The sequence below is a fragment of the Aythya ferina genome (genome assembly GCF_964211825.1).
Source record: "Aythya ferina genome assembly, chromosome: 1".
Lineage (NCBI taxonomy): Eukaryota > Metazoa > Chordata > Aves > Anseriformes > Anatidae > Aythya > Aythya ferina.
In genome coordinates, this window is record NC_140296.1 from 115,076,268 (window position 1) to 115,182,988 (window position 106,721).

General features: G+C 39.4%; 2 protein-coding genes and 1 long non-coding RNA gene across 7 annotated transcripts; all 3 read left to right on the plus strand.

The window, feature by feature from the left end:
• The first annotated feature begins 17,389 nt into the window (after positions 1 to 17,389).
• Positions 17,390 to 27,544, plus strand: LOC311444614. Its single transcript, XR_014697982.1, has 5 exons — positions 17,390 to 17,527; positions 19,709 to 19,885; positions 24,035 to 24,220; positions 25,951 to 26,092; positions 26,522 to 27,544. It is a non-coding gene; the product is annotated as an uncharacterized lncRNA (long non-coding RNA).
• A 2,130-nt stretch (positions 27,545 to 29,674) lies between these two features.
• SH2D1B (SH2 domain containing 1B) lies at positions 29,675 to 57,771 on the plus strand. 4 transcript variants are annotated; one of them, XM_084518363.1, is made up of 6 exons: positions 35,121 to 35,432; positions 35,562 to 35,700; positions 45,883 to 46,107; positions 51,488 to 51,551; positions 54,137 to 54,305; positions 54,877 to 57,771. In XM_084518363.1, the coding sequence occupies exons 2-6, from the start codon at positions 35,585 to 35,587 to the stop codon at positions 54,912 to 54,914; spliced, it is 612 nt and encodes a 203-aa protein (XP_084374489.1). In that variant the 5' UTR covers positions 35,121 to 35,432; positions 35,562 to 35,584; the 3' UTR covers positions 54,915 to 57,771. The 4 variants fall into 4 exon arrangements, with proteins under 4 accessions (XP_084374490.1, XP_084374489.1, XP_084374487.1 ...); XM_084518364.1 differs by lacking the exons at positions 35,121 to 35,432; positions 35,562 to 35,700 and adding an exon at positions 29,675 to 29,812; XM_084518361.1 differs by lacking the exon at positions 35,562 to 35,700.
• A 789-nt stretch (positions 57,772 to 58,560) lies between these two features.
• On the plus strand, positions 58,561 to 84,424 carry CIP2A (cellular inhibitor of PP2A). 2 transcript variants are annotated; one of them, XM_084506411.1, is made up of 21 exons: positions 58,561 to 58,746; positions 60,093 to 60,240; positions 61,537 to 61,649; positions 63,199 to 63,293; positions 63,854 to 63,950; positions 64,939 to 65,061; positions 65,201 to 65,346; positions 66,058 to 66,133; positions 67,228 to 67,455; positions 67,959 to 68,131; positions 69,154 to 69,285; positions 69,988 to 70,087; positions 70,908 to 71,026; positions 74,881 to 75,070; positions 76,920 to 76,994; positions 77,079 to 77,189; positions 77,468 to 77,664; positions 79,165 to 79,278; positions 81,126 to 81,208; positions 81,714 to 81,853; positions 82,981 to 84,424. In XM_084506411.1, the coding sequence occupies exons 1-21, from the start codon at positions 58,645 to 58,647 to the stop codon at positions 83,149 to 83,151; spliced, it is 2,733 nt and encodes a 910-aa protein (XP_084362537.1). In that variant the 5' UTR covers positions 58,561 to 58,644; the 3' UTR covers positions 83,152 to 84,424. The 2 variants fall into 2 exon arrangements, with proteins under 2 accessions (XP_084362537.1, XP_084362538.1); XM_084506412.1 differs by having other exon boundaries at positions 67,959 to 68,118; positions 69,144 to 69,285.
• The last annotated feature ends 22,297 nt before the right edge of the window (positions 84,425 to 106,721 follow it).

Below are 106,721 nucleotides of genomic sequence, written 5' to 3' on the forward strand. Positions count from 1 at the left end.
CCCTATGGGCGATTATTGATGCCAACAACTTATTGCTGTGTGGCTTAGTACTTTATTTGTAGTACTGTCCAAGGATGTAGGAAATGTTTGTATGAGTTGCTCTTCTCCTTCTGTAATCTAAGGAACAAAATTGCATAGTATTTAAAGGTGACAGGCAACATGTGATTTTATTGCTATTTAGAAACTTCTGTTCAGATGTTGATTTAACTGATAAATAAAAGCCTCACATCCTTCTACTTCACCATTGATGTATATATTTAGGTTCAGCTCTCTATCAGAGAGCTGATGTGACCATATAGAGCAAAGATATTGTGACTGGGCTCGGTTTCAGCCAGACATACTATCCCTCTGTGTGAGCACTGCAGAAATATATAACATTTCTGTCTTTAAAACTCTGTGAGGTTTTAGCAAAAAGTGTTTTAAAACTAAGTAACTCATAGAATAATGCTTTAGGCCATGCTCTGCAGCTGCTGGAAAGAAAGGCATTCATAAATAGAATTCAGAAACTTGACAACATTTCCTACAAGACAAGGAGGCAGGTAGAGCAAGCCATTTTCTAACCTTACCTGAACCTCCCTGATGCAGAGCAGGCATATTACTAAGTAGTACAGGGGGTGGAGAGGTATATTGAGGTAGTTTATATGCTGTACACCTGAAATACACATGACAGCGGGGGAAAAAAAGTACCCCTGAAGCTTAAAAATTAAGTGAGGCAAGCAAGGGAATGGTATCACTATTTGATCTTTGTGCACTAAGCTTTATTTCCTTCTTAATAGAAGACTAAATATATGCTTGAAAAAGTTAATCTTTGCTGTGAGCTATAGCATCTTGGATAAAGCATCAGTTTTATACCTCACTCTACCTGAAGTGAAGCAGTATTTTAGGAGGATGGCACCACGCTAAAATGGAGAGGAGGGCACAAATAGTTTTCTGTAATCCTTGGAAACACTTATCTATTTCAGCTGAACAGTCACAATCTGGGTGATGCAGCTACGTGGTGAAAGAAAAAAAAAAATGTGGTAAAGGCTGACCATTCTGGTTTGCGGCTTTCTCCTACTGAGTGCTTTTATTTAGTGTTTGAAATGTGCACATAATGGCTTTACATCGTGGAACAGTTACAGAGGGTCATTTTTTGTGAGACAGAGATGTCAGGTTCTGATTTTCCCGACAAGCAGCTTTCCTGGAGTTCTGCTACAACTCATTAGCAGTAACAAGACTGAGGAGTCTGAAGAAAAGCTGGAATTTTCTTCATGTGTATGGAAGACTGCTTTTCTTTTAAAATTATTGACTTTCAGAGTACATCAAAAGTTTGCACTGAATACACTTACGAACAAAAGTGCAGCATTTGATTGACATGCAAACACCAGAGTGTTTTTTTCTCTATAGCTAGAGGCTAAGGAAGTTCTTTTAAAGAAGCTGTTGATTTTTTATTTTTTTTTTTTAATTGAGAGAAAAGAACCTCTGAGGTCATTTTTAGCTCACAGAAGATTTTTATTTCACTGCTTAAGCATGTATAATTGCATGCATGATTCATACACTAATGCTGTGACTTGGACTAACTTTTTTTTGCTGCTATAATATAATGGAATTCTGTATTTTAATGTGCCCATGCTTTCAGCTTAGGCAATGCTGAAATCCAGAGGGAAGCTATACAGAATGGAATCTGTACTCAACTCCTTTTTAAGGCATCATATAGAAGACTTCTTGCAGGACTGTAGTGTCTATCCTTGAAACCAATAAAAATATTTCATAAACTGAAATCAATGAATGCTGTGTGCATCGTGAACAACACGATTGTACACCCAACTCAGAACTGAACTCAGTTCTGATATAGAATATCTCTCTTATTCAGCAGCAGCCCTGTGAGATTGTTTAAGGCCATGATGGAAGGATGCCATCAAATGAGAAATGCAGACTAGCTACTCCTGATTAGAGGGTAATAACACACAATTTCCTCCATATGCTGGAGTAATTTTTTCTCTTTTTGTGAACCTATACTACCTTTGAAGTGTTGTATGCTCAGAGTCTTGGGCCTGTATTTCCCCTGAGCTTTACTATATTTGCAATTTCATGCCTTAAATGACTTGCTGAAAGCACTAATTCACATCTAATTTAAGCACAGGAGAAATCTGGTAATTTAATGCATTTAAAAGCTAAATGTGTCCAGGTTTTCAGGAAGGGGCATTGTACTAGTATTTCCAATATACCTGGAGCAAGGGAGTTTCTACCCTACCTGTCAGGCTTGTGTTTTATAACATGACTAATGTATCAACTCAGCAACACTACCCCATGTTTGTGGAGAGCCCGACAAAGTCTGAGATACTACCTGTGCTAGTCCCTTTGATGCCAGTGTTTTTATAGTAGTAGAAGTGATTTAGATAGTTTCATTTCAAGTTTGAAACAGCAAAGGAGGGGAGCAGAAAACTATTAACATGAACTTAACTGATGCATCCCATGCAGTACTTACAGTACCATCCTTCTACATCTCTGCTTTCCTGATGTGACTCCTCCTGTTTCCACCATCCTGGCTGTGAGGTGAGTGAAGGATTCCTGCCCTGGGCTTACACACAGTTAGTAGTTTGCTACTGGCAGCCTATGTCCTGAGCACTGTCTTCCCCGGTCTGTCCTGCCTCCTGTGTGGGCCTGGAGCCTCTCTTCTGCATTACTTCATGAGGTTAAGCTCACAAGGTATAAGCTGTGCAGCAAGTGATGGGGGAAAGTTGGGTCAGGTTGTTCTTCTCTTTGTGAGAGACCTGACAGCAGGCTAAAACCAGAGGCTTGTCCAAGCACACCAGACTTTAGTAGCATGTCACCGATGCCTCCTTTTAGGCGGTGGGGGGAAGGGTGTGCAAATCCTTAAGACTTAGAAAATGCAAGTATTGAGATGTTACCTATGCCATTAACCCTTCTTAGAGCAAATTGGCTTCTTCAGTGGTCAGAGAGGTCCCGTGATCCCATATTATTGAGCTGTGGGGTTTATTTTTACAGATCAGCCGTATTCCTCTCACCCAGGCTGCCAGTTAATTGACAGCTGCCTTGCTGCAGCTCAGAGATGAAGATGTTTGTTATCCTAGAGGGGGATCAATAGCTGCTGCTTTTCTTCCAATGTCTGGTTTCTGGCAAACATTAGGACTTTTCTGTTATTTTAACCCAAACTACTATTTAATTAGAGGATTTTAAAACAGTCGATGCATCCATCTGTTGTGTGTGAAGACTTTCTTGTAATGATAAGCTCAGTAGCCAGAACTTCAGATCCTTTCAGCAGACACCTGTGTTAATTTGGAGAGCTCTTCAAGTGATGCTTTCTTTTGGGGCCAACTCTGTTTTGTTGTTCTCATCTTTCTGCTTTAAGCACAGAACTAGCACTGTGCAGTCAGCAGGAGCTAGAGGCTTGTCGCAGTGCCAATGAATTTTTCTCATCCTCTTTTGTCTCCCTTTCCTCCTCCTATGTTCAAAGGGTGGCTTATGTTGAGAGAGCAGAGCACAGAGTGAAAACAAGTCCATATACACATTTGGAAAATGTCAGGTCAAGATATATAATTCAGTTTACCACAGCAGAGTGGCATTTCTGAGACAGCACAAATGTAATATCCTTTTCTGTACCTTAAACACCATTCAGAAACATGGTTTATGTTGGAAGAAAAGTACTGAGGGGTTATGTTTTTTCATTAGAATGACAAACAAAAGAAGTTGAAAGGACTGGGTGTCAAAGCTGTTTATTTATGCAGTATTAGGTGCTATCTCGAGGTGAATATTCCCACTCAGAAAGAATTGGTGAAAATATAGACAGAGACAGTGACTTTCTAAGTCTCTATGTATGCTTTTCAACAGCACGTTTTGGAGATAAATTCCTTTGCTCTCAAGAAATTCCTCAGGTTATTGGTGTTTGAGTTTAACAATGAGCCTGCTACATCAAAGGTTGAATGGGAGCATAGGCCTTGCTAGAAAGGGCAAATGGGGGATACTGCTGGGCAAACAGAGGGAAGATTTAAGATGAAGAAAAGATAAGAAATAAAGAAGAGATATGGGAGAAAGACATAGGGCAGAACTGAAATTGTTTCTATAAAGGACAGATAGCAAAGGTTCTTAAAGTGTGGTATGCTTCTTTAAAATAGCCAGAGGGATACAGCTTTGGATGATGGAGCTAATATCACAGAATCACAGAATTTCTAGGTTGGAAGAGACCTCAAGATCATCGAGTCCAACCTCTGACCTAACGCTAACAGTCCCCACTAAACCATATCCCTAAGCTCTACATCTAAACGTCTTTTGAAGACTTCCAGGGATGGTGACTCCACCACTTCCCTGGGCAGCCTGTTCCAATGCCTCACAACCCTTTCAGAGAAGAAGTTCTTCCTAACATCTAACCTAAAACTCCCCTGGCTGAATATGAATATGAATATGTCCTCCTCAAAATCTCTAGGGGGCCTGCTGGGGGACCAGGGACTTGGAAGTGGACAATGGACAAATAAGGCCTATCCATTTATCTGGAAAAATCTATGAAAGTGTTGAAGCTTAAATAGCCTCACGTCCAGCTACTTGCTTCTCTCCCTCGCCTGCTCTGGGGAAATACTCCACCTCCTGAGAAGGGCAAAGAGAAGGCTCTGTACACATGAGCAGAAGACTCAGAACAAAAGAAATAGGGGAGTTTTTCTAAGTTTAAAAAGGTATCAGCTGTGCAGGAGCCAATTCTTGAGGAAGCCTTTGTTCTCCCCCCATTCATTGTGGGTTAACTCCCCCACCAGAGATGAAGGAACTTGATCTCTGACCTCTGGAGAATAAGGCCCCAACAAAGTTTGATAAGGAATTAAGAAGTCAGTAGTGTAAAAGGCATCACCTTGTTATTTTTATTTTCTGATGGCAGAGAGAGCTTGAAAAGCACTCTTTTTTTTTTTTTTTCTTCTTTTATTTTTTTTTTCTGTTTTAGTGCTGTCAGTGGCACTGTTTGTGGTTTGTGGGCTTGCCGTTATTGTCATGGGTTGGATGCATTTTGTGGTATGGGTTAATTTCTTTTTTTATAAATCCAGGTCACTTCATATAACACATTAACTTCAAAGCAGCCTGTAGTGCCAGACTTAGTAAGAAGACATGAAAAAATTAATGCCAGTTGTAGAAATCTATAGACTTAAAAGGCAACTAGGAAAGGACAAAGAGTCCTGCACAGTACTGCGTCGCTTTTATGTAAGTGTGCCAACTTGCTTGATTTATGTGTGTGTGTATACTTAGACTTATTTTCCTCCTATTATCCCAGAATCAGGTTCTGTTTTGTCATGGCTCTGAGGCTGTTTAAAAGCTGCGTGATATTCTGTTACCTTCCTGAGTTACGCTGGAACAGATGTCCAAACGCTCTGTTTCCAGAGGACAAGGACTTATGTGCCTGGCTGTGGGTGTGAGGACATCTGGTTCTGCCACAGTCTGGACCATGAATTCCTCTGTTCTGGAATCAGTAAAAGAGGCTGGTATTTGTGTGGGTTTCTCAGCTTTCTTCACTCTTCACTTGGACATTTTATCTCAATGTGAACGTGATTGGGGTGTTTGGGATTCTAGTAGTCTAATAGGAGAAAGTGATGTTACAGGAATATGCAAGATGGTTTTGCTGTGTCTGCGATGTGTCAAACTTACACACTGACTCTAAACATGGTCTGCACCAACATGTACTGTGTTTGGGCGTTGTCAGATCTGGTGTCACTCTGCTGCTCAGCAAATTCCTACCAAGGCAACCATAGACAGAAGTATGGTGAGATGCCTTTTGTGGCACTTTCAAAGGAAGGATCACTTTAGTATTTACTGAGTGGTAGCCTTCCAGGGAGGCATAGAAATCCTTCATGGTTTTTGGCTTGTTTGGTTATTTACTGGAAGAGATTAATCTGAAGATCCTGGTTGAACACACTGAGAGCTAATATGATTATTGTCTAGCCATTTTAGAGGGAAGAAGGTCTGGCAATTTAAGGAGATTAAGAGGGGCCTATGGAAAAAGCACTTAGAGTTTTCTCCCCAAGGCAAGCAAGCACTGTTTCTCAGAAGTAGCCTGTGATACCTAATATAAAGAGCACCATCTACTGATGCAGAAGAAAATGAGCAATTGTTATACTTTTTCCTTTCTTTTCCTTCCCCATAGTAAAACCATTGTTGGTGTTCTGAATGCGGGTCTTAATCTGGATTTTGCTTGTCAGTAACAATATGGTTGATTTATTAACTACCCTTGCTAAATATGCTGATAGATAATATTGTGTGTTTTATCAGTTTATCAGTCTATTCTGTCCCTCAGTGATACCAGCAAAGAAGGGGCATAGGTAACATCCATAATGTGCATCGATATGCCTGCTGAATATAGCAGTTTATTTCAGTACCAGTTTAGAACAGGCTGTCAAGCTTCCATGGACTGTCATGGGTCCTTTCCAGTGCCAGCTCCACTCAGCCCCCTGACTGAAAGCTGAGTGGTTTGTAATAACCTTACCCAACAGCTTTATGTGCTTCTTGCTGGAAACACTCCACAAACCTCTGGGACTTTATACTGACATGGTTTGCTGTGTGGGGGAATGGATCACGAGGGTATTCTTGTTGTCAGCTCCCAGATAGACCACACTGTGTTCATCTTAGAAATTTAGCATTGTCTTAAAAGGAGGAAAGTGTGCTTAGGGTACTCTTCACTTTGCTGGCTGTAGGTCAGCCTGACCTGACACCCTCTGTTTTGAAGGAGTATCTGTATTTGGAGAAGTATTTTAAGCATTGGGTCTCCATCTCTGATTCTCTATCATAAGTGCTTCTTGTTCGGTGCCAGAATAGGCATGAAATTGAATTTTTCAGAATCCATAATTCATGAATTAAAAACATTTGCTTGAGTACTCTTTTTGGAGGGGACAAGGGTGAGCACATCACCTTTGATCTTTAAATAATTAAAAAAAAATAAATCACATTTGAAGATGCTAGATGCTTCCTTAATCTTTCTGATTTAGAAGCTTACCTTAAGTCAGTTTGGAGACTAACAATGAGACCTTCACAACTACTTGGGTCTCATCCATTGTAACTTCTCTATCCTGTTACTGCCTGATGATATGTGAATGAGGAGCTTTGCCTAGCTTCCAATTTTACAGAAATACAAGTCTGCCTCTTTTGTTGTACACCAGCACCACTTAGTGCTGAGATGTGTCAGAGGTCACTAATGGAAAAATAAGTTTATACATCATGGTATTCAATTTCTAAGTGAAGCCCAAGGTTTTTGTTTGTTTGTTTGTTTAAGTATTTCTGTTACATGTTAGTTTGTGGGATCTCCCAACTATTTTTTTCTTCTCTCCTTTTTTTTTTTTTTTTTTTTTTTTTTCTCTTGAACTTATACAGCTTGCAGCAGCAATTCCTACTGTAGCAGTACATCTGTCAAGTGCGCAGTTTATGCACTGGAATCTAGGACAAGAATCATTTCTTGGCCACCTTTTGCCAGCCATCAGCCAGTAACTACCAAAGTTATGGATTCAGCAAATGTCACAGTTAAAATTTAAGGATTCTGGGTGTTCTACTTCTCTAAGTTTCTGTGAACTCTAATTCATATGCACAGGGTGAATAAAGTCAGAAGATGATCAAGGAAAAGAAAATATTTGGGGGGGAGATGGGGAGTTAACTTCTTTTCTTCAACTTTTAGATAGTGAAATGCTACATGCTTGTAGTTTTTTCCCCTCTACCAGTTAGCTCATTTAGTCATGGGGATTTTCCTCTTACAAACCCTGTTTTACAGAACAAGGCCAGTCTTTTGGGTTCAGTTTAGTGCAGATGTTTCACAAGAGAGGAACTTGGAGAGATAAACTGTTTTGTTTTCATTTTTTTTTACTGCTTATATTTATTTCTGATTCCCTTAACTAGGGAAAAAATCAGATCTAGAATCATAACAATATCAAGCTCCTCCTTTCCTAGGAGGAAAGGGGGAAAAGACATAAATAAAGCTAGTCTGAACCATTCAGCTATTCTCAATATGTTCTTTTGGATGTCAGGGGAATGTAAGAAACAAATGAAACTACTCCTTACTGGTTCTCAAAACCAAACATGAGCAGAAGGAAGCTTGCAAGATTTTTGTGCATCATAACCTTATACCAGGCAACAACTCTGTTGCCTTACGTATTTAAAAATGACACTTTGAATACACACTCAGGATGTTTCCTTCATTGTCACAGATAGCATTTGGTGGTTGCTTCTTGTCCAAATACTGATCTGCTAATGCTTCCTTGCAAAGAGCTGTCCCCCAAAGCAAGACTGAAAGACTGCACACAGACCACCTTAATGGAGCTCTGCTATATAAAGCTAGGAAGTGGAAAGTGGTCCTTGTGGCACACAAGGTTCTAGATATTTGGACAATGTCCAAAAATTTTGATTGCAAATGAGCATGAATGATCTTCATTGTCCTCTCCAAAACCCTCCTTGCCCCGGTACCCGTGTACAGTAGAAAACAGCAGTGTAGAGGGGTGGCAGCTGCAGAAAGACAACGAAATCTTTGGGATTGGGTAGAGGGAAAACAAAGGCTCATCTCACTTGCATGCAGAGCAGTCACATGTCAGTGGAGGACTAGGGCCTACATACATGTACCTTGAGCCTAGTAATAGCAATCTATCAAGCTGATGAAAACACTGACTCTTTTTACTGCAGGGTGAATGGAAGGATGTCCAAAAGATAGTTAAAAGCTTATTATGGAACAGCCTTTAGGGTTATATAGTTCTCTCTTTGGACCTGTTTTTGGCTATCATCACATCCTTTGGTTTTTATCCAGTACTGGGGAAGTGCAGAGATAGAACTGTGTAAAATGTCCAAGTTTGTCAGTTATCTGACAGTGGCAAAGTCAGCCAGACAAAGACCTCTGTTCTTTTCTCTATGCTCTATCTAGGCTATTTTCTTATTTCATTTTAAGACTTCATTTCAATTTCGTCTCCATTTAGTAAGTGTATTGAAAGAAGACATTGTTGCTTTTTTCTTTCATACTAAACAATTTGATCATAGAAACTATATTGTCCAGCAAAGGAAATCAAGTAGAGAATTAGTGAGAAATTCCATTGCTAGAAAAGCTCAACATTTTACAATAAAATATTTTTAGGATTAGAAACTTTTCTATACATTGGATAGAAAAGTTTGTGATTAGTATTGTGGTTTTTTTTTGCAATGAATAATGTGACTATTGTGTCTTTGCACAGTGACTGGCAGAAAATCATTATATGCTTTAATTTAAATACTTTTTCATTATTCTAACAAATGTGGGTAGATTTAAAAAAAAAAAAAAAAAAAAGATGTTTGGGGTTTTCTGCTCTCTGTTTGAAGGTTGTCTCTCTTCTTTAAATGTGAAGCTCAAGCAGGTCTCTCAGCAGATTATGCTTTAGGCACAGCAGTGCAAAATAGTCTGCTTTGTGACACTTTTTTTGGTAGAATTTTGGGGTTTGTTCTTGAACTGCAACAGAAGATATAACACAAAGTTAATCAGAAATACAAAAGTGTAGCTGTGTATTTTTCCTCTGTTCTACACGAATCAGTCTACAAGTCTTAAAACGGTGTCTTGAAACATGAGTTGTCTGAAAAAAAAAAATGTTTCTGTTGTATTGTAAGTCTGGTCCTGCCAAGCTATGGGCACAAGTAAGATAGCAAGACTTCATGTATTGACTTGGTTTGAATGTTACTCACCTATTTATTGGCAACTTTTATGGATATTTGCGTTTATATCTATGGTCAAAAAAAATCAATCCAGATAACATGAGCACTTTCTTTAAGAATTCCTGGTTGCTGACATGCATGAGGTTTGTGGAAGACCTGACTCTTTATTTGTATCCCTGCTCTGTATACACAGGCATAAAGGAGGTGGTGATAGAAATGGCAGAGACCGTGGCACAAGAAGCAGAGATGAAATGTCTGTATCTGAAGTTAGCTGCTGATCATTATCAGACTCAGGATAAATACTGTTCAGCACCGGGCTCTGGTATAGGGTTGCCCAGCTGACCTTGGCACTTCTTTCTCTCAATTCAGTATTTACACAATGACAATGCGAAAGAAAATAACACACTTTTTTTCTGTTTGAGTAACCTGCCTCGAAAGCTCACAATTAGAGTCTGTAACAACATTTACTGTAAGAGTTTTTCATCAAAAGGTCACTTCAAATAAAAACTAAACTTTTCATTAAAAACGGCTTTGATATTTTGTTTTTGGAAACGCTTGATCAAATATTTATTGAAGATTCCCTTGTTGCAACACCATTTGGAAATATTTCTTCCTTCAACTGCTGTGGATAAATTGTGCTCTGTAGAAACTCATTTTAAATGGTTGACTTTTTGTCACCTTTGTGGTCTGTGCTTTTTTCTTCAAAGGACGAAGTGTGTTGGAAGCACAACTAGTCAGGCTGGTATGTCTTTACAGCGCTGAGCACAACAGAAACCCTCGTTTCCGTGGCGCCCTCTGGCTGCTACTGCCACCGTTGTTTAATCTGGTTTTAGCAGAGGGACGGGCACAAAGGAAACAAATATTTTTTCTGAGTGAATAAAAACAGGTATTTATTAGTTGGAGTGGAACTGCAGGGAAAAATGAATAAGCTAAGAGGAACAAGGACTTAAGAGACAGAAGGCTATGAAATTGAGATGCTAAATAAATGTAAGCTAAGTAGGAAAGTATGTGGCAATGGTCAGTAATTAGGTAATGAAAGATATGTAGCCGAATAGTCAATAGCACCAAAGTCACCTGGATGAAAGGGGACACTTCTATTTAAAAAAAAAAAAAAAAAAAAAAAAAAAAAAAAAGGACTCAAAGCTAAAAGGGAAACAGATTCATATTCATATTGCTGTTGAAATGAGATGTGAAGAGATATGGAAAAAGAGAAGTCTGGTGAATTAAATAGAAAATGAAGGTGGAGAGTGGAAGAAATAAAAATAAATATTCTGGTGTTGCTTTTAGCATGCTTAGCTCTCAAGGGGCTGGACCATCTCCTTTTCTTAACTTCTGCATGTAGGTAGCATGTGCTGTAGAAATAGCTGGTCAGCCCCTGCTGAGGTATTAATGAATTTGCTGAAGACTTCAGTGAACTGGTGTCAGCTTTCTCCTCCTCCCTCATAAAATATGGTTAAAATGCTGCCTATCTCTGCCTGTTCATATTTCCTAACAAGTATGAGAGTACTCTGGTGGAAAGCACCTTTACTGAGGCACTAGGTAATGGGACTGGTGGTCAACTTCCCAAGATCAGCTCTGGGGCTCCCAGTGGCGAGAGCAGTGTCTCAGAAGTGAGGCAGAGATTTGTGAGCCCAGAGTTTGTGCAATGTGTTGAATACAGCTAGGCAATTTAGAGGATTTAGACGATGGTTAAGAAGATAAATGCCAAAAGAATGAGGAAAGGTCATTGGCCTTTCAGGATATCCAACCCTTGTTCACAGCACTGCTATACAGTGAATAATTTAGTCTCTTGATCCTGGTTGCCTGACCAGCTCATAAACCCATTTAAACCATTGTACTTCTAGCTCGTGTGATTCACCATACCCTCTTCAAATCTTAATTTGATCCTGTACACCTCTCCCCTATTTAATCCCTATTAGACATAAGTGAGGCTAAAGACTATAAGTTTCCTGCACAAATTAAAAGCTAGCTATCTGTGTTGTGCAGACTGCTTGTTACACTACCTGAGCTGTCCTTTTGATGCTGAAAGCAGTGTGTGGCTGGAGATAGAGTGTATTGGAAAAATAACTGTCTTGACAGCACGGTTCCTGTGTGGAACAGGCCCCACATTAAGAACTCTTCAGCCACTATCTTGCACTTTAGTCTTTCTAAGAGTAATTTAAGCCAGGGAAGAAACTGAGCAGTCCACTCACCTCTGAAGGTCAGGAAGAAAACTGTGAGAGCTCTGAGTAAAGCAAGCTCAGACTTGTTACCAAGGAGCTCCATAAATTTAGGGAGTTGACTGGTGGGTACATAAACTAATGGTTGAGGAGATACCAGCAACATCCATACTCTTACTCAAGTTTTAAAGCTTGGTGCAAAACTGATTTATTTCAAAGTTTTTGTTACCTTGGACTAGAAGTTTATTAATGTTTTTGGGGAAGCTTCTGTGGACTAACAAAAACTTTTCCTCTTATTTGCTTAGAGTTTTGGTTCTCCTTGAGTTTTCTGAAGGTCTTCCTATCCTGAATAACAAATTTTTAGAATGCAGTAAAAATTCCATTTGCAGCTAACTTTTCAGTAGGTTGCTCATGCTAGCAACAGTAAATTGTTTTATGTGTTAACTTTAAATCCTTCCAAAGGGGACACAATTTCTGCTTCATTTTAGGAACAGAAATCAAACAGATCCACAAGAATTTTCAATTTCTTGGTCAATTAGCTGTTATCATGCTAGATGGTGCGCAACGTGTCTAGCCTGTCAAGACTCCAGTCAAGTGACTGAGAAATGACGATTGTTCTGTCACATCCAAATGCAAACTTGCATGGAAGATGATAGTTCAAAGCACAGCCCATGTACCTTGGAATATGCAGAGTAAATCCACTGAGTCCAGGTAAATTACACCGGTTCCTGACTACTTTTATGAATGCTGGCTGATGTGAAACTAATAGGAATTATAGGAGTTGGTAGTTATTTCTGGTGCAAGTAAATAACACATTCTATTAAGAGAAGGGGAAAGGAAAAGCAGTGATTTGTGGTGCTCAGTGACTGTTACATATTAATAGGTTGTCCTGAGAGGAGCTAAGTTTGGTCCATAACTGCTGAGTATTTCTCTTGTTTTTTAGCTCTCTCTAACAGCAGTAATAATTTCAAAATGCTACTATATATTGTTGGAAGTCAAATGGAAAAGAATGGGGCATCTAATCAAACATGTTAAGGAATGGAGGCATACTTGAAGGCAAAACTCCAGCTAGTTCTTGACCTGGATGGTAGGTCAAAAAAATATATACTGCTCTGAAAATTACTGCCAGGGTCAGCTGGCTGGTCAGTGCAGTGTGCAGGCCATATTTGCATTTGCGTTGTTTGGGGGGTTCAGCTTGGAATTTTGTTATTTTGATTGAAACAAACAAACAATATAAAAAAAATGTTGATGGCTTGTTAAGATTATTTAGCATTAGAACAATTAAAAGGAAAGGCAACTTCTTTGTTGAGGACAAAGAACAAAAGCAGCCTGAAATCTACATAATATTTTTAAGGAGGTCAACCTTTGCAGTTAAATAACTGTTCCCTTTATATCTGTAAGACCTGGGCACCAGCTTAATTCTAGGAAACTGAACTGTGTTGCTGACTCTGAGCCTGGCTTGCAACTTGCTATACAAAATTAAATTCTAAGACTTTTTTTTTTTTTTTTTTTTTTTTTTTTTAAAAAAAAAGACACACACTACTTGTATGCAATGTTAAATCATTAAGGGGGGGATGTTTTGTTTTGTTTTTCCATACAAAGTGCAGTACATCTAACTTTCCTGGTAAGGAACATGAAAAGTAGGAGAATATTATGACTTTTATAGTTCAAGGTCATTCATCTTTCCTTCTTGTTACTCAGTCCTGCAAAATTCATGTCCACATATATCAAGAAATCTCTGGATGGCTGTGAATGTGATATACCAGATGGAGATATTATTTGAAGCTGGAAATAATTTTTAGGAAACATTAAGTTATTTAGGGTGTAATCTTGTACTTGCAGTGCAAAGATACACCTTAAAAGAACTGAAATAAAATTTTATTGTAACTAAGTCATTACATACAAAGTTAAGGCAAAGGTGTTGAATTTTCCAGGACACCAGAAATAGGAGTGCTGTTTTAAAAAATAGATGCTGTATCTAAGTATTAGAGTGTTTGCCAAACATTAGTCCAAAAGCATGGAAATAAGAATAAAGGACAAGAATCTTGAGTAGTCTAAATATTACACAGTGTACCTATGTGACTATTTTTCATTTAGTGTTTTGGACTGGTATACGTTTCCTTATATGCAAATATGTGTGTGTATACGTACATATATATATATATATATACACACACACGCACACACACACACACATACTTTGCACTGTGATTCTCCCTGTCAGTTTCCCAAAGTAACTCAGTTGTTTACATGTACAACTACTGTCGTATTTAAGTAAGATCTTCTCTTTGTTACATTTGATTGCTTTTCCTACCCAGTAGTCTCCTTTGTCTGAAGGTAGACAGCATCTTGGAGGAGGAAGGTTTATTTATCTGTGGTTGCAAAGTGTCAGACACAGGGTAGGTAGAGTTCAAAATAAACTGAAAATAGATAGGTCCTGTGTGTTGTGTTCCTCTAGTATGTAAAGTTTTGGGGATTGTGGAGATCATAAACAATATCTATTAAGCTGTTTTCAGGTCATCTTCTTTGGGAAAACACTAAGCTAAAGTATCTTTAGTTATCATTGTCTTCTTCAGCAGCACAGCTACCTAGACTATAAATGGTACCTTCCCCTTTCCCCCCCCCCTAAAATTTGTTAAAGGGGTTTTGTTTGTTTATTTGTTTGTTTTCTCTTTTAACCCTTTCTTAAAGTTTGAAAATACTAATGTCAAAACCTTTTCATTTAAGGTGATGTGGGTTTCTTTTCCTTTCCCTTTCCAGTACTTAAAATACAAATGCTGTGGAATAGTGTCATTAGCAAGCAACAATCAGCTCAAGATAAAACACTCAAATGAAAGTTGTAAGTAGTTTATCTCCATCAGCCTACTAGAATTCTCTTAATAACCTTCTTACTGTGTCTTCTAGTTTCTCATGGCTACTGAACAAGTTCTACAACAGTCAAATAATATTAAAACACTAAAAGTGATTAAATCTCTAAATGACCATTTGATGCTATTTGAATCTTATAGCCACTTTTCTTAGATAATATCTTCTGATAATATAATAGCTCTAAGCATTTTGAAGGCTCACCTTCCTTCCCTTTGCATGTAAAAGATCAAAACATAGTACTTAATAGGGTAAAAGCTTAAATAATGGAAAGTTGCTCCTCTCATTAATAGACCAGGAATTGCATTAGACTTGGAAGGGAGCACACTGAGTTTTGTAGGTGTTGTTAGTAAGACCCTCCATGCTTCGATGATAGGAAGGAAAGGCTGATTTGGAGCCATTCCAAATAGTTTAATGTCAAAAGAGAATCTATTCCCTATTTTCACCATTAGCAGAAACATTCCTATTCAGATATTTTAAGATTTGAGATGGACTCAGAGCTTTCCAACCATTTTTCTAGAAATGTCTTAAAATTCTATTTCATCTTTTGGTGGCACACTGGAATAACAGGGTTAACAAGATAAAACTGAATCATAGAGAAACTGGACGCAATGTACTGCCCAATGGTTTAGGGTCAAGTGTTTTATATTGATAAACTGTCTGAACTGTTTTTCCCCATTTTCAGGATCAGAACGGCATTGCAAAACGCTTTTTTCACACTGAATTTTTAAGACACAACTTTAATTTTGTAGTGTACTTCTATATTATTTAGGTAACAAGGACAGGAATAGAAAAAGCAGCATTATGTCTGGTATAAACATTGCCAGGGTGCCTCTTTGTTCAGATTATTAGGACTTTGGCAAAGCAACAGGACAAGAATAGTAACAAATTCAGAAGAAAAGAAGGAACCTGAAGCAGGAACTGGACTTATACAGAGTCTGAGTTAATTCATCAAATCCTGCATTGCTTGCAACCAGTCACCTTCATGAATTAGAAAAATATTCCTTATTTTTTCACCTGCCAGAGAGATTTATATAAGAAACATTTAAAAACACATTTTGGATCAAAAAAAAAAAAAAAAAAAAAAAAAAAAAAAAAAAAAAAACTACTCCTTAGTAGTATTTAACTTATTTTCTTTAGCTTAAGAAAGTGTTGTTCAGGTGCACTAGAGGGGTTTAAAAATACTCTTTGAAGACTCTTCACATCATTTCATCCTTTTTTCTCAGAATATTTTGGGCCAAATAAGGAACTTGCATCAAAGCACAACCCAGAACAGTTGTTGCAGGTGCTGTGCCTCAGAATTTGTGGGATTTCATATTGGCTAAGACATGAGAAAGGAAATGTTCAGGAAATTAAGCTACATGTGTCCATATGCAAAAAGCCATTGCTCAAATTTAATTGGCAGGATTACAAATCAAAAATGCCATCGTTAGCATAATTTTGTTTTGATGATACTGTTAGGGATTAGGAGTATCTCCAGAGAACATACAGACCACAAATTGTCAAAGGAAAGCGACAACAATTCTCACTTCAAGAAAAACTTCCAATTTGCATAACTAGCCTTGACTCATGGTGCAGGTTTTATAAATGACTTTGTCAATCTAAGAGATGCTTGCATTTCAAATTATGAAGCCCTTGTGAGTACAGACCCATTACTCTGAATGGAGAGGCCATAAAAACATCAGTACCTTTGACATAAAACTGATGTATTATGTAATAATATTTCAAGTAGAACTTGGAGCTTCATTTATCAGCAACGTCTGTAGTTGGGTTTTGTACAGGTTATGAATGAAACCCTGAATGTTTCAGTCACATCACAGATGCTAATAAAATGGCATAATGGAGAGGCTGAGGGAGATGGATGCAGGATGTTATCACTCTTTCAAGCTGACTGTTCCCAAAGAATGGGGGAGGAGGATGGATGGGAATATCTACTTCAGAACGATGCTAAGCATCTTACTACAGATAGAAAATTGAGCTGTTTGATGTGGGAGCTGCCAGACTAAGTAGGCAAAAGGCAGGTTTCTAACCTAACTCAGTTTGCGTAATTCAGCTTATTCTAGCAGCTTGTGCATTTCACTAGCTGCTCATCTTGACCATTGCATTTCCCTATATGTAGGTCAAAATTATAGCTGGGAAAGTAGGAGATGAAAATCCAGCAACATGCACCTGTGAAAAGAGATTTAAAACAGAGTAGAGAATGGGAAAGGGTGAAAAAGCCAGAATTCATAAAAGCCTCGGGAGGATACATTTAAAGCTAAGATGCAAACCAGCCAATATAAGTGAAAGCTGCTCTTTCTGTCTCATGGTAATCCATGTGCACGTTAACAGACCCAGTGAATTAGTGAGTTAAGCCTTCTCAACCACAGCCTGAAGCTGGAACTCCCCTGACTGAGCACCTGGAGTTTGGTTTCACTTCTCTAAGAGCTCTTGGCACATATCTGCAGCATGGGACTAAGGCTGCCTCCTGATAGCACTGACTTGTGTCATGTGTGAGTAGTTAAGTATGACAGGAAGAGACTCCTGAGTACAGCAGGTCAAGCCTATTTAGTTACTACTCTGAGCAAAAGCCAACTGAATCCTGGCCACTTGCCTGAGTCAATGTACTCTGCTTTATATCTGAAAGCAGCTGAGAAAAAAATCAAGTAAGAAATGCCTCCTGTGAAGCACACCTGCCATTACCTTTGCATCTCTTAAAATATTACACTCCCTGCTTTTTTCTTGCCCTCCAAATGTTCTGTGTCATATCCTCTTGGGGAAGGGATGAAGGCTTTCAGACCTATCTGTTGTAAAGGTGTGCATTCAGCCAGAACACTAGTTTATATCTGTTGTCATTTTGTTTGCATTCGGGAACATCAATAAGGCTGTCACGGCATTATTAGGTAATACGACTTAATTTCTTTAGGGGGTTGTGTAGATAGATCTGTATGTTTCTGTCATGGGATGTTTCTAATGAACTAGAAGGCAGTGCAGTCTTTTGTGTTGTGTGTTGTTATTAGTTGTTGTTTCATTGTTTTGTGTTTTGTTCTTTTTTTCCTTTTTTTTTTTAAGTATCTGACTACTCAACTTTTTAGGAACTATTTACTGTTAAAATTAATGAAGTAGCTACTTGAACTGCAAGATTCTCACAAAGATACGAGGCTCATTTTAAATTGTTTCTGAGATGCGATGATAAATACCTGATATTTTTGCCACTTTGAAGAAGAAAATTAGCTTTACGTTTAACAAGAATTTAGAAAAGCATATAGTTGTATTAGTTCTCACATTAGAATCTGAGACTGTAGTTAATCCTGTGCTTTTCAGATTTATGCTTTTGATTCCCACAGTGACCACAAATCTGCTCCTGAAAGCTTTTCTCTCAGTCAGATCCCACACGCTGTTTTTCAAGGTGACATGCAGCTCTTTAGACATAGGGGGAAGTGAGGAAGGAAGGGAGAGGAGGAATCATTCCATTATATATTGGTGTAAAAATGAAATAAAACACTAAGGTGTTACACAGAAAATATTGATTCTCACAGAGTATTACAGGAGCAGTGCATCTCCACCTTTCATGTCCTCCTAATCCTATTAGATAACACCATGAATAAGTAGCTGGCACAATAACAAAAGCCAAATAAATGCTTTTGAACCGTTGGAAGTATGAGGGAGGCGGGGGGGGGAGGGGAGGTAAAGAGAAGTATAAAGCATTGGAAGTCTGACAAGAAGCCAGGAGTGTAATGCCTCTAGTCATCTTCATAATGGCCATCACTCAGATGTGTCCGTTTTAGACTTGGGAAGATTCTCCCAGTGGCATTAAATCCACTGGAGACTTTGATTTCAGTATCATCTTGCATGAAAGTTCTTATGAATTTCTGCTTTTCTCAGTATTTTGATCTTTCTTTCTCGGCTAAACTAAGAAAGGTGCCTATCTGGGCTCTGCAATTTGAATACTTTTTAAAATAATGTGATTCTGATTGCATATCTCTCTTTTCCAAGGTGTCCTACAATTTAATTACTAAGAATAAGGAGGTTGTGGGGTAATTCTGTTACCTCAGAGCCCCTCCTCCTCAGAACTCCTTTGCAGCAGATTTTTCTGGTTAGCATCCTGTGCATCCAATAATTTCTGGGGTTTTGCCGTTTTTCTTTTTATTCTAATGACTATATTTGTGTAGCTCAAAGCATCTACATAGCATTTGCCTCCCATTCCACATAGGAAACTGAGGCAGAGAAAAATGAGTGGCACTCAAGACAACAATGTCATCATAGGAATATGATTTATATTTGAGTCCACATCTTTTCTGCCTAGTGACTTGTTCCATCCTCTTCTTTTCCAGCTGAATAGGTCAATTGTCCTTTAGTGGAGGGAAACACATTGAAGCAATACAACATTCCTTTCAGATGCAAACTATAGTTTCCTAGCTGTCTAACTCCAAACCAGCAAACCTTTTTTTATTTTTTTTTTTTTTTTTTGGTTTTTGTTTCAGAGCACCTTGCTAAAATCTTATAGTACTAAAAAGGAAAGGTGTTGCCAGGGCTTAGGACACCTTTGCGAACTCTAAGCCCCATAGCCGTACATGTACAACCATCGACTGCCAGTTGTATAGCACAAGTGTGGCAGGGAATATAGGACTTTTTTTCCAAGATGTAAACTTACGCTATTTTGTTAAATAAGAAGTCACTTTCAGTGAACTGATATGTAAAATACATGGTCTATTCATAGCTCTGCCAGTAGCAAGACTTCCAGCAGCTGCAAAGTTTCTACCTGCTATAAACCCATGACTAGAGGACACCTGTGTGCCAAAACAGGAAAGTTGTACAGGAATGTGGGCAAACTCGGGAATTATTCATGGTTGCACTGAGTGTCAGCCTGTGGATAAACAGGTTTTCAGTATCCATGGTTACTCCTGCAAGTTTGAAGACTTAATATTATGGTGAATTTAGCTTTTATTCAGTGGATGCCAAATAATTGTATTTTTTTCCTCTTGTGTAAACATCTTGTTTTTTAACTGTATATTGAGGAGAAAAAGCTTGTAAATGGAGGTTAGCAAAATCCTATCATATATGTAATTGTGGTTTGCTTCCAGATAGGAAGGTGATTTTAGGTGTGCTACCTGGCAAGCATGAAGTCCCCTTTTCCTTGGCTGAGGGTTCTTCACTTCCAAGAAGACTTCACTACTCAGAAGATTGCTTTCAGACTTTACTTCCCATCACTATTGGAGATGTTGTGTTTAGTGCCAGCCTGCATGTGCTCAGATGACAAGGTTAGTTTCTCCTGGATGTTGTTTAACATGTTCCAGTAGATGTCAAATTTGACCTCAAAGGGAGACATGAAATCAAATGTAAAGCAAGCATTGCAGATGTACCATATTTAACATAGGCTGTGCTGGGAAATGCCTGTGTTGTCATATAGTCTGTAGAAATACAAAGCACATATCACTTAAAAGGTCCAGGTTTGTTGTTATGCTGATTTTATAGCTCTTCAGATACTGTTTCATAGTCCTAAGTTTTCATAGTAGGTTAAAGCATCATTTACATCCTGGTGTCATCACTCACTAGTGTTACTCTCTAGTGGCTTTAAAATAGCTGTGATTAGAAGCCTGCTTATTAGGATGGGGGAAGCAGCACTATTAATATTGTGTAGCACTTGTCTGCCTCAAGAGCCACCTGAGAGCAGACTGAGGTTAAATAGTTGTCCAACTGTTGTACAGCAACAACTAGTGTAATGTAAACTAAACCTTCCACATCCAGAAATGGATTGAAGTTGATATAGATTAAACACCAGAGCTGGATACTCCAAGTCATTTTCTGTACTCCATCCGTTGAAGGAAGATTGTGTAACTTGCCTTTTCACAGAGTCAAGTGCAGTAGTACTTGACGGTTTTTGGAGTACTTCCACTAGCACTGACAATTGCAGGCAAAGCAGCAGCTGCCACCTTCATGGTCACGCCTCAGAGGGATGTTATACATGTGCACATCATAATGAGATAATAAAATTACAAATTACTACTCTGTTTGGATCAATGTTAGCGAAGCATTTGAGAGACCTCACTCCAAGTGAGCATCTTTGTGGGAAAGTCCTTTGAATGTTTCCTGGCTTCTTTGGATGCTGAGGGAAGTATTGCATTTTTCCAAGCTATCTGAGGGCTTAGAGGTTTGATAGTGAATTATTTTCAAAGTAAGTTAATGGTTTGCCAAATGTAATGTGGAGCTGCAAAGGGTGCTTCCAAGTACTAGTTCAGAAAGGTTTTTGCCACCTGAGGTGTTGTGAGATACTTTATATCAGGAAAACATCCTTGTGCTCCTTAAGCTCTTGAGTATTTTTGAAATTTTAAATTCAGGTTCAACTGCTCAAATATTACAGCTGAAAACTGTCCTATCCTTATTAGTTGCTTGATTCCAGATAACTGTGCCTTTTCTGCATATTTTTTAGTCAAAACTAACTAAAGATTTCTTCACCAGAAGTTAAGAGACAACAAAAGTGTCTGATGTCCCTCCTCTTAGAGGTGACTAATTTGGGTGTGTTGGGAGAATATAAAACCAAGTAAAGGGACTGAAATAAGTCTTTTTGCAGAAGTATCTGGAGTAATCACTGCAATGAATGAAAAATGATTTTTAAGTTAGGGGTCTGAATGTTTCAGCTTCTATGGAAAGCAGCTGGTTTGCAATTGCTTTTTGTTTCCATGCTCCCTTATTATAGATGTCTGAAAATTACTTTGTTGTGAGTGTCTGAGGAGGAGTGTTGCAGAAGGTTCTGCTTCCCTTTCTTTCTGAAAAACAAGCTGGTGAAATAGAGTTAAGCATTCATCACAAATTTAAAAACTCTCACATGAAATCTGGAATGTAGCTTGTAATTATAATTTTAGATGTTATGACAGAACTGAATCAATGCCCTAGAAACGATGTACTTGGTGAGTATTTGAAGTGTACAGAAATTGCCTTGCTTCCAGGGAAGGAAATGAAGTATAAAGGCTTTAGATCTAGCCCAAGATTCCCAGCTCTTGGACTCTCAGGTTTAAATCTGAATGCGTTTTATTCTCAGTATTGGAATAGGGTGTACATGGAGTTCTTAAAAGATTTGACACAATGTATGGCCTGTCATAGCAGTTAAGGTTACAGTATACAATTATATCATAGAAGTTGTTTGTGATGCCTTGCTACCTTTTGAACCAGTAAATGAAGTTTTTAATTACTGAAGTGCTGTGTCTGAAGACAGCTAATACTTGATGTTCCAAGAGCTGATAAACATTTGCTGTGACTTATAAGCCATGGATTTTCTCTGGTGTTGCAAACAGCTTGTAAAATAAAAAAATAAAATAAAATAAATTAAAAAAAAAAAAAGTCAACATTTATTTTCCTATGTGTTAAGAAAGAATCTGTATCCCATTGGTAGTCTGTAAATCATTTACTATTTCTGGTGTTTGGCTTCCTCTACTGCACTGCATCAGTCCGATATGGAATAACAATGCTCTCCTGAACTAGAGAACAGTAAATGACAAGTGGGAAGGGCAGCTGTTAAACATTACGAAAAATGTGTTTCAAAGTGGCCAGAATTCTTGAAGCTTGTTAAGATTCTCTGAAATAGCTTGGAGGTTCACCAAGCAAAACCATCATCTGCAGTGACCTGAAGGAGGCACTCTTATCCAGAATTCAGTTTTAATAAGTATTTCTTCTACCTCAGAGGCAGACAGACCAAAAGTCCAGCTGAACACTATTAAATAGACCCTAAAGCCACTAAGAAGTCTTGTTTTAGTATGTGAAACTATGGAAAGATTCCAAATTTTCACATCTCTCTTACAAACCTGAATGTCTGGTCAAGATCATGAAGAAAATGTCAGTGTTTCCTATTAAATATATATCTATATTATTTTTATTTATCTGAAGTCTGGAAATGGAGAAAGCATAGACTCAGAGCTATGCAACAGGAAAAAATACGCACATTCCCTGAAGACTGAAATGCAGTATCAGGCTGTTTGAGGCCATAAAAAGCTGTTGTTGAAAATGATAGCTTTTTTAAAAGTGAGGCTAACAGAGAGGTTATTTCTAATTCAGAAGAGATCAGTTTGCTCTATTTTTTATGCATGATAAGTAGAAAGATGATTTGGGAGTGTAGGTAAGAGCAAGTGAAACATAACCAGCTGAAGACTAATACATCCCACATTTTACTAAATCAAGGAGAAAAAGTAATAAGCTGGTATGGACTTTGAGCAGCCTCTGCCTACTATATACAGGCAAGCTGATCAGAAGACGTGTGTTTTATGTTTCACATGTTACTTTTATATAAACTGCTGTGAAAGTATGACTTAACTAGAAATGGGTCCTGTCCCACTCCTGAAAGTGAAGGAGATGGCTCAGAGCCAGGGCAGGAACTGCTCTTCAAACTGGGTAAAAAGGACAGGATACAGTACATGCATGAAGCAGGTTACCTCACAATTCCTGTGGTTTTACAAATACCAAGGACTCTGCGTGGTCTACTTGCACTGTGGTATCCAGATCTGTGGTGGTTTTACCGTGCTGGGCAGCTAAACCCCACAACCGCTCTCTCACTCCCCCTCCTTTAGATGAGGAGGGGGAGAAGTAAAGCAAAGAACAACTCACGGGTTGAGATAAGGATAATTTAATTAAAGGGAAATAATTATAATAATTAAATAAAGACTACCATGAACTAAACAATTTAACTAAGGGGAAATAAAAGGGAAAGGGGAAAAAGGGAGGAAAACAAACAAACAAAATAAATGAAAGCTGTATGGAAGTGCAGAGGAAAGAAATTACTCTCTACTTCCCACAAATGAGCGATGATTGACCACGTCCTTGAAGCAAGGCCTCAACGCACGCAGCCGGTGTTCGAGAGGAGGACCGACGTCTTCTCAACAAGAGCCCACCCCTCCCCTCTTCTTCCTGTTTCCCCCTTTTATTGCTGAGTGTAACACCACATGGTATGGAATATCCCTTTGATTGGTTTAGGTCAGCTGCCCTAGTGATGTTTCTCTCCTCACTTTTTTGCCCACCCCCTAGGAGGGTTAGAGAAAGGCCCAATGCTGTGCCACTGCTGCTCAGCAGTAGACACAACACTGGTGTAATAACACTGCTGTTCCAGCTACAAGTACAGAGTACGGCACTGTATGGGCTGCTGCTGGGAAAGCTAACATTCCAGCCAGACCCAGTACAAGATCTTAAAGTGCATATATAGTTACATGTATTCCTACGACACAGAGAGGAGCCAGTACTTCCATTTTATAGACAGAAACTGAAACAAAGAATAGTCGTCTGCTCATCCCACCATTAACAAATGCCTTCAAAGCCTGAGTTCATCCTTCCTATACCTCACATCTCAATACAGTGAGTGTATGAGAAGATGGGGGTGAATTTAGATTTTTCAAGTTGTTTTTTGTTTGTTTTTTTTTTGTTTTCAGGAAATGCTGTGGGAGAAACCTCAGACCTTTATAGGTTCAGTGAGATATGAGAGTATGTTTTTAGGATTGTGGGCTTGAAATAACCAGCCTATCCATCTTGCAAGACCACTTATCCAACCTGTACCTTGCCTGTTCATCTAGGAGAAGGTTGTGGGAAACAACATCAAGCATTTTGCTGAAGTTCAGGTAAAAATATCCACTACTTTCCCAAGTCAACAGAAAACGTTATTTTGTTGTAGAAGGGGTGATCAGGTGAATCAGGCATGATGTGCCTTTGGTAAACCCACGTTGGCTTCACTCAGTCACCTGCTTGATTTGGTTTGGAATGGTTTCTAGGAGGACTCTTTTGATTACTTTCACTGAACCATAGAATAGATTGTGTTGGAAGGGATCTTAAAGATCATCTAATTCCAATCCCCCTGCCATAAGCAGGCACACTTTCCACCAGCCAGGTTGCTTAAAGCCCCATCCAACCTGGCTTTGAACACTTCCAGGGATGGGGGTGTTCCCAGAGACTGAAGTAAGACTAAGGGGCTCCTGGCTCCTCATTTGGGCCTTCTCATAGATGGCTATGGCATTTATGATATGAATTCCAGTCATCATTTGGGGCAGACTTCTCTGGCTTCCTAAAGAACAAAGATTTATTCTAATTGTAAATTATGTCCTGCAGCATATTGACTCTTCTTTAGCTGATCTCCCTCCCTTTTTTAAGATTTTTTTAGGGTTATGTGGTAGGGAAGAGAAGATGACTGTATGTGGGTTAGATCCCATCAGCAAGCTATTTGCTTAACGTAACCTGCACTGTCTCTTTTAAACTGACATTCTCCTCTACCCAGCAAAGTTAGAAGAGTATCCAGGTCATGTAAAACAGTTTTATTTCCAGGATCCTTGCTGTAAAATGTAAAATTCTTCTTTTGTTTAAACACAGGTTCTATATACATCCCATAATGACAAAACATGCAATATACCATCTGTTGAAATTTTAAATTGCTTAACTTCTTGGAGTAAAGGGTTACACTTTGCAGCCTGTAATGACCCTAAAAATGATACTGCCATAAACATCAGCAGAAGCACTGAATACAATGGAGAGGGGAAAAAAAATAATAATCTTGCCTGAGGTAATCCTGCAGTTTTTGTGTATTCTGGTTAGGATTCAGCAAGGCACTTAGTTTTGCATATGTTTTGTCTTGCATGCATATAGTGAACTCAGCAAGGGTATTTGCATCGTTGAAGGTAAGGATGTATTACAGCGCTCTGCCAGATGAGATTCATACCAGTCCTCACCTGTCAAGATCCTGCTTACTGTGAAAAACACGGCAGGTCTTCCAGGAAGAAACACCCCACTCACACTGGAAAACAGTACTTTACTCTCCAGATATCACCAAATCTACCTGCCTACATGTTATGAGTTCTCCTGATGGGCTATAAATATGTAACTAACACACGGAAGAGTGTGTATGTGCAGAATAGTGCAATGTGACTAACTCATTAATTCTGTTTCAAACACCACCAGGATAAAGGCTCATTTCAAAAGAAAGACTTCCACCTACTGACAATCCCTAGTTTCCTGAGATTAACAGGTCGCACACAAATGCAGATGCCATCAAGCCACTTTACGTAAATGTTGATAGATTCTCTCCTGCCACCACCAATCACATTTCTCCTAAAGAAATCATTTGATAGCCTTTGTTGGGGAATCAGTGAAGCATATTTCTAGATCTTTTATTCTTGACTTGCATTCGTTTCATAGCAAATTATTTCCTTCATTCTAAAATTGTTCTCTTCCTTGAAAGGAAGTGAAAGGCGAAATGCTTTTCAGACAAAACATTAGGCAAGTTTTTTTAATCAGCTATTACATTCTTTCTCCATTCTTTAAAATCTTGTTTAGATTTAATACCTATTTTTTAATGTTATAGATCCTGTGAAAAATCAAGAAGTCTTTCCAGACAACCTATTATTCTTAAAGTTTACATATACCACATTGAACAGGAGATGGGAGGACTGTAATGAACAACAGCAGAGTAATGAAGTAAGCCCAAGGATATAACCCATCTGTAGGTAAATAATTTTTAACCAACCTCTAGCCTGAGGGAGATCATGTTTCATTTAGACATTGAATGAGCTAGCTGCATCAGCAAATCCATCTCTCAGATGGATTCCATAAAACAGTCTGCAGGCAAAGAAAATCTGCTGATCAAAACTTGTGTTTTTAAAATGTTTGCACTGGTGTGATAAACCACAGTGAAGTATAGCTGATGCGTCTTGGTGTGAGGAAAAACATAAGTGATATAAAGGTTTTGGTTTTGTTGTTTGTGAAACTTTCTGTTTCAATTGCAACTCACTAAGTAACTCTGTCCTTCCTGTTGAAACAAGATTTTATGGTCCAGTACATAACTGAGTACCATGCTCTAATGGTTTGCTTGTTTCTTGTTTGTTTTGTTTTCCTTAAAGAGTTTAGACTATAAAACTTTTTCCATTTGTTTCCAGGTTTTAGCAATCCAGAAGAGTTACCTGTAAGCAGTACCTGTGTGATGGTTGGTATGGCTGCAGTAAGAATACAGCATGTTTCTAAGGAAGACACCCTATACTAGCATATTAAACATGGAAAATCCTCCAGTTCAGGGCATCACACATGACCCTTTGCAATGAGTGCAAGTTGAGAAGAGAAGAACTAGTGCAAGTCATCTAAACCTCATTAATCCCCAAGACCATTTATTTGTTGGAAGCTGTTCTGTCTGAAAATTGAAATGCTTGGAATTAGAGTGGACCGGTGACCAAAAAATAAAAAATTAAAAAATTAAAAAATGAAGTGTTCACCAAATGTAAGAGGTACTGTCTTCAACTTAGTTAATATTGTACATTGTCTCTGTTTGACCTCTTGTACTCCTTGGGGGGGGAAGTTCTAGAATTGAGTTGTAAGTATTTTACCTCATGAACAGTGTGAGTGATGTTTTAATTCTGCACCCCATTTCTGTGCTGACTACTTGGAATTTATGAGACCTCTGAGAGACTCTTTGAGACTCTATGCTTTGCCAATAAGTGTAATATTTGTTGTCAGAATAAGCCCAAAACCAAGGAACAAGTGTTCAAATGATCCTGCTTTATTTAGGACATTTAAATGTTTGACTTGTCTATGCTGAACTGAGCTAAAGCAATTAGCTCAGTATTCAGTAGTTGCTTCAGTGGTTTCTGGGGGCCTAAGAAGAAAGATGTAGCACAATAAAGTGCTAAATTAGGAGTTCTCTAACAATGTGTGAAGAGCTACCCACTACCTTCTGTGTCACAGAGTTCTTCCTCCAACCAGTGCATATGTATGAAATATAAGCAGAAGTTTAAGTCTTTTCCTGAATGGTCTCAGGAGACCAATGGTTTAGGTTTATTTTCCAAAAGCAAAAGTACGGGACGATTTCAAGCCATGGATGTGCATGTCCTCTTTAATGTGTGCCCTAATGCTTACCTGCATTACATTTTGTAGTATAATTGAACATCATTTTTTTAAAAAGCAAGGATAAGACATGAAAAGATATTGAGAACCCTTAGCTGTTTTGTGACTGTACAAATTGTTTTCTGCTCTATTGCTGTTCTTTGCTCTATATGAAATTATATTTCCTTTTGTGGTCCATGTTCATTTCTACAGATATACAGATAAAATGGGCAGCCTGGTAGGCTACATGAAGAGTAAATGGTGCTTATCAGACCAGAAAGTATCTGCACTTCCCTGTAAATCTGGAGCACACAACTATAGCCAGCCTATGAAGCCATTCTAGGTAACTGTAGAAAGGTTAGGATATAAAATGGGGAACATACTTCTGACTCTGGCAGAGCAAGATTGTTAAGACAGTGTTGCGCTAATACACTGATTTAAAGAAGAAATCTTTTGAATGCAGTGTCTTTGTGCCCCAAGCACATCTGAGAAATTTCCATGAAGTAGCTGTGCCTATTTTTCAAGTCAATGTTTTGTATTCACAGTGTATAGCAAGATGGCCTTGTGTAAGGCCTGAAAGGGATGAATTTATCAGCTGATTTAAACCCATTTAACTTTTGTGGTTTGTTGCTTACTACTTAAGACCCTTCTTTTGTCTCAAAGTATATGGTGGTAGTACCAGTATAGTATTCAAGAGTCAGAGTTATTCTGATCTTGGTGATGTAACAGAGGCTATGTAGGGAAAATTCAAGTACAAAGAATGTATTTCAAAGGCTGGTAGGTTTACAGAGGCTGAAGACATTATGAAAGGCCCCCCGGCCTTGAGAGTGTCACAGAGACAGTCTCAAATTTGAAATAATACTTAGCTTGAGAAATTGGGGAAGAGTCCCAGAATGTTTTAGCTCCTTATTTTCAATTGTGTGCTGTTGAATTATGTACTTACAAAATAAAATTAGCACTAAGTATTTTGCTCAAAGTGGTTTAAGAATAGCTATCCAGCTTTTTATCCAGCATCCTTGGTTTGATGTGTGTTTGTACTTCTTTAAGAAAATATCGTGATTGCTTGAAGGTGGACCTTTTAATTCATTACAGAACTTCATTTAACATTCAAGACAGAAGTTCTCTCTGCATGCGCACAAAAAAAAAAAAAAAAGGGTTTTGTTCCCTGAATATCGCACTATAACATACCTGGATTCACTGCAAATTGAACAACCTTTTTTAAATGGAGCCTTTGATCTTTGTCCTTACTGCAATGAAAAGCAATGCTATTACCCAGTTTCCAAACTTTGATTCCACAGTAAACATTCTCCAGAAATAGAGATTTATAATTAATTACTATTCCATAAAATGTGTGGGACTGACTGTCATATAGGTGGCACTCAATTGTGGACCAAGCTTAGAAGTATGAAATATGTTAATTGTAAAATAATAATTACCTTTTTATTGCAGAAAATTACTGAGAACAAACGTTTTTGAACATGAGTCCCTTCACCTATTACAGCTTTGCACCATTCCCCCAGATTCCCTCCTGATTTACAGCGGAATAAAAGGAAAATTGAATCCCTCTCTGCACTTAGCAATGACTCACATTATGACTGAATTTCTGTACTGGCAGAAATCTAATGACTAAATTATGGATTGCCAACTGGAGCAGTCACAAAGCCTTTCTTCTTTTTGCTGCTGTAATTAAAGTTGATATTTCCTTTGCTTGTGATGGAAGTAACGGGCTGGAAAACAAGCGGTGCCCAGCTGCCTCTTAAGCTGTGCTGTAGGTAGCGGTGTACAGTCAGAGCAAACTTGTTCTGATGGCTCCCTCTGTAAGAGCAGGATGTAGTGTTTGATCAGATAGGAATTCCCTGCATTTCTGCAAGTCTCAGAAGTCCTGAAGCACAGGCCAGGAACTGAGAAAAGCTCTTCCAAGAGGAAAGCAACCAGCTAAGTGGCAGTGTGAGCGTTCAGTGTGTCTCATGCCATCTTTATGCTCCTGCAGCAGACCAGTTGCTCCGAGCTAAGCGTGAGAAACAGGAGGAAGGAGGGTGGTAAAATCTCAGTGGGAATGTGGAGGACTGCTGACCTTGTGCACCCCCAAAAGGCACCTGTGGCTGGGAAGAGGGCGGAAGGCAGGAGCAGCGGACATGCTGGAGCCATTTTCGTCAGAGCTTCACTGGCTGTGGGTGGGGTACGGGTGAAGGCCATCACACCCCCTGCTTCTCTAGCCATGCCTGCCTCCTCTAAAGCACTCTCAGAGGCTGGGGTGCCTTTGAGAAGGAGAAAACAAGTCTTTTGTCCTGGGATCCCCTCTCTCTGGCATTCAGGGAGGAGGTGTCAGTGCTGCTTTTGGCTGTTTGTCTGTGGTAAGGACAGGAGCAATATTTCTCTTGTGGGGGTTGTGGGGTTTCAGTGTTTGGGAGCTACAGCATATGCCTTACTGGCAGTTTTGCCAAATGTACAAAGGGGTGGCGAGCTGGCTGACAGGAATTTGTGCATGCATCCAACTTGGCAATGAAGCTTATCATTTGTTTATTAACTTTTAGAAAGGCACGCTAAGATCTCTGAGCCACACTAAGATGGAACTGCAAAAGAAATTTCTGATAGGCTCTGATCACTTGATGGCCATCTCACAGCTTCTTTCTTGGGAAATTGATTACTGAGATTCCATGTAAGTCCTCTTAGTTAAATCTCTGTCATGCCAAAACATGCAAGTCTATTCCCTCTTGAAGGTGAAGGGATCATTCCTAACCCCTACCTGGGGTTTACACATGGAATATGACTACTTTCTGGATCAAGAAGTGGGCAGGATGCTTGCAACCAGTCGGGAATATGCCCATCCAGTACGTGAAGCACAGCGCACACTGAGGTTCGGTGAGTCACGTGTGATCTGGATGTGGCCAGCAGACCGAGGCTTATGCTTGTAATACCAGAGAGCAAAGGTCAACGTTTGATTATGTGACATCAAATGCAACCATACGTGCTGTACAGCTGCAACACAAAAGTCCATTTAAGGAACAAAATGCCAGACAGTCCTGAGACAGCTAACAGACAATAAAAAAGAAATTACAACAATTGCAAATGGTGCTAGAAAGCAGAGCTCCAGTTTGGAAAAGATGGACTTGCACGAGCAAATTCTTGATCCCCTTTTAAGCTGTGACGTAAACTAACAGCTCAGGTGTTTTTGTGTTTGGTAGGGGTTTTCATTTATTTGTTTTTAATTAGTAAGTACAAGAAAAGTCCTTGTTAAGCATGTTAACAAGGTAAAGAAGCAAATGCAAACCTTGATTGTTCCATAAACACCTGCAAAAAAAAAAAAAAAAAAGAAAAGATTGCTGTAAAATGAAGCACAAAACAAGAAATAGAAAAGCATGGGTGACATCAGGACAACTGAGGCTGTTGCTAAAGGATGTGTAACAAAAGACATTAGTGATTCAATAACACTCACCACAGTAACCAGGCTGTAAATTTGCATGGGTACAGCACTTCTGCTTAAACAAGGAGAAACATGGACAGAAAACCAAAAACAATAGCTGAGGCTGTACGGGCATAATAAGCAGGCTGGTCTCAAAAACTTGCCTTTCAGTAACTACTTGCACTTAACTAACCCCATCACATCATAATGAAAGAAAAAGAATGAAAAAATTCAAATGAAAGCTAGGGAAAGCCCCATGGAAAATTCTGTGTTAAAATGCTCAAGGCTTGTAATGAATCCCTTTGATTACAGAAGTTCAGCAAAGCTTGGGACTACGAAGTGTCCTGGTGAAACAGAATAAAATGTATGTTTTTCTTTTAGAAAATAATAATAGTAAAATGAAATAATGTATAGTAAATGTTAAGCTGTAAAAAGTCTCAACAACCTGAATCTGAATAATCAGAAAATAGAGGAAAATATTCATGTCACTTGTTCAGAAGCATGGCAGTGCTTAATCAGATGGCTGGGACAAACATTAACAGCTCTCCATGGCCAGCTGGGCAGGATTGCTGTTCTGCTGTGTATCTGATCGTAGCTGGTGCCCTTTGTGCAAGCTCCCACGCTCCTATTTTTGGTGTAGAAAGCCAACTTGCTACACACATAACTTTTCCAGGGCAGGCAAAGTGCAAATAAGTGTAATGCCTAAAACCAGGAAGATACCAGAGCAGCATCCCAAAGAAGGTATTCCCCACCAGGAACCAGACCCTGTGATGTCTGCTGAGAAGCGTACATCACACATGCAAACGTAGCAGCTGCTCACTGCTCCTGTGGGCTGCATGCAGGCAAGCAACACCTTTTGTCACATTTCATTTAAGGTGGCAGCACATCAGCTGTTACTGCTGGTGCAACCTGAAGGACCTCTGCTTGTCTGTGTGCTCACCAAAACTTGTAGGAAAAGACCGTGGTTAAAGCTGACCCAGAATTAATCCTGAGGATCCTGAGAAAAAGCTGAGTGTATCCAGCACAAGCTCAAAATAACCCTTCTGTGATGCAAGTTCCCATTGAACTGTTCCCCAGATTTTCTAATTATTTCTTTCCCTATTTCATTGGGAATTTTACGGTCTAATCATATCTAAGGACTCTGTTTATGTTGCAATGTTTTTTTTATAATCTTCTTAAATGAAGAATACTTATATCGGTTCCCACTTATTTAACAAGTTAATGTTTTTCAATAACTACTTAATAACAAGCTCAAGCAGAGTTTGTTTAACCAAAGAGAAGAAAATCTTACTTAAAATCTGGATGCCTGTGAAATGGTACATATATAACGGGAAGTAGGGTGACAGTTAAACATCATTGCTTCTCAGATCAAAGCTCTGAAAAATTTCAATACACAAATCTTAAAATAAAATAATCCTTTGATATCTTTGAACTGAAAGACAATGTTTTCTGTTGATTATTTCTTCTATCAGACTCATAAAAGTAAAAGAAAATCTGGACCCTTAAATAAATGGATTTGGATCAAAATCTTGGACCCCTTTAAATGGGATTAAAATCTGAGCTTCAAGACAGATGAATTAAAGATTTGAGGAAAAAAAATCCTTATCAATACAGCTTTTAGGGTTTGTAATGACCTCTAGCATTTTCCACTGAGTTGTAAGCCTGGTTTGTGAATTGTCTTTGGATGTTATTTCAGTTCCCTAGATAAAATAGGCTTACTATCTTAGTAGAGAGCAAGCTTTTGTAATGTAATGTAAATTTTCTGTAATTTAGCAACAAGCCAAAATGTGTGTTTCTGTTCTGAAATCTGGAGTGTTATACTGTAGACATAACGCTGAAATTATCTTTGTAAGTAAATGGCATGTAAGAACAAGAAGCAGGTAGGCCTTACTGGTAAGTTATTTGCCGTAGCTTATTGGTATAGTATAGCTCATTAAAACCAATGAATCTGCATTTTTCCAAGGAAACACAATGCATGGTGTCAAATGAGAAACAGAGTTATTGAAGTGCCATTTTTATCATACACATACAACATCAGTTTATTCTTGTCTTTGTATAAAGGGGGGAATAGTGGCAAATGGGGGAATAGTGGCAAAGGGGAGCTGGGACTAAAAAACCACAACTGCTGTTCCATAAACAAGAAGTGATTTCACTTTAATTTTTTCTGGATGTGAATAGTAAAAGGGTGGGATTCATTTTGCAAAATATCAATCAGATTACTTCAGATCAGCTTTAATTCCGAATTCTATCTGAGAGTAGGACAGATAAAGCTTGTCTGTGGAAAAATATGCTCTTCACTCATTCTACCCTTTTTAGAGCTGTGACCCCATTGCAGCCCAAACACACAGACTAATTATCCCAGATGTTAAGCCTGAACTTTCAATATAAAATATGTCACTCTGCTTTCCACCAAGGAAAAAGTGCTACTGTTTTTTCTTATTGTTCATCAGCAGGTGACTAAATACAAGTCTCTCTGATACATGATAAAAAAGACTCCTGGGATCTTGAACTTGCTTTTGGTTTGTGCTTCAGCCATTACCTATGCTAGTGTTTCTGCAAGTAGTAATTCTGAACAGCAACATAGACTGGAAAGTTGATTTTTATTTTAACACTTTCAAAATGTTCCTTTCCACTCAAAAGCATGGAAAAAAAAAATACTATTTCTACTGATTTCAGATATTGGATAATATGTCCTTTCATGCCTTTAGCAAGATGATGGCCAGCAGTGAATTCACTAATTCTGATCACACAAATCCCCAGCAGCTGTGAAGAGCCAATTAACCCTTCCATTAAGTGTTTCTAGCAGCCTGGCTATTGATAACACACCTTGGGACTACAGGGACTGAAAGGCAATCAAGTGAGTCCCTAATTAGCTTGTTTTCTTTACTTAAGAAAGAACATGCAACAGTACCCAGCCGGCTACATTTGCAGTATTAGCTGTGAACAAATTTCAGGAGGGCATCTTGTGAAGCGCAAGCTTGTGTTGTGACCCAAGTAGTAATTGAGCACTATAAATAAAGCTATTACTACACTTCTGATAAATAAAGAAGTGGAAGCTAGTCACTTGACAGCTGTGAATTCTTGCCCAACTGGCAATGCAAACACTTTTTTAAGAGGGCTGTTCGTTTTAGATTAACCTTTATTTAGAGTCACAATGCCATCTAGAGGCCACACAGAAATTTTGTCCAGCTATTCGATCAGTTTTTAGAGGAACAGAGGGCCTTTGTCGTTCTTAGGTTCAGTACATTACTCCCTGAGAATACTGCTTGTCACTAAAGCAGTGACTTTCTTTGCTGCTGTTTCAGTTAGTTTGGAATATGGATGTATTGCTTCCCTTATTTCTTTTTGAGACCTGATGTTACATATAATGCAAAGAGGACTGGGAACTGGAGGGGAAGCGGGCTTAAGCAAAACTAACCTCACAATCAAGCTCAGCCCCTGAAGTAATTGCAGCCTGAACTGCAGCTGTTAAAAACTTCAGCCCAGTTGCAGAAGGCACCAAGCACTTGTAGGATCATCCCTGTGAACTTCTAAGCTAATTGTGGTAGCATATGTTTTCCCTTGCTGTGTTTATGGAAAGGAGGGACAGGTTAAGGCACAGATAGGAACGGTTTTGTTTTTCTAGCCTTCCTGGTACTAGTTATGTTGGGAATTGTGTCTGCTTGGTGTTGGCCAACATGCCACTTTCAAGCTGAGCAAGTGTCTGGGGAGCGTTACTTCTGCCCCACTCTATAACATGCAGGGAACAAATGTTTGGTAAAAGGCATTTACCAGAAGCATCGAGGTAAACAATCTGGGATGAGAAATGTTAAGAATTAATACATATTAATTTTTTAATTAAACACAGGAGATTTAATTAACATCCAAGAAGCCAGTCTGTATTTTCCTGAGACTTGAAGCGTAAATTGAGAACTACCCTTGTAAACAGCCACCTGCAGCTGTGTTGGAAAGCTTGGGATTGAAGTGGCCTCAGGGTGAAGAATCACCATCAGGAGCTGGGCAACAGGTCCCCATGTATTTTCTACGGCTGCAGTTTGTTAAATTCAGTCAGACACACACACACACAAAAAAAAAAAAAAAAAGGGGGGGGGGGGAATTATGTGTATATTCTCCCTGTGGAAGAAGTTACAATCATTCACTTAATCCTTTCTGGGGATTAAACAGGTCAGTCAGGACACACAGGTGCTGCCATTTGTGCTTGCACTTCACATTCTTGGTGATTTGAAGGAGAAGGAAGAGGAAGATTTGGAGGCCTGGGGTGTTGTAAAAATTATTTAAGGAGGACCAGCAATTCCACTGGACTTGCAGTCCTGCTTCCTCAGCCCTTCTTAGTCCAAGTAAAACTGCTTAAAAACTGAGATGGTGCCTCCCTGGGCCCCACCCCACTTCCTTAATACGAGATGCTTGAAGATGCATGTCTCGTTTGTATACCGTGCAAGTTTAAGCTCTACTTTCTCTTTAATAGAGTGTAAATGGAAATTGTGTATCTCAGTAATAATAATAAATACTGTGTGGGTTGCAGAAGAGTCACTGGCAGGCAGGTCTATGCTGGACCCTCGAGTCTTCCAAAGGTATGTCTCTACATGTTGAAGAAAATGCTCTTCCCCTGATACAGGGAGACCCTGCTTTTTATTGCTCCTGCAATGAGAGTATGAGGGCTTTTAGCTAGTACATTCTGATCTCACTGTGTTTTTGTCTAGTGAAAGGGTTTTGTCTACTGGAGATGAAGGAGGAATGGTACATTGAGCTTAATGACTACTACAACCAGGAGTACCGTTCTGCAGGAAGAGCAACTGTGCATATTTTTATCAAAGGTTTTCCAGGTGATCTTCACATAAAGTAAGTCCTGACATTTCCTGAGACAACTGATAGAGTGTCTGTATTGGGGTCATGTAGAATTTGGAGGCCAAAGCAAGTCCTTATTAAAGGACACACCACTACTTTTTGCTCATGCAGTTGCTATGCAACCATTGGGGCACAGCTCCAATGTACTCCTCCTGCACCTTCGTAGCAATGTCTCTTAAAAAAAATCAGGGTAGATCCATGCTGAGGTGGGTATGCAAAATCCTTCCTTATTGTTTTCTGTTTCTGTTCCTTGACAACTAAAAATTATATTTTTTTCTGCCTTAAATAAGAAAGGAATGGGTCCATTAAAATAAGGTATATATGAAAATTCGGGGGCTGACCTAAGCATCCTTCTGTAGTCCTCTGCCCAGGAGTAGCATCAAAACAAAAAAGGTGCCACACTCCCACCAGCCTCACTGTTTCCTATCATGAGGAAAAAGAGAGAGGTCTCCCCAGGATCTGTAGCCTTCACTTTCTTTTTCACTCAGCTAAGTGGAACATGAAAAAAGGGAAAAAATGGCAGCACATCCTAATCCATCAAAAATATTTAGGCAAGAGAGCCCTTAGGTAGTCTCTTGAGCTTGGTCTCAATTGCAGATGTCATTCCTTCATATCCCTTTGTAGGATTAGGCTCAGAATGGCAGAAAGCTCACCCTCTGTCTTTCTCCAGATAGATGGATGTGTATTGTTTTATTGCAATCGAGTAATGCAGGCAGGAGATCTTTTTGTTTCGTTGTTTTCTGTCAGTTACCTTGCTGGTTCCTTTTTAGTTTCTGTACATAATTTAGTCATAGTTTAAAACAAAGAACTGGAGCAATTCTGAAACGTTATCCAGAAATCTGTTTTCATTCCTGAAAAATGAAAACATTTTGGCTGTGACAGGATTTTTTTTTTTTTTTTTTTTTTTTTTTTTTTTTTTTTTAAGTTTTTAATGTTTGAGTACCTTTCTAAAGCCACTCAAACAGCAGAAGTCTACCTGCTGGTTGCCCAATATTAAATGTAACCATAGCATATTTGTCTGTAACAGCTCACTTGGCTTGCTATTTTATGAGAGACCTTGAGGAAGTCAACAGAGCTCCTTTAAGTTTGACAGGGCAATTTGTTGAATCACTTCAATGTGACAAATCAGCATGACAGGCCTTCCTTATTTTTTGGCAGTCAGGAAATAACTCCAAGCTAACACAAAATGCCCAGCATGTAGTAAAGAGCTAGGGCTGTGGAGCAGAGGGGTCTAATTGGGCTCCCCCAGAGGGCACACAGCAAACCAGGTCTGTTTGATAGCTTGCTGAAAGCCATATTAAAAATTGATATCTCCTTTGGGACTGATTGTCTTCAAATTTGCAAGGAAGCCCATTGGTAAAAGCTTATTTTTTTTTGTTCTGTAAATCCAGCTCTCTTCCTGTAATTTTTTGGAGCCGTGTTCGGGCCTTTCACCCTGGTGCTGGTGATGGGCTGGGACCAGGCAGGGCAGTGATCCAGCAGTAGCCAGAGCTCCTGCTGGTCCATGACTGAAAGCAGCTCCCAGGGACAGGTTCATTTGTTGTTGTTGTTGTTTTGCATATACTTTAAGTGTTATCGTATGACAAGTTTTTTCTTCACGGGTGAGAAAACCAGTTCTTGTGAAAGCGTTGCTCATTGATGGGAAGTACAGCATGATTGTTCTTTTCCTACCCTTTTTGCTTCTGCATGGCCTTTGCTTGCTTGTTTGTTTGTTTGCCTCGTTCTTTCTGCTTTAATGGAATCATCCTTACCTCAAGCCATGAGCCTTTTTCTTTCCAGTGTACTTTGTTCTCTCCCGCTCCTTTTGAGGCAGGGGAGTAAGAGAATGGTTGCAGTGGACCTTGGTTGCCCATCAGGGTAAAACCACCAAAAGATGCAAAAAGTCAGAGAATCGTTTCACACAGCTTGCATGCTGTGAGATGGAGCATTTGGGTTTGAATATGAATTTGATAGCAGCAACAACAGCAGCAGGAGGCTTTATCTGCCAAATGGAGTCAAAATAATCCAGAAGTGATAACTCTATGAGCAAGGGGGAATGAGAAAAAATGTTTCTGCCTGCTTCAGTGATTCAACTGCAGTTCACACTGCTCTAATGAATTACTTGTATGATCAATGCTTGCACATAGGTCTTTTTTTAAAGAGAAGCTTAAATGGTCTTTCTGTGTTATTTCCCTTCATATCATTCTCCAAGACCTTTTACTCTGTTTTGGAGGAAGATTTGGGTTCTGTTTCACTCGCCCACCCTTTTTTCCTTGTTGCCTTCCCTTCTTTTTTCTGGCAGTGTGCCTCCACCTGTGGTTTACCTCATCTGCTGACCTGTTGTAGGATTGTAAATTACCTTTGAGTACTGTGATGTTCTTCCCATGTTAGACTCCACCATTTTAAGGACTATTCCCATGATCTCACTTATGATTCCTATTACCTTCTCCTCAGTTTGTGCTCCATTTTTTTTCTATCACATCTACCCTGCCGTTTGCTCTGTTAAAACTATTCTTGCTTATAAGAGCTCAGGAGCAAAAATCTTCTTGACCTGCTGAACCCTTTCAGTGCCCTAAAGCACAATTCTGAAGGATTCTTTTCCTTCAGTTGCAGTGACTCCACATCACCCGGATTTCTTTTTGCTCCTCAAGACTCTTCCGTAGCATTCTCCTTCAGGGGTTCCCTTTCTCTCTCTTTTTCAACTTTTTTTTTTTCTTTCCTGAGGAATCCTAGCAGATTCTGACTGAAATCTTTCTTCAGCTTCCTTTTGCTGCAGTTAAAACTGCATCTACAAGTTGTTAACAAGTTGCTGACGGATACTTATTGTTTAAATCCTTTTTTCAAAAGTCAAGCATCTGACACATTCTTTGGATGGAATCTCCAGCTACCAGTCCATTCTTCCTTTCCTTCCTTACAACCAACACTCATAATTTTTCTCATGTAAAGCAATAAAATGGTCAGAAAGCTGCATGTAACCTTCAGTGGGGCATCTATAAGCTTCAGTATTCAGTCGTTATCTAAATTTTGCTTATTCTGTCTACCAACCCCAGGACATTTCCTTTACTACTCATCTTTACAGATTACATTCTTATCTTAGCCATCACCTGTCCACAATTTTTACCTTGCTGTACAATAATAATAATAAATCACTTTGGTACAAAAAAAAAAAAAAAAGTATTTATTGCACTTTATAGATAACTGCTGGTGACCAGTGTTGAAGGTGAGGTATATAGATGGCTTTTGGTTCAACCTAGATGAGCAGTTTTCATGCTTTCCTTGCTTTTGATGAGTGCAATATTGTTCTTCTGTTATCCTCCCCAAATTTAGATATAAACAGTCCTCCAAGCCTACTCTTTTGACACCGTTTTCTGTCTGTGACTGTTGTTCTCACTCGAGTGAGATAAACCAGCTGACACACTCAAGCAAAACATCTGTTTGGAGATTCATAGCTAACTGCCTTGAGATGTGAACTTGTCTTGTAAGCTTTTGGGATACAGACCATCGTTTTGTCCTGTGCATGCACTGCACTGTATGCAGTGAGAGCTTGCTTCTTAGATCACCTCTTTGTAGTGCCGCCCAGTAATGGAATAGGAAGATGTGAAGCATGTTTGGTAGCTGAGAAATAACAAAAGAACTCTGGCATGAAAATAGTTCAGAAAATTTAGGAAAAACCCTCTGGAATTTGCACGTCGTCACCTAGTTTGTTTTTCTTTGAACAATGTTTTGCCAAATTACTATGAGGAAAAGTGTTGTTTTCAAGTTTATGCAAAGATGAGAAAATAGCATGAGGACGAGCCACTCTTCCAACGTGGCAAGCTATGGTCATCAGGTGTGCAGTGAACTGGACAGGAGGGTGGAAACATGTTTGCTAGGAGAATGTAAGAGAGAAGGGAGGAGGATTTTTTTGTTTGGTTGGTTGAGGAAAAAAAAAAGTCACTGTTGATATTACTCTAGATGTGAAGGGCAGATGACCACTCTAGTCAGATTCTCATTGTTAAAGACAAAAGCTACAAAAGAGTTTTATACAGTGAAGTTATATTGGATGTAGTCTGCAGCAGAAGTATAGAGATGTGATTAAACCTAAGTGGGTTTTGTTATCTCTCACAGCTTTATTTACACATTTCTTAAGGGGAAAGCAGTAATGTGGGGACATTGTGATAAGAACTAAGTTCTTATTGCATTTCATGAATTGTTTTATGCAAGGTTTGGAACCAATTATGCCTAAGGAGCTGATTTTTCTAGGTGTTTAACAATTAACGTGAATAAGGACTGGCAAGCTGGAGGCACAAGCTTTTGTGAAAATGAATCTGGAGATGCTGGTCTTGAAGGCTCCATAACCATAGTAGTGTACATTTTATGAAAATCTGTACCATTTAGAATGGATTAAACAAGCTTAAAGAGAATCCTTTTCTTTGTGGAAATGGTGATTCCATTTCAAATAATTTCACTAAATTATAAGAGAAATTTTGTTGGAATCTAATACTTGGAGTGTGTTTCAGGTAAGGCTGAATTGTTTCTCTGCATCTGTTCAGCAACTGAAATGCTCTGGTGCAAGTAGCATTCTATAGCCCACAAAAACCCTCTGGCTGGCTGAAGTCTTTCAGAAGGCATCATGGTCTCTTGGAGAGATTACTTCATGCCACCATCTTCCTCAATTTAAAAATATTGAAGACGCTTATGTAATGAAAAACCTCATCTCTCATTTTTTTTCTGACATTTTCTGCATGAAATATGTTAGCTGAAATACAAAAATCAGAAATAGTGCAGCTTCAGGGAATAATTGAATATGGGTTTCTGACAACCCTGATGACAGGGTTGCCACTGAAAAGGAATAATTTTTTTGTGTTCTATCATGCTACTGAATTATAAGCAAACCCCCTGCTTACACATGTGTGTTTTATAGATGTACAATGTTTTTAATTATTGAGCTCTATGACTGTTTAATTCTAATTTAGCACAGAGAAGTTTGAAATTTACTTGTATTTTAAAAAAATGTATTTTGAAAAATAGTCAATCTGCTAAAAGGATTATAAATCAGGCTTTTCCTCCTAGGTTTACATTTGATTAGAATGCTAATGGAAAAAAAACTCTGGAGCCTTAGGGAAATATTCTAACATTTCACAATTAAATGTAACAGCAAACCATAAGTAATAGACACATGAGAGAAATTTTCTTCCTGAATTTACACCATAACTACTTCTTTCAATCTGAAGGAAATCTTGATATCAACATCACAAAAAGCTTTTTGCTGTGGTGCAATACATAGTGTGATTTTTACATCAGTCTCCAATTTTGCAACAGTTGTGAAGTTTGCAAAATTAAATGTAATTTGTTACTATAGAATATTAAGTACTTGTAAAACCCTTTATTGGTTCAGTTGTAAAGTTAAGCCCGAATAACACAACTGTCTGCCACCACAGCCCAAGAACATGTCAAATTTTCAGGAGACTTAGCTAGAAGTCATCTTTCTTTCTGTTTTCATATGTTGTGCTTTTTGCTACCTGGTCAAATTATAAATGATCCTTCAGCTTCCTGTCTCATTCACAACTTTAGCAGTTTTCAAGCACACTGACTTTGCCTTTAGCATCTTTTGACCACAGCTTTCAATTTAACTCGGACCTGTGCCCTACGATTATTTACTGAAAACAACTCTTCATGTCAAGCAACCTAGTTTTCCCTTAGCTTTCCTTCTCTTACCAGAGCCATTATTAAGAGCTTTGCTGTGTTAAAGCTGCAGCCTGTATATTTGGGGCAGAACCCAAATGTGCATGCTAATATGAGGTGTTACTATGAAAAGTAAGTTTTAGGTTTTACGTGAACAGAAGGAAAAGCTGAAAATGGATGAAGGAAGCAATACGGCAGAAAGAAAACTGAAGTTAAAGGCAACTAGGGCTTGGCACTGCTGCAAAAAAACGTTGCAGGTCTTGTTTCAGTACCAGCTGTTCTGTGCGAGGAATAGTACCTACCTCTCTTGCTCCTCTAGTCAAAAGACTTTGTTCAGCCAGAGGCATCAAATTTTATAGAAGTAGTGACCAAAGTGGTGTCAGAGAAAAACACAACTATTGCAGGGTTAGAAAACCTCTGGGGAAAGACTGAAGGAAGTGGTTGCATCTATTTGAGAATATAGAATAACAATTATTCTGACATATGAGGTATTTATGGAGTGATTTTCCATGTAAGGTTGAGAGTAAGCAGTCTCTCTCTTTGGAAAAAGATTTATTTTTTTTTTTCTCTAACATTTAAAAGGCCAGCTAATCACCGTAGAATGTTATGCTAGGAACTTTCCATCTTTCAGTGGACAACGGAAAAAAAAAATGCAACACAGTCCTATTTTGGAGTAGAGCAAAATGATCTTAAGAGCAGATTCATACCAGCCACAGCCTGGTTTATTGTTACTAAAATGTGAATCATAATGCCCAGAGATTCATTTCAGCATGACTGCCTCCATCATGCAAGCCCCATAGCAGGCTTGGAGGAATGCAGCTGGTGCATGGTGCCTTTCTTGCACCTTTCCCTGCCCTCTGAGCCAGGCAAGTTTGTGCAATGGATTCCTCAGCAGATTGTGCTGGGGCATCATTTCCATTACTTTCCCAGGCTTCTTGTCATGCATTACCCAGCACTGAGCAGTTCTCAAACTTTTCAACTGAAACAAAAAGCCACTGTTGCCACAAACTGTCCTTAGCATGAGCTAGCACGGCTTCAAGCTCCACCACCACTGTGATCACAGGTAGTTCAAGAACTAGCTGCAGCTGAGAAACAGGAACAACTTTATCTACTATAGCTTACAGCAGCTCCCCTGTACTGATCAGAAGCCCAGGCTCAATTCTGGATGCACAAAAATTATTATGAATCCTGAATTATTACTATCCTGAATTCACCAAGAAAAACTCTGCTCCTCACTGTCACGTAGGCAACACCCCTTTCAGATTTCAGGTGAGACTTTCTCAGACATCACACCAGCTAAGAATTTCTGTCAGTGAACAATTGTGAAGAAGCCCAAATATTGTGCTCTCTGTGAACTTCCCTGGCCCATAACATGAAATACTTTCAGGTTTCATTGCAGTCAAGACCATCAGCTCATATTTTTGACCACTCCTCAATCTAAGCAGAGAGAGCAGTCTGGATATGCAGGCTTGTGTAAGCCAAAAATACTCGCTAAATTTGTTAAGCCAGAAATACTTGTTAGGAAACATTTGGTCTAAATTTATTGGCAAATTTGGCCCATGGAAGTATATCATTATGTGACCCAAAGCTACACGGTGGAAGTTCAATGAGGTAGAGGCTTGTGGCACAGCTCTGAGGTGGCTAATAAGGGCACCTCCCACCACCTTCCAAGTATTTATACAGTGTCTGTCAACAGTTATACCCAACTGTGACCTGAAAGTCCTGTTTTGTCTTTGCCAGTGCTTTGCATTTTCACCATGGACTAGCCCACCAGTGCGAGAGCAAAGTGTATGTACACATACGTATGCGTGCAAGAGACAGCAATGGGTTTGTGTCCGGTCCGTGAATCGTGTTTGTGGTTTAGTGATAGACCAGATAGTATTTACAGCCTCTCTCTTCTCTTATCCTCCCAGACTTTCTTCTATGGTATTTTTCTGGTTTTTGCTTTTAAATCAAATTCCTATTTTCAACTCCACATGAATACTACAGCTGGGTAAGGTAGAAGGATCGCATCAATCTGTGGGTAACCCTCTTCTATTGAACACTGTCAAGGAGCTGCAGAAACATATTGTCTTGATGTATTCTTTAAATTCTGAGCTCTACCAAACTTGCAACATGCACGTTGAACCACAGGAAGATTGTGTGTTTGAAGTTTTCATTTCACATTTCAGTGAGAACTTCTGTCTAGGATTATTACTTCATTATTTGAATTTAAAAAATAAAAAAATATATATATAAAAAAATAAAAATAAATAAATAAAATGGGAAACCCTAAAAGGAAAGAGGTTTTCCAAACAATGATCTGACTAGAGGGCAGTTCCAATCTTGCTGCATCAAGTACGTCATTGGCCCCATCCCCAACTGAAAGAAATAAATTGGAAATGGGACTGTGCTCACAAACACGTGAAGGGTGTTACACACCTGGCCAGTGGTACAACAAATTTGTTCACTTCCTTACACAAACTTACTGTGATGGCTGAAAATTTTAATTTTTTTTTAAGCTTAAAAAAGCTGGCTAGACAGCTGCACGTAACTGAAATACATGGTCTCATGTTCTCACCCAGATCTGTAACTGATGGGAAACAGACATCTTTTTCTTCTGAAAAGCAAAACAGAAGCGTTTCTAAAAAGAAGTGGAGCCAACACTTGTTTTGATAAGGGGAGATTGCTGCCTTTCTTGGAATGGGGAAGCCTGTGAGCCCATTGCACTTTCTCTTGAAAAGAAGCTGTTGGTTTCACCTTAATTTTTCTGTGTCCAGATCAGAAGTAATTCTTTAAAAAGCAGGTAGAGGAGTTGGCTTCCTTAGACACAACAGGAACAGTTCATCAACATCTGATGCCACTTGAGTTGAATACCAAGCTCAAAGTCTGCCATTTTCACCCGTGTAAGTACCATTGCTCTGATACTACCTGAGTTCAGTAACTGCCCAGACCTTGAAACAAGGAATGAGGATACATATGTTAAAGAACACAGCTAATTGTTACTGTCTTTACTTATATTCAGTTATTTATTATCAAATCTGTTAAAGTTTGGTGTTACTCCAGCCCCTTTTACATACTTAAGGCCTTCTTCCAGTTCTGACTCTTCATTTCAGAAAAGGAAAAAAAAAAAAAAAAAAAAAAAAAAAAAAAAAACATTAATTTTCTGATAATCCTTAGATGTTATACTAGTTTCTAGCTAATGAAGTCTTTACGGGGAAAAAATAAATAAATAAATAAAATGTGAAGAACAGTCATTACACTCCTGAAAGAGAAATTTGCTGTTGTTGAATATTAGTTTTCCTATCACTGCAGAGGAAAAAGAAAGTGCCTCAATCCGGGCAGCGATAAGCAGCTGCTCTTGTTCCTGTTCAGAGCTGGCCTTCTGGGCGAGTTATCCACACCATGCTGCCTCATGGAAATTTCACATTTATGAGATGACTTCAGAGTTGTCCTCAGGTGACAGAGCTGGGTGGTGAACATGCAAATGGTGAGCTTTAAAATTGAGAAGGCCTTTGCCACTGCCAGCAGAGTCATAGATCTGGACTCTGTTTTGACCTCGACAGCAGGCTGTGTTGCAGCAGACCCAGATCCTCCTCCCCAGCTTGGAGGACTCTGTCTCCCCTGCTTTTTCTGTTCCATCACTCTCCCCTGGAAACCCAGCCTCACTCTATCTGCACGATTAGTGCTTGTTTTCTTTTCAGTCTCACCTTCTGAATCTATCTTCCCTCACATCATTAGGTCCCCCCTCAACTTCCTTTCTTTCAGAAACACGGTCCAGCGTAGTTCCTACCTCCTGCTTCTGCAGGTCTGGGTCGTCCCCCCAACCCCAAGTCCTTGCCTTCCAGCAGGGAAACTATGAAATGCCTGGGAGAGCATCTGCCATGGAGCTGGGCAGCATTTCCTCAGTCAGGGAGCAGCAGTTCTACACGTGGCTGTATCCTGTCCTGGTGGATCTGACAGCAGCTTCCTGGGGTGCCTAAAGACACTGTCTGACCCCCATCTCCTTCCTGACATGTTTTCCAAATCATGTCATAGGCACAGTGGAACTTCTTGATAAAGGTGTTATACCTTTCAAAGTTATTACACTTTAAAATTAAGAAGGGGCAGGGCCTGTTTTGAAAAATCTAATATCTCAAATATTGCTGATCATCTTTCAATTAAACTTGAAAATTTGATTAAACCATAAAAATAACAACAACCAACAATTGTGTTATAAGGTGAGTCTGGAAAGGCTTTGAGCAACTTTAAAGGTAAAAGTTGACTTTATAACTATGCTAAGGTGTCTTATCTATTGTACTGTAGTTAGCTATTGTATTGCTTAGAGCATGATACACGACTCAAATGTCAACTCTGTGTCATGACAGAACAATCTAATCTTCTGATGTGGGCTGTGTGACCAGTGTAGACAAACTGTTTCCCATTTCCTGCCTGCTGTCACAAGCATTAGGTTGGTAACTAATGCTCAACTGCATTACCGACAGACTGGTGGCAGCAACACAGATGAACTCATCTATGTACTTCAAACTTCCAGTTTCAATTGTTTCTCAACAGCTGCATTTGGAGTAAGTCTTCTTTTAATGCCAGTCTTCTGACTGGTCCTGGAATTGGACTGAAGGACAAGGAAGCCTGTTCCTGTTTGTCCATGGAGTTCCCATTTTTTCATGGAAAGATAACAAGGAAAGCCTGTGAAGAACTGCTGTGCAAGAATGGAAAGAATGGCAGCTATTTAATACGAGAAAGTGAAAGCGTGGAAGGAGCCTTGTGTCTGTGTGTTTTGTAAGTATTTTGATACTAAATTTCTTAAGAGTTTTCAAGTAGATTCAAAACCAAGGGTTCATATTCTCTAACGTTACTGGTTCTTTCCCTAATGTTAACAAATTCAAAGGATTGGTGTAGATGTACTCAAGTATTGCTGGTTGACTTGAGCTTCCTTTGTAGTGAGTGGTGAGAGGGTGGCATTAGCAAAAGACAATTAATACAACACAGGAGTGATTAATTGTTCTCTGCTGATGCTGGTCTCTCTCTACAGACAATAGAGGAAGCCCAGAGGAAATATCTCAGCCTGCCAAAACATGGTGAGAAGAAAGTCATTCAAAGTTACTGCCTCTGTAATGATGAGTAAATAGCATTTTAGCACTATCGAGACTCTGAAAAGTCTCATAGTATGATATAAAGCATGTCCTTCCTCACATGCTTTCTGACTATTTGGTGAAACCTTAGCCTTGTGTTTCTTACACAGTATCTGATGTAACAATACAAGCTGAGACTGAAAGCTGTAATGTCTTGTTCAAATTCATATAGCAAACCCATGAACAAGACAAACATAGAAAATTACTACCACTAGTCCCTAACTCACCACAATTAAAATCTTATGATTTTCTTTTCCTGTAGGGAATGGTACTTTTATTTTCCGTTCATGAAGCCCGTTTTACATTTTTTCATATATAATTGATTTGTTCCTAATGCGCTCAAAATTTATAAGTTAGTAACTCTGAGTCTTTTCTGTTTGAACCTAAAAGAATTTACGCTCTCTTTGGGGATATATTTGAGTGTTATGTGGGGAAAAAAAATCAACACAATTAATTAATTCAGAAATATCAGGACTTTTTTTTTTTTTTTTTAATAAATAAAATCTTGTTGCTTTTGAAACAAATCAAAGAAGGGAGAAAAAGGTGGGGGAAATGGAGTATTGCGTTGTTGGGTAAAAGAACGAAGGATCGGGAAATGACAGAGAAGTGGAGTAAGAAGTGAAATGGCAAGTGAGGAGCAGAGTACTTGGGGAGGGAACTGCAGGAACCTGCCTGCAGTGTGATGTGGAAGGAAACAATGGGAGCAGAGGGAGCATACAAAGGAAAGGATATGTATACCCTGTCAGAAGAGACAAATGGAGGTCCTAGCACAGTTGAGGAATGACGATATTAGTCCCTGACTTGGGAGGATGGCTTTGGAGATGGCTTTTTTGGGAGATGGCTTTTTATGCAGTAGAGGTAGATCAGAAAGCGGTGATATACTTGTGTGTGTAATGAGTCTAAACTACTGAAATAAGAGTGCACATCTACTGAGTACATCATGGGCAGATGCAAGCTGACATGAAGGTTATGTGCAGTGCTGCACTAGCACAGTTGTGTTCCTTCCCTTTTTTCTCGTTATTTTCCTCTTTTTTTTTTTGGAGGGGGGTGGGTGGGGGGGAAGAAGGGGGTTCTTTTTTTATTTTGCTAACAGCAAAGCAGATCCACTTTGTGATAGTCTGCAGATGTGAATTTGTCTATCTACAGTGTTCTGGGCAAGCATATACAAAAGCATGTGGCTTCCAGCTAGCCTCTGGATTTTTAATGCCGAAAGAAGGCAGCGTATTTGTGTATTAACAAAAATAATAGTTAAACTGCAGGAGTGGCAGCAATGGTATAACAGATACTGGGCTCGTAGAGATGAAAGGATTGTCTACAGGTATCAAATCAGAAGGGTGGTAGAGGATTGACTTAGAAACTGAGAGACTGTCAGTGACTGACTAGGGAGACAAACTGTTCGAGGCGAATGCATTTGTTCTGAAATTCGAGGCATCAACACTAAAACTTTCAGTGCTGTTTCAAGACAACCTTTGGGTTAGAATTACATCGTAAAGCACTGCTTAGCACCTAACAGGGTTGATGAACAAACTGATGCTCACCTGTGTCAAAAATAAATAAATAAATAATTTGGTTGTTCTCAACTTAGCTGCTCAATGGGCATAGATAGCAATTCACGTGCTACACAGAACAACCAAAACTTTTGGTCCTCCCCACTGACTGAGGGGAGATGACATGCCCACAGAGGACCTGAGAGTTGGAATGGTGGCAGCAGCTGAAAAACATCTCATCTCTAATCAGGCACAACACACAGCTCTTCCTCCATGGTATACTGCTGTTCTCATCCTAAGCTTTCACAGGTCCCTTAGTCCAGACCTATTGCACCGGCTGCTGTTTTCATGGTTCAACATGTCAGCCTACCAAAACAAACTCTTCTCATCCTGTTCTTCTGCCTCTGGATCTTCCTTGGGCCCACACCAGCCATTTGTTAATTTGAAATATAATATGCAGCTGTTGAAATGCATTTAGTACTTGATTTGGAATAAGAAGTTTTCATTGTAATGGCAATTTCATGTTTATTTTGCCATAACTACCACAGCCAAAGTAAAATACAGGCACTAACCTTCCAATGTTTGACAGGTAAAGAATGAGTTTCAGAAAAATCAGATTAGGTTATTATTCTTCACATTTATGCCTTACTTTTACTTGCAAATTATGTTTAAAGAATGAATGCTAACATTATAAAAAAAACTCATAAGCCAGATAGATACCCATCAATTTCCACAGGTGTCTCAAGAAGGGGGAAAAAAATAATAAAAAAAAAAAGATGTAGCCCTGGGATGCAATGCTTTGAATCAAAGTAAATCTATTCTAACTGGAAGTTTTCTACTGGTCCCAGTCCATAGTAACTTCTTCAGTTACTGTGTAACTAATCCATAGTAACTTCTTCTGAGTAACCAGCCATTTACATGCAAGTCCCCTGAACTAGGTTTTTGCCCTAAGATTCTCCGTTTCAGGACAGCTTAATTGATTTAGCTATAACTGAAATACTTCCATTGAACATACATGCCAATTAAGAGAACTTGTCTTCAGATATTGTTTTTTGTTGTTGCTGCTCTGTTGTGGTTTACATCTCTCTGCAACTTTACTGCCTTTTTTGATCATGATCTGCAGTTCATCTTCTGAACAGCTGCCATTGCTGTATTTGATAAAGCTTTTGTTTCGGTTGATAAAAGATACCCAAAGCCATCAGTACCCTGAGTGTTCAAACCATGTTTTGTTTTTTTTTTTTTTTTTTTTTTTTTTATTAAAAAGTAAGCAAAACCACGGGAAATCTAAAAATCTAAAGGACAAATAATTTTCTAGAAGTAGAACTTGTGCAGACGTTTTCTGCGTGTTGGTGACTGGAGGCCATTTCCTACTAACATTTCTCCAAGAATTCAACATTCGACTTGTGATACAACTGCAAAGTGAAGTTTAGGGAGGTATCGCATGGGGAGAAGAGGATAGACGAGAGCATGGGAAGCCTACGGTATCAAACTATTCTCATGTAAAGGCACGTGTCAGGTTTAGTTCATGAGTTCTTTGAAACCCTTAGTTGGGCCAAACATATTTCAAAATTTAAAACCTTCTCTCACTTTTTGAACTCTGGACTCCCCATTGTCTTGCTTTTCTAACTTAGTCTCGGTCAGTCTTACTGTACAACCTCTTGTGTCTCTAATATCACCTGCTATTGGCAGATATTTCCAGTCTCGATGGCTGTTAAAAATGGGGTTTCCCTTCCTTCCTCCATTGTGTCTGCTTTCAACATTGTGGGTCAGAGACTCAGCTCGGTGTTGAGACACAAATATCATGTGTGCTCTTTTTTATGTGCTCCCTGTTAAATATCCAGTATTGTACACATCTGGTCAAATCAAACACATTCGAAGTTGAAGTAGCCTGGTACACGATCACATCTGGTATACATGGAAGTATGAACAGCTCAAGGGGTCACTGTGGGGAAATTGAGAGTATGAATTTATGCTGCTACACTTACTTGAGGGCTCTCACAAGGAAAGCAGTTCACATGAAACGTATTCTACAACTTCACACTTCTGTGTCTGCCATGGAGACTTCTATATCCGCTTTCTTCAGAGAAATACCAGTAGACCTTGTGTGAAAGGTGAACTGCAAGTTTTCTACAGAATCATTCTTTACCCTTACTTTGATTAATGTGGTTTTCCTTCTCTTTGTTCTCTCCCATCCTCCCCAACTTCCATCAGTTCAATAGGATACATTTCCCAAGACAGCCTTCTAGTGTTGTTTTAGGCCAATGTGTGTGTTTTCCATATAACATTGCAGTCTTGTGTCATAACCTGCTAATTCTCTCAGCTGTGTTTTATGGTGCTGATCAGCCTTTTGAAAGGTGATGGTTTCTCCTGTGGTGTTGCTAATTAGTTTGAAGGTAGCCTGTTTTCCCCTGGTGTATGACTTCAGGGAAAGAAAGGCACCTCACTTTTCTCTGTAGCTATTTGTGTCTTCACTGTAGCTCCGTTTTTGAAGCAGGGGTACATGTTACCACCGTCTTTCTGGGGTGAAAAGGATGTCTGACTCTAAGACCGACATCGTTGCAGTCTGAGAGTCAGCAAGGCCACAGCTCCCCCTTCTCCTCACTGCTAATAGAGATACTGCAATTACTAATGATGCATGTGTCTGCTCTTTGCTTCCATTTTATTCCCATGTTGACATTTGCACAAAATGGTTTCTAGTGCAGTGAAGCAATTCTGCTGATGGTGCGTACTGAATCAGGCATCCTACAGAAGTAATGATTTATTTTAAATGCATGGCACCTCAGCATGGAGTTCTAGGCTCTATTTTGTGTCTTACTGCCCAAGAACAAGTAGAAGTGACATCCAGCTCTGTCTGGGCGTGTAAACCTTAAGCGTTTTCATTGCTTTGACTTACCAGATCCATTCTAACGGAGCTGTATTAGTACAAAACACAGCACAGAAAATGGACCTAAGAAGCTGAAGGAGAGCTCAGGCAGCTAGCTGATGTGGAGGTCTATGAGCTAACTGGCCGTGCTTGGTCAAAGTCTATCCTAGGGAAAGTGCAATGAGTGCAGATTGGACACAGCACTCTTAGGTACGTTTACCATACCTGGCCTAACTCCACAGGGCAAAAAAAGAGAGCGATACATTTGTTCCAAAAATCAAACAGCTCTGTATTGTCATGTACAGACGGTTGAATCTGAAATGACAAGGTGGGAGAAAGTAATATTTGGGTTTCTGAGGCATACGAAAACAACATGCATGATTAATTTTCTCTAATAGATGAATAAACAGGACTTAGAGAATCTGAAGTATTTTGAGGGCTGTCATATATGAATGAAATGGAAAAGTGAGTGCATATATATGTAATCGATGGTATTTAGCATCAAATATTCCTTTAGGTGTGTCTCTTTGTGTTTAGTCTTTCAAAGCATTGCAGTTTACTTTAAAAACAAACCAACAAAACCAAAACCTTAGTGTCAAGTTCAGCTGTGGCAGTCTAAGCAATTTGCCGTAGTTTGACAGTTGATGAAAAGCATAATGTATACATGTTTTTCACAGCTTTGAAGAACTCATCTACACTTACCGCATCTTCAGGGAAAAGCAGGGGTATTATAAAATACAGGTAAGTAACCCTCATTTCATCAGTACAGACTGCACTAAAGACAATTTTCCTGAAAAAAAATAAATAATTAAAATGCATGGGACCCAGGAGTTGGACTCGATGATCCTGTGGGTCCCTTCCAACTCAGATATTCTATGATTCTATGAATATATTTCCAAGTTTCTTTTCTATTCTATTCAATTATTGACTTTTTAATGTTATACTTATTACATATGAGCTTACAAGTAGTTATCTTCACAGAAATCCCTAGTAACCCAAGTGAATCTGTTTTTTGTTGACCAGCTACTGCCTGATTTGACTAGTTCTTTTTCATAGTACTGAGGAAAAATCTCATTTTCATTACTTACTCCTGTTCCTAATTAGCTTTTTCTGTTTGAAAGCTCTGCCATGGTACCCAGAATCTTGTAGGGTTTTGAATAACGGAATGATCTTTTTGATCTTAAAATACCTGCCCATTAGTGTGAAACCACCACCCGACCTATAATTCTGTGTGATTCTGGAGATAAGATGATTCTGGGATTCTGTGAATCAGAACCCTACACTAAGGAAGATTCAATTTATAGGCAAGTAGAGAGGACACTTAAAAAGATGGCTCAACCCTTTGCTTGTAATAGGATAGACAACAGGACTGACAGCATTTAGGTAGCATTTAAGTGGAATGAAGCAACAAAACTCACTTTGTGAAGGACACACCAAGCTGCTGTATGCTGGTCACTCTTGCTTATTAGTGATTTGGGCTGAGTATGAAAAATACAGTTTCCCATGCGGAATTGAATGGTTTGTTTTTTCAAACCCAATTTTCCTTACAGGGTTTTGTCATGAATATGAAGTAAGACTTCTGTTCTACTTTTTAAGTCAGACTGTTTTGTATTACTAAAATAATATATTGAAATAATATGTTGATGGTGATTGGGAAGGCCAGGTCCAGCCGTTGCCTTTCTGGAGTGTAGGAGGTTGACCCTGACCAACAGCTAAGCATCCCCCAGCAGCACAAGTTGGTGGTAGGGAAGAGAAAAGCAGAAGTAAGAAAACTTTGATGAAGACAATTTATTAGGTGAAGTGAAGTCAAGTGTGCAAGCAAGGCAACGAAGGAATTTAGTCAATACTTCCCATCAGCAGCCAGATGGTTAGCTGCTTCCTGGAAAGCAGGGTCTCAGCAAACATAATGATTATTTGGGAAGACAAATCCTGTAACCACAAGCACCCCCGCTTTCCTTAAGCTTTTAATGCTGAGCATAATGTCAGCATAATGTCAGGATACCCCTCTGGTCAATTCAGGTGAGCTCTTCTTGCTGTGTCCCCCCCCAGCTTCTTGTACACCCCCAGCCTATTTGATGTGGGAGCAGAGTAGTAAAACGAGACAGCATCAATGCTCTGCAAGCACTGCTCTTAGCAACAGACAAAACTCTAATGTGTTATCAACACACAAAATCACAACACAGCACCATACAGGCTGCTATGAAGAAAGATAACTCCATCCCAACCAAAACCAGTACACAGAGGCGGAGGCATCAAGTCCATAGTGAACTGAAGAAAAGATAGAGGATGGAGAGAGAAAAAAAAAAAAAAAAAGGTATCTCTGCCAGATAGTGATGAAGTGAATCCAAAGCCCCATTCTCTTTCAATGACTAGTAGAGGGAGTGGGATCCTCACTTTGATAGAGATAATTAACATGCTTACTCCCTGACATTACTATCCTTGAACTGCCAGTGTTGCAGAAGTCTCTGTACAGATTACTTGGGGGTTGTGCTGTGGAAGCAATTCAGTCCATGCGTTTAAAGGCAGTTGTGAGAACCCTGTTCTCCTACATATGGAGTGTCATCCATGTTAGGCCTCAGGAGTCTCTGATGCTGGTTGTAAACTTGGATAAATCTGAGACAAATAATAAACTCCTGCCTAAAAGCAAAAGCTGGTGACTGAAACATTCATACGGATCCCCAGACATGTTAGTTACCTTTGCACGTCTTGGAGGGCAGATTCAGGGAGTGAAACATTTGACTGGAAAGACAGCAACTGGATCTGTTCTTTTGTAATGTAAGAAAACAACATCTGTTTCATGAAAAAAGTGAAAATCAGTAGCACATGCACTGTTGTTGACTGAAATCCCTTTGAATGTTTTGTTTAAACAGCTAAATATGAACGTGAAACTATGTGAATTTTGTTCGCAGTAGCTGGCTGGTCTTTTACCTCCGGTCAGGGATTCCAGCAGGGAGGAACTGAGAGAGATGTAGCCAGGCATGCAGACTTGTGAAGGGTTTGTTTAGAAGCAGTCACTATTGGACTGAAGGAGGTAAAATTTCTTTGTACTAGGATGGGAAGCCTGTGATCTGAACCCAGACAGACAGCACTGAACAGCTTCCCCTAGGCTGAAGTGCACTCAAGCAGGGATGGTGAGGGAGGTTGTGCTGCTCAGTACCATCACCACACCACCACACAGGTACCTCTGTGATATAACAATATTCTGTCACCAAACAGCTTTACAAAACAGTCCCTTGGTGAACGATAAGCTAGGCACAGCTCCTCTTGCTTAAGGTACCTGGTGTGAAATAGGCTTGCTAACTAACTTTATTTTCCTTTCCTTGCAGACTTCTGAAGGTATTCCAGAAAAGGTATTCAGAACATTAAAGGATTTAATATACAACTATGAGAAACCAAATCAAGGACTAGTAACAAATCTTCGCTACCCAGTCAAGAAAACAAAGCCCCTACAAAGAAGCCGGAGGCTCAAGTTAGGAAAGGATGATATTTATGATGGTGAGAAATTTAGTTCAGTCTCTGTCTTTTTATTAAGATAACTGCATTGACAGGTCTGATGTTGGAGACATTGGAGGGGAAAAAAAAGCCATCTAATTTGTGGCTTCTTGTGAAAGGTGTTAAAACACAACTTATATTTAGTTAGCACGTTGAAAATAAGAAATACATAGCCTTGTGCCCAGGATCACAGCCTTGGTACCAGAGAGTTCCAATCAGATCAATACCTGTGCTATTGACCTGATTTACTGATTTATTGGCTATCAGTTATTCACTGCACTTGACTTTCTCAGGAAGAGGAGGTCTTCTGGATACTACTGTTTAATAACAGAGCTTGCTGATTCAGAAAAGGCATTTCATGGATTTAGGGACTGGATGACCCAGTCCATAAGACACTAAGCTCAAAAAGTTGGCCCTGCAATAGCAGACAAAATACTCGGAAATCAAACTGAATTAATAATATCTGTCTATCAACATGGCAACATGCCATCCTGCTTAGAGGGGAATTTCAAAAGAGCAATTAGCAACCACAAATTTTGTTTGTTTTTTAACATTTTTATTGACTTCTTTACAGAAATTGATGAAAGTGACTATGTTGATGTCTTACCCTGAATGATCTGTGATCTGATGATTTGGAAAGCCACCTTTCTAGGCAGCACCACAGCAAAACAGGACAGCTGGGGAGAGCTAGTGTTTGGACATTCACAGCAGTGGATCTATACCTATGGAATTAGTGCCCTTTGGAGACTGTCAGAGCAACTGTATTCTGCCTCAGTAGATCCAGTATAAAATACTGTATATTTTTGTGCATTATTAAGAGAATTATTTTTTTGACACATGCACACCTATATATATATATATGAGGAGAAAGGGGGTTATGTGTGTTTGTACATTTTGTGTTTTTTTGTTTGTGGTTTGTTTTTTTTTTTTTTTTTTTTTTTTAGCAAACTCTCCAAGGTATCAACTGCTGAAATTAATCATCTGTTAGAAAGCCAGCAATGTGAAGACAATAAATGAATGTGCTTGAAGCCCTAGTTTATGGCAAAAATTATATATGTTGATAAAAATGATATATGCTAAAAATACTATTTGTATCATATGATGCTTAAAAACTGTTCTTTTGTTTGTGATTCATGTTACCTCATTGTTGGATATGTGGGTAGTAGTTCAGCAGGGTGAAGGAATACCAGTATTATTCTGCAGTTTGGAAAAATCTAAATTAAACCAAGAAGACTGTTGTAAATTCATGCCATACACAATTAATCAGTAACATGGAAATGATTTGAAATATTTTTCATATTAATGAGTGGTTCTGGTTTATAATTAGAGGAGTGCAAGTTCAACATCTGTGCAGTTATGCACATATTCTGTGTTGTTTTTTTTCCAATAGGTACTGCATACATGAGAATGCTTACATTTCATTTACCGCTGCCATTACTGTTATGTGTATGGGTTTTGTTATTTTTTTAATGTAAGAACTTGCTTTATTTTTTAACCCCTCATTTTAAATATTTAATGTATGTGTTTGTTCTGAAGGCGGCCTGTAACAACCAGATAAAGTCACAGCTGGAGTGTATGTTCTGATTCTTCCTCTTGCTAGCACCACCTCCCCCTCAGTCAGTAATCTTGCGGAAGATGTTTATATTTTCTGTATGTTTAAGATCTTTCACAAATGATTTATGCATTTGTTTTAGTAGACTTGTTTCTTATTATACATCTTTTCCACCGTTTGTTGGAAGACTTTTAGATCTTTCAGTGCTTTGGACTTCATTGTGACCTTACTAATGTTTTTTTGATGCCAGGATAAAGGGGTTACTTGTTGCATGAAGGAAACAAAAACTAAGAAGATAAACTAATTCTCATGTGAAAAGTGCTAATATGTGTCCCCAAAAAGGAACTGAAAATAAAGCAGTTGTTCATTTAAAAAAAAAAAAAAAAAAGTACTACGGGGGTGTGGGGAAATCCTTCCCTCTCTCGAAGCACATACACTGGTGTGTCTTCCCTACTTGGAGAATTCAACAACTTGCCCAGTACTTGGTTATCACGTGTCAGACTTATATATGGAGTGGTAATTCGTGTCGAGAAAATGGTTGGTATTAATAAAGAAGGGGGAGATCTGGGAATGTGGCCATGGGGGTCGGCAAGGCCCGTGACTGATGATAACATCAGACTCTTAACGATGAGGCCATCAGGAACGTAAAGGGAACAAAGAAGGGTGATTCAGGAGACTCCATGCAGTCTCCGGTTTCTTGTTCTCCAGCTGGTCTCTTGTTCTCCAGCCATTAAGGCATGGATGTTTCTGGGTGTTTGCTGTTGTTGTTACATTCAACGTTGTTTGACCAGTGAAAAGTTGTTTTGAAAAGAACTGCTGCGGAGAGAAGGGTATAAGAGGGGAGCCTGTCCTCAAGAAAGAAGAAGAAAAAAAAAAAAAAAAAAAGGAAGGCAACACGATGTGATGAAGTTATGATCAATAAAGAAGCAGGAAAAAGGAGTGAAGAGGAACAGGCTAGCAGAACGGAGACCAAGACGGGAACAGGCACACTGATCGCCTCATGAAGATAGGTTCGGCCAAACTCAGCAAACTGCTCAGAGAAGCTCGTACAGAAAGTCGCTGGAAATGGGCACACTGGAGCTGGAGAGAAGCGGACCCGTGCACACAACTGCCCCTCGCTGGTAAGCAGTTGCGCATTATGGGGAATCATACGTCCTTAGGAACAAAGACTGTCCTGGTAACCTTACAGCTTTTTCTCCTTAATAACAATTGGACGGTTTATGGGCCTGAAATATGGGACCAAACTGAGGTCAAGGTGTGGGACTCTGCAACTAAAAACGACAAGGTTGCAGTGGGATTGCTCAGCACCTGGCAAGCAGTCTCTGAGGCCTTAAAGAGCCATGTGGAGCCACAATCACAAACGTGTGGCTTGCCAGACAGTGAGGGAGCTGCGGGCTCGTTTACTGATCCGACTGCTATGCCATCGCCGTGGGCCCCTCTGCTGCCACAGCCATCAAAGGCTTTTGCTGTTAGGCCCCCTGCTGACCTGAACGTGCCTTTTGACCCAGGCCTCATTGGCCTTGAAAAGAAGATGGATATGTTTTCTTCCACCCAGGAAGAACAGGATACATAAGGCCTGAAGACCGAGTTGCTTGACAACTTAAAGCGAGACATTGTTCAAAAGGAATGGAAAATGGAGACTGTTAAGTCATGGAACTTGGAGGATTGTTTGTTTTCTGATTGTATATATGTATAGGCGTACTCGCGTTTAGTAAGTCATGGAACTTAAAGGATTGTGTTACCTTTTCTGATTGTATAGGCATACTTGGGTTTAGTATGTAAAAGCCATGTTCTGTGTATCTAGAATGATGTTCATGTGCACGTGGTGATGGAGCGTAGACTCCCCCCACACCCAGCGCTGTTTACTTGTCTTTTATACCTTTTATAAATATTCTTTTATAAATATTACTAAATTCACATTGAATTGTTACTTCATTTATAACAAGACTGAGCAGCTGCCATGCTGATATCCAAATTAGTGCACCTTGATCTTCAACTGTATCAACACTCCAGTTTTTCTGTAATGAGACTTTCAGGAGTCCTCCATGGGTTATATCATTTGGATTTATGATCAGCCTTAGGAAAAGGCCAAGTGATACCACAGCTAGGACTATGCCTCATGACCCTGACGGTGTGACTCCTGATGGCTGAAGAGCTGACCACGAATAACAGAGTGGTCTGTCGTACTTTTTAGCTGGCAAGTGCTGTTTCACATGCTAGACTGCTACCACACAGTGCTTCGGGCTCTGCGTTAGAGTGCTACAGTGGCTGAGGCTCCAGAAACTGCACCTATATCCAGTGGTACATCCAGGCCCATACAGCCACAACTTCCCTCCAATGCATAAGGCTCTGTGCCAGGCAGCTGAAGCGCAGACCCTGTGGCAGATCAACTGCTTAAAGTTTGGAGCAAAGGCCCTGAAGAAACTGGAAACAATGTACAACACACAGCTGTACTTTGTAAGAATAAATTATTCTGCTAACAGCACGAGGGGAAGTGGTTAATATGCACATCCCCCAATGATCAGCACTCCTAGTACACGGGAAAGAAATCCGTGTGAATGCTTCCAAAAGGTACGATCAGACGTTTTGCCCCTCCGCAGCAGCTTCCCCCTTTCCCCTCAGCACCGCCACCCCCAGCAGCAAAATGGCGGCGGCGGCGCCTCCCGCCCTGCCCCGCGGGGGAGGCGGGCGCTCCTGCTCAGTGGGCGCTGCCGTCAAAATGGCGGCGGCGGCGGGAAATACGAACGGGCTCGGTCGTTCCCTGCCCTGAGGGGGAAGCTGGGGGGTGCCATGGATGTCTCGGGCTGCATGAAGTCGCTGCTTCTGGCAGCCACGCAGTATAAGGCTGCTAAGACGCCGTGCAACGCGGCGCTCGTCCAGCGCAGTCTGGAGGTGAGGATGGCGCCGGGGCTGCGGTGGGAGAGGCGGAGGAGCGGCACGGCTCGGGCTGAGGTGTCGGCAGTGGGGTTCCCTCGGGGTCGGGGAGCCGGGCGGCTCCTCTCGCACCGCCACGGTGCCTGGCCGCGGCTGGCCCTGCTCCGCCACGATCGCCTTGGGCTCTGCGGCCACCGTGGGCTCGGCCGGCCCGGCCCCGCAGCGGCACCAGGTGTCCGGCGGCGAAGGGGAAGGGGAAGGGGGAACCCGCCCGGGGCCCAGTTCCCAGGGAGAAGAAACGTTCCAGTGTTTAGTTCTGTTCCTGTGCGCTTACTTAAGAATACAGTCTAAATGACGGACTGCTCTCGTGTCTGGCCTCTGCCTTTTTCATGCAACTTGTGAACAGAGGTGTTTGCCCCTAAGGGGTAGCCTTGTTTATTTCCCTGACCTGTGTACAGCCTTGTCAGGGGCTTGTTTGGTGAGATGAGAGTGACACCCTGGCTTAATTGCTTACACTGCGAAGTATCTTTTCCAAATACATTGGTTTTATTGCTAATACTAAAACATTAATATAAAAACTGGTACTCAGCTTAACTTCCTTCTCCATATCCACTGTAGAGAGGCGCACAGGGGATGTGCAAAATCAATGTTTCATTGCTGCATTATCCACATGTAACTCATGTCTACCCATACTGATGTGCAGGTGTATCATTTACAACATACTATTATATCGGCTTTCCTGAAAGCAAGTTTTCTTTTTCATCTTAAGCATAGAGTACTCACAAAATAGCACTGTTACCTTTTACCTTCAAGCAGAGTAATGCCTTTGTATTTATGTCCACTTCTTCAGAAAGTAGGTTATTGGGTTGAGCTGACGGGTAATCAATAAACATTTGTAATGAGCAGTATGTATGATTGTTCCTTAAAAGTAAATAAATCCTATCTTTTATTTATGCTAAAATCTGTATGAGGAACAACCTGGCATTAATTCTTTTCAATATGCACAGAAGTAATAAGCGCTATTCTGCATTTTAACAAGAATGAGTTATTACAATGAATGCTGTCAAAAGGCAATCAAACAAAACAAGTCCCAAAACTGATGGCAATATAAACTTGGTATTTTCAAAGAGTAAAGGAGGTATGTACAGAGGAATAAAAAAAAAAATAAATTTTTTTTTTCCACAGTTTTTTTTTGTGTGTGTGCAGCAAATTCAAATATGGATGTCCTATTTAGAGTGGCAGATACATTCTCAGTTTGTCAAACATGGCAAAATGAAGCTAATGTAACACTGTGCTTTGTCTTCTCTATTAAATGCTTTGCAGCAGTTAAGTAATTGAGGTTGTTTTTCTCTTTTCATCTCCAGGTTATCTCGGGACTGAAGCTTACACGATTATTTGTTTCAAACCAGATTCTACCAAGTGAATGTCTTAATTGCCTAGTAGAACTCCTTGAGGATGCTAATATAGACCCTTCTCTAACCTTGGCTTTGGTTACTTTACTATCACAGCTAGGTAAAGTTCGCATTTTAATTTCTAATTTTGGGTCTGGGAAAGGAAAGACAAGGCAGATGCTGATTGTGGCACATGTGTTGAACTTCATTTTTCACACCTTATGTTCTAAGTATCTTTCATCATGACGGAATGCTTGGCTGAGCTACCAGACTGTATGTACAAGGCCAAATAAGATCTTAAATCACTATTAGAAACAGAGTTCAAGTCATTAATTTGAAACGACAATGATCATGCTTGTCAGATTATTTTTTCCCACTGGGCTGTGTGAGAAATTATTTTCTTGTAGGAACATTGATTTGAGAGATTGAAAACATTTACTAAGTTAAGAAACCTGCCATGGGGATGTGAAAGGAGAGAAAAACAATGTTATATCAATGATTGTCCTTGCCTCAGTTTAGTTCTCCTACTGGAGTGTTTGCTAGGCAGCAGTGTGGATTCTAGGATGTCCTGGGCCCATGTACCTTCCCGTTTCCAAACTAGAAAACAGGTTCTGGAGCCTCTTGTTTGTTGTGATGGATTTTTTCCCTTTTCCCACAAAAAGTGGGACTTAATTGTCTAGGAAGCTCTGTGCTCACCATAAACTACATATTTGGGTTACATGTAGAGGGAAAAATTATCCGTTTGCTCTCTGCTTAGAGTTTTTCCCTTAGGTGTGGGTGGTTCTTGGTGTTTTGAGACCTTTAGGATGACCCCTTACTTGTCTTTTTTATTTTTTTTTTTTAATGGTTATTGTAAAATATTGTAAAATATTGTAAAACTTGTTGCTGGGGGTCATAATTATTTTTCCCAACCTGTGCAGTCTGGAAAGTTTTAAGAGTCAGTCCTCCTCCAGCTGATCTGTTGCTTTACCCATCATCCTTGTCCACTACATTTTTTCCAGGACTGCCTAAGCAGAATTGGATTTTTGTACTACTGTTGCTAGATAACCTTATCAAGGTATCAGTTTTAGTCTACTTGCCACACTAGCATGAAGCAAGAAACTAAAGTCATTAATTTTAAGCTGTAACCTTTTTAACTGCAGGATATAAATTCTCAGATAGAGCTTATGCTTTGGAGGTAGGCAGTTTCTTCAGTGTTGAAACATCCCAAAGAAAAATATTAGCATTTCAATTCACTGTCAGCTCAGAACTAAGGTAGAGATTCAAGCTGTGATTTATAGGAGCTGTGATTTGTAGTTTTTTGTGAAATCTGTGTAGAAAAAATGGCCAAAGACTAGGGCTTATGCTTAGTTGCTAATATAACAATTGCTTTTGCTGATCCATAGGGTGTTTTTTGTTAATAATACCTAAATTCTAGCTTTAGACAATGACACTAGAGAAGCTCTTCAGGATACCTACAATCTGACCAGTGTCCTGGCAGGAGTGGTTCATCGAAGCTCTACTAATCTTAACGATCCAGTATTACTACAGGTAACAGGATCTAATGCTGAACAATATTTAGTTACTTTTATAAAGTATACGTTGTTTCAGGCAGAGCTTTTTAAGAATTGTTATTTACACCTACAGTATGTGTTGAGGGAGGGTTGATATAAGCTGTGTACTATATTTGCTGTCTGAGTCTAATATGGGATTTCAGCACTACATAGATTTCTGCATATTCTCTTTAAGATTGCTTGTGCTTCTCACCTTCTCTAATTAATAATAATAATAATTAAAAAAAAAAGCCCTTCTTGAAACTGTAAATTTCTACTGCATGAAATCACTGTATGAGAGCATGGAAGCTTATTTTTCAGCTAAGGTAAACTTGTTAATTTATTCTAATGTTCCTAACAAAAACCTATATTTTGTTTTGTCTAATCAGTATTTTGACAGGTAAATGGGAATGAGTGAAAGGAAAGCTGTGGTTGCTGGTTCTTGATGGAGGCTTGCAGGGCGTGTATGCCTCCTTCCCTTTGATCATTGCTATTTACTAGTGAATATAAGGGGCTTTACTAATGGAAGCTCATTTTTTAGGAGCTAACTGCAGACATCGTGACATTATTGCTTTAGTTATTTTTAGTGAACACTTGACATCTCTGCCTGACTACACCAACTTACACCTGTCCGTTCTGTGCACTGAACAGTAATGTTGGGCTTTTTTTAAAAAATAAAAAAAAAAAGTGCAGGATTTCTCATATGTGGTTTTGAGCTTTCAGCATACACTTGCTGGCTATTTGTGGTCACAATTTTCTTTTCAGAAAAGGGAAAGCAGAAAAACGAATTTACTAGCAGTTATGTTGCCCTTGATGTGTTGGAAATTAATCAAGTGGCAAGTACGAACACTTTTCTAATGTTTTGCATATTTCTCAAAATACTAGGGAGTACAAGATGACTTGGGGATCCAGGTGACTTAGCAGTCAATGGAAAAGGTTTTGTAATCATCAAATATATACAGTTATGAGATTTAAGCTCTTATGTTAGGTATTCTACAGGGTGAGATTTCATTTCGTCTGCTTTCCGTAGCCATGCTGTAATTCTTGTCACGTTAACTCAGTTATATGCCAGAAGAATGTTGTATGACAGAAAGTAGTATCACTAGGTCTGTTGGTGGTTTTTACAGCAGGTATGTTTTACTGTAAACATGCTTTCTGCAAGAGGTTACACAGTGCTTTTAGATTTTGGTAAAACTTTTGGTATAGAACCCCTTTCTCAGTGACAGAATGGAGAATTGGCTGATGAGGAAAAAGGGGACAGTTGGTGGGCTAAAAAGTGAACTCCTCTGTTAAAATAAAACTTTACTAACCTGCCTGGGCTTTTAATAAGTACACAGTAATCACTGTGGTAGGATATTTTATTCCAAGTACTTGCAGCAGCTTGTATAACTATTACGTTATCATTACAGTTGGAAAATGAATTCATTTGTAGTGTTTGGTTATTTCTTCTTTAAGCTTCAGCTCTAGGAAAAGCCTTTTGTACTTGTAATGTTCTTCAGTGAGATGCTATAAGGAAGAAATATGTGAATAGCTTTTTATTTCCTCAGAGTATTCAGCTGCTTCAGAGGCTAACCTACAATGTTCCAGTCTTTTGTGCTGGTGCCAACCTCGATGAATTGATTTCATTTCTAATGCACCACGTGTAAGTGTGTACTCACTTATCTTTCCTCATGGGAAGTCCCTAGCTAGGTTTCAACATGTAAACTTTCTGAAGATGATGTGAAGTATTGTACTAACTTTCTGGTCTTCAGAGTAAGCTGTGACGTTTTTGCTGTGAAGTTACCAGAGATTTTTACTTTAAAAACATGTTTTTTAAGTTTGTCAAATGTGATGTTTGTTGTGGGTGGCTGAATGCTAATTGGCCTCTTAGCCCATATCCAGGAAGGGGAAGCTAACAAGCACAGAAGCCATGGGAAATATTCATGCCAGCTCCTATAAGCAGACTTCCTTTAGAAAAATATGAATTTTGTGCAAGTCTAATGACTATTAAAAACACCTGAAATAAAGGACCTTTGATAATGTTAATCTCCAACTCTTGTTATTGCTGTTAAGCTCAGTTAAAGGCTGCCTGCAGATCTTAGTTTTGCTTTGCTTGCACAAATGGTATCTTACTCAAAAAAAAAAAAAAAAAAAAAAAGTAACTAGATTCAGGATGCTTTAATGAAAACATCTTTGTTTAAACTTCTGGACTTCTCTTTCCAGTCAATCCACTGAAGATGAGTTAACGATACCATGTTTAGGACTTCTGGCAAATCTCTGTCGTCACAACTTATCTATTCAAACTCAGATAAAATCTTTGGTAAGCGTTTTGGTTTTGTGGCATGGCTCTCTGGCTTGAAAACAAGAGTTACTTGACTATGAGGAATTACCTTTCTATTTATTATGCATGTTTTTCCATGCATAAGAAATAATCGTGACCTTTTTGTTCAGTGTTGTGTCCAGTGTTGGTGGTTGTTTTCTCCGATTTCAGAAACAATCAGTACAACTGGAAGCTGGGTTTTCTTTGCTGTTGCACAGGCTTGCATTACACATTCAGTTATTGCAACTGTTCTCTACAAAGAGAATTTAAATTTTAAATTCTGAATTAAAAAATTTGAGCATATTCTAATTGAATTTATATATCTTTGGTAGAAAAACTAAATGTTAAAATATAAAGACTGTAGTTGGATTTCAGGCAAAACTTACTGCAGTTTGCCAAAAAAGACTTAATTTTCAAAAGATAAATCTTTAAAAAAATAAAATACAATGATGTCAGGTCAGGGCCTTTGAATCTTCCAATGCACATCAGTATCCAAACCATTCCAGTCCATGTCTCTTTATCAATCAGTACAAATGTAACTTATTTCTTGATGGAGACATAAAATTTCATTTATGTGATGTAAATGTACTGCTTACCTTGAAGGGAAGAGGAGGTGGAAGGATAAACTATTTTCAAATTGATCAAAGAGGAGATAGGTTCAATTTTCAGTGTGTTTTTTTTTTTTTTTTGAAGTCTTAGCAAAATGACTTTCTTATCTATCTGTCTTTAAAATAGTGATGGAAATCCTTGCTCTCCTTTTATTGTTCTACCCTATGCAAATACAACAGAAAATTTAGTCATTGATGTCAACTCCAGTAGTTGTGCAGTAGAAGAACGCTAAAATAGGTTTCCTGGAGGAAGTCTGTCATTCTAACATTTTTGTATCATTAATGATTTGTTTCTTATTTTAAAATATGAGCAAGCTGTAAGTATGGTGTTCTTACAGAACAAAACGAAACTTATAATACCTGTTTCTTTTTTGTTTTAGAATAATGTGAAGAGTTTTTATCGTACCTTGATAAGTTTCCTGGCCCACAGTAGTTTGACTGTGGTTGTGTTTGCACTTTCAATATTATCAAGCCTTACTTTAAATGAAGAAGTAGGAGAAAAAGTAAGTGATACTTTGAAGTTGTTGATAAATCTGTTGGCCACACTGGAAAAATCAAGTTCTAATTCCATCTAACTGTAATGTGCAAGAGACCTGAGCAAGTTAAGTATGTTCTCGAACATAGTTTTCCTTTTTCTTTTAGCTCTTTCATGCTCGGAATATCCATCAGACTTTTCAGTTAATATTCAATATTGTTGTAAATGGAGATGGTACTCTAACAAGAAAATATTCTGTTGATCTACTCATGGATCTTCTGAAAAACCCCAAAGTTGCAGATTATCTTACTAGGTATGGTTTGACTTTATAAAAAATATCTTAAATACTTTTTATAAGCTTTTGTTCAATTCTTTTGCTATATGCCATTTGTATTCTGAACCACACACTGGGAAAAAATCTGTAGATGCTTCTTGTATGTTACTAGTTAATTATAACTATGCTACCTGAAACTAAAGGATTCTTGTGTTACCTGTTTCACACAGAAGTGTAAATCAAAACACATCCTTTCCTCGTTGCTTAAGAACTACTTAATGCTTGTTTTCAGTAATTCTTTGTCTCAACAGTGTCAGTGGTTGGACAATTTCATGAACAGCTATTGTGCCTTTTTGCAGGTCTACATTAATTTGAGGTAGAATAGTATTGACGAAGTTGTAATAATTTTACTGTAGTGCACTACAGACTAATTGTGCAGAGTGCTTGTCTATTGCTTCTGCAAATTCAGCTAGTAGAATTTAGTTCTGAAATCCCATCTGAATCTTCTAGCAATAAGAATAGCTAGAAAATCTTGGTGTATTTTAAGGATTTTTTTTTTAATTCTTGGAATATTTTTGAAGTCGAGCTTCTGTTTTAGCAAAGTTCATCAAAAATCAAAGCTATCACTGTACTTGAAATGTTTGGGGGTAAAAAGGAAATAGATCACGTTTCATCCCTTGGTATAAATCTCAAAGTTCAAATTTCAAATGCTTTTTTTCTGCACCCTCTTTCCCCTCATGTATGCTATAGGTATGAACACTTCACCTCATGCCTTGGTCAAGTATTAGATCTCCTTCACGGCAAGGATCCCAACTCATCATCTAAGGTATTTATGCTTTGTTATCTTAAGGCTAACAGGGTACAACTCATAACCTGATTCCATTTCTGTAGCCATAAATAGGTTCCTTGTGTATGAGGATTGATTAAATAAATTGATTTCAAGACTCTTTAGTGACTTAGTGTTTAAGTAATTCAAAAGCCTCTCAGGTTGTATTTGCTTGGTGTGTTGTTTTTGTTGGGTTTTGTGTGCATGTTTTCAGGCAACAGATAAAAAGGCAAAAAGCGAATATGAATACCTTTCATACTTTGGCTAATAAGAAATGTGGGTTACTGCACCGGAAATGCAGCTTGTGCCCCACTTCACATACCAAGGCTAGAATTAATACTACTCAGATCTTGAACTGATGGTCAGGGAACCATGACACTAGTTTCAAAGTAGGGAGTATGTTCTTGCACAGTAATAGAACAAATTACTTGGGTTCACTATTCCGTTCAGCTGTGTCCCACTACCACCTTAAATAAATGACACATTGGCTATCTGGTGCTAAAGACTAAAATACGATATGTCATGAAAATGCTTGGGCAAAGTATATCTTTGAAATAAATCTTAAACTTTTGCTAAGAGTGCATTTCACATCATAGTAAATAAATGCTCATGTTTCCATGTATGTGACTTTCATTGTTTATTGGTTATTACTTAGAAATATGTGGACATAGTGCTTTTTGGGGCGTTTTCATTTTCATCTGAGTTTGTACATGGGCATTCATTAATATCTCAGAATATTTTTCCCTTGCATAGTTTTTTTGCATTTAGTGCATACCAAAGCATTTCTACTGCTGGTAGATCACTAGACAGCAGTTGTCTTTTTTTCTTTTTTTGTTTAAGAAAGGAAAGCAGTACAATGAATACCAACTGTTGCAAGCCTTCACCACTCAATGGATTTCTTTGGTCTAGTGGACTGTATTGCTGCTGCTCACTTGACTTTATGGAGGGGAAAAATATCATTCATAGAACTTTAAAATGCCGAGAATAGTTGATTAGAACTTAAATATCTCTTCAGATTTGTGCTATGGGAGTTGCAATTGCTGTATGAGTAATTGGTTTAAAAGTGTTTGAACTCTTTCATTCACTTCATACAGATCTTAGAGCTGCTGCTCGCCTTCTGTTCTGTGGTTGAACTGCGTCATACCCTGCGGCAGGCAATACTGGAACCATCTGGCTTGCCAGTCTCTGGAAATACCAGATTTGTGACTCGCTCAAAGACTTTTGAACCATCTGTTGCATTGGTACACTTGTCAAACCAACCATTGGAAAGCTCTGAAGACTGTTCAGTTCTAGCGTTACAGCTATTCAAAGAGGTTTTTGAGGTACCAGAGCTGATAATTGAGTTTGAAGTGCTTCTTAGCAGCTATATTTTTGTTTTGATTTTTAAACATCTAATACCATTTTACTTGAAAAGTAGCATGTAAAAATATACCTGATTTTTTTTTGTTCTAAAATTTCATACTTTAACACTCAGTTTTTCTTTTAAAGACATGTATTTCAAAAATATATCTGTTCTGAAAGTAAAGTGGAAGATACGGCAGTTCCATATCTATCTATCCATATCTACCTGCCATATGGCCAGATAGATACAGCTAGATACAAAGCTGTACAAGACTTTTTTTCAAGGACTTTTACAAGCGAGAGTTTCTACTCTTTCACTGTTATTTGTTAAACTTCCTTCTCCAGTGTGATACTGATCAACAGTCTTAAACCTAAAATAGCAAGAGCCTAGGAACGCTTGATTACAGGCTGGTGGAGGAAGAAGTAGAGTAGACTTGTCTTCCTTTCTCTGTAGTTCTAAACATTGACATAAAATTTATTACAGGATGCTATTAATGGTGGAAACAGTGCCTCAGCTGAACACTTTGTGGATCTTTTGCTGCCTGTTCTTCTTGATCATCTTCAGATGCCAGAACAGATTGTGGATGAGCTGTTAGTGAAGAAAAAGTGTGAAAGAATGGTCAAGGCTATTAATGTCCTCATAAATATCCTTTTTACGTGCCTATTGGCAGTTAATTTATGACTTTTCCACTATGGACTTCACTATGATCTGTTCCAAGGTATTAGAAGAAATGTCCATTTTGGGTCACACTGATAGCATTTAATGGCAATAACTGCACTAATTTTATTTAACGTTGTAATTTTGAAAGATCTTAAGTAGCTTTCTAATTGTTATGAAATTATTTTGTAGTACAGGGATTCAGAATAAAATGTGGTGGCTGTTCAGCAGTACAGAAGCACTTTGCAGATCAAAAATGATTAGTGTTTCTGGTGAAATTGTAAGGAAGAAGGTGGGTGGCCATCTTCTTAATCGTTGGGGTATTGTGGCCTAGCTAAATCTAATGCAGTGCCCAGCCAAATATGGGAAAAACTTAGACTTGTGAAATAAGAGTAAAAATGATGCAGAATGGTATAATTTAAACTTTTTTTTAAGGGGTTTCCTTCACTAGAATTTCGGAACAGCTTTTTTAGTCACCTAGTGTAACATCCTGTCTCTGACAGGATTTGGGACAGATTTGGTGAGAAGGCAAATCTATCATGTCATCTTCAAGTCTACAGCTCTAAAGTACTTGAAGCTTAAATTCTTCTGCTTTTGATTTTTGTCTTGTTGCCTTTTTGAACTTGGTGTCCTGAAGTAAGGAGAATGTGACAGCAGGATGTAGTCCGGCATCTCAGCTGAAGTCTGTGAAGTTTTTTTTGGCTAGTTCTCCCCTAGCTAACTAGTTCGTGTGTTAGGCACTGGTTGTGCAATCCCCTTTGTTCATCTTCATCCTTTAAGTTGCCTCATTTTATTGTGGTTTCCTGTAGCTGTCTGTTTCCAAGTATGTTTGGTTTTTAGTTGAACAGCAGAGTTTTTTTTTGATTGTCTGTTAAGTGGTTTATATAGTTGGTCTTAAAAAGTATTTTTGGAGTATGTCATGCTTGGATGTACTGTCTTATTAAAAATATTTCCTTATGGTGCAAACACCTAAGCATAGGTATGTTAAGAATAAAACTTAACTCAATCTACTGCTCTGTAGAGATGACATACTGAAAACACATGCCTCAAAGGTACTGACTGCCAGCCAATGTGTGTCTCTGATTGAACACCAATTTACCTACAGCGGAATTGATGCTGGTTTTGGGGCAAAGGTAGTGGACTCTAAAATGTGGTAAGCACACAATTTTTTTTCCTGCAATCTACTTTAGCTAGACCTGTGTGAGTTTTAATATTGTTCCAACAGAAAATATACTGTAGTTGAAATTGCCATTTAAATGGAAGTAAGTCAGTACTGTTTTTAAATCAGATTTAATATTTCTGTGGCAATAGAATGTAACACTGGTCATCTCAATATATAAAACCTGGCTTAAACGTTCTGGTGCTGTTTTGTGTGTAAGCCAGAGTTCCATTGATGTGGGACAATGATTTTAAGCATCCATTAATTTAGGCTCATCTTTAGGCTTACCAGAAGTGATATCACCCATCAATACTAGGGAAACAGGGGAGCCAATGATGGTACTAAAAAAGAATGTACATTCCTTCAACTCAGTGTCGCTGACTTGAATATCAATATAACTGAGTTATATGCCCGATAAAATTGGCCAGTGATTAAACCCACTTCACTTTCAACTTGAAAGTGCTTTTTGAGTTTCACTGCTGTCCTTGGTACGCTGGAAAAAATCAACAGCATGTCCATGGAACTGATTTCTTGAGTGATTTCTTGTGGTGTTGGCATTGATGCCTTGCTAGATATGTTTAACATCTTTATGAATGTATTTATTCACTCTGTAAATTGATTGAATTTATCAGTACTGGTTTGACAGATCTCCCTGCCTTTTTTCCACTTTTCTTTTTGCATTTGTATGTTGAAAAGCAAACTTGCTGCTGATACTATTTTGAAAACACTTGATCTTATGAGTAGACTGAAGAAAGAAGTAGCTAGTATGGAAGTGAGCTTCTACAAAATGCTGCAGGTACGAATTTAAAATGTCTTATAAAGTGTATGTGTAAAGAAAGCATAATAGCACTGCAGCAGTTTTAGTTCTAAATGATTTTGCATGCTTGTTTCTGAGGTGGTAAAACTGATAGGGAATAGTCCCCTGGGTACAGTTCTTAAATGTTTCACTGTTAGTTCTTCTAAAATACAAGCAGTTTGCTTTCATACTTCTTATTTCAACAATACATGGTAAGGATTATCCTCTTAAGACTCTACTAGGATTACAGTTTGGAAGTAGCAAACAAAAAAGTTATCACAACTATGTAATCACATAGTTTGCGAGGTTATTTACTATTAAATGTATACATCTGTGATGTAACTGTACATAGACAAAACAGTCTGGCTGGATAGTACATCTGCTGCTTACTTGTAGATGGAAAATAAACCAGGCAGTCAACCACTTCATACTGTTTTGGAGGGTTTTCTTTGAAGAATGGGAATTGTGTAACTTAATAAGTAGCAATCGTAGTCCCACAGCTATCAGGAAATCCTAATAAAACTTAACGCTTATGATCCTTTATGATGGAAATCAAGCACTTAAAACCTTGAAGGAATTAAGTAGTTACTTTACCTGTTATGTCAATTCTAATTGGAAAAACAATTTTTAAATACATCCAAGTGTGAACTGTTTTTCAAATTCATTCTGTGTCATTAACTTTGGGGTTCAGAAATTTAGAAGGGCAAAACTTAAAAAGGCAGCTTTGGATAAAAATTTTCTGTGCTCATGGGCATTGGTATTATGTTTGGTTTTTTTTGTTTACTCTTATATATTCTGACTCAAGTAGTTTCTTTTTTAGGATCAACGCCTGATTGCACCTCTGACGTTTGCTTTAACATCAGACTACAGAGAACAAGTCCAAATGGGACTTAGAATACTGTTTGAGGCTGCACCCTTACCCGATTTTCCTGCCATTGTGTAAGTTTATTTTTGTGGTAGTCTTGTAGGATTTGAAATTTTTATGGCCTTAGTGATGCTTGTGTTTCTTGACATATTACTTTCAGTTCATCTGAGCTAGTAACTTTAGAAAAATTGTCATTTCCTCTCAATCTGCACTTAAGAGACAGAAGTGGTTTTAGAGGACAGGAATTAGTTGAAATGCTGACAGTTAATTAATGTTAGATTCTAGAGAGCCTAATAGTGACTTCCATCCCTCGGGGTTCACTTTTCTGAAGTCTGTGCTTAGAGTTTTATACTTGGACTGCAGCCGATGTTCTGTCAGAGTGCTCTGACGGAAGTTTAACTTGGAACAGTGTCTGAATTGCTTTTTATTTGGGGAAGAAGGATGATCAAATAGCCTAATCATGGTAACTTGCTTCATTGTGTGTCATTGTGTGTTGGTTTTTTTTTTTTTTTTCTGAGAAAAAAAAATGGCGGAGGTGGCATGTACAGGAAGTTGCTCCATTTTTAAAATAAAAATACGGTGATAACAGCTTAAAACTGTTCATCCTGAAAAAATAAATGCTGTTTTTATGATTATGATAGTACTATTTATCAATAAAATCCCTATATCTAATTAGATATAGACTTCAGAAGGGCAATCTGGGTGAGGGGTTGTTATTTTCTAAGTAGAAGAAGGTCTGTAATGCCATCAAAACAGATACAAAATAAATTTTGAAAGCTGAGGCAGCAACTCTAATGAAATTTCAGAACAGGTACGCAGCTCTGGTGGGCTCAGGCTGCAGCGAGTGTCCTGGACCTCTCCCTAAGCTGGGGCAGCAGGAGGTGGTCTTCTAACCTGCAGGAGGTGTGCAGTTGCTGAGGAGCTGTGGTGCCAAGTGAAGGAGCCGTAAGGAGAAAGTTAGCGGACTTAGCATCAGAAATGATGAAAAAGAGAGAGACCAGATCCTCCTTCAAGGCCTCACAGCTTAAAAATGTGGCAACCTGACTTACCAGTTAGGGAGGCTTGCTACTTTCCGGGAGATCAGATTTGGGAAGTTTTGGGGGAAAAAATAAAGGATTCTCTAGCCCTCAGGCTATTACCACCTGCCAGCCTTCCACAAGGGCAAAAATGTTATGGCAGGAGAGACTTGAATATTATCAAGCATGGTTACATGGCTCCTGTGGTGATGGACAAGGGTGTGGGGAACACTGGTGGTGTTCTGCTTCTTCCTGTGGGTGAGAGTGGAAGGGGTTGAGGAGGAACGGACAGATCTTGTTGGTCAACAAATGTTTGTGTAACCCCTGTCAAACAGGCGTGGTTTCCATGACGAAGAGATTGAGGATCAAGGACTAGCAAACATGATGAGGAAAGCTTTAAATTAAAAACAACAGGGGAAGGGATGACCACAGCCGATGAAGTGAAGAAGTGGTATACTGGGTTGGAAGGCAAAGGGTGTGGGTATATGTGAACAGGAGGCACCTTACAGCCATAAAAACAGCAGCGCTAAAGCAGGGTCACCCTAATGTGCATGTAAGGGATTGTCTACAGCAAGGTACCAAAGGGGGGGAAAGCCCTCTACTTTTTCTGGGAAATCAGCAATACAGGGTGCTCCTGTGAAGTGCCTGTACGCAGGGCTAGGAAGCAGCAGAAGAAATGGGGGGTCTGCTTGCAGTTACAGGGCTCTGATCTGTGGTCCTCATGGTGTCCAAGCACCCCAGTGTCTGCTGCAGATGTAACGCAGTAGGGCACTGTATTGGATTTATGTGGCAAGGTTTTGGTAGCAGCAGGCTGAAGGGGTGGCCTGTGTGAGAAGAGGCCGGCAGCTGCCCCATGCTAGATAAGGACCAGTTTCAGATGGCTCCAAAGGGACCTGTCACTGCCCAGAGCCGAGCCAATAAGCAATGTTGTTTGTGCTTCTGTGAGAGCAGATTTAAGAGAAGAAAAAAAGGAAGAAGGTTAAAAAAGCTGCTGCATAACAGCAGCTGGGAGAGCAAGGAGTGAGAATCAGCCTTGCAGACACCAAGATCAGCGCAGGAGGAGGGCAGGAGGTGCTACAGGCTGTTGAACTCAATGACTTATTCAGCTTGGTCTTCAATGGTCTGCTTTGCAGCATTTGGGAATCGCAGGTCTTTGAGATCACTGGGCAAGTCTGGAACAAGTCTAGATCATGTTTTGGAACATGTAAACAAAATGGACATATACAAGTCTGAGAGACCTGACAGGATACAACCAAGAGTACTTAGGGAATTGGCTGATATCAATGTGAGGCCACCCTGTATCATACTTGAAAGGTCTTGGTGACTGGGAGAGGTCCCTGAGGACTAGAAGAAAGCAAATGTGACTTCTGTCTTCAAGGATGGCCAAGATGACCAATAGCGTCCTAGAGTGTGTTAGGAAGAGAATTGCTAGGAGTTTTAAGGGAGATGATCCTTCCCCTCTGGTCAAACCACATCTGGAGTGGTGTGTTCAGGTCTGGGCTTCCCAATGCGAGAGGTAAACTTATCAAAGGGGAGTCTAGTGAAGGGTCATTAAAATGTTAGAGGGGCTGGAGCATGTGACAATAGCAAAGCTGAGAGAGCTGGGATCGTTTAGTTTTGAGAAGACACAGAGGGATCGCATTGATTTGTAGAAATGATGGGAGGGAACAAAGAAGACTGAGCCAGAGTCATCTTGGTGATAGCTGTTAGAACACGAGGTAAGGGGCACAAATTCAAACAATAAATTTTGTTTAAATATACAAAATAAACTCTCTTAAAGCAGTAAGGGCAATCAAACACTGAAAATGGTTGTGCAGTCTCCATCCTTTAAGATATTCACAACTACTACATGTGGTTCTGGGCAACCTGCTTAGAACAAGAGGGTTGAACTAGATGATCTTTGCAATCCCTTTCAACCTCAACTATTCTATGACTGTATGATTTAGTGTATATAAAATACTTTTATAATGGACAGTAACAAATTGTCTGGGTGGAGGAACAAAGGATCTGTACAATTCAGTATGTCTGGCATTGCACAAAGGAATAGGCAAATAACATGCCTCTAAATGCGAGTTAGAAATTGGCTCTGTTCACTTAAGCAATTGAGACAGCACTTCAGTGAAGTCTTTGGGTTAACTTAGTAATTAAGGAATTTATTGAAAGGAAAAAAAATTGACTGGTGGCTTAAAAATAAGCTCTGATTTGGAACATCTCCTGAGTAATTGCCTTGCAAATACCAGCCACAAGTTACATGCAGACACTGGGATGTACTGTAATTACATAAGTCTAAGCTTTTGTCTTCTCTTCCTTGTACAACTGAATATGAATCTATTATACTTCTCTCTGCATACATAAATTATGGTTAAAGCTTAAAAAGTGAAATGTGCTGTATTCAATATAATATTGTGAAATACCATCACAGAGGGGAAAAACTAAAATTTACTGTTAACACTCTTGCCGTTTGATGATTCAATCTTATTCTTATTCCTGATAAAAACAAAATCATTCTTACTAAATACCTTCTCGATCCTCCTACTGACAAACAGTGGCACAGTTATGCTGTTTTGCATGTCATTATTCAACTTGTTTCTTGGGCTAATAAGACACAGATGATCTGTTTTGCTCAAGAGAGCTGAACAACATGCATTTTCTGGTGAGGTACTGCACTTGTTTCTAACAGTTAACCTTAATAGGCTTTTAAGTTTTTCCTTCTATTTTCAGTATCTCTAGACAGTGTGGGCACATATCTGGAACCACATCTTAAAGTTGGGTGATAATGCAAATGTAACTGTTCCAGTAGTCTGTCTTTTCAATTAAAAAAGTTAATTAGGCTGTGAAATTGTTTTCTTCTTCAGTCCTTGCAGCAATACTTGTAGCAGCTTGTTTCATTAATATCATTTATGTTTATACAGACTCAGTGAAAGTATTGCTGCAAATAATGCTTACAGACAGCAAGAAACAGAGCACGCATCAAAAAGAATCCAAATGCAGTCACCCATGACCAACGTTACACCGAGAAGTTCTTTGTCTTGTTCTAAAGGTGATGAATCCACGACTTCAAATATTCAGGAATTAATACAGAAACTTCATTCAGGACTAGAGGTTAGTAAAATTTACATACCTTTCCTAAATAATTGACTTTTTCAATTACGAAGGAAAAATAAAAACCTTAACCTCCAAGTGTCAGGTTACAGTGCGTGTATCAGCTGAGCTCAATTTGCTTTCCTACCTTGTAAAAATCTGCTCCTTTTACTGAGTTCCTGTGTGAAATTCATTGATGATGCTTTGAGCAGTATCAGCAGCTGGGCTGCTTGTTTAAATCCCTTTTTCTGGTACGGCTTTCCATGCTCTTCCCTCTGTCAGAGGTGGACGCAGATCTCAGATATAGTTGTGAATTACTAGACTTGCTGAGACGTACAAGGAGCTGCCTTACCCAGAGTTTCTTTATCCCTTTATAAGAAGTAACCTGTGATGAAATAAAGATGATTATGTTGCTTTATAAGAGTATGGTGCGTGTCTTGTATGTCTAAACAGGCACACGAGCATTTACATTTTCTTGCCTGTAGCTGTATCTTGAGCATTTCAAGTTGAATTTTTGTGGCCTCCTTGGAAAGGTGGCATTATTACTTCAGAAGGAAGCTTTTTACTTCTGTGCAGCAGCGTGTGTTGTAAATGAGACACTCAAACAGGCACCACATATGGTGCACCTCTTTGGGCACCATACTGTGGGATACTGAACGTATTTCCTTTTTCTCTTTTCTGTTCGATGCAAGGTAGTAGTTGTTCTGTAGCCACTTTAGACTGAGTGAAGGATTGTTGCCTATGTTTTCCTTTGACTCAAAAGAACAGTATGCAAACAGCAAAAAAAAAATGAACAGAATGTGCCTGATAATGGCTCACCATCTGTATTAGTGGCATTGCCTCCAGCCTTAGCTTTGCAACCTTCCTCTCTGTCGCAACTGAAAAGAATAAAATTCAGCAAGCCACCAATCAGCTGCTGGAATAATATTATATGAAAAGTCAAGTGACACTTCATTGGTTTCATTCTTACTCTTCCACTGGATTTTCCTGTTGATCATCCTCTTCAGGACTGCATGTGACAGTCTGTGAGTGTGCTGCTGAGTATCTAGTGATGTAAGTCAGAGCAGCAGCAGTGCCTAACAGCACTAGCGTAGCAGCTTCCAGTAATGTGACAGTTGGTGCAGCTCTTTGGATTTTTGAGGGAGGGAAAACATTACTGATATTCAGTGAATCTTTTGTTAGACCTTCTAGTAAGTAGAATTTTCCTTTAAAAGTGCATTAGTTGAAAATCTGTATACACAATCGCCTAAAACATCTGGTACTTCATCTCTGTGTGTTCCGTATGTTGTGTGAAGCTCAACTGTGTGCAGAAACATTCTGAACACTTTTAATAGTATTGCTGTACAGAGAAAGCAAACGGAGCTTACAGAAGCTTTTCTTAGAGTTTGTGTCCTTCTAGATATTACTACAGCTTTGCAAGCAGGAAAAGGAACTACTGGTTTCCTGTTTTAGGGACAGGAAAGCAAGCTGGGAACTGGAGCTAGCTATGTGGGGGTTGTTAATATGCCAAAAAAAAACGTATGTAGTGGTTCAAAATGGTGCAGAGATGGTACCTTTTTAGTAATTGTTTTTTTTGTACGAACAGCATAGAGAACTTGCAGTTAGTCATGCATCAGCGTATATGAACACCTGTTCAAAATTGGCATTATAGTAGCAGAACTGCCTAAGAAATGTATCCTAAAATCATCAAGTAACATTCTTACTTGACTCAAACGTAGTTTAATGAACAATTAAGATCTGTAGGGGCATATGTGCTTAATGAACAGAAAAAGGAGAGAAAGCTCACAAAACTACCAAGCTCTTTTAGACACGTTGTCTGTTGAAGTAAATACAAATTTACAGTAGCAGTAATTGCAAAATATTTCCACAGATGAAGGAGCCAATCACTGATATGAGGGTATCTGAACTAATGGATGTCTATGAACAGAAGCTGGCATCGTTAGCTGTGAGTACAACCTAATGTGTAGGGGTACAATGCTGTCTGTAGATTCAGGGAATGTTAGTACATGAATGTTCTTCCTTTGCACAGTCTAAAGAATCTAGGCTGCAAGACCTTTTGGAAGCGAAAGCTCAGGCTCTGGCTCAGGCTGATCGGCTGATGGCCCAGTACCGATGCCAGAGGGCCCAGGCTGAGTCTGAGGTGAGTAACAGGAGTCTCTGGGACTTTGGGGTGGGGTGGAATAAAAATTGTCTGGGCAGCTTTAACTGTATTTGCACATGCGGAAACTTTATCTTGCTTAGCTAACCTATGCTTACAAATGAGGACGGTATTAATTTTCATGATAACAATGCAGAGGAAAACAGGATGTTTCTTTGGACCAGTTTCTGTAATGTCTTTTAATATTCCTACTAAAACATGACTTATAAAACAGAATTGCTTGTAATTGCGTTTTTTTTGGTGGGGTTTTCTCCTCAAAGGCAAGAACTCTTGCTGCAATGTTGAAGGATGCAGAACGAAAAAATGAAGAACTTAATGCTTTGCTGAAAGCTCAGCAGATAGAATCTGAAAGGGCACAGACTGATATTGAGCAGCTCTTTCAACACAACAGGAAACTGCAAACAGTTGCTGAGGAACATGAAATACTGAAAAAATCTTCTGTTGATCTTCTTCAGAGGTAAGATGCTTAGGATTTCTAAGCAAATACTTCATAGTCAATCGATGTGACAAAACCCTGTTCTGGGTTAGCTAAGCATGTTAGAAGGGCAACATTACATGATACTTCATGGTTTTAAGTAAAAAGTACTTTTTTCTTTGTATGCCCGCAGATCAGGTTACAGTATGTCATTCAAAAAGTTAATATGCTAAATGGAGTGAGAAGTGAAAACGTAGTTGTTGAAGGCCCCAGCTCAGGAAATGGCAAGGAACTTTGGGCATTGTCCTCTAAAACAAACTGACAATGCTTAATTTGTGATGGTGTTACACCATACTCTCAGCTTCTTTCTTTGATCTTATATACTGTCTATTTTGAGCTTGCATCTTTGATCACTTGTGTAGCAAATAACTGAAATGAGGTTAAAGCAATGTAGGGAGAAAGGCAGTACCTTGTGTGTTCCAAATTATTTACGAGCATTATTCCTTTAGGCTCTTAAAGCTAAAATAAAACCAAAAACCACATAGGACACGTGAGACAAAAAGTACATAGGGACAGAAATTAGTTATGGAAGAAAACAAACATGCTTTGGAAGAATAAAGGCTTAAAATATCCATGGTGTTTCAAACTCACATACATCAGTTTTGTCACTAGGTGTCAGCAAGGCAAAGAAGCTGATAAAATTGAGAGCAAGTTGGTTGTTTAATAACAGACTCAGAAGTTATGTCAGAAACTTTGAAGGTATATCACCGCCAATAAGGGATGTAATTGAAGGAGGAAAAATGTACACGATTTCTCAATTATGACTTTCCTTGAATAAACATCTTGTGTGGCCAGTGTGGAAGTACCTACTTTTTTGCTTGAGTTGTATGTAGCTATATCCTTTATGAGTGTGCATTTGACTAATCTTTGTAGGATAAAGCATCTTCAGTCTGTTATGTAACAGCTATAAATTCCCCAAAGTAGGAATAAAATAACTTACTGATTGTTATACTGTTTTTATAAGGTAAAAACATACTTTCTAAACCATCTGTAGATTTTAAATGCTGTTCCTTAAAAATAATGAGATAACTACCATAGGGGGTGAGAATTTTCCTTTTGGTAGGAACGTAGCAGAGCAATTTGCCTCAAATGTGAGATCTGCCTCAAACTGTTATTAATTACACTTTGCACCATCTCCATCATTTTCATTTTTCAGTATCTCTGTATAACAGGAGGTCATAAACAGTCTCAAAGGGTCCCTTCAAAGATGACTGCAAAAAGCTTATTTATAACAGTTTATGTATGTCAGATACCTAAACACAGATATTTGGTGTTTTGTCAGTCACTAAGAGTTTTCTGCTGGAGAGAGGTTCGTTAATAATTAGGGAAGCTTGTTTTTTCATGTATGGTCCTTTAAAATACGTATCTTCCAGCTTGTGTGGGATGATTGCACAGATGTCAAGTCTTTTGACAGACTATTAAAGTAAAAGCTCTTCAAAAGCATTTATCCTCTTCAACCATAATCCTCTAATTTATTTGTAGGTATGAAACAACCGAAAGACAACATAAAGATCTACAGATTGCATGCAATTCCCTAAATAAAGAAATTGAAGCAATGAAAAAACTAAATGAATCACTCAAGCAGCAGAATGACAGGTAAGTTTGATTCAGTCCTTTAAGTAGACAGTAAAGCTAAGTAGTGCTTTAGTATTCAATTTTGTAATTGTCTATGCTTTAAGTAACATCTGAGAAGTAGAACTAGAAGTAAAAGATCCTTCAGAGTTGTGTTGTATGTGTATGAAAATCTGTAGCAGGGACTTCAGTTTTTTCTACTATATTCATTGGGGCCAGGAGGGAAACCCTACAGCAGCAGTAGTAATTTAAAAGAACTCATTTTAACAACCCAATTTGGGGGTGGATTTTCTTTGGAGGGATAGGGGTTCTTTTTGGTAGTTGCTGAATTGTTGAATGCTACTATCACCCAAGGTTTCCACGTATTCCCTTTTAGCCTGCAGAATTTCTCTGTAATGTTATATCAGCAGAAGTACTTGAGGTTTTAAGTGCTTCCTTAAGAGGGGTGGGGGGAACCTACTAAATTAAAAATTACATTAGAAAGAGTGTTGATTTGGTATTCTGTCTCTGGTGCGGAACTTTATTCCTCAACCATAAAACTCACTTCTTCTGTCTTGAGGACAATTTATAAGTTCTTTTATTTTTAATGGTTTAAGATTAGAGGTCTGATGTAACTTCCACCCATGTAACTAAAGGATAGGGCTTCTATTGGAGAAGTTTTATTTAATACTTAATTTTGCAGAAGGTATCTCTAAAATATGCTTACAGGCAAGCCTTAAATTCACTTTAGAAATAAAATGCCATTCTTGGTTTGACTTGCAAAGTTCACTTCATCCTTCCAGGCTCTTGCCTTGTCAGTGACTCGGACTGCTCTGATTACTGCCTTCAGTTCTGATTCAAATGGAAAATTTTTCATACAGATGGGTTTATTTTCTTCTAAATAAATGTGAACACTAACTCTTATTGGTACAGTATGCAGCTCAGTGTGATTGGGAGTGTATTCTGAGAAAGCTGCTCCCTTTTAAAAGCTAATGTGGTGATCAGTTACTGGTTACTGCATAGATATTCTTGAACTACCACAAATAAAGCAGACTGTGGAAATATCCTTCTTCCCCCTTTATTGCCAGAGGCTGCGGTTTAGAAAGTGTCAGATAGTAAGCAGATAAAGTAAGCAAGAGTGACAATAGGTGTCATGTAGGTGAGGCAAATGAGAGATGATGTGTGTTAGTAATGGTGAAAGGAAATTGTCTTTGTGGAGTTGGAAGTGCTTGGGTTACAGCTGTAATGGATGGATGAGAGCGCCTATATATTAGGATAACATGTAGTTCCCACAGTCTTAACTAGTGAGGACTGCAGATAACCTATATATGGATTACTGTGAAGTCATATGAAAATCAGTTTTTGCTGAGTGTTACATGACAGTCTGGAGATGTTCAGAATGGTATTAGAAAAACTTTGTGCATAGATGTGTTTGCATAGATGATAACACTTGCATGAAATGGGTGTTAGCAATGACATTGTCAATTCAGGAGCATACTAAGGGCTAAAAGCCCCATCTCAATCACTAATGTCAGAGAATTCTTACTCTGTCTGAAAGACAATTTCAGTTCTATTATCTTCAGTTCCATCTGTTCAAGGTACCTTGGATGCCTTGTGGCTGTAATCAAGATCACCAATTTCTGGTGTCTAGGCTTTCGGAATGAACGCTTTCAGTAGCTTCCACTCTGTCTTTGATCAAAGGAGGGAAATAATGGTTTCATGAGGGGAAAAAAAGGAGAGAAAACTTGTGCTAACACCCTTCGTAATTTGGTTGATTTGATTTGAAGCTCCTGACAGCAGTTAGATGTTAGACAAAAATCATTCTAGCTTCTTAGAACAAAGAAATGGTAATATATATCACTTTGATAAGTAAAATTTCTTTGTAATTTTAGGACTGCTGCACAGTTGGTTGAAGCTGAAGATCACAGAAAAGAATTACAGCAACAGCTACAGGATAAAGATGGCAAAATTGCAAGTAAGTCACTTACCTAAAGATCACTGAACCTAAAGAACTAACCAGTGTAAATAGATGTTCTGTGCTGTAGATAAGCAGCTATATTTTTCTTAGTAACTTGTAGATCTTGAATGTAGCTGGGGACATGCAATTTAACTGTTGAATTAAACAAATGTGTGTATATACCTATATATCTTTGAAAGGATACAAAAATGTGATTTCCCAGACTATATGAATTTCACTGAATCTGTGCACAGCATCATATGTTCTTACAGGATCTCTTCACAGCATGTCCACTAGACCTATTTTCTGTAGGAACTGCAAAATGCAAGAGTTCAGTTCAATTCTTCAGCAAACGCTGGAAAGCAGCTGCTAGAACCTAGCAATAGGTGGCATTACTCAGTATTTCACTTATTAGTAGCAATGTTGAATATTAAAAATAAACGTATATACTTGTTTCCTAGGTAATACAGTATGTTTTCTCTAAGTCTGACAAACCCTCTTTTAATGTGTTGATTTTCTTAAGGCTTGCAACAGAAAATAAAAGTTCTGGAAGAAAAACTGAGAGCTCAACAGAAAGAAAAAAACAACATGGAAGAAACTGTAGATGTTCTTAGAAAGGAATTAGGTAAAACAGAACAAGCAAGGAAAGAGCTGAGTATCAAGGTAAGGAATTATTTGCAGTCTGCACTCTGGAGACTGGAGTATTAGATACCTAGATAACTGATAAAGCTGGATAATCAATATTCAACTGGTAAAGTGATCAAATAAAGTAGACCAGTCCCTGTGGTGGAGAAGAACAAACTCTCAGATTTAATTATGTACCTTTTGAGTTTTGAATTGCTGAGAAAAGAAATCGAATTCAAGAGAACAGTCACAGTCAGGGTTTAATAGGGCTGTATAAGACAAGGTGGGTGAGTATGTAATACTTGGAAGAAAAACTGTGGTGCAATATTAAATAAATGAACACAGAATGCTCCTTTCAGTTTCTAGTTTGGGCTACTGTAAAATGCAGGGGGGGAGTTTATTGTTTTGCTCCCCCCCTCCTGTTTCTTGTACCCTGTATTAAGATGTTTTGTTGTATGCATACAACAAAATACATCTGTTTTTCTAGGTCTTTGAAATTCTAATAAAGTATAAATTTTTCATCTCTAAAAACAATGTCTTCTTTCAAAACATGAGAGAGAGACCAGTTTGGCTATACCACAAAGTTAACAGGGTAATATTTTTTAAATACATAAATTAAAATCCCAGAAACCTCAGCAGAGCTGATACATCCTTGCCTATAGGTAAGGCTCCCAGTAAACACACAATGCAGAGAGGTTCATTTTCAATGCAAACTAATCAGTAATTGCAACAAAGTGTGCAGTCTGTTGAAGTATTTCCATTCTCTGGAAGCGAAGTCTAATCTCTAGGACGATGATATTCTGTATATAGCAAATATTTCACTTGTTCTTAATTAATATTTACCAGTGTGTGGATTGAAATGAAACATGGATGGTTTAACCGGGAGCACTTCTCCACTTCTCTTGGTTAAAAAGAACAATGATAATGTGGGGGTGGGTTCTTCCACTTGGTATTTAATGTTTAAATTGCAACAGTAGCTGTAACTTTTTCATGTGTGCCAAATGTATAGCTGAGAAAAGAATTTCTAAAATGAGCTTATAATTTTAAAACTGTGCTTCTTAATTGCTTGCTTAAATTCACCACCAGGTCACTTAGCTTTTGCTGTATACTGTATACGTTTTTTTCAGTTAACAATGGAGGAAATAGTAACTTTTTTTTTTTTGCAGGCATCTTCTCTGGAAGTTCAAAAATCTCAATTGGAAGTACGCTTGGAAGAAAAAGAAGCACTTGTAAAATTACAGAAGGAAGAACTGAACAAACATTCCACTATGATTGCAATGATTCACAGTCTAAGTGGTGGCAAGCTAAGTGCAGAAACAGTGAACCTCAGTTTATAAGGCTCTGTCTTTTAAGGTTTTAGTATAAAATACATATGAATAAATATGTAAAATAAAAAAAAAATGAAGCTAGCATGCTATCTGTCTTAAAATCATCTAAAACTAAAGTAGCTTAACAATCGAGAACAAAAAAATAATTGTGAAGGCTTTTGTTTGAAAACACTGAATTGCTGTATACCAAAAAGGTCTTCTAGTGGTCTTGGCAGAACTACTATCCATCTGTCCATCTGTATTGGGAGCTGAACGCAACTTCTTGTTGGTGACTAAGCTTCCAAAATATGTATAGAAAAATGAGAGTCACTCAAATTTTTTTGTCTGTTTATTCTGTTATTGGCAGTCAGGTAAGTATGCTTCATATGTTAAGCACTTTTATCATTTAATCTTGTTCACTTCAACTCTTCTGAATACCATCTGTTTTTTGTGCAGTGATGCTTCCTGCTGTATAAAGCACAAACACAGAAATAAAATGAATTATATCAATTAGAACATATTACACTGCAAGCTGTATTTATCAGCATATTATTGTGAATACTTCATGTAGTAAATATGTGGAGGTGTTTCGAATTTTGAGGAGATAATCTGAGTGAGTAGAAGAGTGTTTTTTCAAAAAGGAGCATCAATTAAGGAAAGCATGCTCATAATGAAATATATGGACCTACAAATACTTTGTAAATACTAGATAATACTTTCCTAAGCCCACATCATTTTATTCATTCTTTAAAAAGATCTGCACTTTTTTAACAGTCCTATCTTGTATATGCAACTCTTGTCAGCATTGCCATTTTTTGCTGTACACCAATGGGATTTCATATACTGTTCATAGTATAAATATTTAGGTAATTTTTAAGTATCCTTTAATATAAAAGACTAGAACTGAAGTTTTTGAGTGGCAGAACACTTTCCTCTCATTAGTTTACACATGACATGAATAACATGTCTTTTAGCAGTTGGCAGACTTACTTCCTTAATATACATATTTTTTGGTACAACTACCAGAGTTTTGGGTTATCTGTAGCATTACTGGTTTTATTTCTGTCTAATTTGTAATGGCTGGATCTTAAAACACCTGACTTTCCTTAGGTTTTCAGTTGTATAATAAATGTCTACTCATGTATAGCCTTGTACATTCAGTTGCAATTATACATCAGATGAATTGTATCTTTTTTAACCTGTTCCTATAACATATATATTTTATGAATTAAGCCTAAGTAAGATTTACAGATGTTTTTCTGGTCTCTGTGAAGACTAGGGGAATAAAAAACAAATTGCTCTATCTTCTGTGTCTTACGTATTTTGTTAAGTGTGGGATATTACAGGGATACCTGCCAGCTCGGTACAGAATACATGCAGTTTGGCTGCCTTTTTGCATAAAATGTAGTTATTGCTTAAGAAGGTCAGAAAGTGTCAACAAAATTGCTGAGTTGAGGGTTTCTCTTAGTTTTGCAAACTGATTTGGGAAATAAAGCCTCATTAACTATAAATTTCTACTTCAGTGTAGTAAGTTAAGAAATTTGAGTGTCAGAATAAGTTTGCAGACATGGATTCAGTTCTGTTTAAGTCTCTTGGTCATAGTGCAAGGGCAAGTAAACGTTTTCTGCTCGCTTTCTGCCAGAGAAGAAATTCAAGTAGGAAATGTCAAGCATGTTACTAATTAAACTGATAAATGCTGGTTTGACTTTGTTTTCAGACGGTAGAATGCAAGGGCAAAAATGTCATGCTACTCACCGGAGTAATGTTATATTTTAATAAGGTTCATGGCCCCAGAAAATGCTAAATGAATCTTCGGAGTTTACATTATAAAATCCACAGTACTAGGCATGGTATATAAATATTGATTGGGCTTGTTTTTACCCCTTGGAAAAATGTGCTATGTCAGTATGATGTTGTTCTAAGCCAAGTGTTGCTGAACTCCTTTGGGATACACAGCAAACAAATGCATGGACCCATCAAGCCCCTCTGACAACAGTTCTGTGTTCCTTCTTGGCAGTGTTTTTTCTAATCAGCAATGAAGCAAATCTGTAATAGTGGCTAATAGAAATAGCAAATAAATTCATTTCTGTTTAAAATGTTTATTTGAAATACATAGCTCCTCTCACTGTAGAGAAAATCTCTAGCTTTTTACACTTAACTCTTCTTCTACATGAATTATGTTCTGGGAGTTTGCTTTTAGGCCTTTTGATAATATCAACATTGAAAACAGTTCTGTAATAAAGTTCCCTGTGCACTTTTAATATTCTTGTTGCACATAATATGCTATTGGACTATTCCCCACAGGCTCCTTCATTTAGTGCAGAGTAACCGGTACAATGAACAGCTCTTCAATAGAGTCGATTTTTAATTATCTGTGCATTATGTCAGGTTGTCAGCTGCCAGTTTTACAAGCGCAGAGACTTGAGTTGTCTTAATTCAGAGCACCACCAAGTCTTGTTATTGGGCACTCTAACCCTTATATCTGAGAGTAGATGTCTTTTATCCTATATCCTGGAGAAAGTTTTCATTTATGTGGTTCTGTGTAGCTTTGTACATCACTTCAATCATGCTGGGGTAGGAGAAAGGTGGGGAAAATCTGTAGTGTTTGTTTGCTGTACTCGTTAGCTCTTTTGGTGTACCTCTTTGCTATGAGTCAAATGTTCGGAGCTCCTGCCCTTCAATATATGATTTGTCATATGATATGACTTGTCATATGTTGTCTTCATCTTTGGTGTCGATTCTGGATTCTCTGATCTCTACTACTTCCCTGATATCGATCTCTTTTTCTAGACTTTCACTTTCCCATACTTCATCTCCATTCCTTTCAGAGCTGATTCCAAGCGACAGTGCCTACTGCTTGCTCTCACCTGAGGAAGTCAGTCTTGTACATAAACTGGGAAGCTTCTCAGTGCTGGTTGGTTCTAGTAGTGGAGTCTTTCCAACCTTCGGATAAAACAGACAGTGTCATTGACCTCAAACTTCTGAAGTGCAGTTGGTCATCCCTGCCAGCACATACGATGGAAAAGAAAGATTTTCCTGAACCAATTCCTATGTTGTCACTGTCCTCCCCCTATGCTTACTCTTATTACCAAGACAGCATAGTTTTATTGGTATGGTCAAAACAGGTATGTTGTGCTATCATGCCTGACTTAACATGGGGGAATCCTTCCTCCCAGGCACATGGAATATTGGCTGCCTTTCATCTTAACTTCATCCTGTAGTTTAAAATCCTGCACAAATAGTACAACTTCTGAGCTTTACAAACTGAAAACAAAGCATTGCTTTAGGAATTAATCCTAAGAGCTGTGGTGGTAAGTAAGCCTGTTTAGGATAAGCAATGTAATGAACAGATGGTGTGCTCTTTGATAGATGTTCAGGCAGTGTTTAGTTCTGATTGTGAGTAGTAAGATGTATTTAAAGGCTGTGTAAACAGAATACAAAATTCAGAGTGCAGAAGTCTAAAATTCACTTCTTATGGTACTGATTCATCAGTGTCAGATATGTTAAACGTGGGCTAGAAATTATGTATTGTTTGTGCTTGCAGTTGTCTTGATTTGGAGGTGAGCGTCTAATTTTCCAGGAATTCTTTAACAATGCACTTGACTTACACTTGTTCTCGCAAAAAAATGGAACAAACTCCATTGAAACTGACACACAGCTTTATGGATTTAGTTTGTGTTCTTGTAAAGATGTAAGATGTTCTCTGCTCCTTTTTAAGTAAAAGAGTTAGTTAACAACCGAAGATCGAGTGCTTTTAGGCAAGTACTTGTTTCACAAGAAATGCTTTCAACCTTACAACGTTGGTTTGTATATAAACAAACTCCTCCATGCATTTCAGTCTGGTTACTTGTGAAATCTCCAGTTTTGTTCACTGTCTGAAACATGCGTCCTTTTCGACTTTCTCACCAATTTTCCTCCTGCAGGGTGATGGAGCTGGAAAGTCTGCTGGCTTTAGATCCCAGTGACACATTTTTGTATCTCATCCCAGCCCAGTCTAAACTGGATATTTTCCTAGGAGTATGTAGAAATGGGAATTAGGTTGAATTATGTCACACTGAAAACCATGTAGCTATTCATGTAAGTATCCTGGTAGACCTTGACCATGCCTGACAGCTAGGGCAAGGGGTGTCTCCATCTCCAGAATGGCAAGTGTGGATTGCTCGATGACTGCGGGGGGGGGAAGTATCTTAATCAAAGAGGGTGTTCATTAATTAAAGAGGGTATTAATTCTTGAAGAGAAATAACAAGGTACTATGGATCCTTAATTTTATGCCCACCTTCTGCTCAAGTCTGCCATGCCTAAGGTTCTGACACCGGCCATCTGTGAAGCTCTCCTTCCTAAGGAACAGCCTTGTGTCCATTTTGACATATTGCCCTTTAATCTGGATTAACTGGCCGCCTTGGCTGAAGAGCAGGTAGTCAGTTGGTAGCACCTTGTTTTATCAGGGATTCTTTTAAAGGGGAATTACTAAGAGCAGCTAGCTGCATCCACAGATGTGTTTCAGGCTTTGCATTAGTACTGTGTGCACTCCATGCCTCCTTTTAAGCCTGCGTGACTTCCTAATTGAACTGTAAACGCAAGTTTGAGTCTATAAGGTGAGTTTTGGGGTGTGTTGGTTGTTTTTGTGTTGTTGCTGGTGGTGGGTTTTGTTTATTTCTGCTTTGTTTGCATTTATGGCATTAGCTTTTGTCTGAAATGGAAGCTGAGGAATTCTGGGAGCACTGATATAATGTCTTGCTACCGGTAATGTGTTTATTGTCTGTCTTCCTAATCCATTATTGTTGGGCTCTGCTGCTTTTTGAGCTAACATTGCATTCACTGTGCTCATAACAATAGGTCTTTTATTACCGAGTGTGTCCTTGAAAACGTAAATAGGAAAGTATACTAATATACCTCTGCTCAAAACTTCGTCTGAATATCAGAAGAGGTCGAATAAAGATGCACAGAGCAGGGAGCACAGAACTTCAGTCTTGCAGTGCAGGCTCTGGCTTAGCTTGAAAAATGTCCTGCAAGGACAACATCGGTCGGAGTCTAGCAAGAACTTTTAATATCATTTGGAAGCAGTTGATCTGGTGCCAAACACCAACATTGCCATACTTAAAAATTGACTCTGAGGCTCTTAGGCTGTCGGATGAGGGTTTTTTGTTTTTTGTTTTGCATAACCTTGAGGAAAGCAGGCAATGACTTCCATTTTCTTTCATATTTGGGAATGATCAGAAATATCCTTTCAGGCAGTATGTAATTCAGTTGTGAACACAGCACCTTTTTTATTACTTCTATACAGACCTCTGAGGCTCTTTAAGGACATACAAAAGCTGTCCTGTACCAAGGACAAGGACAATGCCTCCTCAAGAGGGGGCATTGAATCTTTTGATGCTTAGATGGATTTTGAAAGCATTGCTTATATGCTTGCTGGGCTTGAAAACATCATCTCCTTTTAAAGCTCTGTGTCAGAAATGAACTCTTTGGTGTTTGAGAAGTGTGCAGATGGCCTACACGCCCCTTGTGAGATGCAGAGCCCAGGTAGATGGTGAGTGCAACTGTTTTCTTTGTGGGATGTTTCCAGCATTGCCAATCTTTTGGTGTAGGGGAAGGGAGAATATTGTCCTAAAGAAACACAGGAGTGGATAAAGCCCAGATTTCCTTGGCTAAGCTACTGTAGTATAATTGGCTGCAGTTCTCCTTTAATGTGGCTGGCTCATGATACAGAGCCTTTGTTCTAACTCCAGCCTGTGGGTTGTCACTTAATACGTGCTGATTGAATTCTGTAGGATCCCTTCCCTTTGAGCCAAAGTACATCTCTGAAAAGGTTATCTCTGCGTGGAAAACAAACACTTCACAATGCTGAGATCCCCCACGTAGCAAGAATGGCTAGACCTCGTTTTCCCCATATGTAACAGAGCCTTTGTACACCAGTATATACTGTATTAGTTACATTTTTCTTCTGAGCAACTGAGCTAACAATGTGTTTTAGGGTTTTGCGCTGTATTAAGTTATTAAAAACTAATTTTGTGAGTAAGCAGCTGTTGTTTTGGCTCAGTTTTACCTCAGAATAATCTATCTGAATGTATTTGTTTATATTGATACTCAAGTGTTGCATTTCAGCAGTGTTTTACAGTACAGCCAAGAAGTCCTATAACCTTTGAAGGAAGTAAAAGGCTATTGTAATTTAAAAATCCAGAGGCTTATGTTAAGCCCCAGGAAAAAAAAAATAATAATAAAATCTAGAGCTGCTCAGTTACAATATATTTTGTTTAATCTTGATGGGGGCTGAGTGCCAAAGTCAGGAGCCATTTCTGCTTGCTTGTGTGTCATATCAAGTGCCTTAATTGTTTCTCTTTTTATCTCTTGAGGATAAAGCTTAGCGAAATATCTTCTGGTTTATTTTTATCGCATATCTAGCAATTGGATTTGAATCTAGGTTTTAAAAGAAGCCTTTAATTTTCTTTCTTATATTCTGGGTGAGATGAATTAAGACAATTTCTTTGTGGCTTTCAAAGGCAGTAAGAACTTTGAGAGCTATTGTGTTCATTGCAGGATGAGTTTAACGGTTTGCTTTGATGCTGTGAAGTTCCTCAAGATATTCTTGAAGGTATTGAGCTGTTGCCTTGCTTGTGTTCTGCAGAGGCCAAGTAATTTCCTCTTTTGCCTTTCATTAGCAAGAGCAGAAGTAATTTTTCCTGGGGGAACCATTACTACCCTGGGGAGCAGCACCCTCTGTACACGAGGCTGTTGTCACCCCTTGACCTGCTTGATGCCCATGGCTGAAGTGCCATTTATTTTTAGGCATGTTGCGCTTAAGGAGTTCCATCTTTGGGCTGGCTGATGCATGCTGCCCTCCAAGGTGACTTGTCCCCAGCAGAGAGGTAACAGGCTATGGGCTGTGGGCAATGCCAGAATTAAAAACTGCTCCTGCCTCTCTGTGTGAGCTGCAGATCTAACTGCTCAGACACCTGCTGCTGTTTAGACTGTGTCCAAACACCTATGTATGTGTGAAGGAGCTTTGCTGACCTATAGCTATTTAATAAATGAAGATATATCTAGTGTGTAGCTCCCTTCTATCTTAATTTCTGTATGACATTTATGAAGTATATCTGTGTTCATTTTCCTTCATGTTACCAACAGAGAGCCACGAAGCAAATAGAGGTAAGCTGCCAGTTTCTGATTCCTTTTGTGAAATGCCAAAAGCCTCCATTTGTTAGTCACAGAATGGCTCAGGTTGGAAGGGATCTTAAAGATCATGCATCTCCAACCCCCCTGCCATAGAAAGGAATACCACCCCCTAGATCAGGCTGGACAAGGCCCCATGCAGCCTGACCCATAACAGTTAATACATACATGCATGCACAGGTATGGTTTTTATACAAGTGTCTGTAGCTCAAAACACAGTTCTTCATGTCTTTGGCAGCAGCTTGTGCATACAGTGCTTTCATGCACTTCTACTCAGCGTTCCCATACAAACCAGTAAGTTTTTGCAAACCTAGGGCATCTCAACCTAGTAGCATTGAAAATAAAACCAGGTATAATGGTTGCCTGCCTAAAGGCTGGTGTAACTGCCTTGCTTGCTGATATGTCACCCAGGTGCTTTGAGGCGAAGCATCCTGGCATACTAATGCAGCCAGCAATTACTTGAATCTTAAAATCATCTTTTCTCACTTCTGACTCATACAGAAGGCAGCTTCAGCAACCAAGCAAAAAGGGGCATGCAGACAGCAGTGTCTCCCTTGCCACCTGATTTTTGCCTTCCTCCCCACGCAGGCCTCTCTCATTCGCAGAATGAGGCAGAGCCCCCAGGGGAAAAATAGCATCTAATCACATCAGTGGAGGCACAGTGCTTACGCACAAAGGTACCAGAGCGAGGTCGCGCAGCCTCCAATTTTAGTTCTATTTCTGAAGCCTGGAGTACTCAAATGGTGATTTTCCTTCCCCCTTTCCCTCCTGCTCCTAAGCCTTGTTGATTAGAAATCTAACTACTCAGTGCCCGATCCTGTCATGTTTATTCATGAGTTGGGGAGGAGGAAATGTGGAAGCTAGTCCTAAACTGCAGATACGATTTGATTAGCTTACCAAGTCTGCACACAAGGAGGCATGTAAATGATGCTAAAGGGTGAAAAACCTTTGGCTGAGCCCAAGGGAGAGCTGTTCAGAGGTACAGAGTCCTCCAGGAAACTCCTGTTTATAGGAGGGTGATACTTGTTACATCACCTTTATCTTAATATCATGTTGACTATTTTAAGATTATTATATACTATGTCAATAAATCTCAGGTAAGAGGGGAAAAATTAAAATACCTGTCTTAAGTTCTGTAAGAACTTTACTATCCTGCATGATGCATGCAAGTTTAAAAAGTTTTGTGCTACAGCCTTGGATAGGCATGGTGTAGGAGCATCTTTTGCCCCATGAGCTAAGAAGCATGAGGTGGTTGCATTACAGAAACTGGAACATCCCCTCTACCATTGCTTCCCCCATATTCTTCCATTTCCTAGACCTTAAGGTTGAAAGTGATTAGAGGAGAGGTAGAAGGAATGGTGCTAATCTTTTTTTCCATTCATTGTAGTGCTGAAGTGTGATTAAAATTTTAAAGCAGGTAGCCGAAGCCTGGCATTAGTCTCTGTCTGTTGTTCGGTGATAACATTTTCCTGGATTTCTCCCAGACTCATTAAACGTCATCAGTCACAGGCAAATCTAACAAGGGCATGTTGGAAGAGAACTCTGATGGACTGAAATATTAAGGAGCGATCGTTCATGCCACAGACATGAACCGCTAGTTTTTTTTGTTAGCCAATTACAAGGGTGCCTCATAACCTAGAGGTAATTGAAGGAATTCAGTGGGGGTACAAAGCACTGGCTCTGCAGTGGTAACTAACATCTTCTGCACTTGTCCATAGCCCAAGGTAAAGTTAAGCTCAGCAATTCAGGTCAGATCTTCTTTACTGCTGGATGAAGTCAGTTGCTTTCCACAGTTCATGCACAGCCAGCTTCCCTTTCACTCAGTAAGGCACTGTGTAACAGTAGGAAATCACAATAACTTTGAGATTTTTCTTACTCTGCATATTATTGCTCTGTATGAAAATCTCTGTAATCCTTAGTGCTTTCTGAGGTAAGAAGGTGGGATTTTTCCTTCTTCCAGGCACAGCTCTGCAGTCTAAGCTAAGATCTGATTCATTAATTTTCTATATAGACACTGCAATGTACAATGAAGAGCTCACCAGCTGAAGCTTGCTGTATGCCCTGTTGGGGTAATCTTTGCAGCTCACTCTGCTCTTCACAGTACACACATCCCTCCTTCCTTGCAATGTTTTCATCTCCATAAAGGGTAAGAAAGGATGTGTTTATTTTTACCTGTTTACAAAGGAATAAAAGCTAGTGGCTCTGGGTCCTGAGCTCATAACTCAGGTGTCAACACTTCCAAATGCTGATGTGTGCAAGTGAGACTGGATTTTATCTTGTGTTAAAGGTTCTGGCACGCCTGTATCATTAAAACACTAAATGCTCAATGTCCTCAGATGCAAGATGGTTTAGGCAGACAAAATGCTAGTGAAAAAGCTAACTATAAACCTGTCTTACTGTGAAACTCCATGAACTCATAGAAAATGGTTTTCTAACACCATATCTAACACCATAATTTTGTTTGGAGATATTAAAAATGCAACATTGTTGTGCAGTAAATAACCCGGTGTAGCAGAGAGTATCGGCTGGTTTATGTGACTCAAGTGGGTCAATAAGTGGGTAACAGATGCATGTGACATGCTGGAAAACCACTTAGAGACCAATAGGCAAGGTCGCTCCGTGTCATTGCTGCAGCGTGTGGCGGAATCGCAGAGCCAGGTCTCCTGCACTCGCTCCTCCAGCCAGGAGAAATGTAACCTCCTCTCCACAGATCCATGCACACACAGATCAACTTCAGAGTAAAGGAAAACTCGGAGGCAGGAGCTGGTTACTATGGCTATGTGCGTTACTCACTCTGCTTGGAGAAATCTAGCCAGCCATCTCTGTGTATATTAGCTCTGTTTGTGCATGAAGGAAGCTCGTTGCCAGCAGCTGTGTGAAGCTGCTGTGCTGAAAATCCAACTTTATTCACACCAATCAACAACCTGGTTTTCAGGCATTTAAAAGCAGTGCATGATGAAAGCAGCAAAACTCATACAGTATGGGACTGGGTCCTCCTTAAGCCCTGCTCTGTTCCACAAAAAAGTGACCTCAGCTTCCTTGCATCTGTGCCACTACTGATGTTCCTGCTGGGGTGGAAGAAACATGTAATGGTATTGGCTTGGTTGGACTGGTTGGCCAGTTGGGCTCTGGTATACACGATACAAGAAGACCACCGTTCTGTCCACGTTGGCTTTGAAGTCCAGCTTCTCACCAGCTGCTGACTTGTAGGGCTGTCACTGAGTTTCACCTCGTTGAATGTCATCAGAATTGATCACCGAGGGTAAGCGTAGCTGTGGGTGCTGAGAGATCCACAGCACAGCCAGAAGCCTCGTTTTCATTGGCTACAGATATAAGTACTTTTCTTCTCTTGCTGAAGCTATCCCCTGAAGCTAGCATTTCTGTGGGGGTACCTAGCGAATGCATTTTCCTTTTTAATGTTGCAGGCTGTCTGTCAGCAGCTGTCAGAGCTGGGCACTGCTTTCCCCTTTTATACGGTGCTGCACAAAGATAAAAGCTGGGTAGGTGAGTGGTATTACCCCAGGCTGTCACCACCACGGGCTCTGGCTGAAGCTCTCATTCCTGTCTCCAGAGCCTAGATTTTTATGTGAGTGGGAGCGATGGACTTGGGTATCCTCGAGAGGCTGTTTGTACCTTGGAGCTGAAGAGGGTTTTGCACTTCAAGTAGGGGCTGAATCTTTAATCTCGATGGAAAGTAGAGCATTTTTTTCTGCAGGCTTAAAGATTTGCCTTTTGAAAACGGGCTAGATTGTTGGAATCTGCAAATCTTTTAATTAGTCAGAGTTCAAATTATTAAGGAACCGTCATTTAAAAATTAAGCGTTTGTCCTGAATGATCTTAATGGAATAAAGCAGACACTTGAAACTTTCCATATAATTAAAAATAATTGAAGTTTTATGTCTGCATGCATATGAAGGAATCAGCTAATAATTAAGCTAAGCTTTTAGTAATGGCTGTACTTAATGTTACGTATAGCATACAAACAAGCTAAAAAATCTTAGATTGGTCCACTGTGGCATCGGAGAAAATGAAAAGTCTTACCAGGCTTCTGCAGGTTAATTTGCAGGCAAGCACTGTACTGCCTGAAATGCCAATCTTACGGGGGAGACAAGGCATGCATACATTTTCACTGGTGGATTAACCATGCCACTCTGCTTTTGTCTTTAAAAGTTTAATGCCTTAATGGTTGAGTGGCTTGCATATTGCTGCATGAAACATGCCCTGTGCTGCTGAAACCTTGGCTGCTGCTGGGAATGAGGCAGAGCCACAGAGAGCAGCACAAGTTCTGTGCTAGCAGAGCTCAGAGTAGGATCTTCGTACCACTTCTCTGTACAAGTTCTCCCTTTTTTTAATTTAAAGCCTGATAAAAATGATTGAATGATAGCAATTGTTCACTCAATGACTTCAGAAAGGTGGCTTATAAAAGCTAGTAGGAATAGAAGCATGCAGATGCCTTACTCATGGTCTGGCCTCGCTATACAGCAGTATTAAGACCCTGTGTTAATACCCTGCATGTGAGCACCCCAAGCTCTGCGTGTTTCTTACTTTAATTTAGTCAGGTTTCCTTTTCATCTAATCTCTTAGCTTCCTGGGTCAGTGAACATTCTTGTCGTGTTCCTCTTCACATTCCTAATTGTAATTCCATCCCTAAGAAATGTTTTTCTCTAAGTTGAATGCGTATGTCCCAGGCTGGATTTACTTAGACTGCCTTATCAGAGATACTGTGAATGCAGTAGGATGGTACATTATTTTTAATATCCCATAATATTTTAATATTAATGATCTGTTCCCATCATGGAGAATTTTCAGGTTTGTTTTTTGTTTTTAATTTTCTTACTATTAGTTTTGAAAGCCCCTAATCCTTTAAGGCTAGGAATATACCCTCTCACTCTCTCAGCAGCTCAGCAGCTGCTGGATTCTCTTTTTTTTTTATTTTTATTTTTTTATTTTTTATTTTAGACCTCTAAAGAAATTCCAATAGACACAATGAGCACTGAATCTTGAGAAAAATGAACTGGATGCTAGTGCTTAATACGTTTTGTCAGGTTGTAAAAACATCTGAGGTGATGTGTTCAGTCTGTTGTTTCAAGGAAGGTTTTATTTGGGGGGTGAGGAAGTAGGGGTCTTTGCAGACATTAATGAATAAAAGAGGAATGAGAATGAAACAACATCCACTTTTTTTTTTTTTTTTTTTTTTTTTTTTTCTTCCATGCCCCTATGCCCCTATATGTCTGCTTCTTATTTTGTAAATGCAGAGCCAAAAGTGACAACCTCTCCTGGTGCTTTCCTTCTGCTGTGCACTTCCACCAAGTCTGAAAAGGAGGGATTTCAGGAGCTGTCCCTTCGATCATCTCGTCCTCAGCTGAGGCAGGGAGACAAAGGAGGTGAAGCTAAGGAAAATTAAATGATATTCATAGTTAAAGCAGAGCTGGATGATTGGTCCCCTCTTTGAATGCGTGTGGTTAGGAGCTACTCTCACAGCTGCCTGACAGTCCTCATGCGTGTCCTGGTGCACAGACACTCTCTCCTCATCCCGTTGTTGCTCAGCTGGAAACTGTAAGGCAGACACAAACCCATTTCAATTAAAGAGCACTGTGCAAAAATCTCTACCCCTTGCTAACGCCCTTTTTGCTTCTGGTTGTGATAACAGTGGTGGGGGAGACGTTTAATGGAGACAGCTGGATTAAGTCACACGTTGCTGGTTACCAAAGCGTGGTTATGGCCCTGAACAGCTTTTTTTTTCCTCCCCATGTTATGACTTTATCAGTGGTTTAGTGTCAGATGTCTGGAGCTCAGCTCAGCAGAGCCGTGTGTGACATGTCACATGTTGTTACTACTAGCAAACAGGCTGTGAGATGAGGAACGGGAGGAGAGTGGGGGATTTTGTAACATTTGCCCTTTTGCAGCCTCCCTTTTATAACCCATATGAAAGTGCATGTCCATACTTGTTTTATAGTCCGTAATGCTCACCAAAAAGCATCTTGAAGCTGTAGTTTAAAGGACTGCAATCTTTCTGGTTAGGGGAGTAATTACTCTTTGAACCCTACATGTATATCCTGTGATCAAATCAGTAAGACCCGCCTGCATGTTGTGGCTATGGGGCAGCGCTGGTGCCCACTGGTGGACTCTGAGACTGTTTTATTATTTACGGGAAAGGATCCATACATCCACCTCCTGATTCCCTTTCTATTCCTTCTCTTCTTGAAATAAATTCAACCCATATCCCAATTTGCATGTTTCTTTCATCACCCCAGCTGCGCACCCCGTGTGGCAATAGAGAGCTGTAAGTAGTTCAAGTGTGTTCATGATGGTTTTATGGTTTCTAGCTGCAAGTAGCTGAAACTCCAATCTGTGTCCAATGTAGAGTAAGCCAAATTTTCTTCTAGAGCTGTAACTTGAAATATAATAGGTTTGTTATTATCTTTTGACTATGTTTGCCTGTTCTGTTTTGAACAGCAGTGCCACTTAGTGCTTTCCTTATGCTTTCAACATCTAAAATCTGATTCTTGCACATCTTAATTTTCTCCTAGATTCAAAATAAACCGATCTGACAAGAATGACATGCCATTAGCTTTTACATGGATAAAATTGCTACTCTTTAGACCAAGTAAGCATTAAAAGAGATGACCTGTCTGGCTAGAAGCTCGTCTCCCCATGGAGGCTGAAACTGTCTGAGTAGGCGGTCAGATTATTTTGCCTGGTGGTTTTTCCTGGTCCACCAGCATGGCCATGACCAGACTGCTTAGTCCCTTTTCTTTGAAAGGTAATCAGCCTTGTAACTCTGCGACAATAAATCAGCATGAATTGTCTGCCTCACTGCATATGTGGACGTAGCCTTTACCTTGGCCTCGATCAGTTCCTCTTTCCTAGAAATAATATCTACTTCACTGTGACTTTTTTTTTTTTTAATGAGGATAGACACATTGCAGGTCTTGTAGGGTGGAGGTGCATCAATAATGGCTGAATGTAGGTCTTGTGACCATGCTGAAAAAAAAAAAAAAAGACCACAATGGAAATCATCTGCCCTCAAGTTCTGCAGTTCCTACTCTGAGGTTCTTTTGGTGCACACCTGGGTGGCAATGGGAGCAGAGATCTTTCTGCTCTGAAAAATACCTGTTCATCAACTTCAGTATGACAAGAAGGACCAGAGTTTCCACCAGGACCAATATATCCTGACAGGCAAGAGGCAGAATAATCTATTTTACAGAGTTTCCTTTTTTTTTTTTTTTTTTCCATAGCATATTTTCATACCCCAAAATAACCTGTATTTTTGTTAAAAATTCTGTGTCAAACTTTTCAGTTAAGCCTGCTGCTGTGAGTTTGGATTCTCTGAAAAATGTCACTGATGATTTTCAAAATGTACATCTTCCTATGCTATACAAATAAAAATGCTATGTTGTTGTTGTGCAGAAACCATTGTTAGGACCCCACCGTCTCCCTAGGCAGAGGCACAGCACAGGTGCCCGACCTGCCGGACAGCACTAGGAGAGGTGAGACCTCGTGTACAGCCCTGTGTACCCACAGGGCAGCAGCAGCCCTTGAACCAGGACTATTCCCAAGTGCTCTTTTGGTGAATAGGTTTGAATAGATTGAGCTGCTGGTGAGACGTTTCTGTGGGACATGCTGGATCGAAGCCTGAGGCTTCCTGTTGGGTGAGTTTTGATGAAAATTTAACAAATTACTCAACCAGGCTGGTGGTCCTGTCAAATGAATTGCTTGGTGTTTCCATGCTGCTGAGCTACTGATATTTAAAGTGAAGTTTCTGAGGCCCCCACTGATGCAGGCAGGGTATATTTCCTATGCTTGCTCTGTGTTTTTTCCAGTAATCTGTCTTTCCCTCATTTACCTCACCCTACCAGATGTGTTGTTTCTTTTCTTCTTTCTTCTAGACCATTGTGTGAGAGTGAAGTGCCTAAAACTGTGGATGTGTACTGTGCATTTTGGCTTTGTGCAATAATTTCCAAGCATGTAATTTGACTTTCTTCATCTCCCTCATTCTTCCCTCCTCTATAAAGACAAAATACATATTTCAATTACAAAAAGGGCATTTAAAAACAGTTCTGTTACAATACGATTAGCCGCTGCTGGGGAGCTGCTATGACTCTAAAGGGAGCTATGCATGTAACCTCGCTGGAAATCCCAGCTGCTGCTGGCTCCTGCGGCAGAGGCAGTCCTCTGCAAAGGCAACGCCCGGCCCGTCTTGGCTGTGATCTTGGCTGTGGTTTTGGTCTGGGCACATAGCACAGCCTGTCTCCAAATGCTCTGGATTATTCTGGCTGGTCCAGCACAACCCTTTCTCACTGTAGCCCTTCCTGACCCCTCCTCAAATTGCTTCTGGCATCTCTGCATTCCCACCCCTGCCTTTTACCCAAGTAGCAGCAAGAGTTTGCAGCAGCCTGGCGTGCTGCAGCCTGGTGATTCTTCCCTTTTTCCAGTCATGCCCTGCTGTGCCTTTTCAGAAATTACTTCGGTTTTAGGTGTGATGTGCTCCTTCAGGAACAGCCCCTGGTCTTGCTGGGGCTGAACCTGGGCAGCAAGAATGAGCTATTTGGGGGAGCTGGGTGCACTGAAAGGAGGGGGAGCATGGCAGTGGCACAGTTGGCCATGGTACAGCATCGGTTCCTAGGATCAGTTCTGCGGGGTCTGCACAGGAAAAGTCCCTTTTGTCACCTATTAAGCTGCAAGTGTGGAACACCATAGCAGAGAGGGGAGACAAACTTGTTTTCATATTATATAAACATATACACATGTCTGTGCATATATATGTGTATATATATGTTTACATATAAACGTATGTACATCTCTATGTACACCCCAACCAGTTGCTTCAGAGCAGTGCCACTAGAGAGAAGGATGGCGTGTCCGTTCTGGGAGGTGTTGATGCTTCTTGTCAGTCAAGTTTTTAAGTCATTAGACCATGTCAAAAGCACAGACATGTGCTTTTTCAAGCTTGTGGCAGAAAGTAATATCTCTGGAAATAGATTTTTAAGAACTGGGATTGTTTTTTCAAGCTTTGCTGACTGAGTTTCTTGGCTGAGGTGATCGACTCAGCGTAGCTGTACTTGGCAAGAGGCAGTGTCTTGTCTCTGCTTACATGAATGTAAATAGTGAAAAATCACACAGTTGGCTTCCTGCAGTGGCTCCCAGCTATTTAGTGTCATGTCAATCACACAGGGTCTGTTTTCTCAGCTCTTGCAATGTTAAGTAAGTATCTCTGCAAGGCAATTATTTTTCTGATTAAACCGTCGGTGCATTTTTTTTGGTATAGTTTGCAATTGGCATAAGGTAAACACAGCTACAAGATAACAAACACAAGATAGCAAACAATCCTTGACAAGGAGTCAAGCTAAGGCTTAGAGTTACAGAAGCAAAAAATTGAAAAGTTGCTTGAATCTAGAAAGGCATGAATATTTCCCTTTCTTTCCCCCACACCTCTGAAAAATCAACCTCTGCAGCAGCAAAAACAGGCCTGTGCCTATCTTTGCCAATCTCAAAAAGGCAGGCTTTAAATGCTTGAGGCTGAAATATAGAAAAGGACAAACAAAGGCAAGTTGTCTTGCAGGAGCTTGGCACTGAGAGATGGAATATGTTGTCTGAAGGCCTTCAGGTATTTTTAGGGCAATGCTGCATGTTGATATGGAAATGTGGCTTTTGGACTGTTTGAGCAGAGAGATTACATCGTAGTCACGGGCTGGCTGCACCCTATCTTCCAAGCCAGGTTGCGTAATACAAACTTTAGAGAGAAGTTTATGGATTATTTTTTTTCTTTTCTGCCTTCATCAAGGCTAAAGCACATCTGACTAGAAACTTCGGAAGGGCACAATCTGGTGAATGGGCTTCGGTAATTCTAATGAAGTGCTGTGCAAATAAATGCTTGGTTAATGAATACTGAAAAGATTAACCTGAACTACTTACATACATTATTAAGGCATTTAATTCTTTGCCTTTCCCCAGTGGTTACAGATAACGCAGAGCGGTGTGGGGAGGGGAACTCCTCTTGAAAGGCTTTTGAGATATGTGGAAGTTGGGCAAAGGATGCAGAGCAGTTCTGCAAATGTGCCGTTGCTTTTTTTTTTTTTTTTTTTTTTACCCAACTGGCAGTGTGGGATACTCGAGGTTGGTGAAGACTGAAAACTTTTTGTGGCGAGGTGGAGAACACCAGCTTTTAGAGACAGGTATAAGAAAGCACATGACAAAAACCTTTGTTCCCTTTCCCTGCACCTCTCCACAGCCAGATATCTTAGGCCATTTATTCACTTAGGCTTGCTCCTTACCGTTTTCACCCTTTTACTTTTCTTGGGGTGTGAGAGTCAACCCAAGGTTGATTCATCAGTGCCAGTAATCCACTCTCCAAGCGCTGTCAGTCTCGCTCCCAGAAGTTGCACTCCCCCATTAGAGCCCTGACCTATTCAAACGCCCTGAAGATAGCATAATGACCGTGTGTCAGCGGGGCAGAGGCACCAGTGACAGCTCTCAGAGGTTGCTCATCTCAGCAGGGGTGGGAGCAGAGCCCTGCGGGAAACCTGGCAATGCTCCCGAGTCTGGCTTCTCGCCTCCTGCATTTTTGTGCGTTTGGCTTCTGCCACCACCGGTGGTGGTTTCAGGCTGCTCATGCAGGAGAAGATATTCTGGTGCAGGGGTCTGCATACCGAGAGCAATAGATCATGGATTTCAGTGGTTCAAAAGGCACTTGAGCTTTTTTTTTTTTTTCTGGCTTAGAAATTATCTCCCTTGGCACGCTGGCATAACAGCAGGTGCTTTCCATGGAGAAACTTAGCTTTCCTAAGTTATACTATCAATGGTAAGCTTTCACACCACACAGTAGCTATCAGCAAGGAATTAAATAGAGAAAACTACTTTAAATGATTATTCTGAAAAAAATGTGAACCGGAGCTACTCCTCCCCCTCCAGGTTGCAGACGTCTGTGCCCACTGCCCCGCACTTGCACTGGAGCAGGAAGGCTTGCACAAACTGGGAAGTTTCCTGTCCCAATAATGTTAATCTTCCTGTCATAAACATACTTTAAATGTACTGTTTAGTGCCAACTTTCTTGAGATGTAGCAGAGTGCAGCTATTTTTAAAGCTAAACTTCTCTCCCCTTCCAATATTTCTTTGGGGCATCAGCAGCTTAAATAATGGCAGTATAATTCTTCACAAGAGAAAACTGATCTGCTGCTATAGAATGGGCCTGGATTTGCTGCTGGATGCGATGCTTGTGTCTTCCTTACACCTGTATGGATGGCCTTTTCTTTCAACGGACACTCAACTAGTTCATTTTGACTCCTTCCTGTGTGTTCTTTAAACAGAGTGAAACATCAGCAAGGAGCAAAGACCAAAAAAACTAGAGATGAATAAGAAGCTCTGATATCTTTGGAGGGGACAGTCTGTCTGCTCACTTAGGGAGCAGCCCAGAAGATCATGATTCAGAAGACACTTTCTCCAAGCACCCGTATCTTTAACTAGTGTTCTTGTATCTTGTCAACCTGGCTTTTCAGGAGTGCCATTTATTACAGAGCTTGCTTTATTGATGGTAGTCTAAAGGCCAACTTTGTCAGAACACACTGGGCTGGTTGCTTTTTTTCTAATAAAATAGAATGGGTTTCTTAATTAGGCTTTTGCAGATCCCAAGTGTCACCTTTACTATGTAAGACCACACTATTGACACTATCTGTGTCTAGAGCTGATAAATGTTATTGCATTCTTTTCTAATATGTAATGTCATTAAAAATAGGTTTGTCACAAGCACTTCTTATCAAAGGCCCTTGTTTCCCCAGAAACGGTGACCAGCATTAACCTTTCTAAAAGTAGCCTCTGCGAGAGACAAGTGTCTGTGGTTGTCACTGTTACAAATTTAATCTAGGGAAAATGTTCAGTGAATTCTGCTTCTTATTAAAACAAAGCTAATAAACTCCAGAAAGGCAGGAATAATGTGTGTAGTGCCAATTTGTGTCAGGCTAGCAAGGAAAATAAATCGATCACATTTGATCTTGTGTTCCTTTTTAGTGGCATATACATTGGAAGTGCTTTGGCATCAGCTGCAGAAACAGTTGTTTGCAGCCCCTAAAAAGAAAAAGGAGGCGTGGGAGAGAGACTGTAGTGTTTGTGCAGGACTGATAAAAGCTGAATACTTACAGAACAAAAAACATGTAAGCGATAACAGAGTATTTGCAAAAGATGCCGCCTTCTCCCCAGAGTAGGTGGTAATGGGAATATTGTGTTTGGAATTAAAGCTGCTGGTAGTAAAAAAAAAAGGAACTAGAAGGAGAGAGCATCAGTGTGCTGTATCCTCACAGCATGAAATAATCTTATTCTTAGACCTGACAGCAGGTTAATGGTATCCATGAATCTGGGTGATGCATGTAGTTTATCCAGTTTTCAATTACATGATCAGGAGCATCTGCTTAAGCTTTAGAGAGTCATTCACTATTCACTTCATTTGAGATCATGAGCTCTGTTCTTTTTTGCCAGACATAAAAATAAAAAGGTGATGAGTTAAATCCAACATCAAAACACATCCATGCTGCAGGGCACTGGGTATCTACAAAGCAGCAGGCTGGGAAGGGTGGGAAGTGATGTTGATTTAAGGTAATAAGTAAGAAGAGCACAACTGCCCCTTGAGTGCTGGAGCATGACACAGGCAGTTTGTTTTCAGCTCAAGCTCAGGTTGCTTTTACAGATGATCCAGACCAAGACTGAAAGCCTTACTTACTCCTAGCTTTACCAAAAGGCCCTCTCCTCAGCTTAAATCTGTCTGAAGATGGCATGTCTCTAGTGAAGCAGTAGTGATTCTCTGTCTCTTGGTTGCATTCCCCTCATACTAAAAATACCAAGTCACTAAAGCACTCAGATCCTCAGACCTGCCACATCAATCTCCCATCTCTAAGCCTATCACTTCCACAAATCCCTCCATTTCTTCCAAAATTACTTTGCCTGTGCAACCTGTCACTGTCCAGTCTTCAGGACAGCAGCTTTAAAAATAGCAGATTCAGTATGCAAATATTTTTCTTCTTGCCAGGTCACAAACAAAGCCATTTGTTCCTGTGGTTATCTAAGAATTCGATGAAGCTATGGGCAAGCTCCCTCCCTGCTCCCCCTTGCTTCCTTGAAATTGAGTGTTCTGAAGTGCTAACATGTTTTCTTCCCCTTTGGCCAGCAAGCATTGCCCACAGCCTTTATTTTTCCCTTGTGCTTTTATATTCAGTTTATGCTGGAACCAAAGGAAACCTATATATGTACACCCACTGGTAAAAGCAAATCAATCCACGTGTCACTTGTTTTGCTGTTTATGGACTGGAGTGAAATGAGTCCTGACTTATTTATGGCACTTGTTCTACAGGAAAAATGAGTTGACAAGAAGGCCAAACATTGCCTGCACTCAGTCTCATAAATGAGTTTGCTGAAGCAAAGCATTTGCTAAAACTGACACTTTTTTTACTTGTTATCTGTGGTTTACTTTCCAGACAGAATCAATAAATTCTTAAACTTCTTCTCCATCTCCCATTTATAAATGGTGGAATACCGATGTATCCCAAACCTGAGCCGATGGGCTTGGCTTTTATTCTCTGGGGCCCGGCAAGGGGATTTAAGATGCTTGAGTGGGATTTGAGAACTCGCATCCTTGCTTTGATGCTTGAAGGCTGTTTGGCTCACATAACCAAATTCCCTTTAAAGTCACTCATCCCTTGCACAAGATTTGCTTCTTATTTTCTAGGGGAGCTGCATCTGAGTAATCTTAATTTCCCCCTTCCCCAAGCCAATGTTAATTAAGTCCTCAGGCACGTGGAGAAGCTATCCTTGCCCCTGCACAAACACAGCAGAGAAGCAGGAAAAGTTTCTTCCATGAAGTCATGAAGCAAGAATGGAGCTGCGAGGGGCGGGGGGCGAGGAGTGCTCCCCCCGACATTCCTGCCCTCCCCCTGGGCTGGGGCACAGCCAGACGCGCTCCCTGCTCCAGCATTGTCTCCTCATCCGGTGGACAAATATAGGCATGAAGAAAAACCCCTGATGCCTTTAAAAAGCCATCACCGGTGACCTTGAGATGGGAGTATATAAAGTCTGGACCAGGCAGAGTGGTGACACTGTGTGTGCTCTCTGGGGTGAGTACTGACCTTTCTCACTTCTAAATGCGTGTGCCCGGCTGTGCTCTAACACTTTGCCATAGTTTTGGCGTGATAAGTTTTTCATGTGGCTTAAGGAGTAGTAGGAGTAGTAAAAGTATCACTAAACGTATAGCACTATGTTGGTTGTCCTGGGATGCTGATTGAACAGTAGGATGGCAAACGTGTGCTTCTTTTCTGTTTAACTTCAGTGCGTTCATTTAGCCAGCTAGAATAAACATTTAGGAAAATGTCAGGTCCATTATAATTATGCATCTAAGCGGAATGGTTGACCGCTACCTACAAGCCATCCTTGCTGTCTTCTCTGTCATCTGCAAGAGATGATGATTGGTGCAGTTCACAATTATAAACAGCTTGTTGCTTCAAAGAATTCCTTAATCTAGAGTGAATTACAAACCTTGGAGATTTATTGGTTTCCCTTTCAAAGGCAGACAATGATGGCTTTTGTTGGTATAGCAGCTGAGCGACCAGCACAGTGGTAGCTCTTCCAACAACAACAGAAAAGGAAGATGAGGTCCTTGTTTTCCAAGTTTGAGTGCACCACCAAATTGTTGGTGCTCCTGGGTGTGCCACTTGAATTTTGTGTCCCAATACTGGTGCTTCCAAGGATCTTCCAAAATTTATGTACAAGGGCTACCTCTTTTTGTTATTACTCAAAGTAAACTGAAAGGAAAGTGAATGTCCTTAGTTCAGCCTTGTCTCTCCTGACTGTACTACCTCTTACAAAGAATCCTATGACCATAAGCCAAACAAAATTTCCAGTTTCTCATATCTTGCAGTGTATTTCCCATGCTGAGTCCTCTGCACCCCCACGTGCGCTTCCTGGGCTCTGGCCTCTGTCTTAACTCCCAGCACGTGAAAATGCTGCAGAAAAAGGGATTCTGTACCAGCTGCAGCAAGTGCTTCCTTACATCGTAACACGTTAGACGTAGTGCTTAGCTCTAAATATACATGAAAACAAAATTACATCAGAAAGTCAAAGCAGGAGAAACTTCGCTAAGAGGTCTGCAAATAGAGCTAAACCACATGGAAAAGGTTTGGTGTATATTTGGACTTGTGAGAATCTGTCCTGAATCCTAGAGATAAAGACCTTCTCTTACTTTTGCATGTTTAATGTGAAATGGCACTTACATGCCTTAACCCTGTTCTGTTTAAATGTATGAACCGATGTAGTTTCTGTGCTCTACCAGAGCTAAGACGCTCCCCATGGGAGACAGACTTCTCTGTGCTAGTTTTGAATTGTTTCCAGTTGGGAATTTTGGTCAGTTCAGATAATGTTAAAATAATTGCTGGTAGTTGTGCTTAGGTAGGCCCTTTAGAAAGGAAAAAAGTTGAGGTTAGTTCTGTGAAGAAGAAAGTTTTTGCTTTACAACAACAAGACAGAAGATCCCAAGCTTGCATTGTGTCAGGGGGGAGAGGGCTGCATGTAAAACTTTTGGCAGACAAACTCTATTAGGGCTTTACATTCCTCAGGAGGAATGTGCTGGGGGAAGAAGAAGGGGAAAAAATAAAAATAAATAAAACAACAACAACAACAAAAAACACCTTTCTTCATTGACGAAGATCTCATATCTGTACAAAGATTTTTTAAGAAGAAATCTAATTAAATTTTAAAAGACTGCAGTGTCTGTCTTGATAGGACTCTTGAAACTTTATCAGCTGCTCTGGATATTGCATAGTAAATAGAATAAGGGAAAAGGTAGTATCTTAGGGTCACTTACGCAGTTTCAGTACTAATTAAATGGTATTGATGTGAAAGAGAAAAATATCTGAAATATTTAAACCAGGGGAGGGAGGTGGAAGGGGACGGACACCTTTTAGCAGCAGAGCTTTTAAGATGTCTCTGGACAGCACCCTGAATATTTTACATACTTACATACTTATGTGTGTTTGTGTAAGTCTTTATAAGGATGTGTGTATGTATGCATATGTATACATAAAAAAAAAGTCATTTATACAGTTAATATAGAAAGCACACGTGAATCAAATTAATTCCTAGTAAAAAACTATCCATTTCAGTGGTATTCAGTAAGACTTATTTCAGCCCAATTGTCAAGTTTTGAATCCTTAAAAATAAATATCGTGTATAGCTGTTTAGGCAAATTTTCCTTAAAGCTTAAGTTCTGTGTTTATAGATTCCATTATATAAAGTGCCACTGATTTGAGCTATCTGCTTTCCAAATACTAAAAATAAGAGTGGGATAACCAGCCTTAGTGCTTGGCAGTACAAACCCAGCAAATCAGTCTCACTTACATGAGTGTGCCCTGCCATTTCTTATATGATAAGGGGCTCCTAAATGCTGTGGCCTTGT

What these genes read in the sequence shown, in the direction of transcription:
- SH2D1B (XM_084518361.1), top strand. Translation starts at nt 35,221, where the DNA reads ATGGTGCCTCCCTGGGCCCCACCCCACTTCCTTAATACGAGATGCTTG. An exon ending in GACCCTCGAGTCTTCCAAAG is followed by an intron (nt 35,433 to 45,882) that starts GTATGTCTCTAC and finishes GTTTCTCAACAG; the next exon opens with CTGCATTTGGAGTAAGTCTT. An exon ending in AAAGGATGATATTTATGATG is followed by an intron (nt 54,306 to 54,876) that starts GTGAGAAATTTA and finishes ACTTCTTTACAG; the next exon opens with AAATTGATGAAAGTGACTAT.
- CIP2A (XM_084506411.1), top strand. Translation starts at nt 58,645, where the DNA reads ATGGATGTCTCGGGCTGCATGAAGTCGCTGCTTCTGGCAGCCACGCAG. An exon ending in TCTGTTGATCTTCTTCAGAG is followed by an intron (nt 77,665 to 79,164) that starts GTAAGATGCTTA and finishes ATTTATTTGTAG; the next exon opens with GTATGAAACAACCGAAAGAC. An exon ending in GGAAAGAGCTGAGTATCAAG is followed by an intron (nt 81,854 to 82,980) that starts GTAAGGAATTAT and finishes TTTTTTTTGCAG; the next exon opens with GCATCTTCTCTGGAAGTTCA.